This window comes from Desmodus rotundus, chromosome 1 (genome assembly GCF_022682495.2).
Source record: "Desmodus rotundus isolate HL8 chromosome 1, HLdesRot8A.1, whole genome shotgun sequence".
Classification (NCBI taxonomy): domain Eukaryota; kingdom Metazoa; phylum Chordata; class Mammalia; order Chiroptera; family Phyllostomidae; genus Desmodus; species Desmodus rotundus.
The window spans coordinates 29,379,348-29,521,099 of NC_071387.1; the positions used below are offsets into that span (position 1 = coordinate 29,379,348).

General features: G+C 50.4%; 3 protein-coding genes across 4 annotated transcripts; 1 reads left to right on the forward strand and 2 right to left on the reverse strand.

Annotated features, from left to right (window-relative positions):
- Positions 1–4,222: 4,222 nt before the first annotated feature.
- LOC112304380 (stimulated by retinoic acid gene 6 protein-like) lies at positions 4,223–36,377 on the reverse strand. The gene is made up of 18 exons (XM_045195287.3): positions 35,991–36,377; positions 28,669–28,744; positions 26,839–26,939; positions 24,023–24,153; positions 23,160–23,280; positions 21,535–21,580; positions 20,554–20,682; positions 18,190–18,260; positions 16,683–16,794; positions 13,596–13,749; positions 13,138–13,213; positions 10,626–10,707; positions 10,266–10,314; positions 9,673–9,790; positions 8,483–8,602; positions 7,173–7,336; positions 6,310–6,456; positions 4,223–5,625 (listed from the first exon to the last, which is right to left on the reverse strand). Exons 1-18 carry the CDS (start codon positions 36,008–36,010, stop codon positions 5,477–5,479), a joined length of 1,866 nt encoding a protein of 621 aa, XP_045051222.2. The 5' UTR covers positions 36,011–36,377; the 3' UTR covers positions 4,223–5,476.
- Positions 36,378–44,098: 7,721 nt separating this feature from the next.
- Positions 44,099–60,267, forward strand: IGFBPL1 (insulin like growth factor binding protein like 1). Of its 2 annotated transcripts, none has more exons than XM_053915674.1 (5): positions 44,099–44,563; positions 52,784–52,893; positions 53,758–53,874; positions 55,782–55,935; positions 58,121–60,267. In XM_053915674.1, the coding sequence occupies exons 1-4, from the start codon at positions 44,116–44,118 to the stop codon at positions 55,929–55,931; spliced, it is 825 nt and encodes a 274-aa protein (XP_053771649.1). In that variant the 5' UTR covers positions 44,099–44,115; the 3' UTR covers positions 55,932–55,935; positions 58,121–60,267. The 2 variants fall into 2 exon arrangements, with proteins under 2 accessions (XP_053771649.1, XP_053771651.1); XM_053915676.1 differs by having other exon boundaries at positions 53,758–53,829.
- Positions 60,268–64,541: 4,274 nt separating this feature from the next.
- Positions 64,542–69,751, reverse strand: ALDH1B1 (aldehyde dehydrogenase 1 family member B1). The gene is made up of 2 exons (XM_024560166.3): positions 69,604–69,751; positions 64,542–67,502 (listed from the first exon to the last, which is right to left on the reverse strand). The coding sequence occupies exon 2, from the start codon at positions 67,490–67,492 to the stop codon at positions 65,939–65,941; it is 1,554 nt and encodes a 517-aa protein (XP_024415934.2). The 5' UTR covers positions 67,493–67,502; positions 69,604–69,751; the 3' UTR covers positions 64,542–65,938.
- Between the last annotated feature and the right edge of the window lie 72,001 nt (positions 69,752–141,752).

The following is a 141,752-nucleotide window of genomic DNA, read 5'->3' on the forward strand; positions in this document are numbered from 1 at the left end:
GGGTGGGGTGAAGACAGCTGAGACTGGGCCTCTGGCAGGAGGGTGGGGCAGCCTCTTCTCAGCGGGCCTCTGAGAAAGTCACTGCCCCTCTTTGGGCCTCTGGCTCCTCATCTGAAAATGCGGGGTGAGGATCCTGTGGCGCAGGCCTCCCAGGGTGGGGGTGAGGTTCCAGGAAGCAAAGGAATGTGCTGGAGCTTTGTGCCCCACTCTGCCTGGAGGTGTGAGGGGAGAGCAGTGATGACAGTTGCACGACATTAAGTCCTCAGGAGACCTTGTGAGGTAGGCGGCGTTCTCACACTTCCCGGCTCAGGGAGTCCAGGCCACTCGCTGGGTGAGTGTTCGAGCTGGGATTGTTTCTGAATCAGAGCGCACTGGCGGATGGCGTGGCACTGGTACCGAGTGGCTTAGGGCAGATGTCCAGGACCTGAGATGAGCGGTTCTGGGTGGAGTATGGCCTCAATGACTGTGTCCCAGATCCTGGCAAGAGCAGCCTTCCAAGTTTGCTGTCCTGGACTGATCCCCCAGAGAGCCCAGAAGACGCAGCGGCCACAGATGAATGTGCCTGTCGGGGAGGGGCTCCAGGGTCAGAGGAGGGAGGCTTCTTTCTCCCAGTTTGAGGCCTCAAACCAAGAGAGAGGGGCCTTCCTCCTGCCGCCCAGTCTCCTGTTGCCACGGTGCCCGAACCCTCCCTTAGAAGTGACCAGTAGGGGGACCTAGAGAGCTGGATGCAGGCTTGGTTTTGGGGTAGGGAGGAACCCAGGACCATAAATCCTGCGATTGCCAAAAGCAGGCCCTGGGTGGTGATTAGGAGCAGCCTGGTGTTATTGGAGGGGGAGGGGAGGAAGAATTAAGGGGAGGCTGCTAAGGGTCCTAGGCCGCTTCACAGGGGAATGCTGGTGTGGGCCAGGAGGCTGAGCGTGAGGAGTTTTCAGGGGAGGTTGGGGGTGGCACCCGAGAGTTGGGGCTCATCACCATTCCCACCCCAATGGCACAGGGTGGCCCCTTCCTTGGCACGTTGCTCACTGACCTGGTGATGCTGGACACTGTGATGGAGGATTATCTGGAGGTGAGTCTGAGGGCAAAAGATCAGGCACTAGGACCCTGGGACTTGGCAGGAGAAAACCACCTCCCCATCCCCTCCCACCCTCACCCCCTGCCCTGTACTGAGCCCTGGGTTCTCAGCACTTGGTAAACCTCTCAGGAGAGCCTCTCAGTCGCTCCTGTGAGCTGGGGTGTCATGCCCATCTTGAGGACCAGTGAATGGAGGTTCCCCATAAGATACCCATCCCAGTTCCCCAGGCTGGTGAAGCAGCAGAGCTGCCTGGGTGCAAAGGTTCAGGAGGTTTTGTGGGTGTCCGTGGAAGGGAGAGATGCCAGGTTCCTCTGAGTCAGGCAGCACGTAAGTGGCTGAGTAGTCCCTTCCTATCTGAGGCCGCAGTCTCCCCACCTGTCATCAGAGAGGGTGGGCTAGAAGGTCCCTGTGCTTCAGCTCCAAGTCCCCCCCCCCCCCCCCAGTCTGGAGCCCCAATCTGGCTTAGGTCCCAGACCTGTTTTCTGTGTGCGCCCTGCCCCCTCGAGGGCTCTGGTGGTAGTGCAACATGAGAAAAGGTGAAGAGGCACTAGTTATGGGCTAGCTAAGGGGCTCTTTCTGAGGGACTTAGGCTGTCTGCCTCCCAGGGGAACCAGATCTACCACCAGAAAAGGAATAAGGTGAACAGCTAGCTGTGGCACTCAGTGAGGGTGAGGGTAGGGGAGTGGGCATCAGAGATGCCCCCGGGCAGGACACTCCTTGCTGCATCCCCTGTGTCTCATTTATTGGGGGAGTTTGATGACACAGAGGTAGGGGCTGGCATCAAGGACAACTTGCTGAGGGAGGGGCTATTCACACCCATCTCTGAGAACAGTTAGGACCTGGAAGAAATTGGAAAAAAGGGGGGTTCCCCTGTGTGCAGAGGCCCCGGATGGCCCCCTGCCTCACTCCTCACCCCTCATAAGCCCCTGCAGCATCCCCCACCCAGGCCCTATCTGCTGCTGCACAGAGGGCTGCAGATCATTACTACCTGAGGAGCAGTTTGGGGCTTCTTTCCAGGAAATGGAGCAGCTCAGCCAGAATGTGAGGTAAGGATGGGCAAGAGTTGTGTGAGGGCAGGTACAGAGTCTCCCTGGCGGCTGACTCCAGAGAGCCTGCAGCCGTGGCTCCCTTATCAGACCTCGCTGCGTGGCCACCCCCGAGGCACCCCGACTCCCGCTACTGCGCAGGCACCTGGAGCAATATGTGAGGTGTGGCTCCTGGTAGGTTCACAGGTACTATAGCTAGAACCTACCCTGCCGGCTGGAGCCCCAGTCCTGATTGGCCAACAGAACACTCAAGGCCAAGAAGAACTGGCCATCATCAAGCTCAAGGGCGAGTGTCCAGGCTGGCAGTGGCTGAATCCTAAAGGCTCCGTTAAGCTTTGGGCCAAATGTGATCTTGGGGAATCAGAGCCCAGCTCCACCATTGACCAATCCTGTGCCAGAGGTGGTTCCGCTCTGCTTTCCGGGACTCAGTTTCTCCTCTGTGAAATGGGCGATGGGGGGATGAATGGTGTATTGACTGACCAAGCACTCAGCACAGTGCCTGGATCCGAGTGTGGTGGGGGTGGGGTGGTGAGGTGGGCCATGGACCTGTGGGAGGCCTCCCAAGGTAACCCCTCTCTTCTGTCCAGCCACGAGGCCCCCAACAAAGAGTCCAGATCACACTTTTAAGGTTAGGGCTATTTTGCATCCCTAAGGCCAGCTCAAGGGCGCCCCCTTCTTCAGCAGTGGGGGCAAAGCTGAGCACTTGGGGTACAGTGGACAAGCTCCTCCTGCTCTGGGGTGAAGGAGGACATTGTGAGCCTTTTCCTGGTGGTTCCATGAAGGCCAGAAGAGGGGTGACCCCGCCCCATCTCCCTGACTGCTTTACCCCAAGGCCTCTTATTGGGGAGGGGCAATATTTATTTGTTGAAAATAGTAAATGCTAGATTTGAATATTATTAAAATCCATTTTCTTTTACAGCTTGAGTTGACGTTTGGTTCTTTCACTTCTGGGCTAATTTAAATGAGATGCAGACTCACATTCCTCCTCGAACTAAAAAATCTTGCAGGCTCATCAGCTTATTGTATGTGGGAGAAGGGAGATGGGCCAGCCCCTTCCCTGGCTGTGAAGGAGACCCACAAGTCCCCCTTCCTCAGAGGACATGTTCATTTCATTATCCTGACCCTAGGCAAGGAGCAGACACAGCCTCTGAGAAGGCCTGAGATTCAGAGGTTGGAGGGACTTCACAGGCATCAGCAACAACCGCTGAAATTTGGGCGGCTTTAAAATTACCCATTTCCTGCCCAGAAGAGTGGCTTCCTTCCTATAGCTTTTAAGGAAGAGGGAACATGTTCTGCTTCCCTTGTTGAGGTTTATTTTGGCCAAATATTAGGAACTTGTAGTTTTCTAGTTCACCCTCTGGAATTGCACCAATACTAAGTAGGGGGGTGGGGAATGCAGAGAGAGTGAACATTGCATGTGGGAAGGACAAGGCCAAAGGAAGATAATTTGCAAATGGACTAAGGGCAGGCAGGACTCTCCATCCCGAGTCCCCTCCAGGGACCCTATGATCAGCCTTTACCTAGACTTGAATCCTTCTGGGATCCTTGTCCATGATCTCTGAATTCCTTTTCCTGCTTATTTCACGTCTGCGGACAGATTTGTGACACACCTTTGAAGGCTCCGGCAGGACCTCGTTCCATAAACGTTCACACCGTCTGGGAGCCAGGACGCCCGGCACCCCTGTGCTTCCTTATACAATTCTCTCCAAGACAGAAATTCCCTAGAGGCCCCCAGTCTCTCTGTCAGGGACATCGTGGCCACTCCTCCCTGGCTGGGACCTGATGGAGCAGAAATGAATTCTGCTTTGCCAGGACACAGGTCTGTACACTTGGCCATGGAAAGAGCCCTCCAGTCTCCCTTGCTGACCAAAGTGACTTCTGGAGCCAAGCCTACAAACAGGTCTAGAAGCCAATAGGGCTGGGGAGCGTAGATCCTGAGGAGAAGCGGCAGTCATTCGCTAGACAACCACCTCAGGGGAGACCACTCAGGCCCCTTTCTTCAGGGAGCTGAGCGTAGTGAGGACGACACGCATTGATCAGATCACCACAAAGTGTAACGTTATAGGGCAACAATAACTTCACCACAGAGTGTAAGGTTATAGGTGCCAATAACTGACATTTATTGACAGTTTAGGATGTATCAGGTACTAGCTTAGGAGTCTTTGTATGTATTAGTGCACTTTATCCCCAAAATAATTTTGGATATTGTAGGTGTTACCCCTTTTTATATGAGAGGAAAAGGAAGCACAGAGAGGCAAAGTCAACTAGCCAACGTCACACGGCTAGGAAGAGGTGGTGTGGGGACCCCAACACCCTGAGTGCCAGTTTTCTCAGTTTCCAAAAGCAGAATGACAAGCTCGGTCGCGGAGACTGAGAGACAACTCTGGCAAACACGGGGCTGGGTTCGCCGCAGGTGCTCCTTGACGGCGACTGAAATGCATCAGCCCCGAGGTGGACGGGGACTTCCCTACCCTGTCGGAGGGCCGTCCTGGCACTTGCACGGGCTTCATGAGTGATTTTGAGTGGCCAGACTTTGTACAGATCCCAAGCCACCAGAGATCATATGCCTGGGTGTTAAGAGTTTGGGTAAGTACTGGGCCCTCTGCACAAAGAGAAACGTCCAGGCTCCCCAGCCTGGCATCTGCGCCGCCCTGGGTGGTCTAACCAGCCCCCCATGCCCTGCACTGCAGACACCAGAGGGCCACCCCCCCAAACATGCCTGGGCCTTTCTCGCTCCCCTGCCTTCGCACACCCGTCTCTGCCTCCTCAGACAGGCAGCTTTCCTAGGGACCCCCCTTGCCACAGAGAACGTGCACATCTTTCTTTGTGACCACGACCCAGGTCGGTTCTGATCCATTTCTCATCCCAGTGGCCAGGGCAGGCAGCTCAGGGTGAGCCTGCTCCCCCTACCCAGCTGGTGGATGGAGCGCGGATTTCCTTCTCTCTCACCACCATAGTGCCTGGGAAGGTGGAAGCAATGAAGACCCTGTTGAAATAGGGACGTACTTCCTTCCAGAGAAAACACTGTGTCAGACGGTTAAACTCTCCTGATACAGAAATGTTACCACCTTCTTCAGTGACACAAAGCTCTGCCCTGTGCTTGTCAACATGGCTGCCTTCTAACCGTGGAGAGTGGAAATCACGATCAGGCAGTTTGTGCGACAGAAATTCTCTTTAGTTCTTGATCTTTTTACCAGGGGAGTGACTTAGACCTGGGACGTCATTGTTCAGCCCAGGCGCCGTCTACTCGGACAGCGGCTGTGCATCCCATCACACTCGGGCAGCTGCGGCGTAGCCTGGGGCTCCTCTCGGGGGCAGCCATCCTGGAGCAGCCTTGGGGCAGTGTTGGAGGTCAGTGTCAGCTCTCCGAGCTCGTCAGCAGAATCTGGGTGAACTCCCAGGAGCCATGCCCTGGTTTTGATTTTCTAAGCCTGGCCAGCCTGGGGTTGTTGATCAGGGTCTGCAGCAGGAGCCACCTTGTCCTGGACCTAGCTGAGATGCGGGGACCTAGGGGAGAATCAGAGCAGGTAGAAAGGGGAGGGGCCAGCTGTCTCTGTCCTTCTCAGAGGCCGTAAGGAACACTGCCCCGGAGCTGTGAGGTGCGGGGTAAAAGCGGGGCAAGGAGCTGGATACAAGGGCGGTGGAGGGATGTGTTTGCCCCCCAGGGTGGGTATCTGCAGGGTTGGGAACAGTGATGAGCACAGTCCAGATCGGTGCTGACAAGACATGACTGACTGGGGGCTTCCCAGCAGAAGGCAGAGCCGCGGAATACGGGTGGGAGGGTTGGGAGCAGACAGGATAGAGACTTGAGGGGACGGGAGTTGGCAGCCAGGAGGGCTGTGGTACGTACAACTGAGTGCCCTCTTGCAAGGCATCTGGCTGAAGGCTGGGATAGGCATGGGGTCTCAAACAAATGGGGGACGGAGGACTCAGACAGAAGAACTAGAGCTCATTTGGGGGAACAAGAGAGGAGCCGGTTAGAAGGACAAGGACACAAGGCCTCAGGGGTCCCCGAGCCAGGCTGATGTGGGGCTAACCTTCCTAATCTCCTGGGTTGATTTCCCAGGCACGGACTGTGGAGGCAGGGAGGCAGGGAAGGGGGAACCGGGGACACCGCAGGGATCCCAGGAGCCCTCAGTGTACTTGTTTCCTGGTGCCCAACCACAGGGAAGGTTCAGACAGGAGACGAACCTGCTGACTGGTTCAGGCCCCCGTATTTGAGGGCCTGCTGCAGCTTCCTCTCCCTGTGGCCTGTGACCAGGATGTGGCAAAAGCTGACGAGCACGGGGTTGGTGTGATAGTGGTCCACGTAGAGCATGCCGACCCACGCACCGAACCCTGAAATCCAGAAGGCAAGAGAGGCCATGCAGCACGTCCCAGGGCGGCCAGTGCGTGCTTTTCACGACGCAGCTGCAGCGTCACCTCATCAATAAATGGTGCCTGTGTCTTTGCTGAGAATCTGGAAAGTTAGGTATAGAGACCTGGCAGGGTCCTTGCAGGTCACATTCTAATCCATCCATTTTCTGTGGAGCCTGAAGCTCAAAGGAGCTCGGAGCTCCTTTAACGGACGGGTGAGTGAGGGGACGGACACGGGCCAGAGATAGAACACACACTCTTTTTGCTCTATAGAAATGGCTTTGATTTTGGAGCACTTCAACTGAACAGACCATTTTCTTACCTAAGCAAGTTTCCAACAGCACTGGTACTTCTGAGATGTGTTCCCTCTCAAAACTGTCAGGGCCGTGTGCTCATAAATCACCTCCTAACCATTTGGGTGGAGTTGTGCTGCCGCTTACTGCCTGCCATTCTACCTCAAGGGTCTGTCAAATACGCAGGTGCTCAATAGCCTGAATTCCCCTCTGACCGTCAGGCTGAGTGAGTGTGTGTGTGTGTGTGCGTGTGTGTGTTTCCTACTCAGCTTTATAGCCTCCCTGGGAAGATAAGCTCTAAGCAGAAGCGAAGAGTGAGCTCTGTCTAGGCCTCTGGTCCACAGCTTCTACAAAGCGCAAGCCCAGCCCTCCACGGATGCGCGGCCATCGGGGCCGGCCACTTACCCATGTCTGCTCCCTCATACCCGTGCTGCATGATGGTCCTGTCAATGCGGGCAATCAGCCACGTGCCCAGGATGCAGCTGATGAGCAGCCTGGAAAGGCAGGCGCCCAGGCCCAGCAGCACGTTGTAGAAGAACAGAAAGTAGTTGAAGTTGTGGAATGCCTTCCTGCAATGCAAGTGGGTGGAGGGGCCTTTCAGTATGAGAACGTGGCCAGGCAGACGGGCTCAGGGGTCCCCCAGAACACTGGCCACAGTGCAGGATGAACGTTAGTAGTGACTGTCGTGTTCGATGGGATCTGTGGGTTTTGAGATTTCCTGAGTGATAAGAAGTCTCCTGGGGCCACAGCTGGTCCTGAGGTTACAGCAGAGGTTGTGGCTGTCCCACTACCTGTTGTAACAGGGCCCCGCGCCCAGCTGGAACTGCTCCGAGTCCTCCACATGAGATTTCCCAAATGACTGCTTGATCGTGTGGTTTCCCACTGCCGATGGGATACAGCCCAAACTCCGCACAGTGAATTTTCGGGCCCTCTTCAAAAGGGGCCTTTCTGGCATTGGCACTTTGTGCCCCTCCCTGCCTTCGCCATCTAAGGCCACTGCCTGGCCACCATATTTGATTCTTACTGTTCTCCTTCCATGTCCTGCCCTTTCGTGGCTCCCTGCCCTTTTTCACCTGTGCAGTGGGGGGTGCCAGCCATGCCCTCGCCTCAGCTCCACCTGTAGGAATCCCACCATCTTCTTGACTTCAGCTCAAACGTCCCACCTACAAGGAGTGAACCACTCCCGCCTCTGCCTCTATTCTGCCACCCTGCCTCTCCCCTCCATGACTTGTGTTTCTCTTGTGACCCTTTCACACGCTCTGGCATCTCCTGTCCCCCTATGCCCTTGTCTATCGGCTCCCGCGGACCACAAGCGTCTCACAGGAAGGTCCTTCAGGGACATCCCTTTATCCTCAGGGCCCCGTTGTTTTCTCCATCAGCCCCTGGCTGAGCGGGTGCATTGGAAAGGATTGCCGCAGGCCAGGTGCTGTTGTTCCACGTTGATATTTGAACACCTTTCATCGTGGGGACACCGCCTTGAGGCAGACTGTTTGTAAAATGAGGAAACTGACATTCATAGATGTTCATAAAGTCACACAAGATAAGGGAGTTCATAAGGGGCGGGGCCAGAGTTTGTCTCCAGAGCCCACTCCTCAACCACTGCCCCTCACCCTCTGAGTGCAGAGTCCGCCCAGGCACCTGCTGGCGGTGAAGAGGAAAGAATGAGATTGCTGAGGCCGAAGTCCTACATTCGCCATTCCCTTCTCTGCCCTCACCTGTTGTTGAGCGCCAAGGGCTTCTGCTTGTCATCTGTGCCCATCTTGGGTTGTAGGAAGAAGCTGGAGGCGATCCATACCTGCACGATCACGAGACTCAGGACAATGGATATGGTGAGGCTGAAACACATGGGGAGACCATGCTGAGGGGCCTTGTCCACTCCTCTCAAGCCCCTCTGAAGTGCACAGTGACAAAGAGGAGCGAGATGCTGATGGCCTGCCCGGCCAACAGTAGCAATGAGCTCCATGCGACAGGCCTACCGCGCGTTCACACGCCTGTTGTGCAGAAGAGAAAACCACGGCTCCCAAAGCGGAGGTAACTTTCTCAAAGCCGCAAGGTTGGGTCTTCTAGCTCTAGACCAGAACACCAGGACACAGGGGCAGCAATTGGGGTGAGTGGTTTAACAGCATGGGAATCAAAGAGAGGAGTAGGGTTTCAGAAGAGCTCAGGAAGGCCACACGAGAGTGGGTCGACCAGGCAGGCCTGCACCAGACTCACGGGTGTCTCTAGGTGAACATGGAAGAGAAGAGCTCAGGGCAGGGAGGTCTCCAGAGAGCACCACAGCCCGTGTTTGCACCCCCTGAGTGGCAGTGTGGAGCAGTGGTTAAGTGAGGTCTCTGGTTGCAGATTGCCTGGCTCCTGGTCCTGCCTCTCCCCCATCCTTGGACAAGTTGCTTTGCATCTCTGTGCCTCTGTTTCCTCATCTGAAAAAGAGGGAGCTAATATAAGTCCTGACCTCAAAGGGTTCTTACGAGAAAAGGCACACAATGAATTCTGAATGTCAGCATTCACTTTTATCTTCCATCTGGGTAAACTGAGGCACAGAGAGGCAATTTGGTCATACAGCTGATCTAAAACCTAAGCTCAGATCCCCTCTCTTCTTCCACTAGAGTGTCTTCTCACTTCACCTCCCCAAACCTCAATCTTCCCAGCTACAAAACGGACTTACGTGCATCTTCCAGAGACACAAATGTGAGGAACTCGCTGAACAATGAGAGTGGAGATATTTTGTAAATTGTAAGGTTCCTATTGTAATGAGTTGCTCTCTTGGCCCAAGTTTAGATTGGAGCTAAAAGCATGGGTCCAGGGACTGGTGAGAGCCTAGCAGAGGGGGCATTCTGAAGAGCAGCTGCGAGGGCCCACCGCTCCCAGGCCCTGGGCAATGGCAGGAAGCCCACCGAGCCCTTACATCCCGATGCCCAGTCCACGGAGCATCTCCAGGCCCTGGTTGTGGATGATGGGCAACACCAGGCTGTACATGATCACCAGGCCCAATAGGCTCTGCACCACGTGGATTATGAGGTAGCCTGTGGGCCAAGAGAGCCGCCGGTCACTCAAGGCCCTTCGTGATCCAGTCACCCATGTCCCTCTCTGGAGCCCCGACCGATCCTCCTCCCACCGAAGGTGCTGCTGCGCTTTTGTTTATGCTGTTTCTTCTGCTGGGTGTGCCCTCACTCTTCTTCCTGCTGACCTGCTCACCCTGCCAGGTGTGGTTCAAATGTCAACTCCCCTAGAAAGTATTCAAGCCCTGCCCTGGGTGTGGATGGTCACTTCCTCCTCTGGGTCACCAGCGCCCTTGGCACGCCCACTCTGTGGGCTCATGACAGGTGGTGACGAAGATCTGTATGCGCATGTGATTCTCCCTCCTTCCTGAAGGTCCCTCAGACCCACAGGAGCCGGGGCTGCTCCCACCTCACCTGCCTCTCTGCCCACCCACACCAGCACTCTGCAGGGGCCCCAGTGGCATGCGCTGAACTGAATGGGCCTCGTGATGGCACTTACCCCACAGAATGTAGGCTATCTGCCAGCCAGAGTACCTCGCAATGGCCACCTGCGATTTAAAAGGAAAAAGGGCCCCGGAGGGGAGAAAACCTTGATTACCTCTGACCCACGTGTCCTGCATCCCTGTCTCGTTGGAGATTCACCCACCAACCCACTGTGGCAGGTGACTGTCCTCATTTTACAGATGAGGAGACTGACCAAGGGCTACATGAGGAGAGTGACTGTCCCGAGTCACCCAGCAGCCGAGCATCCCGGAGCTGAGGACTCTGGACTGCCAGTCAGGGTTCTTCCCATCACGCTGCCCCGCCTGACGTTGGCAAGCCACTGAGTCAGAGCAGAGAGAGGTCTCCACAGACTTACCACGCTCCCTGATGAGGAAGGGTTATGGAACTTCAGAGGGAGGAAGTGTTTCTTTCCTGCCCACAACCTCTTCATGTGCTTTCTAGAGAAAAGAGGGGAGGTGAGCAATGTCCATAACCACAGCTCCGCGTGCACAGGGAGCTCAACAGGTACACACAGGAAGGGCTGGGGAGGGGGTGGTGGGCAGCTTAGCCCCTCGTATTGGTCACAGCTCATGGGGTGGTTCCGATCAGCCTTAAAAATCTTAAATTTAACATATTTTATAACAATAACATATAGTTACCTAGTCTTAATACCAACTGTGATATTTGAGACTGTGTATGTGGCTTTTATTTTCTTCATTTTGCTCTATTTTTTTCTACAGTGAATATAAATTATTTATGTAATAATACTTTAAAGCTGATAAGAACAGAAAACCGTTTTTAGCAATATTCCCCACCTTAGAACAACATAAAAGGAAATGAAAAAGGGGGCATGAACCCTCACAATCCCAGCACCCCAAGAAATCACTGCGTGTTTTCCCCATGCTAGTCTCGGCCTCAATCTTTGTGTAAAAAGGTTAGGTTGGCACAGTCAAGTTCACCGTCTAAATTCACACCTGGGCCCAGCTTTTTCCTCAACATTCTATCTCCAGCATTTGCCAGGTTGTTTTGTAATCTCACGACCACTGAATTGGGAAGACTTGGTATGAAATGAAGAGTAGAAATATCTCACTAATGGTTTGTATATTTATCACATATGGAAGTGATGGTATTTGGGTTATATTAGGGTAACTATATTATTAAATTATTTTCACCTCCCTTTTTACTCTTTTTACAGTGTCTACTGGAAAACTAAAGATTGCGTCTGCGGCTTTCCCTGTGCTTTTAGGTTGCAGCACTGGGGTAGCGCGTGCGACTGGGGATGCAAATACACACAGGTGTATTAGCACGGAAAATTTCTGGAAGGACCCTCAGAAAAACGAGTAGCCACATTTAGCTCAGGGGCAACAAACTGGGCTCTGAATGGCAGACTTGCTTAATTTGCTTTAAATATTTTTTGTACCATTTTTTTAAAAAAGAGCTTGTATGTAAGTTGGAATACTTCTAAGGAAAATAAAAATACTGGCACAGTGCTAGTGCTTCCCGGTTTGTAGGGTGCTTTCTCACCCATTGTTTCCTCTGCCCCATTGTCTCTAAAGGAGGCAGCAGGGATCACCACACCTGGGTGACAGGTGTGGGCGGGAGGAGCCAGCCTGCACAGGAATGAAGCCTCCCCAGCACAGCGCACTCGTCTTCCCAGTGCCCTCAGCTGCCCTCTGCCCATATGCATGCAGCCTGCTCTGCACAGTGGTTGTCCCTAGTTGTGGTCAAATGCCTCAGTGAAAATCTCCCAGCCGCTTGCAGACTAATCAAGAAAGGAACAGACATCTCCCTTCATCACACAGGGCAGGGGACAGCCTCAGTGTCCAGCCCACCCACAGTGTCCAGGGAGACGAACGTGAAGAGAGGGACCAAGGCAGGGTGGGGATGGAGAGTTAGGGCCTCTTCATGCCTGGAGAGTCTTTCTCTTGGATGCCATTGGCAAGAGACTCACCCTGTGGGCAGCCAGATGATGAGGATGCAAAATCAGGGTGTTCTGGGGGTGGTGGGAGATTGGCCCTGAGCTTCCCTTGAGTCAGTGAGCCTGGGTTAGAGACTAAGACAGAGAGACCATAAGAGGTAAAGGCAAAGGCAGAGAGACAGAGAGAAAGGGGAGCACGAGATACCTAAAATTCAACTGCTATCTGCATGCAAATGCTCCCTATGGACCTGACTGGTATGGCTCAGTTGCTTGGGCATCATCCTGCACAGCAAAAGGTTGCCGGTTCAATTCCCGGTCAGGGCACATGCCTGGGTTGTGGGTTCAGGCCCTGGTCGGAATGTGTATGAGAGGCAACTGATTGATGTTTCTTTTTCACATCAATGTTTCACTCCCTCTCTTTCTCCCTCCCTTCCCCTCTATAAATAAATAAATAAATAAATTTAAATTAGAAAAAAAATTTATGCTCGCCATGTATTGAACAGCACTGACTGCTGCTCTTGAGATTCAGGCACCAGGTCCCCCTGATGTGCCCTTGAGCCGCATTCATCTGCTGGTGGCCCAGTGCGATGATGCCTGGAGAGCAGGTCAGACAGCCAGCAGAGGGGCCAGAGGATAGAAGAAATGCCAAGGTCTGGGGTCGAAGGCGTAGTCAGTGGCTAATTGCGTGGACAAGCTATTTTGCTGAGTCTCAGCTTTCTGGGCTAGAAACGTGGAGTTGAGAGTACTCCTCAGGGTTGTGTTGAAAATTGAAAGACCCTACACAATGTCTAGATTAGGTAGAAGCTCAAGTCCATGTTTGTTTGCGTGTCGTTCACTGACAACAGACGTGGCTGTCCCTGAACCTTGCGTGCACGCCTGGCTCCGGTGTGGGCCCTGTTTGGGAATTCTCGGAAAACTGTCAGGTGCTTTCCTGGTGAAGACGCACAAACGACTCCCTGAGCCCTCTTACCTGTAGCAAGCCAAGATGTGGAAGAGATAGCTCACGCACGTGAGGGAGGCCGGCAGAATGGTAGCCACCCAGACTCCTGAAACAGAAAAGGGGATAGGAAAGGCCTCTGAAGATGAGCCAGAAACAGTATTTTCCAAACGCAGAAACCCACATCAGAAAGGTCTGGGCAAAATATATTATACTTCCTTTAACACATTTCTTGTGTAAATACAGTTTTGCTTATATATTTCTGTTTCACTTTAGCCACACACACCCTTGAAATACTTTATTTCCTATACAATCCTCTCCTTTGATATTAATATTTTCAATCCCGTGAGTAATGGGAAGGGAAAATTATGGCATATATACATTGTAGTAGCTTCCACCCTTGTAAAACTCCACTGAACTTCTGATTGCCAGTTTTGGGGGTGGTGACCCGCCTGCAGTTAAACAGCAACTATGTGCGAGGGTAGGTTTACCTTTGGAGACGTTCATCAGCTCCTTCACCTGCAGGACGACTGGGGCCAGGGTCCCGGTCTGGTTCACGGAGGCAGTGTAGCTTTCTAACTCGCCTTCAAACACATCCAGCTTCTCTCTCACGTACACAAACACGCAGAACTCAATGACAATGAACTGGGGACACGAAGCAAACACTTCAAAAGTCTCACCCGAGTTCAGCTTTTGCTCAGTATGTGAATCACGTATGGGTCTCTCTTTGGTTTTGAGGTTAAAACTCTTTGAAGTTCAACACTCATCTGAACTAGACTGGCTATACTGAGATGAATGGGATTGTGGCTGCTTTGTGCCTGGGAGACACCCCAAACTCTGTTCCTCCCCCTACAGCATACAAGACGAGGCCCCTAAGGGTTCAAGGAACTCTTTGAACATTAATTAAAACACAGTGAGATGAATGTCCAATGTTAAGTAAGGGGTCACCTTGGGGACAATGCCAGTCACCTCTCTCATTGTTCCACTTCTGGCATCTTGGTGGTACCCGAAGTGAAGAAAGTAGCACATCCTGTACACATGTCAGGCTGGCTCGTCCCCATCGCCCTGTCATCATGCTCCCCACTATGTGCCATTGCTTCTAGAGTTCCTGCCGCCATTTAGTTCACCGACTGAACCTTGTTTATCTCCGAATTCGGAGCTCAAACGCCACCATCTTCAGGCAGCTTCTGAATCTAGAATCATTCATTCAACTTCCGGAGCACATTCCCCTTTCTCTGGTCTCACTTTGGATGGCAGGTACTTTCTACCACACCTTACCCCCTTCTCTTAAACCACGGCCTTCTCCCAGGCCAAGACCCTGCTGAATCAGCTCCCCTCTCTTCCACGCGTTAGCATAGTGCCTGGCAGCATAGATGACCGATAAAGACTTAAGAAACATAACTCCAAGTGAATTACCCACTGTTGCAGAGAACTCTAGTAGGCCATTAAAATCTACTCTCCCCTTCTTTGGGCAGAAAGCTAGACTACATTTCCCAGCCTCCCTTGAGTTAGTGTGGCCACATGACGATGTTTTTGCCAATGGAAAAGGGCCTTTGAAAACCTCCCACACGCATTTCTCCTTGCACTTCCCCCTGCTGCTGGCTGGATGTAGATGGCGAGGGTTTTCGGGGAGGATGAGGCACAGGATGGAAGAATCTGGGTAACGGAGTAACACCGGGAGGACTGCTGCCTCCCAAAGCTGCACACCCACCCACTCAACACAGTTATGTGGGCAAAACGAGACATAGTGTTAAGTCACTAAAATGTAGGGATTCATGTGGTACTTCAGCACAACCTAACTGATACAGTCACTTAAAATGTAACCGTAGGATTAATTTATGTGGGTATCATCCTTGCACATTTGAAATGAGCAGAAGCCAATTTGGTCTCCCCATTTTTATTCCTCCATGCTGACCCTGCTTTCAGCCCAGACGGTTTACCTTGCCTACGCTTAATAAAAAATACATTGAACATGGAAGCCCGAGTTATGACAACATTTAAAATGTCTTGTTGAGGAAGCAAACTTAAATAGGAGCAAAAGGAAGTAAGACATTTTAATTTTTGGTCCTTTTTTGAAATATAGTACAGTAAGTTTATCCACTTTTATTTTGAATTCACTGAAATTATCAAGATCAATTATTCTGTATTTAAATGACATGATTTTTTTGGCTAAATAACAAGTGTAACATAATATTGTCCTCAGCTCTGATGAAATAAATGTTTTGTAGAACTCACCAGGAAACCCATCTGGGCCTGGCACTTTGTATTTTAGAAATCGATACTCATTGATTTAACTTCTTCAATAGCTTTGAGCCTGTGCACATTGTCTATTTCTTCCTGCGTGAGTTGTGGCAGGTTGTGTCTTTCATCTAGGTTGTCAAGTCTGGGAGCACAGAGGTGTTCATTCCACTTCTTTGTTATCCTTTCAGTGCCCATGGAGTCTGTAACGATGTTCCCCCTTTCGTTTCTGACATGAGTAATTTGTGTCTTCTCTCCTTTTTTCTTAGTCTGGCTAGAGGCTCATTGACTTTATTATTTCAAAGACCCAGCTTTTGATTTCATTGACTTCCTTTATTCATTTCCGGTTTTCGATGTTATAGGTTTCTGCTCTAAGTTTATTTTATCTATTTTGCTGCTTGCTTTGTGTTTCATTTGCTCTTCTTTTTTAGTTCCTGAGGTGGGAGCTTGGAGATTGATGTGGATCTTTATTTCCAATGTATACATTCAATGCTACAAATTCCCCTCTAAGCACTGCTTTTGCTGCCTCCCACAAGTTCTGGTAAGTGTGTTTTCGTTTTCACTTAGTTCATTTCTTTTTTGTTTATTTTTAATTTCTCTTGACATTCTTTTTTTCTATAGCCCATAGTTACTTAGAGGTGTGTTGTTTAATTTTCACTGTTTTGGAATTTTCCAGTTATCTTTTTGTTATTTATTTCTAGTTTAGTTCTACTTTATGGTCTAAAAGCAGACACTGCATAATTTCTATTCTTTTAAATTTGTTACAGTGTGTTCTATGGTCCAGGATTTGATCTATCTTGGTGAAATTTCCATGTCATCTTGAGAAAAATGTGTATTCTACTCTTGTTAAATAGTCTATGAATGTCCAAAATTCCAGCTGATTGACTGAGTCCATTACCGTTCAGATGTCCCTCCCTGGGCGCTGAGTCCCATGGGGTTTCTGCCCCATTCTGTTGTGATTCTCTAGATCCGCCTGTCTGTCTCTTCAATTTAGGGGCAACGCTTTGCCCTGTAGCCTCACTTCTCTTCAGGATCCAGGAGTTGTTGATCTCTTTCAGTTTGTTTTGATTTTCATTTGTTGTTAGGATGGAATGGCTTCTTTTGCAAGCTCTTTACATGTGGAATTGGCAACCGGAAGTCCCCATGAATAACCTGATTATATTTATTAGTAATATTCACCACATAGGTAAACGTGTGCTTGGAGTCAAAGTTGTTTGGTCGAAGAACTGTACTCCTTTGACTTACAGAGGTTAAATTCTGAGCCAGCTTTTTAAGAACCACCGCTCCCCTAGCCCCACCCCATTTATAAAACAGAAAAGGATTTGCTCAGATCTACTTACAAGGTAGAGGCAGATGAAAGCCAGCACCACGGTGCCAATCATTCTGCTGGGGAACTGAAAGCAGGGGTCCCACTCGTATATCCTGGTTTGGAACCAAGACTTGTCTTCCTCTCTGTTATTGAGTAAACACCAAGAAAAGCCAGGTTGTGGTGGGTAGACAAGTGCCTGATTCTTCTGAAAATAACTTCATCTCCTCCTCTTCATCTTAGATTTTAGTGAAGAGAAAGAACACTGGTTGATTCCACAGTTTTCATTCTCCCCTTATTCTTAAGAACAGAGATTCAGTTTTATTTAGTGTAGCAATTCACCAAACTGAAAGGCTATAGTTTCAGACCTCTTGCAGCTAAGAGTGACCAAGGCTAAACCCAGGGCAATTAGATGTGACCAGAGGGGCAGTGTGGGACTTTGGGGAGGGTGCTTAGATAGAATCGACACAGCTGAAAGGGACCTCCATTGCCCTTCCTTTTTTCCTCCTGCCTGCATCTGAAATGCTGACATAGTGGCTGGTCCAGGCTGGAGCCCCGGACTCTACCCAGGACTATGGGTGGCCTTCATGATAGAAACCACTAAAATACTAAAGCTGAAAGACAGGTGGATCGGCAAACTGCCGCGGTGAGCTGTCCAGGGTCAGTATGGACCGCAGCCTTCAGAATTCTTTTACATGAGAGATACATCTCTCTCATCCGTGCCACTATTCGTTTGCGTTTTTTGCTACATGTAGCCAAGCGCAGTTCTAACGAAAGCACTAGCTTTGCCACTGTGACTTTGGATTGGACATGTGCCTTCTCTGGGGTATATTCTCTGGTACACAGCGGCAGTGGCAAAGGTAGGGTGATGACTACCATCCCTGAAGATCATGTACTTTCACCTGACCAAGAGCTACGTCCTCTTTTATTGCTAAGGGCATATGAGAATCGACTCCTTTCCCACCCGCAGTCCTAGTGGTCAAGTGAGGCTGAACTACTTCTTGGTTCCAGGGGTAACTGTGGGACCCAGTCTTAACAATCACTTTACTCCAGTCCCCTAGCCACAGTAACTGTTCTGGAGTGGCATCTGGCCCAGTCTGATGCAAGAGGACTTTGGTTTGAATCATTAGATAGGAAAATTTACCTTTCCTGTGAGCTTACACCAGGAGGGTATAAGGTTAGAGATCTGGGGTCCATCAGGGGGAGGGGGTCCACCAGTGGGAGGCAGCCCATCTAACCCGAAGGCTAACCCACATAAAAGCAGAGCCAAGAGTGGACGAGGGAAAGAGACCTAGTTCTGATGACAGCCATGAAGCCCTGAACCCATCTATGTGTGAAAGTGACGGCCACGGGGCTTTTAAATTATGTAAGGCCATCAGTTTCCTTTTCCTCTCCAATCCAGTTGAAGCTGAGTTTCTGTTGTTAAAGAACAAGAGTGCTGGCGGGTACAGAGCACTCGCAGGCATCCTCGGGCCCCACACCGCCAGGCCTCCTCAGCTCTGGCGCAGACACCAACGGAGAGCGACTCAAAGCGGGCTTACTGCAGGGGCGGCTTCCTCAGGAGCTGCTTGACACGCTCTGCCTGGTGGGTTTCCAGGAAAGGCTTTTCCTCCTGTGAGAAAAGAGAGAGGCATGTGTTTTGGCTCACAAACTCTTACTAGGGTTTTGGTCTCTCTGAGGGGCTACGGCCACAGAGGCCGGGAATTTGGGCAGAACTTGCTGTTTTGGAGTCTGGCATTCCCAGACACCTGTTATTTAATGAAGAGGAGGGCAGGGTCCAGGCCGTTTACCAAGCGCTTGCTTTCCTGAAATGCTGGAGGTCTGGCCTTCCTTGACTCTTCTGCTTGCTGACGGCACTAGCCATTGTTCTCTGAGGTCCCTTGTCTCTTTGAGATTTGGTGATTTCCCATCATACTTCAAAACACTGTTTCAGGAATGAAGCACCCCAAATCCCAGTGTTTTCATTTCTTATGAACAGGAGGAGTTTCTTTTGCTCATTTTTTTTATTTTGCAGTATTTAATAAAACAAACTTTGATGGTATGTTTTAAAATGTTTTCTCCAGGTGTAATGGGTTTTCCATAAAATGGGTTTCCATAGTTACCATTTTGCTGCATGTGTTGAATATGTAAATTTTATAACATGAGATGAAATCTTGTATGTTGCAGATGTTGGGTAGAGAACAAAGCATCTGGGTAGAACCCTGACCAGTAAGTGATGCCACCAGGATGCAGGAAAGGGGCTTCCAGCCCCTAGGCCCGCTCCGATACTCCAATTTCGACCGCCACGCACAGATGAGAGTACCTTTGTGGGCACTCAGCAATGCACCTGGGAGGCTCCAGAACCCCAGGCAAGCAAAAACTCTGAGAATAGAAGCACTGAAGAGGGTAGGAAGAGCGGTTTCACTTTGCCAATGTCACCTGTCCTCCAAGGTGGCACAGGTCAGTGCACAGACAGCCCCTCCCTGGCCTGCAAATCCTCCCAAGGGAAAGTGAGAGTAAAGGTGTAGGGTTTTCTACGCAATTAAAGTAAGTTGTTATCAACTTAAAATGGGCTGTTATAACTGTAAAATGTTTTATATCAGCCACATAGTAATGACAAAGGAAAACCTGTTTTATATTAAATAAAAGGTAAAGAAACGGAATCAAAGCATAATACCACCACAAAAAAAAGAAATCATCACCTCACAAAGAAAGCAAGAATTATAAAACCGCCAGAAAGTTAACAAAATGGTGATCTTAAGTCCTTACCTATCAGTTTCTTTAAATGTAAATGGATTAAATTCTCCAATCAAAAGACATAGAGTAGCTGAATGGATTTTTTAAAAACTACAAATATAGGCCATCAGGAGGGGACTCTCTTTAGCTTTAAGGACACACATGGGGAGTAAAGTGGGTTGGAAAAAGGTATTTCATACAAATGGTAACCAAAATGGAGCACGGGTGGCTCTATTTACATGAGACAAAATAGACTTTAAGTCAAAAAGTATCACAAGAGACAAGAAAAATCATTATGTAATGATAAAGTTATCAATTGCTCAAGAAAATGTAACAATTGTAAATATATATGTACTCAACTCCATAGCACCTAAATATATAAAGTAATTATTAATGAAACTGAAGGGATAAATTTGCAGCAACACATTAACAGTAGAATTTCAACACCACACCTTCAACAACGGATAGATAATCCAGTAAGAAAATCAATATGGAAACAGCAGACTTGAACAGCACTATAGATCAAATGGGACAAATAAACGTATACAGAACACTCCATCCAACAGTAGCAAAATATCTATTCTTCTCAAGAGCCAAGGGACCACTCTCCGGGCTAGGTCACATGTTAGGCCCCAAAACAGGTCTTAGCAAATTTAAGTATCAAATTTAAGTTTCTTTTCTGACCACAATGGCATAAAGCTGGAAATCAATAACAGGAAGAAAACTGGAAAATTCACAAATGTGTGGAAGTTAATCAACACACTCCTGAGCAACCAATGAGTCAGAGAAAAACACCAAAAGGGAAATCAAAAATTATCTGAAAACAAATGAAAATGGAAATACAACATCCCAAAACTTATGGGATGCAGCAAAAGCAGTTCTAAGAGGGGAGTTTATAGTGGTAAACGTCTACATTAACCAAGAGAAAGACCTCAAACAAACAACCTAACTTTATACCTCAAGGAATCAGAAAAAGAACAGTGGTCAAGAAAGAGCCTCAACAAGCAAACCGTCTGCGCTACTGTTCTGGCTCTGCTCCGGACGAGGTACGTGACCTCGGGCAGCACAACGCGCCTCTTCGGCCAGGTTTCCTGCTACAGAACGGGAGGAGTGATCCTAGTGCCTGCCACACAGGACCGCTGGGAGGACCACACCTGCCAGGACGCGTGCAGTGCTTGCTCAGTACTCACCGTCTGCAGCTCCCAGCCCAGGTGGGCCCTCAGAGACCTGACGAACATGTGCAGGAATCGGCCCAGCAGGAAGGACAGGCACAGCAGTGAGGGCCAGTAGAACACGACAGTCTCGAACCTCCCCAAAAACTGCAACAGAAGCAGACAGCTGGGCACTGGGTCTAGAGGGGGCAGGGCCAGGCCCCTGGTGAAGCTGTGGACAGGAATCTGCCTGCCCCGGGCTGCTCCCACCAAGGCCCACTCTCTCAGAGCCTGGGTCCCTGATCCCCCAGCCTCACATCATGGGAAAAAGCAGTAGACTCGGAGTCCAGCAGCCCTGGATGTGAGTCCTAGCACCCCCATTTTCTTATACAAAGGGCTTTCATGGCTTTTTTCTGACTCAGTATTAAATGCTCCTTTTGGGAAATACACAGAGAGAGAGAGAGGGATGGTAGGGGGAGAGGAGAAAGAGAGAAAGGGGGATAGGGAGAAAGAGACATGTTGCTTTCTTTCCTGGGGTATAGGGCTAAACAGATGACCAGTTGGGTCAGCTCTGAGAAGGACAATGCAGAGAAAAGCTGGAAGGGGTTCATGTAGCCCAAGCCTCCCATTAGCAGACAGAGAAACTGAGGCTACATGAAGGAGTGGAAGCGAGCTCTGGAATCAGCCAGACCTGTCTCAGTGCCCAGCTCTGCTGCTTCTTCAGAGTTACTTCACCTCTTTAGGCCTCAGTTTCCTCACCGATAAAATAGGTTTGCCGAGAGCTTCCCCAACTTAAGGGGCTGCTGTGAGCGTTAACTGCGAGAACGTCTGTCTGTGAATCAGTACCCTGACGAACGTAAGACCCTACACAATGGAAGAATCATCAATGGCTCCAACTCCCTTTTGTTCACAGGTGGAAGCTGAGGCCCACAGAGTAGCAGAGGCTTGTCCAAGGTCACATGGCAAGTTGGCCATGGTGATAGGATGGAATACCCTAAACATAGCTCAGTGGGGACTCACCTGTCCATGGGGACACTGTGCGATGTGAAGGACGGTGACAGCAAACCTGCAGGAGAGAAGCAGGGGTTAGGGTATTGCCAGCACAGCCCCTGGGACAACAGCCCAGATCCCACCAGCCTGGAGTAACTTCCTTGATGGGGCCGGTCCCCGGGCCTCTGTGTATTTCCCACGTAGACCAGGTACCCTGCTTGCGCCTGAGTACATGCGACAAAATGCATTTACTGCCCTCGATTCAGACAGAATCCCAGATCCACAATGGCAGAGCAGGAAGTCCCTGACAGATCTCACCCTCCCTCCCCCATCACTCAGGTGGGGAGATTGAAGCCCAGAGATGGAAAGGGACTTGTCCAGAGTCGCACTCAGAGCCAGGACCAAGACCCAGGGCTCTGGACTCTGGGGCTGAGGTCTTTCTGCCCGGACATGCCCTGTCTGTACACACTGCCCTGAGGAATGAGCCTCGAGGCTCTACTCCTGCTGAACACACAGTCCTGGTCACGTTCAAGCTGGGGTCATACAGTGCCCAACGGTGCCCAAGCTGCTGCATGATTCCTGCCACCCTGTCCTCTCCTGGTCAGAAAGTCTGTCACAGGCTAAGATATTACTCCATACCCAACACTGAAAGCCCTCTCTTTTAATTTTTTTAAAGCCAGCCACTTACACACTCTGGAATTGCAGCCGTTCGTGTGCCAGTTACTGTCAGCCCCCTGCATGGCTCACGCCCTGGGCCTGGGACCCCTGCCCAGAACGGAGATGTGGGCAAGGAAAAGGGCCTGTCAGGACTGGAGAGCGGAGCTGCCGTGGGATTGTCCCGTCAGCACACACTCCCCGGGGCCAGGCCTGTGCTGGGGTCTGGTGCCAGTGCTGAGGGCACGGAACTCAGCAAAAGGCCAGGGAGCTCCCGCCTGTGAGGGTGACAATCCACAAAGGAGGAGCAAATACGTGTCACTGGGCCAGGCAGGGGAAGATAATCCCGTGGGGAAGAGCGACATGCAGACAAAGCGGCCAGAACATGTGACCACGAGGGCTTGTCTTGTTTTCCAGTACATTCCCTGGCTGGTGTGGGGGTGTCACAGTTGTTTGCTGAGTGAGTAAGTGGATGGAGGAAGGAACGTGGGAGTTTTATATGACTTGTACATGTGCCAGAGACAGGTCAAGGGGTGGGGAGGGACAGGAGAGAGGTGAGGGTGGCCCTGAAGGCCCAGCTGAGGCACGTGTGCTTTCTCCTGGGCTCCCGGGAAGCCACGACAGCACAGAGAGGGAGCATCCACATGGGGCTCCTGCTTCCGCCAGTGGGATGCTCTCAGCAGTTTACAGAAAGGAATTTTTCTACATCTCTGACTACTGGGACTATTCGAATCATGAATGGCCTCTTGTGAAGCAGACAGAATGCTGGCCTGACCTTCTTGGTGCAGTCTGGGTGCAGTCCTTCTCAGAGCTTGGTGCAGTTCCCAAGGAGGGGTCGGTGAGGACCGTGGACCAGTCACTCCACCTGCCCTGGGCCTAAGTTCTGAGCAAAGGTGCCCTCCCAAGGACAGCTCTCACGTCACCTCCAGCCCTTTGTCCAGAGTTCAGCAATGGCCAAAAGAATTGCAGGAGGGCAGGCAGGCAGGCAGAGTCCGTCTTACCAGATCAGAGAGTAGGTGAAGCCCAGGATGGAGCTGACCAGCCGGAACTCCGATGAGAGGCAGGCAAAGAAAGGGAAGTGGGACAGGCCGACTTCAATGCCTCCAATCAGAAGCACAAAGGCTGGAAGAGACAGGGCCAGAGATGCTGTGAGTGCCTCTTCTCACGGGATCAGATGAGTCCAAGGGAAGCTATGGGGCTTTAAGCTGACTTGCAGTCATGGACCTCAGGACCCAAGGAGATGAGTGGACATGCCCCAGCTTAGTAAAGGAGAAATGCAGGAATGTCTTTCATTCATTCATGCAACAGACCCTTCCTGGTACCTCTTCCATGCCAGGCACTGGGCTGACTATGGAGATGAAGAAGACCTGCTCCCTACCCTTGATTGTCTCACCGTATAATGGGAGGAAACAGACAACATAGAAGAACAAACAAGAATCACTGAGAGAAAACTGGTTGGACAGAGAGGTTTGGAAGTTGTCATTTTAACGATGGTTGAACCTGTAGATTAAAGTTGCTACTTCAGGGAAAGCATGAGGCATGGAGAATGAAGAGGCCCCAAACCAACGGCCAAAGAAGGCCTGTTCTTTGAGGGAGTATCAGCCATGGCTACGATTCGAGAGGTTTTTAGGGTGGGTAGTGGTGAACCTACTTTGAGCCTTTGCCCTGCTGTGTCTAAAGGACCTCTGAATCAAACTGGGAGAAAGCCCCCACAAACAAGCTTTGATGTTGGACAAGTAATAAGCTGGGAAGAACACTGAGTTCACCAAGCTTACCCCCGATCCCAGATCACCCCTGCCACGCTATCTCTGAAAGCAAGAATTTCCACCATTAAATTCCCAACATAATGAGTCAGCCCTGGTACCTTGGGCCCACTGCGGGACCTGCAGGGGCTGGTAGCCTTCTGAGAACAAGAACATGACCTTATTGGCTGTGGCCCCAAAGGCGAGTCCATAGGACCATCGGTTACTAAAAGTGCCCACGAAGTCCAGAGGTCTGTGAACAAGAGAAACAGCTCATGAGGCCAGACGGCGGCTCTGAGACACCCCCAGAGTACCAATCCCACCCTGAGGATGCATGACTGGGGAGTGAACTGTTCATTTCAACTGACACTTCCTTAGGCCCTCTGCTGGAGCTAGGCGTTCCGGATACTGCAGTGAGGAAGACAAAATTCTTTCCATTGAGATGCTCCAAGTCTAAGAGAATGTAAACAAGGACACCATAGCCATGCCAACAAGCAAAACAGGATGAGTTTCATCTATGAGAGACACAGGTAGTATGACTCGAGATACCAAAGAGTATGTCCCAGACAGGCGTCGGAGAACTTGCCCTGCACCCAGCCAAAGTCTGTGAGAGTTCTTTCCAAAATTCCTGGGAAGGCTTGGGTATCATTGGCTGTGCTGGTTCATGCAATCACACCTTCCTAGCCACAGCTGACTGAACTATGGGTGACCACCTGACTTTAGATGAGCCAATCAGATGTCTGGTCTTATATTTTGGACTTGTGGCCCTCAAGACATGAGCCAATCAGCTGTTAATATTCTGTTCTAGAAGGTCATGCTAAGTTGGGATCAGAATCAGTGCTAGAGGCAAGCTGAGGCTTTGGGAAGTGGAGATCCTAAGTCAGGTGGCAGAGAAGAAAATGTAAAACAGCGTGGAGGGCGCCCCCGTGACACAGACAGGCAGAAATAGAGAGGTCAGTCTCCCAGATTTGCCCATCTCAAAAGCTCCAATTCCCGTAAGTCCAGCCCTGAAGTTTCTGTAAGATCCCTGTAACTTTATTAAAAAAATCTATCTTTTCCTTTTCTGTAAACAAGCTTTACTGGATATCTGTTTCTTCTAATCAAAAGAGATTTGTCTACATGGGAGCAAGCAATTGCACCCGGGAAAGAGAGGAACGGCTTTCCCCGCAAACTGCCATCCAAAGCAGGCCTCAGTGAGAACTCGGGGCGGTGTTAAGAGCGATCTCACCTTCCTGAGCCATTTGTCTCTCTTCTCGTCACCTTCAAGGATCAGCTCAAGGAGCATCTCTTCTCTCAAGCCTCCCTGACCACCCACTCCCAGTCAGGCATGCCTTGCGATGGCCTCGTCCGTGTCCCCTCAGTACAAAGTTCATGTCCATGTTTCCCACACCTTCCTTAGTGTTAGCACTTGTTCCCTAAACCATAAACTCCTCTGGGGCAGGGACCTGGCACAGGAGCTTGAAAAGATTAGTCGCTCACTGCACATTCATAGACACGCACTTCGTTAAGTTGAGCTGGATTCTAATCCAACTCACCGGTAGTACTTAAGCGCTCTCTAAGACTCAGCTTCCCTGTATTTAAAGCAGAAGGGAAATCTCTGCTCTGCCGAATCACAGAGCCATTCTGGACTGCAAGTGAAGAAAGGCTTTCTAGGCTGTGGAATGCCACACACGTGAGAGTTGACTAATAAGTGAAGACGGTCAGCCAGGACTACTCAGAAAATCAGAGGTTTTGATGGCCATGGAGTAAGTGAATATTACCATTGACCATTTCATTCAAAGCTGTTTAACGTGGCCCATATAGAATTCCCACTTCTTAAAAAGTCAGGCACCAGGCCCTACGTGCCAAATGCTCAGGGCAGAGTCTGAAGATCTTCCTTATCCACCAGCCTCAGTTTCTCTCTGTGTCCCAGCCAACGTGGCTTAGACCAGGCATCCTGAGGGGGGTGGGGGGGGGCTGACTGCTCCAGTGGGTAGTATCAGAACGAGTGTGCTACTCGGTGCTGGCATCACAGTCCTTCCACACTGCAGTTGGATTGCCCTTGTCCGGAAGCCCAGGTCACCTCTAGCCTTGGTCCTGACTTCCTGTCCTCCTCACCCTTCTCCAGAGGCCAAAGCTGAGGTCTCAGAATATCCACGTTAGGTTAAGGTTAAAACACTGGGGGAATCAAGCAAGTATCAACCAAACCTGTGTTAAAGCTCCTGTCACTTATTGAGCTGTGTGGCCTTGGGCAAGTCACTTAACCTCTCTGAGCCTAAGTTTGCTCATCCATTACATGAGGATAATAACCTCCACCATGCTGGGCTGGCAAGAGGGTTCATTGAAATAAAGTAGGCAAAGCAAATGGTTCAGTGCCTGGGTCATAATTCCTGTACAATAAATGTTAACTGCTTTATTACAATTATGAGAAATATTAATAAACATTAACAATAATGATGAAGAGTAAGGTCTAATGAATGATTTAAGATCTATGAACAATTAGATCTTAAGGGAAAATGTGGTAAGGGGTGCAGAGCTCACAATGGCAGAGCTGGAAAGGCCCCGAAAGCTCCCTGGCCCAGCACGCTTTCCTGGAGCATGACTCACGGTGCCAGCCCAAATAGAAGGCTCGCTGCTGTCAGGGACAGGGAGTTCTCTCTCCTGCTTCCCGAGGCAGCCATAGCCCTGGTGTGGGAAGGCTTTTCCCATAGGATCAGGGCCTCCTTGAGATGTTTTAAGCCCATATGAGCAGCCTTAGGTGCTTGGGGCACAATGGCTTGGAGACCAATTCTGAACTCTCAGAGCTTGGTTTGGGTTGGGGGAGGGAGGGGAAGGGCTGTCCACAGTGAGGCAGAGGCGGGTGGGGGAGGCAACTCAGAGTTGCCCCGGCCTGACAGTTGGGGTTGGCCCCAGTCACTGGGTGCCGCAAGCTGTAGTGACCAACCCTGGCTCAACTCACATGATGATTCCAAAGTGGTCGCCCAGGAGGTAAGAAGTGTCATCTCTCTGTCTGCAGTGCTCCCGTCTTTGGAGAAAGGACAAGACCAAAATGATGCACAGCTGCGGGAAGAAAAGATGAGAGGGTCACTGGGAATACTCGTCCTCGGCACAGACTTGGTCCCTGCTCTGAAAGAGAACGTGTGGGTGAGCAGAGCGCTCAGAATGAGTGTACCCCTCCAACACCAGAGGCATGGAGCTGGCTGCACGCACCCCGGAGCTTCCAGAATGTTTTGTAATGAGCTTTCCTTTGGGTTGCTCACGACAGTTACTAGTCTCCCACAGACTGGCTGGGAGGGGAGTTCTTTGACTCTCAGTTTCCTCATCTGTAAAAAGGGGATAATAACTGTCAGGTTGCACATCCCTTTTGCTTTTTTCCTGTGGATTCAGTCATTTGCTCACATACTTGAGGTCCTTTTCTCTCTACCTTTACTAGAGACATCTTGAGACCTGTCTATACTTGCTGACTCCATTTCTTTACTTCTCACTTGCTCTTCAAGTCTCTAACCTGGCTTCCACCCCATCACTCCACGGGCACAACTCTGGCCAAAGTCACTAATTGCCTTCTTGTTGCTCCATCCAATGTAAACTTGAAGTTCAAACCTGGCTTGACCCTTCAGCAGCACTTCTCAGTGCTGGCCTCCTCCTTCTCTTAGAAACACGCTTCCCTAGGCTTCCACACTTTTTTCCATTACTTCCCAGTCTCTCTTTCGTTAAACCATTCTTTATCCAACCATGAGATTTGGAGTTCCTCCTCCAAAGGACCACTTGTCTTACTACCCGATCCTCTCCTCTGCAGTCTGCTCCATGTCCATGCTTTCAATGGCCACCAATACACAGAAAACTCACAAACTTGATCTTAAACTCAGACCTTGTCCTTGAGCTCTGACACTGTTCATCCAAATACATAGTTGGCATTTCTTTTTGATGTATTGAAAGCTTCTGGAATTCAGTATGTCTTAAATGAAACTCATGATTTTCCTCCCTGCCTTATTCCTTCACCCACCCCAAACCTGGATCTCTTCTAACTTTCCTGAACTAGGGAACGGCAGATACCACCGTCCTCCCAGCTGTGCAAGTCAGAAACCAGGGTCATCCTCAACATCCCCCTCTCCTTAACCTCTCTATCCAACTCCCCACCAAGTCCTATTGTTTTTACTCCCAAACGTTTCGAGTTGACCATCACCTAGGATGAGCTAAAACTGCCTCTCACTCACCTGGACCTCTACAACCATCTCCCCACTGGTCTTCCTACCTCGTCTCTTGCTCCCCTCCAACCTAATCCCAACAGTGCAACCAGAGTGATCACTTCAAAACACAAATCTGATCACACTACGCTCATGTTAGAAACACTCCATTACTTCCCATTGTGCTTAGAATAAAACCTCCTTTGCACAGAGCCTCACAGTGCTCCTCCTGGCCTGGCTCTGCCCACCTGCCTGGATAGCTCCACCCCAACTCACTCCCGCCAAACGGGCCCTCTCAGTTACACTCTCCAATCCCCGGACCACCATACACTTACACACAGCCTTGCATGCGCTCTGCCCTCTGCCTGAAATGCTCTTTACTGCATCTTCCCACAAACTCAGCTCGTCGTTGCTTCCCCTAAAAGCCAGTGTCCCTGACTCTACGGCCCTTAAAAGACTTCTTCTGCCTGTGTTTTTAGTGCATAATGTAGGAGAGCAAATACAGGACATTTAGCAGATTTCTCTCTGCTACCCTATTCAGGCCCCTTCAGGAGCCTGTGCCTAGGAGCAGCCCGGTGCCCCTCCCCGCCCCTGCCCTCACTTACTGATGGGATGAGGGAGTAGTGGAGGAAGAGCTCCATGTCCACAGAGCCAGCACAGGTGTCATTTAGCCGTCTTGCCCTGGAAAATGGCCAGAAAACAGACACATGATCATCCACTGGGGCAGTCGTCGAGCCTTCAGTCTTGACCATCGTTGTCAGGGGCTTGGCCTGGAGCCCACGAGTTACGTCTAACCATGAGTCGGAAACATCCCAGAAATGGAGGGGTGGGGAGAGCTTAAGCTGTCAGAAATGTGACGAAACTGTAAAAGTCAGACTTCGGCTTTTAGGAAGGTCAGGGGAGTACATACATCAGTCTCCCCATCCCATACAAGAGCACCAGATGTTGTTTTTTTAAAAAGAAAGAAAATATGGCCATATTTGAAAGTAAGATGGAAATCTATCAGGGACACAGAAACTACTAGAAGACCCTGAGCAATGGAGAGACACTGGGACTAGATCAAAGAGAAAAAGCATCAGCCAACATGGCTACAGACTGCGGGGCCACTCAGGAAGCGCTCTGCACCCAGACTGCAAGGGCTGAAGCAGGTGGGCTGCCGGCAGCCCACAGAATGACCGACTGGGGTTTCTCAGGTACCCAGGTGTCCTCCCAGCCCAGCTGACCAGCCGGGGCAGTGGTATGGGTATCTCCAGGAGCAGTTTGATGGGTCACTCAGAGAGAGGCAGTGCCCAGATCACCGGTGGCACCTGGGAGGGACCAGGAGTTCCGGTGTCCAGAGGCCAGCTCCTGAGGTGCCCCACCTAGGGGCACATCCCACCCCCACGCCACTGCCCAGAAAGAGGCCTGAGTACTGGCAGCAGCCAGTACCTGTCCCAAAGCCCCTGGGGAAAGTTCCATCACAAAGATGAGCACGCAGCCAGGAACCGTCAAGCAGCTGGGGAGAAGGCACACCACAGAAGGGAGCCCGAAATTCAACAGCTAGGGGAACGTACTCCTGAGGAAATAAGGTTAATATGACACAGAGGAAATTCTCTATAAGAAGGGTAAATCTAGGAGGAAATAGTGGGGTACAAAAAGCAACAGCAGGCAAAGAAGTTAACAAAACTTACTGTTAATACTGAGCACAAAATTTTAATTATATATTTATATGTAATAAATAAATGTATCATATAAATTTATATCTATATAAATGATATAATATAGAAATAGTTATATATACATATTCATATAATATATTTATATTTATTTATATTATTTATAATATAAAACATAAGTTTATTCATAAAATAATATAAAACATATTCATATTCTTTGAATAAATTTATGTTTTTATACATACATGTAAACCATTTTCAGAAACACAAGTACTCAAAAGACCTTCTCTGAAACAAATGTTGGAGAAAATTTTCAAGGAATAAGAAAAATAAGCCTAGACAGAGAAGAATTTAAAAGCAACAATGAACAGAGAAATTACTAACACACATTGTGAAATATCTAGAGAAGGAATTATGGTGAAACAAAATGTCTGAAGTGCCAATTTAGAGGCAAAACCCCCGATGACACCCCACGTGGGAGGAGGGCGGGGCGGGGAGGACAGGCGTGGGGGCAGAAGGACACAAGAAAGGGCCAAGTTCTCCTTGCATTTAGGAGCGGATGCAGAGAGCTGGTTTCTCTTTTTGGACTTTGTAAGAAAAATATAATTCTAAGTAACCATATTAAAAATCCACAGTTAACTACTGTAAGAATAGAAACAGGATGTAAACAAGTGTATTTAAAACTATAAAGTGTATGTGAAAGAAGGATCAATCGCTTCAACAAAGTACAGGAAGAGGAATAAATGGCATAAAGATTGAAAGAGAAGCCCCACAGGAACAAAAATGTCCAAAGAATAAGCCACGAAGAAAGAATATCCAATAAATTCTTACTGAATATATAAATATAGACATCCAATAAATTCTTAAATTTTAAAGTAGTAATAAAAGTAGGAATTAAAATGAAATGCTGTCTTATCTATTAAATTAGGAATTATTGAAAATACTACCCAGCATTCCCGAAGGTTAAGACAAGTTGGCATTCATTTACCGATCACCAGAGTATGAATTGGTATCGTTATTCTGAGAACTGCTTTTGTAACACATACACCAAGAACTTGTAAAATCTAGCCATTTCACTTGCAGGAATTCTACTTCTAGAAAATGTAAGTTGAGGAAATCACGGTGGAATGTGAAGATAAGTATTGATACTCGAATGCCAAGATTCCCTCCCATGCAATCTCTTCCTCACGTGAGTGTATAACATTTTAAATATAATATATGCTCATTGTAAAACATTCAAAATATTTACAAATGTAGAAAGCAGTATATAAAAGCTCTTTCTCCTCCCATAATTATAATCTATATAGTTTTAAGCAAGTGTGCTTATAACTTATAGAGTTTTAAGCAAACATGGGATCAGACTAAACTCAATTTCTTCGTTTAATCGATAAAGAAAAGGAAATTCACTTTAAAAAGGAAAGGCAATGTCTCACATCAGCATTGGACTTTTTGGACGGGTGACCCTGCCTTCATAGATTCGCTGCTTAGGCTCAGGGGACCCATGGGTCTCAGCTCAGCCGCTTGTGAATTGAGAAGGTCGGACTGCTTGGGACTTAGCACACCGTCCCAGCAGCCAGCCCACGGTTTAGCAATGTCTTTTTATGGGTCTGTGTCCCCACCGGATGGGCAGCTCCTTGGGGGCCTTCATCTCCCCGTGCCCACCTCCTGGCCAGACATGTGGCCACAGCAGGTGCTCACTAATATTCCCTAAGTGTCTGGGTGGGAAACTGGCATTTCCCAAGGGCCTGCTGTGCAGCCAGCTATCCGCTAAGGGCTGCCCTCTCGTTAGCTAAGTTCAGCCTCGCAGCAGCGCTGGGAGAAGCACTATTATCATCCCGTTTCACCAGTGAGGAAACCGAGGCACCAGACGATCCGGAAACTTGTCCAAGCTTACCCAGCTAGTGAGTGGGGAGCCGAGACTTAGACTCTGGCCAAGTGGAAGATCACATAAGTAATTCCCGGTTGCCACATTCTCTGGCTCGTCACCGTGATTTCCTCTTCCAGTGGCCAGGGCAGTCTGAGCTCTCCTGGAACAAGACTCGAGGGGCGCAGGGACTTGGGAAGGTTTAGGAGTGAATCTGTGTGCTGGGTCATTTGTGCACAGCATGGGAATTCCACCAGGGAAAGTGAATTTCTTTTTACAAGTGAAATGCATGAGGAAATGACAGGCAGCCTGGAGGAGGGGAGCGGAGGGGGGAGTATCACCAGGACAAGGCTGCCGTGTGTGGACAGTTGCTGGAGCCAGGTGACGGGAATGTGGGTTCCTTCGACTAGTCTCTCTTTTATATAAGCTTGTACACTTCCATAATAGAAAGTTGACACTTTAAAAATACAATGAAATTAAGTCCACGATTATTATAAAGCCCACACAGGCTGCCTGCCACCTTGCTTCTTCTTCTGTTTCTTCCCAGCTCCTCTATCGCCCTCGGCCCGCCTCTGACAGCCTTCCCAGACGTCATCTGTGCCCTTCTGCCTGCCTCTCCCTCTAATTGCCTGCTGCTTTGTCTCTGCCTGTCACTCTCTGTGACTCTGAGAATCAGGCGAAAGGTCTACAATGAAAGACACACACAGACACCCTGGTTTTATTCCCTTTTCTTCCAAGAGACTGTCTTTTCTCCAGGTCCAAATCTCTGTTTTCTCCTTTGCCGCAACCCCTCCTGCCCATTTTGACCTTGCTGTACAGCCAGGAAAGGTCAGCTGTGGTCAGACCCTCCTTCAGAGGGCGTGTGTAGGATGTTTTCATGCTTATGTGGGCCAGATGTGGGGGCGGGGGGTGGGGTGAACGATATACTATTACCAAAAGGACCCCCCCTTTCTCTCTGGGCACCCCCTCACCTACTAGGTTCGCCTTGCCCGCCGCCAGAGGAAAAACATCTCTCAATGCCAGATACAGGTGAAAAGGAAAGGAATTATTTATTTAAAAGTTATACAGACTTAGAGTAATGATTTAATGTCTTCATTAAAATACTAAAGTCCTTTAGAATACCCACAGACGCACACAGTCCTTCCTTCTCCCTCTGCCCTGTCTGGGGTAGAAGTAGAAGTCTGTGATTCAGGCTCCGGGCACCATCAGCTGTGTCGCCACCACGGGATCCCCATGCTGCCAAAGCCGCGTGGTCCTCTCTCCCTTCTCCACCAAAGCCACGTGTTCTCTCCTGGCATGGCTGCCACTCCTGGGCTTAAATCCAGTGCCAGTCTTCCTCTGCAGCCCCATTTCCAACTCCTCCCACAATCAGTTACACCTGCCAGCATTCCTGTATTCTTCCAGCTTTACTGGGCTGCCATAGTAAGTCCGGGCAGGTGTGGCCCCATGGCATGGAGCCAATCATCTCCAAGCTCTCACGCAGGGGCTGTAACCGGGGAAGTTGCTTCCCAGTTACATCTTGGGTGGAAGTCACTCCCATCTCCCTGGCTCAAAGCATGGCCACAGCTACTTAACATATCCATGAAACCAGTTGAAGGTTATAGATATGTTAAATGACCGTGCCAGAGGTTAGCTGCACAGCTGTTGCTGTACAAAACAGCTCTGAATGGCCCTGCTCCATGTGTCCCTTCCCCCAGCTCAGGCTTGAGGGGATGAGGACATCCTATATATATTTTTCTAATATTTCCTGGACACCTTGAGTTCTGGACCCCATTACAAATCCCTATTTGGGGCCCTCTTCTTGGCTGCACTTGTTAGACTCGGATCTGCCCAGAGGCAAAAGCCTGGCATTTGGAGTCAGAGGCCTTGAGGTCTTGGGGGAGTCACTTCCCCTCCTGAAGCCCTGGTTGCTTCGCCTATAGAATGGGTGTGATGCCTTCACTTCCCTAGATCATTCCAGAATAGATAGGAATGGTGCTTTGTGAACTGAAAAGTACCGCGTGTGCTGATTCTCGGCCCGCTTCCACCTCCCTATATCTACCTCCCACACACACTGCTGCACCAGGTGGGAGTGAGGGCTCCAAGCAGCAGCCTGGCCCCCGGAAGACCCTGGGAGCCTCTGTGTACCAAGGAGCTGGACACCCTGGCTGGCTGCCCTGGCTTCACCAGTGAGCGGCTGGTGAACCATCTGAGAGAGACAGAATCAGCTTGGCCAGGTCGGGGCTGGGCCGTGGGACCTTCCCCTGTGCAGAGCTCCGGCCCTGCGGGGAAAGAACAGCGCTTTACAGTTTCCACAGCGTTCTCATCCCCCGGGGCTCGCTGGGTCCTCAGCAAAGGTTCACAGAGAGGCTGCCACCAGCCCACAGTGCAACGCAAACACAGGCACTAATTTATGCTTTGAGGATCACAGATGAGGCACTGATTGGCCTTTCGGGTCTGGCCTGTCTTTCTTCCGTTTCCTCCTCTGGGCCCACAAGTCTGTTGACCATCCTTTGCCTTGACCTCGCCCACTCACTCTGAGCTTACTGTACAGAGGCACAGTCAGTTCCAGGTGGGTGCCCTCCGCTAGAGGGCGTGCGTGGGGTGTTTCACGCACGTCTGAAAAGTTCGGAGAGAGCTGGATGAAGATAAAATAGTGATTGAAGAAGGCAAAAGCCCACTTTCTACTCACTCCCACGCTCAACTGTCCAATACAGCAACATTTGGTTTCATTTCTTTTCACTTAATAAAATAATAACAACAACCACCATTTATTGAAGTTTTGCCACGTGTTAAACTAAGGTCTTCATGGTTATCACGTACTTAACTCTTCACAGCTCAGGCAGCAGGGACTATCATTCCCACTTCATGGATGAGAAAACCGAGGCTAGGAGAGGACACTTCCAAAGTCACTCAGCTAGAGTGGCAGAACTAGAATTTGAACCTTGTTATATTTCCCAAACGGGAAACATACTCACGCACAAAAATTACATTCAGACATTGAAAAAGGTTCTCCGTCTGCGGTCCCTGGAGAAGACGGCGACCCCTACCCCTCTCTGGTCGGTCAAACCTGAACGAGAGGCTCAGGCCCGAGCCCTGCCCTGTGAGAAGGGCCCTGACCAGCTGCCAGCCCATGTCCAGGGAGACGACCAGGATGGAGAGGGTGTCCTGGGAGGGAGCGATGGAGGCCTGGGGCAGGGGGTGGGGGTGCGGTGCTGACTTCAAGTGAATGTCAGGGGCGCGGGGGCCACACGGGCATCACAGGGAGCTGTGTCCTTGGGTCCAGCCCAGGCATTTCTTCGAGTCCAGCCCATGAAGCCAATCGCTTCCCTCCTGGTTATCGCCTTTTGGATGTCCCCCGGGCCCTCCAGCCCAACATGCCCCAACTGAACACCCCTCCAATCTGCTCCCCCTCTGGGGTCCTCCCCTGAGGAATGGTCCCAACATCCACCCTTTAGTCTGAGCCAGAGATCCAGAGTCACCCTCAACTCCCTCCTCTCTGAGCCATACCCACACCAAGCCCCGTCGGTCCGACCTCTCCAGGCACAACCAAATTCACATGTATCTCGGCCCCGACAGCCACCCCCTTAGTCCAGGCTTTGCAACAACAGCCTCCTGCCAGGTCTCCCACGTCCAGCACTGCTCCCTCCAATCCATTCTCCACCCTGTGGCTGACCCTCCTGAAAGTCCACGTCCTACCACATCACTGCCCTTGTCCCTCTGGGCCCAGGGAGCCCAGCTGAAGACAGGGGAGGAAGAGACCAGTTCCCTCGGGCTTTCCAGTTCATGCCCCCCGCCCACCCGGCTGACTCCCCCCACACTGTCCACCTGTCCTTCAAGCCGACCTCTGGCCTGCCTGCTGCCACATGTCCTTCTCCACGCATGCTCTCAGGCTCCCCCTCCTGCCCTGTGACCAGGACTCCAGGGACCCCCTTTTCCAAGTGGCTCTCAGGGTGCCTGTCCGAGTCCTCGCTCTCGTCTTCCACAGGGACCCTTGACAATCTAAACGCATCCACCGTAACCCCAAAAGCGCAGGTTCTATTGTGTGTCTGTTTGGAGTAGTCTTTACGGTTCTTAGATCTGAGACATTTACATGTTTGAGTGAGAATTCTTCGTTCCTGGCATCTGGGCAAGACCCTTCCACGTTCTCGCTCTCATAGGATCCCCACAAGGGGTGGGCTAGGTAGGCAGGGGCTATTACTTCCGATTTACTGGTGAGGAAACTGAGGCTTTGACGTCTGCCAGAAACTGCCCAGCCAGGGTCTAAACCCAGGCCCTCTAACCGCACACCCGGGCTCTTCCCACTCCGCTCTGTGGCTCCAAACTGAAGACGAACGGAAACTTGTGAGTCACCAAGGTCACAGGAGACAGCTGCTGGGACGTGTGCTTGGGCGGCAGGACCCGTCCTAAGCCTGGTCTGAGGACTCACCTCTCACTCGCGGAAGTCATCCCGGTGGAGAAGCACCGCCTGCAGCCCGGTGAGCCCTGTACTCCTCTGGGGTGTTCTTTGAGCTCCTCCAGCCTCTTGGTTATGCCTGCTCCCGACAGTCCAGTCCAGTGTGCTTCCCTGTTCTCTTCACAGCACCCACAAAACTCACAGACAAGGCAAACACACGGTCAAACATTTACCAGAAGAATGAAAGCAAGTGGGCGGCCTTCTTCCTTGTTTCCGAACACTGCTGGCCCTGCCTCAGCTCTTCCCCCTTCCCACGCTGCAAAGCAGGGCTTCCTCTTCCCTGCGCTCCTGTTGGCTCTTCTGGCGCCTGCTGTGAGCACTGGCCCCCTGAGCTAGCAGAGCTTTGCCCAGCAGCTGAGGCCTCTTCAGCTGGCTGTAAAAAATATTACCAGCAATTAAGCAGGACTGTGCCCCCAGGTAATAAACCAGGAAGCTGGAACCAATGGCTTTAAGGCTCTCCAGGGAAACAAGGCTGCTGCTCATGTGCTGGGAGAAGGGGCTGGAGACGAGGTCAAAACTGAACCCGCCAATGCAGAGGAGAATGTGACAAGGTCTCCCAATGATCAGAAGTGCCCATGAATTTTAAATGGTTACCCTGTAGCCAGGTGATCTTCTGGGACCAGATGGGAAGTAGGCCCCAGGTGTCCTTGTCTGTCAGTTCACTGCGTCCATCAGCAGCTCCCCTCTCTCACTGAATTCCTTATGCCTCCCAGCAGCTCTCATCCACCCATCTGTGCTGGAGACGGGGTGGGTGTGTCTTGTTCTCGTCCCCATTTCCCTTCTGCAGCGTGGAGGTGGTGTTCAGACTGGTGGAGCCATGACCTGGAAGGAGCCTGGATCCCTGAAGCAACACTGGAGGAGACCAGGAATAGCTGTTTGAGACTTTACATGAATAAGCAATAAACTTCTACTATATTAGAGCCATTATCTGCTTCGCAGTTTGCTACAGCAGCTAGTCCTCTCCCTAATCAATACACTGGATTCTCCATTCACACTGCTTCTGCCCCAGATCCCGCCCTCTTTCTTCACTTCCTGCCTGGACCATCATGAGAGCTCTCTAGTGGTCCTGCAGCCTCCAGGCTCCGGGCTCAGTCCACACACACCTGTCCCCAAAGCCCAGCTCAGACCTGTCACCCCCCTGCCAAGCACCCTCCCCTACTCTTTACCCACAGCCCTAGCGCTCCAATCCAAGCCGTCCAAGAAGTTGCTTCAGCCCTCTTTTCCAGCCTAACCTCCACTGGTTTCCTGCATACACTGACAGGTATTCTAAAGTTGCTTGTTCATCCTTAAACAAAGCCTTCCGTGCTACCATGGATCTTTAGGGAGCAAGGAACAGAAATCCACTGATGTCGCCCTGAGTTCAAGGGGCTCCCTACCACTCCCCAGCAAGGGCTGGGGCCCATCCGGGAAGGTGCTGGGAACTGGAGCCAGTCTTGGGAACGGTTCCTCCCCTCTCGTGGCCAATAGGCCTCGCGCGAGCGTATTTCTCCCTCTTGGCATTTTTGCTTCAATCTACTCCCTCCGTGGCTCAGTCTCTTTGTTTCCTTACGATTTCCACTCTCCCACAGCTTCCACTCACCACTGCCTGACTCTAGTTCATGGCATACTTTATACTTCTGCCCCCCAAATTCATGGGCTCCTTTCCAGGGTTGCCCCCAGTTCCCACTGCCAAGAGAAAAGGTCTGCCCCAGTTCATCACTCCCCCCAGGTGGGACACAGGCCAGTCTGTCTTTGGCTCAGTCACACACCCCTTACATCAGTCCTCGTAGGGCTGCCGTAACAAAACGCCACATACCCGGAGGCTGAACCTACAGACATTCGTTATTTCACAGTTCTGGAAGCTGGAAGAACAAAGCCAAGGTGTCGGCAGGTTTGATTGCCACTAAGGCCTCTCTCCTTGGCTTGCAGAAGGCTGCCTTGTCCCTGCGTCCTCACCTAGCCCTTCCTCTGTCACATGCATCCCTGGTGTCTGTGTCTGTCCTGACCTCCTCTTCTCATAAGGCCGCCAGTCAGACTGGATTAGGGCCCACCCCAACAGCCTCATTTTAACTTAGTCACCTCTTTAAAGACCGTCTCCACATACTGTCACATTCTAAGGTACAGACGGGGTTAGGGCTTCAACATAGGAATTTGTGGGGACACCATTCGGTCCATAACGCCCGTGGTCTAGGCCGCCCTGGCGGAGCGGAGGGGGTCACAGGGGCAGTGAGCAGGCACCGTCGCTGACAAACTCAGGCCGTTGGTGTTCGCCCGCCTTGACCCCTTTCTCCCACCCAGGCCCCGCTCTCCCACTTCTGCCCATTGGCTCTACCTTAGGCGTAATTTCTGACACGACGTGTCCCCGATCACCCTGGTATAATCCTCTCTCTCTCGGCCCGGTCTACATCTACCTTATGGTGTGTGTCTAGGCCTCCTTTTTCTATTTGACACACTCACGGAGAGGTAGTCTGGCGCAGTGGTTCAGACTGCAGACCTTGGGGCCACCTCCACCATGTACTAGCTGTGTGACTCTGGGCCCGGTACGTGGGTAACCTCTCTGACCCTTGGTTTTGTCTAAGTTGCACCGACTTCATGGACATGTGCGTCTGCAGTGACCTAATACCCAGGAATGCTCAGGAGGGTGCCTGGCCCTCGTGAGCACTCAGTGAGCCTCAGCTATTCGGGGCACCTGCTCTCTGCCAGGCGCCGGCTGGCATGAGACTACATAGTCACGTCCCAGTTAACTGTGTCCAGGCCTCAGCTCCCCCAATAGGTCTCAGTGGCTTAGATGTCACAACTAGATCTGATTCAGCATGACGTCTGGGATTCAGGGGGGAAGGCCCAGAAATGCTTCTTCTGAAAATTCAAAATAATGAAAGAAAAATGAAAATGACAGAAATATAAAGGTCAGGTACAACATAACTCTCTTCTCGGAAGCCTAGAAACAAAGAAACACTGTCAATGTGTTTTCTCTGGAATCAGGCCTTACCCTTGCCTGGAAGCAGGTCTTGGTGCATCCATGCTGCATGGCTTGGGGAAAGACTTGCAAAGCGCTTCTTCTTCTGGGCACACGGAGATGCTCTCTCTTCCACGAGTGCCCATCTGCCAGATGCTTCCTGGCTCCACTGCCCAGACTTCAAATTGATATTCTAAATTCTTGAATTATCATGCTGGTGTTCCTCACAACCCTGCCATTCCCCTCTTCACACCATTAAAGAAGACTCACTTTGAATTGCCACTGACCACCCTGGGGAGGTTGGGAAGGCAGCCACCTTACAGCAGGAGAAACACGAAGACACTTGTTATGAAATGTTCAAGTTTAGCAACATTTCACCCACATTAATCAAGACCCATGTCTCAGGGGCTACCATGCTCCATAATGACCCCTTCTGAACCTGAAGTCAAACCTGCGTGATAGATTTCATTTTCCTGCTCTCATACTTTCTCAGTTGAGTATTGAACCCAAAGGCAGAACTTAACATGATCTGGAGAATATGTCAACATTCGCTTTACTCCACCATTCTAACCCACACATGTTTGAACATCACTTCTCCTGTCCAATGCACAGCAATTCCTTTCTGAAGCTTTGGTGCATTGGAACACTTGTCCTGCACTCATCCAGGTTACTGCACCGGAGACCTCTTCCCAGCAGCCACGAGAAGACACTGCAGTCGGTTGGCAAAGAACCAGGAAACAGATGACTGTCTGTACCAGGGCCCAGCTTCGGAAGGGTTCCTGTGTTTGAGCCCTGAATCCAGCAGGGTTCAGAGTTCAGGTGGCATGGCAGAAGGAAATTCAGCAGTTAATCCTAAAGGCTGTGTTTGCCTCCCGAGTAGTTGGGAGCTTATCACAGGACAGCCTCTCTTTATTCTATAGACATACGGCTTAATTATTAAACTTAGAAACAAAGGAACCCAGATATATGGAAGACCTAGTGCGATTTCTCCATTAAGTAATATCGGCGGCTTTCTGGGGTGGGTATGACCCTTGACTACAAACCGTTTTTCTCCCTTTGAAAAAGAACGAAACTAACCTGTGTTCCGATCCTGTCACTCACAGGACTGGCTCCTCCTACGGGCAGAATAAAGACAAGCTCCTGAGCTGGGCATTCAGTGCCCTTTGTGATGTGGCCCCAGGTCATCTTCCCGGACCAGACTCAGCTCTGGATCATGCACAGGAAGGCTGGGCTGACCTCTCAGGCGCCAAGCACCTCCCCCGTCCTCGCTCGTTTACTTATGTCACAGGTATCTACCACGTACCCAGGGGCCAAGAAGTATGCTAGTCCCTAAGGACAGACACTCCAGGGACACAGGTTGGCCAAGATCTGGGCTAAGGCACAGAGTCCGCCCTGGAGGGGGTTTTGGTGCTTCTCAATTGATCTCTGATGGAATACAGAGAATGAAGGGAGAGGTCAGTGCACCAGGAGGCAGGCTGGACAAACGGCTGAGGTGGCACAGCAGGGCAGAGACAGAGCAGCAGACCAGACCCTGCAGAGGCCATTTCTAGGGCACCAGGAGGGGGGCCCACTGAAACCAAAGGCCAGCCACAGTGAGGCCCAGGTTGTTTCTGGGCCGGGGCACCCAGAAACCTACCCTAGTGCTGCCCTGAAGAGCTGCATGACTTTGACCAAGGCCCATCCTATCCTCGGCTGCAGTGACCCCCTGTGTAAAGTGAGGACGTCAGAGGTGATTTCGAAAGACCCTTTTTCCCTCTCCAACACAGCTCGGATGTCACCTCTGTGCAGCCTTCCCAGACTTCCCTCACTCACTCCATTGCTTCAGGCAGACTCACACCTCTGAGCATTCGGCGATTATCTGTACGCATGTCTCCTCTCCTCCAGACCTAAAGCGCCTTATCCAGCACTTTGCCTCATTAGAATTATTAGAAAATATGTATTCAACAAATGAATGAGGAACTTCTAGATCTGTAATCCCTATGCTGTCCACAAGGTGGCGATTTGTATGTGTGGCCACAACACAAACCTTGCATTTTGGTTGAACCCCTGGGGGAAAAAATGCTGAAGGGAAGAATGGAGAACCAGGAAAGACTTTCTGCAGGTTTATTCCCTTGCTCCCCGTGGGAATATGCTCTCCCCTTCCCCCTACATTTAAAGTATCTGTCTGTCAGACAGTAATACAGTCCTGAGCTACCAGCGCCAAGCCTGGGTCCCACTGTATCCAGCAGGCCAGGCAAGGCCCATGATCTGGCCCTCCCAGACCTCTCCAGCCTCACCTCCAGCCTCACCTCCAGCCTCCCGAGCTTCCACACCCCCACATAGCTCTACAGCCTGGCTGAGCTTTTTCCTTGTTCCTGACTATACCGCGTTCTCTCTGGTCTTCGAGCCTGCGGACACACGGTTCCCTCTCTCTGCCCGCCTTCCGGACACCACCTTCCGTCTCCCCAGGATTCGGTTTAGGAAGCATCTTTTCCAGAAAGCCTCCTTACCCTTGCCAGACAATAGACGGGGCCTCAACTCTCTTCCCTGCTGAGAGAATTCACCCCCACTTTTCCCCAGAATTCTATGGGCCTACGGTGTTAACTGGTGCTCTGGGAACCAGGGTTCACTTTGCTATGGGCTGTAAGGCGGCTTTAAAAAGGAAATAGATGCTAATCACCTGCAAGCTTTGGAATGTTTTCTCTGCTCAGATGCCACAGGCTCAGGTTGGAAAGTGAGTCTTCCAACCATCTTCTCAAAGAGTCGCTGATATAATGCTCTCCCTACTACTGAAAAGGCACATGGATCAGGTGTAAATTGTGCCTCTTCGATTGTGTATCCCAACCTGCGTGAAGCACTCCTTAATTTCCTAATACTGACGCCATTTATTAAACCAATGTTTGCATGAAAGCAGGCAAATCATTCCCGCACACATTTATTTGCCCATCACGACCACATTTCACACAGCCCAGGTCTCAGGGTCAGACACTGTGCGGCGAGAATGGTGGCTCAGAGTGAAGGATGTAAAGATCCTCTCACTCAACCCCTGATTCTTTTATCCCCTCCATACTCCTTGCCAAGTCGCATCCTTGAACTCTCCCACTGACAGGGAGCTCACTACCTGTGGAGTAGTCCATTCTCTTTTTGGACAGCTATGACCATTTGAAAGTTTGAACTTACCAGGAAGGATGTCCCTGAAATGCAGCATGGAGTTTATCTCTCTTGTTTTCCAGTCCTGCTTTATTCATTTAACATTATAGGTGTTTCCTTCACATCATTAAACAACCTCGAATTCCTTCCTATACATATGACTACATGTGTACAAACATGCCATCACACGTGACATGAAACTTACAATTGCTATTTCGCTGAACAGTATATTACAGACATTTTTTTGTTTCAGTCAACCTACTCTCCTTCCTCCTCTTCATTGCCCACCTAGTCCTCTGTCGTTGAAGGTGCCATCACTTACTGAACCATTGCCTACCAGTGGGCATTTAGATTGTTTCCAAGTTGCTGCTGTAGTGACCAACTCCAGAATGAAATCTTCACACGTAGTGATATGTCCTTAGGAGAGATTCACAGAAGGGCACAGAGAGTCAAGGAGTGTAAGTACTTTAAAAGGCCATGCCAGGTTCAAGGCAGCAGCCTCTGGATGAAACCGAGCATTAATAAGCACATGGTGAGTGCTGTACTGACATTGTCATACTAAGTCCTCATCACCCCCTACCTCCACCCCACGAAGCCTGACCATACCCGTCCCATGCATTTGCTTGTAAGGGAAGAGCTGGAGCGGGCCAGGCAGCTGGCCCTGCTCTGACCACCACATAAAGTGGCCTCTGCTGGGGCTCCTTTTGGGGGTAACGCATCCCCTGCAAACTGGGAAGGGCCTGGGCTTGAAAAGCAAGATGGACACCACCCAAGAGCACTGTGGCTGGTCATCCTAGACTCCAAGAGGCTTTCTCCGTCTCTAGGAGTGCAGAGAAAGCAAGCAAGCAACATGGGACAAATGAGGGCGAGGGGGTGAAGGGAAGAAAAGCCATCCATGAAGCCTGGTCAGCACTTCCCTCCCTGCGTCTATTGTCTTCATGTGGCCACACGTAAATTCCAGCAATCGAGACTCCCTTGTGTTTTTGTCTGAGTCCTCTGCCAGACTCGGCACACAGAACCTGGCTCTGGGCAGGCCTGGAGACCGCATGAATAAGTAAGTGGCTGCAAGAGCCTGTTCCACGGTGCCTTTCCAACGTGCACTCCCCATTAAGTCACAGATATGCTGACACGTGTGCGCCAGGACATCCCACACAGCGTTACTTGTAGTAACAATAGGACCAAAAACAACTGGTTGAATAAATGCAGTTTTCGCGCAATTAAATGCTGTGCAAAGTTTAAAATTCCAAAGCCAGTCCTAAATAGATGGCCGTATCTCACCCAAATCACTCCTAAGCAGAGATGTACCACGACTTTATGCAGCATTAAGGGGAGGGGAGGGGAACTAATTAATGCTCCACTGATTGTAAAAGGGGTTGATTTCAGGCATAAGAGGTGGGGAAACTGTGGGAAATACTATAGGTGGGAAAACCAAGCACCGAGTAATGTATAGGGCATGCTACTGTGTGTCTGTGTATGTTTAAAGAGAGGGGCTATATAATTACGTGTTTTTTATAGGCAAGCAAAATTCCTTAAAGGTACACCAAGAACCTGATAAGAAGTGCCTCTTGAGGCTGGGCGGGGGAATTGGGACGCAGGAGAAGGGAAACCCTCTTTATACCGTTACATTCATTTGTAAACTCTGAAATTTTAAACCATATATTCCTTTTTTAAAATATAACTTTGAAAACTACAAAATGCAAAATACAATGGCGCATACTTCTAAGAGGATTAAAGGACATAATATTTGGAGCCAGCCTTGTGTACAATATTGGCTCTACCATAGCGACTTAAGGCAAGTTCCCGCTCCTACTACCCTTGGGTGTCCGACAGCGGGTCTACAAACATCCCTCTGGCTCCGAACCCGGGCAGCTGGGAGCCCACCCCGCCGCTCCGGTCCCGGGCCGGGCTGCCGTCTGCGGGCACCCCGCGGTGCAGGCCCGGCCAATCAGCGGCTGCGGGGCGGGTGGGGTGGCGGCGCTGTGCGCGCGGAACGGAGAGCGAAGCACAGGCGCTACTGCTGTCCCGGAGCGGACCATGCCACGCTCACCCGTGCTCTTCCCGCTGCTGCTTCTGCTGCTGCCGCCGCTGGCCCCCGGCCTCCGGCTCCTCCGCGCTGGCGGCCGGCACCCAGAGTGCGGTCCGTGCAGGCCGGAGCGCTGTCCAGCGCCAGCGCGCTGCCCGGCGCCCGGGATTCCAGCGCGCGACGAGTGCGGCTGCTGCGCGCGCTGCCTGGGTGCGGAGGGCGCGAGCTGCGGGGGCCCGGCTGGCGGGCGCTGTGGCCCCGAGCTGGTGTGCACGAGCCGCGCCGCGGGGGCGGCGCCCGAGGGCACCGGGCTCTGCGTGTGCGCGCAGCGCGGCGCCGTCTGCGGTTCCGACGGACGCTCCTATCCCAGCATCTGCGCACTGCGCCTGCGCGCCCGGCACGCGCCCCGCGCGCGCCCAGGCCACCTGCACAAGGCACGCGACGGCCCCTGTGAATTTGGTGAGTCGGGCTTCCGCTGGGCAGTGCTGTGGTGGGAGGAAGGGGGACCCTAGACCTCTGGGGTATTGGGGAAAGAACGTCCCTCCTCACCTCCCAGCGCCAACGCTGCCTAGGCAGTTTTTCTTATCTGGCAGTGGGCGCAAGGAGGCTGGGGCAGGAATTCACATGCTACACCCTCCCTTACCAAGTTCATGGAGACACCAGACAGTGAGCTGGTGGGAATTTGGGGAGCCTGCTGTCCCTTTTGGTACTTAAGTACTTGCTGATGCAGTTATTCACAGGCCTGGTATGTTTGCCTCTACAAGACTGGGAGTTTGAGAGTGGGAGGTCCTCATTGAGTTCAAGTTCCTGGGTGTGGGTTGTTTGAATGGAGAGGGAGGGGACGTGAAGAAGCCAGAGGAGAAGGAGCTCCCGACCAGAACTTGGGATTTACTGGAGCTGAGCACCAGGGCTGGGACCCTGCTGGGGATTCCTGAGGGAGCTCCCACTTAGGGCAGGTAAGTCATTTGCAGACCTAGGCTCTGAAAAGATTATAGTGCCTTCAGGGGCAGATCCAGGTTTTGTGGGGCTAAGGCTTATATAATTTGGAAGGTCCACTTTAAGTAAAGGAATCGAAAATTTATCATTGCCTGGGACCTAGAAGCTTAAACTTCATTAACATCACAGTAAAGTTGCCTGTGGGTGTAATTGCTGCCCACCTTCTACATGTACTTTTTAAAAAACCAAACAAAGATAAACCAAAACCTTAGTAAAGGGATGCCCAGAGAAGCACCCTGCTGGCCCATTGTATTTTGAAGAACTGCCCCTTTCTACGCTGCCTGGAGGGGGCAGTGGAGAGTCTAGGGTGAGTCCCAAGGAGTCCAGCTTGGGGTTCTGGCCCATGCCTGGAGATCAAGTCCTAACTAAATGCCTAAGTCAGTGTAGTGACTTCAGCTCCAACAAGGAGGACTTGGGGGTGGGGGGGAGGCCTTAACAGGCATTGGGAAGTTTCAATGATTATTTTCTCCCAGGCATTCCGGGCAGATGTATGTCCAGGAGACGCAAGTTGCTGTGTTGTCGGAGACGGGGCAGGGAGCCTCCTGCCCCAGAAACATGAAAACTGTGTGCAGCCCATCCGCGCTGCAGCCTCCCTGGAGCACGGGAAAATCGCCACTGGCTATTCCGAGTGGGGGCTCCCATGGAGGAGAGAGCTGGCTGGCACTTCCTGTGCTGCTGTTTCCCTGAGTGACCTTGGGCTGGCCCATGCCCTCCCTGGGCTGTGTCAGCCCCTGTGGAGCCACTGTTGAGGCCCCTTTGTTTCTGCCCCGTGGCACGTAAACAGTCCTGTTTCCTTCCTTTTCCCAGTTCCTGTCACTCGATTTTACAATCTGCTTTCCTCAGCAGTTCATTCACAGGCGGGTCTCTTTGTCTGCAGACAGGTAATACTTTCACTCCACGCACAGGAGACATAAGTGCTGACCAGGTCCCCAGAATCTGCCGGCGTAGATGGTGTCAGATGATACTTCCCTGGAGTGGTGTTCTGTTCCCAAGAGAGATGCCTTGAAGATGTTTAAGACATTTACCCAATCTGCTATTACGGGGAGCAGATTGAGACTCCGGTGGCGGGGGAGGGGGGAGCAGTGCAGGGGACTGACCACGGTGACCAGTACAGCCTGACCAGCTCCCAAGTCCCCTATACCCTGTTTTGTGCTCTTTGAGGACAGGACTTGATAGAGTTAAGTCAGGCAGGTGGTGGTTGCCATGGTTACCAGAGTGAGGCCAGATGGCAGATGGAAACCCCATACTCCTAATTCACTGAAAATTACCAAATGACAAGTAAATGTGACAGCCCCTCCACTCTGATCTATGGGCCCTGAGGCGCACCCCAGGCACGAGCCCCGGGCGTAAAGATGTTCAGGGAGCCAAATGGAGGCCATACAGAAGCTGCTTTTAATGATCCCATTAGTGACAGGCATCAGGCCTCCCCAGAATCTCCCATCAACCTGGCACTGTTTTCCCGTTGCTTTTTGTCCTGAGGTGTCTGTCTGGCCCCTGCCTCTTGTGTCCTGGTCAATCAAGAGGTTGTGGACAGGGCATCTTTCCTAGCGAACAACTAAGGCAAAAGTGGCACCCCACTCTGTGCTGCCCTAAAGCCATCCTCTATTCAGAGGACACAGCAGAAGCACTTTTTAACGACGCCCCTGGGGACCCCGGTTGAAAGGAAGCAGACTGAGTCCCAGCAGCGGCCGCACTGCCTCAGTACTGGCGATAAAACCACCCCTCCGTGGTGCCTCGCCTGCTCCTTCAACAAGGGAACTCCTGGCTTTAGTGGAGCGGTGCGTCTGTAAATATGTATTAAGTTCCACCCAGTGTGGGAGGTGTTCTCACACGTGCCTCTCCGGAGCATTTGGAAACAGTTTTCAGGCTTAAATGCCTCCTTTCCTCCTGTGCTCTGAAATGACCCAAAATGCCTAATGCAAGTAATCCTCTGATCAACACACATTTATTGAAGACCCACTGTGTTCCCACATATGAATAATTCATTCTTTACTGTTGGAAATTGCGTTTGCATCCCATCTTCTTGCTCGATTTTCACAACTACCCTGGCCAGGTCTCACTCCCATTACATAGAAGGGAAAGCAGGGGGTACTCCCTGGAGCCACCTGGCTATTTCCCAGCTGAGCTGGGCCTCCAGGCTGGGTTTTCCTGGCTCTTCTCAAGTGGGGCCATGCACCTCTAGCCCTCTGGCAACCAATTCGGAAGGTGCTGCAAATTGGCTGCTCTTGAGCCTGGAGGGTTTCTCAGGCCAGATCTACCTTCTAGTTCCCCCGCCCCCCACCCAAGGTTTGCTGCCGGTTCCTGTTTAGCACTGGGTGATGGCTCCTGAGAGGAACAGGGTAGCATCACAGAAGGGGAGGCATATGAATGGAGCCTTGAAGGACGAGTAGAACGTTCCTGGGCTGAGGGGGAGAGGCACAGCATGAACCAAGACACAGAGCTAGGAGGTCCTGTGGTGAGTGTGAGCAGTGACCCTGCGGGGCAGCCACCCGGAGCTGAGGCCCAGAGTAGTTTAGTTCCAGGCTCAGGGGCGAAGCTCCATTCCATACTAAACTATTGGTTTTCTTTCTCAACTGTCAGGTCGCCTGGCATTAAGTTGTCATCGCTGTCATCACTTTAAAAGGCTGCATCTATGCACTGTGACCACTTGCTGACGTTGGGAGGGGGTCAGACCCTGCAGACAGCAGGTTGATGTCCTGTTTTGAGTGCAAAATTACATAGAAACAGGGTCCCATGTCAGTGCCCACCCGGCCACTGAGCCCCTGAGGCTTCTGTGAGCTCTTGAGATCCTGAATCTTAGCAAATTTACCTCGGTTGAAATTCCAGCTCCACTTAGAAATCTGTCTTTGTGAAGCATGTGTTACCAGGTAACCAGGAGGGGCGGCGAATGCCACTTCGTGAGAGGGACAAAGGAGGGGGGGTCTCCTGCTCAAAAGCCTTTCATGCTGAGGGAGGGGTTTGAGGCGCAGGCTGCAGGGAGCAGGATTAAGCTGTTTCTCCTTCTGCGTTGTAACGTGACTATTAGCATAAATTATCGGAGCTGCTCAGTGCGTTGGTCAGTAAACCCTTTGGTGGTGCGCCCTTTCCTACAGGTAGGTGGGGCCCCAGGGGATGACTTTGATATTCTTTCTTTCCCTAGCACCATTAACTCGAAAGAAATCTCAGAGGCATTTGGGAAGGTCGTTCGTTCCAGCTATCAAGGACGTAGCTGACGGGGCAGGGGGACAGATCCCCACACACTGTAATAATGATACGGATCCCTTTGATTTGTACAGATCCGCACATTTAGTAATGCAGTCACACCCATCTCTCCCTGCGCTCTGGGGGACAAGGGCTGAAGTCGTCACCTTCATTTGCAGATCGGGAGGAAGTGGTGAGCAAGCTGCCCACGCTCCTGTGGCTGGTGACTGGACCCCTGGGCATCTGAGATTCCCTTGGCACATTTTGCCCATCCACAGAGCTGCCGTTGTCGGGACACGCCTGGGTGACTGTTGTCTGTCCCCCGATGGGCAGAGTTGTGCTGTCCCAGCGTTTCCAGGGCTGTTGCTGGCGTGAACAGAGGAAACAGGCATTCTAGCAAGGAAGGGCTAGAGAGACAAAGCTGGCACATTCACAGACCGGGCCGACCAGGCACCGTCCTCCCTGTTGAGAGCTACATGACTCCAGTCAGAGGCAGGTGGGAAGGGAGGCCCTGGCTCTTCCAGGGGGGTGGTGCCCTGGCTACTGTAAGGCCCTACCCTCAGGGTGCCATAACCTGCCGAGTGCCCAGGTCCCTCCGTGGAAGTCTTTACAGTTGGCAAGGGGTGTGGTAACCTCCTCACAGCAGCATGTGGGGAGGGGAGGAGGGCGGGGGGAGAGTGGACTCCCAGGCTCATTTTAAAGAAGAAACTGAGGCCACATCATAGTGCTGGGGTGTGGCAGAGATAGGATTTGACCGTGGGTTCCTCCTGCCTGCGGTGGTCATGGCGTTGAGCATCCCAGTGCCGCCCTCGAATGAGCCCTTGGGGACAGTAGGGCTGGGAGTGCCCTGCTGGTGTTGAGGACGTCACCCATTCAATGGTGTCTTCACAGGAGCTGTTCGCTTGGGGTGAAGCCTGAGGGGTTTCATCCCCGGGCAGAAAGGGGTCAGCGTAGCTGTATACCCACCCTCACACAGGCCTGCCGGCAAGAGCGGCCTGCGGCTGGTGTCTGGGGACCAGGGTTTCAGGACTGGTGGTGGTGGCTCACTGCCTGCACTGAACAAAGGACAGCTGGGCACCTGCTCTCTGTCTGGGGGCCTGGAACTGCCGTCCGTAGCAGGCAGAGGGAGCCTAGGTGACCGGCCCCAGTGACAGCCATCAGGCCCCGAGTATCTAGCGAGCTTCCCTGGTAGGTGGCATTTTGCACATGTTGTCAGAATCCATGTGCCTTTTCCCTCTGCTGGTCTGCGTTGTCTCTTTCCGCTGTGATGAATCATAGCTGTAAGGAAAACTGTGCTGGGTCTCGTGGTCCCCCCAGCAAATCTTGGAACCTAGGGGTTGTCCTGGGGGCCCCCAACACAATCACCAAGGAATGCTTTCTTCCACTAGAAGGGCATCCACACAAGAATGACAGATGTTTCACTCAAAATCAGTGTGGAGTTAATGGACTCAGGGGCCTGGATTGAAGTCCCTGTCCCTCCACACACATCACCTCTCAGAGCCTTGGTTTTCTCATTTGTAAAATGGGGACAAATGCGGGGCTGGTGTGAGGATGAAGAGAGTAGGGTACGTGGAAGTGTCACACAAGGAGAAGGCAAGCTGGTGTGGACAGAACCTGGGGCCAGAGCCTGGGGCTGGGCCTGTAGCATCGCCCCACATTTCAGGCTGGGTGGCCCTGGCTCACTTCCCCAGCTGGTGGGACTGCTGGAGAGGCCGGAGGGTTCACAACCCCCGAAACAGAGGCGTGCCCAGCACGCAGCAGGCCTGCAGTGTCAGCCAGGGGCCTTGTTACCAATATTACGATGGTGATGATGGCTGGTTGTAAAGAGCTATTAGGGATAAAAAAATATTTTCAATTTAAAATCAGACGTGTCAAAATTAAAGACAGATGACTGTGACAAAGAGACACGGGAGGAAATTGTTCGAGATAACTGTTCTGTGTCTCGGTTACAGTAGTGTTTGCACGACTGTGGGCATCTGTCAAAACTAGAACTGTGCACCAGAAAGAGCGAATGTACCGTATGGAAATTTAAAATAAAAATTTGAATGCCACTCTGTCATCCAACGTAGGGGGCTCTTTTGTAAAACAAATGGCACTTTCTGCCGTGAAATCAGTGGCAAAGTCAGAATTTCCAAGACAGGCTGTCTCAAGTGTAGTTATTGAAAGAGAGGGAGAGGAAAATGCAAGGAGAGAAAGGTGAAATGTGATTTACTGGTTTATTCATTTAGGCCTGAAAGGGATTGATGAAATCTCATTTAAAATTTATGACTTTACATGCATGGAAGTAAAACATGTTGATTAAGCGTCCCTTTGGAACCCGCGGAGGGCCCTGGAATAAGACGTGGTTCTGGCCGTCCCCACAGTGAGCCCTCCGAGGATCGGACTGGGCTCCGGGGAGACGCGCTGGCAGGAGGACGTGAATAAATCAGACCCTCTTTGTCAGTCTGTGCAGGTGGGGCCCCTGCCAGAGAGCAGGGCTCCTGTGGTGCTCTGTGGCGGCCAGGCAGGTGGCTGGGGCACGTCGGGCAGTGTTAGAAGCCCAGGACCCTGCTTCACTGCAGGGGACATTGGCTCTGCTCAGGGTTGTGGTAGGGGTTTGGTGCTTAGAGGGCGGCGAGATGGGCACAGCTGAAGGAGTGCACTGCCCAGGCTGCGGGGGAGGAAGCCTGTGGGGGAGAAGGGCAGCGCCTCTATCCATTCACCGGCGGCCCTTGGGACACCCAGGGGGCTGTAGGGCTTCAGAGGGCAGCACTGGTATAAACTGGTGGGAGGCACAGGGAGGTGGGTTTTAGCTTCAGTGAGGGCAAGCTTTCTTACCTGCAGAGCCCTCCAAGGATGGAAGGGCCTGGCTCCGTAGGTAGTGAGCTCTCTGTCACTAGACGCATGCAAGTGGAGGCTCGATGAGCACCTCATAGACACGGCACAGGGTCTTGGGGAGTTAGGCTTCTCTGTTTGAGACTCTGCAGCTCTAAGACAGTTTCCCAAAGTTGGGTTTTGTTTTTCGTTTTTGGCATCCGCTTGACAGTTTGCTTCCCAGTTTGTCCGAAGGAGCCAGACCAGCCTCTTTTCTGCGTCCCGTCCCCTCCCCTTTCCCTCCAGCCTTCAGTCTCCCTCTCTTTGTTCTCCTTTTCCTCTCTCAGGCTGGCTTGCTGCACTGTCCTTGAGTCACCAGGGAAGCCCCAGGAGTCCACACTCTCTGTGGTCAGGTGGCTCGAGAATGAATGTGTTTGCTCTTTTATTTGTCCTGCGTTTCCTCGCCCAGCCATCTGTGTACCAGACCTGCTTCTGACCCCCACTTTCATATCACGCTAACTGAAACCGTCACTTCCACACTCGTCATGTGGTAAGGCCAGCGAGTGCCCTGTGAAGGGTATTGTTCGCATCTCACAGAAGAAGCAGAACCAAACAGAGCATTTTCCTCTCCCAGGACCGCATTTCACCTTGCCTAAGACACCATGGGGTCAGGTGCAAGGGTGGGCCAAGCTTGCCTTCTTGTGCAGGTGAGACCAGGTGGAAGCACCTGGGCTGCAAGGCAGGCTCGGATTCAGCAGGCGAACGCAGTGCAGAGCCACTGGTCCTGGACTAGAACACACCCTCCCAAGCGCTGCACGATGGGAAGCCATCCACCTGTGGGCTAGGGGGTGTATTCCACACAGAGGCAGGTACATTGAAGGACCGATGGACTTGATTCTTTTAGTCCCAGTGTGGGCAGAGCAGATGCCAGGCACAGAGAGGAGGGAGGAGAGTGGAGTGTCAGCTGAGAATTCCTAATTCAGGTGCCCGCATGCTCTCCAGTCCCATCCAGTGAGCCCACGAGCTCCCTCCCTCTCCTTTCTGCAATGCTCTGGCAGCCTCCATCCACATCACCTGATTCCCAGTCTCTATACAGCTTCCAGGCCAGCAGTTTTGCTACTGGGGGTGGGAGGGTGTGTTGTGGGGGAGGCCAAGTGTGGCGTCTGTGAGTCTGTGATATGCAAATGAGCGTCTTGAAAGGGCCGCAGGGGGTCTCCGCTCTGGGGTGGATGCAGCTGTTCTACATGACTATTCTTTGAAACACCCTCCACGGGAAAGGAGAAAGGCCCATCTGTTAGAAGACTGCTGTTGCTGAAGCGACACCAGCCCCTCCCAGAGCCCTATCCTGTCGTTGAGCCGACAGCAGATGGCAGCCGGGCCGGGGGGAGTGTGATGAGACCGGAGCTCTGCCACAGACATGCTGCCTGATTTTAGGTGGTTGCCTTTTCTCTCTGGGTCCCTGTTTTCCTGTCGGTAGAACAAAGACGATGAGTGAGGAAACAGGTAGGCATCCTTCAGGGTCTGAGTCAATCTCGTTCCCATGATTCCTTGCCTGAGAGTTTGTTCTTTGTGCGTGGAGAGCTTTGGTCGGCCACTGCTCTCCCCACTGTAGTCTGTCCCAGCAGGCTCTTCGCAGGCAGGGAATTGTAGAAGTGGGGTCCTTGGGACCTGGCAGGGTAACGGTTGTGCTTCCTTGTCTTCGCCACCCAGCTCCTGTGGTCGTCATTCCACCCCGAAGTGTTCACAACGTCACCGGGGCACAGGTGCACCTGTCCTGTGAGGTGAGGGCCGCGCCGCCCCCAGTCATCACGTGGAGGAAGGTACTTACAGCCAAGAACTCGTGCGTACGTGTGTGTGTGGGGGCGGGGGTGTAAATGTTTTCTTCTAAGTGTGTTTCTGTGTGTATTTTTTGTGTGGATCCGCGGATTTTAAAAGGATACCTTACAGGGGTGTCCAACCTTTTGGCATCTCTGGGCCACACTGGGAGAAGAAGAGTTAAGTGTCTTGGGCCCCACATTAGATACATTGTGACACGTGATCACAAAAACATCTCATCATGTTTTAAGAAAACTTAGGATTTTGTGTTGGGCCGTCGGTTGGACACCCCTGTTATATACCATTCCTCTGCCTGCAGGTTTATGCCACAAAACTTTTCCCCGAAAGCTCTCCCCAGAGGAGGGCAGCTGCCATCCATCCTTCCTGTGGCATCTGCTCTCTTGGCCACCTAGCCGTCCAGGAAGTTCTGCTGGTTGTCTAGCCTGGATCAGCTGGAATGAAGCCAGAGGCTGCTTCACTGGGTTTGGGTTTTAGAAACATGCGTGGTGGCAGCTAACCCAGTCCCGTTCCCAAACTAGATCCTCCTGCAGATCAGTATTTGAGAGACGAGCGTGAGTCACAGCAGAAGTCATCCCCTTGTCACAAGAGCCCAGAGAAGGGCCGGGGTGTTCTTAACTGCTTCCGTGAGACAGTGGTGGGGTCCACATCTTTGCTGTCCGTCGGGGTGTGCTGTCTGCGCATAATTAGGGGTTTAAAAGCAACAGACATTTCAACAGGAGCAAGAGCTAGTAGGGTTTTGGCCTTCGGGTCAGCGGGGAGATGAAGACAGCGAGGGTGTCTGTGGGGTGGCATGTACCCGGAAGTGCCCGGTTTTACTAAACCCCTCCTGGTTTTCCTGTCCTCTTTAGGTGACACAGTCTCCTGAGGGCACCCAGGTGCTGGAGGACCTGCCTGGGGACCATGTCAATATAGCTGTCCAGGTGCGAGGGGGCCCCTCCGACCACGCGGCCACAGCCTGGATTTTGGTGAATATCCCGTTTGTTTAGGACTACTGGCTATGACGGACTGGCCCGTACAAAGCACCCTTGACATTTCTGTAACTCGTTACACATCGCTTACCCCCTTCTCACTGGACGCCGTGAGAACTGCCAGGGAAGCAGGGCAGGCAGTATAACCCTGAGAACACGGGTGACCTTCGGCGGCAGGCAGAGTTATGGCCCCAGAAAGGTGTCCACGTCCTAGGCCCGGAACCCGTGGATGTTTCTGTTATGTGGCAAGAGGGGGTTAAGGCTGCAGCTGGAATTAAGGTTGCTAATCATCTGACTTTCATAAGGAAGTTACCCCAGATTATCTGGGGTCGGGGGGCCGAGGTCATCACAAGAGTTCTTTACATGTGGAAGAGGGAGGCAGGAGAGAGAGCCAGAGAAATGGGAGTGTGAGAAAGACGTGACCCACCATCGCTGGCTTTGAAGATGGAGGAAAGGGGCCACAGGCCAAGGAATGCAGACTGCCTCTGGACTGGAAAAGGCAAGAGCCGCGATTGCCGTAGGGCCTCTGGAAAGAAGGCAGCCCTGCTGACATTGTGATTTTGGCCCACTGAGACCCTGCTGGACTTCGGCCCCAGCAAGGGTAGATGGTGTGTGTGTTGTTTCAAGCCACTAAGTGTGTGGAGATTTGTTACAGCGACCGTAGGAAACTCGCCCAAGACCACATGGCCAGTTGGAGGGAGGATGGCACCTCTGCGTCCTCTCATGCCACTTGCAGCAGTTTTGCTAAGAGGAGGGAATGCCATGAGTTTGAAGGAGCAATGGAGTGACAAGACAGGTCCATGTTGGCCGAGTCACTCTACCTCTCTGAGCTTCAGGCCCACAGTTTTAAAAAGAGGGCTTTGGATTGGACAGCATCCAAGGGCCACGTGACTCTAGTAGCCTGTGACTTACCTGCTAGTCTCCTAGAACACAAGGAGGATAACCGTGCTCCCTCTTCGCCCACCACTGGTGCAAGTTCAAAACGAGATGGTGCGTGTAAATCCTCCCCGGTCTATAGGGCGACTCGCAAATGATAGAGGCCACTCTAACAAGAGGAAGCAAGAGAGGAGAGGGCTGGTGTGGACCTTCTCTGCAGGGGCAGGAGGACAGGCTGCCTTCCGGGGGGGTCTTCCCCACTGCCCCACCACCCGTCTGAGGTTTGGTGACTCTTCTCACCCAGCTCAGAAACTCAGAATGCAGTTGGGTCCATGGCTTTTTCAAATCTGAGCCTCTGTGTCCACAATTATAAAAAGAGAGCTTTAGACTAGACAGCATCCAAGGGCCCCGGGACCCTAACCTTCCCATACTTTATTACGAGAAAGTGTGGAGGAAAAGGTTTTCTCTGGTGTTACTTCGTGAAGGCTGTCTGCATTAGGGGCCCTCGTGGGCCATTACTTGGGCAATAGATTGTTATTCTTTTAATTTGCAATGTTTTCCTCATACCTATCACCTATAAACTATACCTATCACCTTCAGTAAGAGGACCAGCCCTGGCTGGTGTAGCTCAGTGGACTGAGCGCCGGCCTGCAAACCAAAGGGTCACTGTTCGATTCCTGGTCAGAGCACATGCCTGGGTGGCGGTCCAGGTCCTAGTTGGGGATGTTCGAGAGGCAACTGATTGATGTTTCTCTCTCTCTCTTTCTCCCTCCCTTCCTTCCTCTCTAAAAGTAAATAAATAAAAAAAGAACAAAGAGGACGACGTAGCTCACAGTAAAAGGCAGGAGTGCAGAGGAGACATTAAAATGAGAGCCACGTTAGAGGGCACTGGAAGGCAAGAAGAGAGACAGTGAGCTCTCGCTTACCCTGAAAAGGAGTAAGCGTTCAGCGGTCTCATCAAGGCTAAATACGGGAGCGACTGGGCTGTGCCATATGGAACTACAGCAATTTGCCTGCTTTGTTTCTAGATCAACCCCCTGGGAAAGGGAGACGAGGGGGTGTACCAGTGCCATTCGGCCAACGCGCTGGGGGAGGCCCAGTCTCGTGGCACGGTGACAGTTAGTGACCTGCGGATGTACAAAGTGCTTCGTTTCCCAGCTCCGGATGACCGCATGTGACAGAGTAAGTACACGTCCTAAGTCATTTGGGGCATTTATTCACTTGTGGCACAAGAAATTGAGATGGTTTATAAGATGTGTAATAAAAAAGAAGAAGAACACATAAACCAACGAAACCAGAAGGGTACAAAACAAGAGTAGGAACCTGCTACATTAGCAGGTGGTATCTCTGGTATGTTCTGCGTGCGCATCACTCTGGGCTTCCCACCTGGCATGCGCGTCAAGAGCTGTGAACAGTATGGGCATCCAGAAGGTGAAAAGGACCAAAGGCTGCTGTTTCCGAGGTGGAACCCAATATTTCCCCCAGAATCTCCTAGAGAGGGCAGACACTGACACGGTGTCAGCACCCATGTGAAAACGTGCCCACCGAGAAGAGAGCGTGAGCCTTTTGTCTCTGTCTGGCTCCTCCTTGTCGGCAGCTCCGCCGTTTCCAGGTGCCTCTCAGCAGCACATCTGCAAAGAATCTGCATCTCCCTGGGCCAGGTGGGCCTGAGTCCTGAGTCACCTGGGAGAGAGTGGGGTTGCAGCTGTCCCCTGCTAACAGGTGGACCGTGAAATTAGGAAACGAACCCTTGTTAGCCAGCTTCTGCTGCCTAAGAACCCCCAAACCTCGCTGGTTCACGGCCACCAACATTTACTCTTGCTCACCTTTCACGTCAAAGCGGCGGGTTTACTGTGGCTCCGTTCCATGTGTTGTCTTCTGTGACAGGGACCCAGCGGGGGGAGCAGCCCCGGTGTGGAACGTGTCCACTCTCATGGCAGAGGGGATGAGCAAGAAGCCACGCCACGCACACAATCTCATTTAAAGTTTCTGCTCAGGCACAACGGTTGTCACAGCTGCTTACGTCCATTGGCCCAAGCAAGTCCCGTGGCCACACCCTGCCGCACAGAGGCGGGTGGGAGTCTGCTCTTCTCCCCGGAGGCCCAGGGCAGGGAGGCACGGCCTCCTGCAGGGTGGGAGGACCTGTCCTGAATGGGCACCAGCACCAAGGCCTGCTGGCAAGTACTTAACAGAGCAGGGAAGACGGGAAGCAAGCTTGATAGTTTGTGGAAAGCAGAAGGACTTTGCCGTGGTTGTCATGCGTATTATTCTGTCTGCAGCCACTACTGTTAGGCACTTTCTGTGTCCAAGGCCTTACATCGGGTCTGTAGGGGATGCACGGAAAACAGAGGAGTGAACGCCATTAAACTACAAGGAACGTGATGCTGAGGAAACACGGGGCGCGTGAGTGTGAGGCGAGTGAAGCAGCTTAGCACTGAGCAGCTGAGGAAGCCTGCACTGCGGTTTCCTAGGGGGTCGGAGGATGGGGGTGCACGTGGTTAGAGCTCCTAGAAGTGAGGAGGAAAATATAAGGCCAAGTCATCAAATAGAAGTGCAGCAAGGAGATGGCTTTTACAGTTGCCCTGGTGCTCGACTTTCTGTTTTATTCTTATAAATATATAACAAAAAGTCAAGTGTTGGGACTTTTTGTCCTGTATGCTTGTATGTGCGTACATATATGTTATACATACATGTATGTGTGTCCATATGTTCCATGTTTTATTAAGTACATATAGTTTTTAAGTATAAATATGTATATACCTTATTTAAAAAAGCAGAATTGAGCCTTGGCTGGTGTAGCTCAGTGGATTGAGTGTGGGCTGCGAACCAGAGGGTCGCCAGTTTGATTCCCGGTCGGGGCGCATGCCTGGGTTGCGGGCCAGGTCCCCAGTGTGGGACATGGGGAAGCAACCACACATTGATAGTTCTCTCCTCCTCTTTCTCCTTCTCTTCCCCTCTCTCTAAAAATAAATAAATAAAATATTTAAAAAAAAAAAGCAGAATTGATACCTGGCTAGGAATACAGTCCATCATAGATGAGTTTTCAAAAGGGAGCCATGGAATTTTAAGAGCATCGGCACCTCCCGGTTCCCAGGTTCCCTCTGCAAGGTGCACTGTGGGCGGCCCTGCTTGCATCCCTCCAGAGATGCAGCGCTCACTGCCACAGGAGAGCCGTCTCTGGGTTTTCCAACATCTGGAAGTTTTTCCTCGTAGTAAGCTGGAGTCCGCCTGAGACATCGCCTGCAGCGCTCCTCGCCCAGTGGAGATTTAAAGTTGAGGGTCATTTCCCACGCCTGCCACTCACCACGCAGTTGGCTGCGACAGAGCAGGCTTCTTTCCTCTAATTCTTTTCCCTCTTTCCTCCCAGGCTCTCAGAAAAACCGATCACAGGATGGCAGAAAACTCAAGTCCTGGATCACTTTGCTCCGTGACAAGTCGGAGAAACCGTGTTTGTAGAAGACCCCTTTTGTATGTTTTTAAAAACTAGGTGCAAACTAGATTCATGTGCAGACGTGGTTTTTAGCAGGGCAAACACTGGGGAAACAGCCTGCGCGTGGTTTTTTATACTTTTGAAATGAATTGCTCCCTGAGAATTCTTTTCCTAACTGCTCCCTCCCGGGGAAGATCACGTCACGGTACATTTGGAACTCTAAAGGGCTAGACGGGGCATGCGGCAGCTGTGACTCTTTACCTCATTCGTCTGCGGCTGATCAGTGGGGCTCGGTGACAGAGTGTGTGTTGTAGCAGGAAGGAGAGGGCCCTGCTGTCCCCTGCCTGACCTCTAACTTGCTGTGTGACCTGGACAGGTCCCTTCCCTCTCTGGGCCTTGATCTCTTCACCTGTGAATGTGGCATTTGGACTAGATGTTACCCGTGGCCCTTCCAGCCCTGCCATGCAGGAGTAGGGTGGCCCTGTGGAAAAAATACGGGCAGTGTGGTCTTGGCATCCTTTTTGAACTGGTATTTCCTCAAAAACGAAGGCTGTTGCTTCATGCTCGGGTATGGACAGCTGGCTGTAGCTTCTCTCTGTGCTGGTTTCTCATCTTAAAGAAACAGTTTACCTGACTCAGGGGCCCCGTGGCTGGGCGTCTGGGGACCAAGATGTCCACTTGCAAACAAGCCCAGCATTCTGTCACCCAGCGGGCAGTGGAGACCTGGCCGTGCTCTCGGGGGGTGGGGGGGAGGGGTGGAACGGAGTGCAGTAGAACATGTTTCACTTAGAAATGTTTTCACCTCACCCAGGAATGAGGCTTGCTTGCGTTTTTTAAATGAGGAAAGAAAAAAGGAAAATATTTGATATCTGGGACTTAAAAAATAGATATCCTAGGTGATTAAAATTTTTAAAATTGGGATCCCACATGTGGATAGCCCTTAAAGTTCACGAAGCCATCTGTGGCCGCTGCCCCACTCCCGGACAGCAGGGAGGGTGAGGACTGGTGCACCTCCCCCTTCGCAGATGAAGAAACTGGGCCCCGAGAGTAAAGCACTTGCCCGAGGTCTGCAGGCCTCTGAGAAGGACCAGAACTCGGGGTGCCCGGCCCCCCGGCACTCTCTGCACTGCGTGGCGCTGCTTCTCAGGATGACCTTGTAACCACCTAAAGGAAGATGCGGCCAGCTCCACGGGTTTCAGGGATTCTTGTCCAGGCCCACCTCTCCTTCTAAAGCAGAGCCTCATGCTGCCCATTATGGGCATGCCGTTTTGGGGTCCCTTTTGGACCTGCATTTTCTGCCTTTAAGGCTGGCTGTCCCACCTCTGGAATATTGGGGCAGCATCGCCGTGAAACACTGCCCAGCAGGAGGCTGGCCTGGGACTCTAGAACCATGAGGACCTTTTGGGACCTCGGCCCTGGCCTGCTGTGTGACCCTGCACAAGTTCCCAACACTTTCTGCACCTTGGTTTCCTCATTTGAATAAGCAAGGAGTGAAACTAGGTGGGTGGTTTTCAGACTTGAAAACGTTGGAACCCCTTCTTTGAATACAATTAGAATTGAAGCTGATCAAAGTGGAAGCTCTTTCTGTTGTTGGAGGTTGGGGCTGCTGGGGGCCTGCTCACAGCCCATCTCCACTCAGCACCCCCACCTCTCTAATGGGTGGACAGACACTCAGGAGAAACAGGGAAGCCGAGGCCCCAGAGAAGGCAGTAGAACAGCGTGCATCCGCAGATACACACACTGAGCGAGATCAGGTGCATCCCCTCACATCTGCCCAATCGAAATCGGACAGCTGCACGTAGACACAGAGAGCAGGGTGGGCGGAGCCCCGGGAGCATGCAGCCGAGCCTGCAGACTGCTTGAGGCTGGGTTTGCCATCATAATTACGTGCAAAAATCATGATAAATGTTACCCTGTCTGAACTTTTCACCAAAACCAAAAACATGGTTGTCCCACCTGAACACCTGCTCAGCGGTGAGCGTGCCCAGGCCTCTGCAGAGGCTGGAAGAATGTATGCTGTGGCCATTACATCTGGAAACACGATTCCCCAGAGAACCTGTGCTTTCTACCTACTTTCATAGACGTGACGATGTCACATGACCCCTGCACCCTGCAAATAAATGTTTTTAAGGACAGTCTTTGTGGTCTCTTTGTTGCTGGGATGCTGCTGGAGGTGGTCCAGGTCCCACTGGTGCTTCGTCACCCTGATGCCTCTTGTCCCTGTTTCGCTCGCCCACAACCTCCTCACCTCCCACCTGGGCAGTAGTCACAGCCCCACCCAGTCACCTTGCGTGCAGTTATTAACCAGTCCCAATCGTCTGCTGCTGGCCCGATTCCCCTCGCTCTCCCTGAACTTGGGTCTCCCATGGTATGAGCATTCTAGGGTTTAATTCACTCACTAGACCTGCCCTCTGTCATCTTCCACACGCACCAGACTAGCATTGTCCAGAGGACAGAGGGGTGCAGACACTGGCGATGTGAACGTGGGTGGGACCTGGGCCCAGCCCCCTGGTGAGACTTGAGAGGGGATGAGTGGGATGATGTCTCTGTCCTTCCAAGGAAGCACAAAATGTCTGCTTTGTGATCAGAGTGGGGGAAGATCAGGGAAGACTTCCTGGAAGAGAAGAGGAGGCATCTGAGCTGGGGACTGGAGTGGGTGTGGGGATTCCTGGCTAGGGAAACAGCGAGTGAAAGGAGCAGGGGTGGAGAAGTGCAGCTTCATTTGTGAACAGGGCGCAGTGACTGCTGTGGTTGCTGGGAGCTGTGGGGGCAAGTAGGCGGGTGGGGGCCTTAGGCCACACCCCTAAATGCCACTAGAAGAGGTTGGACTTGACGCCAAAAGCAGTAGGCAGCCCGAATCTGTTTTCTGTTGTCAACTGAGTTATAACTAGGCTTGAGGAAGACAATTTGAAAGCCAGTGTCCAATCCCAAATGTACCCACTTCCCACCTGAACTAAAAAAGTCTGATTTTTAGTCAAAATGGATTTTTTTCATCAGGTTTTATGGTAAATTTAATCCTATATTTTTTTTTTTTTTAAAAAAAAAACACATTTCCCTCCCTTCAGCCCTCTGCCCTCAGGGATGGATGACGCAGGGAAAATTAATAAGAACGAGCAAATCAATCGACAGTGAGAATCTCCTCTAATGAATTTCCTCACTCCCAGCCTTCGCCGGGGCCTCTTGAACATTAAATCAGAGAGAGATTATTATGTGATATTTTAATTAATTAAGGGAAACTGAAGTGCCCTGGTGTCTGCAGCTCAATAATGAATTCAGAACTTAGGAACCCATCACCCAGGGCAGAACTGGGTACTGGTCCTCGCACTCGCTGGGCTCCGTGGGGCTGAGTCTCCTTCCTGCGGTGAGAACTCCCCTCGGCCAGGACCGCCTCTGAGGTCAGCCTCCACTGCATCCAGGGGCTGAGGAATTAACTGCGTCTCTTCTTCTCCTGCCTAAACCCCCCCCTCCTGCCCCCGTCGGGAAGAGTAAAAATCGTTACTACCAGGCGGTGGGAGTGGGGTTGCGGGGAGAGAAGCCTCTCATCTCCATTTATAATTCCACCCACCACACATATCTATGGAGCACCTACTAGGCACCAGGCTTCACAGGGTGCTGAGGGGTCTGCACTCAGTAAAAAAGTGTTGAATAAATAAACTTGCCATCTCATTCCAAAACCCCGTCCTCCAGCTAGCTTCCCTTTCATGGCGCTGGCACCAATACCCACTGAATGACCCCAGCCAGCCCCATGGGGTCACCTCCTGGCACCCACAATCTCCCACCCATCCTCACCCCTGGTTCAGGTTAGCATCACGGGCATGGGCAGCAAGCGGTGTCCTGAGTGGCCCCCAGCTTCAGGTCGCCCCCCAGCCTATCCTCCCGTGGAAACAGAGCCAGCTGTAGATACCAAAATATGACCCTTTCAAAACTCTCACAGTTCCCACCAGTGGACAAAGTGTGGACATCCTCGCAAGGTGTACAGCGCCCCCCCACCACCAACCCAGCCCCTGCCTCCTCCCAGGCCTTTCCTCCCCACCCCTCCCTTCCCCCACCACTTCTTCATACCCTGCAAGATTTTTCACAAGCTCCTGCCATCCCCTCTCCCAGGAACGCCCTTCCTGCATCTCTCTGCCTGGTCGCCTCCTTCTCCCCCAGTAGGATCCCGTGTCCCTCCCTCCGGGCCTTTCCCTTGGGCTGAGCTGGGTGCAGTAGAGTCAGAGGACCTGAGTGGGCATCCTGGCTCCACTTACGACCTGGACGTCTCTGGGCTGCCGTGATTATGTATCGAGTGGAGTAATATGAAGAAGTGCCTGATGAGGGTGTGGAGGAACGGGAACCTCCTGCACGCCTGGTGGGACTGTAAACTGGTGCAGCCACTGTGCAAAGGAGTATGGAAGTTCCTCAAAAAATAAAAAACGTAACTGCCATGTGACCCAGCAGTCTCACTTGTAGGCATTTATCTGAAGAAATCCAACACACTAATTTGAAAAGACCTGTGCACCCCTCTGTGCCAAGATAGGGAGCCCACCCGAGTGCCCACGGATAGATGAATGGATAAGGAAGAGGTGCTACATATATACGATGTACTATGAGGCACAAAAAAGAGTGAAGTCTTGCCGCTGGTGACAGCACGGATGGACCTAGAGGGTATCACACTAAGTGCAATAAAGTCAGGGGGCAGGGACTGCCTCATTCAATTCTGTCCCCGCACCCTGCCTAGAGCCAGAACCTTAAAGCCCCCCTCTTTTTTTAAACCAACGAATGATCTGACCAAATTAATTAACCAGGTGGCCACCAGAGGTCAGCCTCCCACTCAGAACAGAGCCAAACCAAACCCAAGTTGTTAAAGGGCCTGGCATCTGGGACCCAATCTGGAGAAGCAGTGTCGCTTTGACGAAGCAGCAGTCCCAGTGGAGGCAGCTGGGCTGAGTCCTTGGGCTCTTCCGGAGGCGAGGTCGGGGTAGCCGTGCTCTCAGTCTGACCCCTTTCTGACAGTGCATGCACATGGGAAACTGAGTCCATGTGAACTTCAGGCGAAACCTCTCAGCCTCCGTTTCCTCATCTAAAAAAGAAGGGTAACCCCACTGCCTATCCTATAGGTTTGTGTGAGGCTTCAGTGGCGTGCAAAGGCGCCTGGCACAGATAGCACCTGGTGGAGCAGAGCTTGGGGTAAGTTTGCTGGAATGCGTGGGTGCCTCAAAGTTGCAACACCTGTGTGCAACGAAATCCTGCAGCAGTGTCTGCAGTAAAGGCGGCCCAGTGCGACCTCCCTGCTAGCACAGCCCTGTATCCAGAGCAATGGTGGTGAGTGCAGAGGAGCCCCAGGGGGCTGGGCTGACCGGGGAATCTGACTTATTTGTCGTCTCAGTCACAGAATGTCAGGGATCAAAATAAGAGACCCAGAAGAGTGTCCTATCCCTGTCCCAACCCATACTGGGACATCCTGTACCAAGTGTCACTCAGTTTAGAAGTATTGAGAAGCTAATGAGCGATGGATCTATTAAAACACTGGGATGTTGCTTGATGATCATTAGAGACGCCCATTCACCCACCTACTCGCTCCTGTTTCCCTGTTTCATGAGAAACTCTCACGACTATGCAAAGTGCCAACAGCCTCTGCTCTAAGAGAAGCAGACAAAAGGTGCACTTCAGGGGACAGTCAGGGTCGCCCCAGCCTTAGACAAATGGCATAAAAAGGAGGTCCTGGGAAGGAGAGCTGAGGGGACCAGACAGACTCAGAATCCCCAGAAAGCAGTTTCAGGTCAACTGCAAGGTCAGAGACTGAACAAAACCATCTGGAAGCCTAGGGCAGACAACAAGCTGCCAAAGAGATGCCAGGGAGTGTGCATTTACTAGACCGAGTGGACCTAAAAGTAGGGTGACTCGTTACTAACGTGATCGAAAGGGGAAAGACAGGGAGAAAGGGCCTCGGCACTGTATTTAGGTGCCGTGGCCTGCTGGCTTGGAGTTACTCCCACCTATTGGGAAATTAAGACTAACAGTAACCATACTGAACTCTCGGGTTTGAACCCCTGGAAACCCCAGCACTTGGGGATGGCCCTGATGCTGGGCGTGGCTTCAGGGGGGGTGTTTTGCAGAGATTGGGGGACAAAGCCAGCAGAAGTCTTGAAACGAGATCTGCTGTGGACTTGTTCCAGGCAGGAACCAGAGCTTTTCTCTGTGGGTCTTAAAGTGGCCCCTTGTCACCCAGCCCACCAAGAGAAAACAAAGCAAAACTAGAAATACTGGGGGGGGCGGGACTTTTGCACCTGGCTGGGGGTTGACCAGATGACTACCTAGGTCCCCTCCATCTCCAGGACTCTGTAAAAACATTCAGCAGCAAGAAAATATCGACACAAAGTGGATTTGCAAACAGAATGTGTGAGTTTATTTATTTTAATTTTTAATTGAAATCAACTTGCATATCATAAAATTCACCCTCTCCTATTTTGCTGTGTACAATGCACAATTTTTTGCCCAAATTTTTGAGGGAAAAATAAGGGTGCGCATTATACATGGGTACAATGACTACACGCCATGGGTATAAAATGGAGTATAATAATCCCGTGTTTAATATGCACGAAAACGTGGGTGCTCATTATACATGGCAAAATACAGTAGATAATTCAGTGCTTTTTAGTACATTCACAAAGCTGTGCAACCATCACCACTATCCAATTCTAGAGTATTTAAATTTTTTTTTTAAATTTTACTGTTGTTCAAGTACAGTTGTCTGCATTTTCCCACCACTCCCCCCCACCCTAGCCATCCCCACCTCCCTCCCGATTCCACCCCCCTTGGTTTTGTCGGTTTTGTCCACATGTCCTTTATAGTTGTTCCCAATTCCAGACTATTTTAACGCATCCCCTCCAGAAACAATCCCATGCCCATTAGCAGTTACTCCCCACTCCCTCCTCCCCTGCACCCTGGCAACCACGACACTCCTCTCTGTCCCTGCGGATTTGCCTGTTCCGGATGTGTCACACCAATGGAGTCACACAGCTTGTGGCCTTGTGTGTCTGTCTCCTTTCACTCGGCACAGTGTCTGCCAGGACCACCTGTGCTGCGGCACGTGGCAGCACTTCACCCTCTTTACGGCTGAAAAGTGTATGGAACATTCCAAGGAAACATTTTGCTTATCCACTTGGTAGTCGGTGGAGATTTGGGTTGTTCGAGCTTATCTTAAAGGAGCGGATACGTAAATTCATTCTTGGCTGATTCCTTCCCTCAAATTAAAGTAAATCAGTAGCAAAATGAAGGGCAGGCAAGCAAAATAGCCAACAACCGGTACTTAGAAAAGGAAAAGCACCCTTGATCTTCAGGTTAAGTCGATGAAGAAGGAGACGAGATCTGGCGTCCATCCAAACTCCCAATGCCCTCTACTCCCAGGTCTGAGGTGAGCCCGTCCACTACGCCTGCGCCTGCGGGTTAATCCATGAGAAAGCCCTTGGATCAGCAGGAAGAACTAAAAGGCCAGATCCGTATTCTTCATCCATCTTCCAGTGATTCTTCAGGTTTCCTGGAAGTTACTCAGGGCCTCCAAGGGGACTGGGGCTGGAGCACAGGGGGCCAGGACTCTGAGCCCACCCCTCATCCCTGCTTTCCCTAGGGCAACTCTGATTTTGTTTCATTAGTTGAGTTTCTAAGGGTTCATTTGGAACAGATAAAGGGGGTCCATGGCTAAAAAAACGTCTGGTGACCACCGGTAGGTGGCTGTGGAACCCTTGGACTGACGTTGGGTCCCCACAGTGGACGTTCCTACGAGTTCTTCTGCGGAACCTTGATGGTCACTGTCTTCACCTCCGTGTAGGCCTTGAGCCCGTCCTCCCCCAGCTCTCTCCCGAAGCCGGATTCCTTAAAGCCTCCGAAGGGCGTGTGGCAGGTGACGATGTTATACGTGTTTACCCACACTGTCCCGGCTTGGAGTGCCTGTGTGAAGTACAGGGCCTTGTCCAGGTCCCGAGTGAACACGGCTGCAGCCAAGCCGTACCTGGTGTTGTTGGCCCTCTCAATCACCTCCTCGATTTTCTTAAACTTGAACAGGGGTTGCACAGGCCCAAAGATCTCCTCCTGGGCAATTCTCATGTCATCTTGCACGTCACCAAAGACTGTGGGCTTGATGAAGAAACCACGCTCCCCAAAACGCTGCCCACCACAGAGAAGTTTTGCCCCCTCCTTCTGGCCAAGCTGGATGTAGCCCAGGATTCGATCAAACTGCTCCTTGTCCACTTGGGGCCCCTGCTGGGTGTCCAGCTCAAAGGGGTTCCCCACTTTCCTCTGCTTAGCTTTCTCCACTGTTCTCTCAAGAAACTCATCATAGATAGATTCTTCAACGAAGGTCCGGGACCCCGCACAGCAGCACTGGCCCATGTTGAAGAACAGGGCTTCGTGGCTCTGCTCCACAGCATGCTCCATGTCGGCGTCGGCCAGCACGATGCTGGGGCTCTTCCCACCCAGCTCTAAGGTGACCCTCTTGAGGTTGGAGTCTCCGGCTGCCTTCTGGATCAGGTGGCCCACCTCGGTGGAGCCGGTGAAAGCAACTTTGTCAACACCCATGTGCTGGGCAATAGCTGCTCCGGCTGTGGGGCCATAGCCTGTGATGACATTCACCACCCCCGGGGGGAAGCCCGCCTCCTTGATGAGGGAGGCCAAGTACAGGGCAGAAAGGGGGGTCTGCTCTGCCACCTTCATGACCACAGTGTTGCCAGTGGCGAGTGCCGGTGCGAGCTTCCAGCCCTGCATGACCAAGGGGAAGTTCCACGGGATGATCTGGCCACAGACACCAACGGGCTCGTGCCGAGTGAAGCAGAAATGCTCACCGTCCATGGGGATGGTCTTGCCGTGCCATTTGTCAGCCCAGCCCGCAAAGTACCGGTACACCTTGATAACCTCGTCCAGGTCCAAGACATAAGATTCCTGGAAAGGCTTCCCGTTGTCCAAGGTCTCCAGTGAGGCCAAGTAGACGCGATCCCGCTCCACTAGGTCGGCCAGGCGGTTCAACAGGCGGCCCCGCTCGGAGGCATCCATCCGGCGCCATGGAGACCCCAGGCGGAAGGCCTCGCGGGCTGCTCTCACGGCCAGGTCCACGTCAGCCCGGTCCCCTTCAGCCACGTGGCCGATGACCTCTCCCGTGGTGGGGTTGACTGTTGGAAAGGTCTTCTTGCTGACTGCATCTCGCCACTCATTGTTGATGAACAGCTGGTTGTAGCGGATGTCTGGGTTCTGGATGGGGCTCGGCAGGGCTGCTGCTGAGGAGTACAGGGCAGTCCTGCCTCGGAGGCGAAGCAGCCGGGGCACCAGGAAGCGCAGCATACTGACTGCTCTGGAGAGGGACAGGAGGAACCGGGGTGAACAGGTGAGGGGGGCTCAGGCGGGCCCCCAAAGGCCCACCAGCTCAGATGTTCCAAGATTCGAGCGTAACAGGTGGCACCTCAAAAAACGTGGACTGTAAGGTGCGCAAAGGCCCTGAAGAACCCCCTGGCCCAGCTCCATCGCGTCCCATCTATCCTCCAGCTCACCCCTCACCTCTTCTGGGTCCTTGCTCCACTGTCACCTCCTCAGCAAGGCCTTCACTGACCCTTGATAAAACTGCAATTTTCTTCACCTGCAGCCTCTCTGTCTGCCACACCATGCTTTATTTTTCCCCAGCTGACATACCAAACAGCATCTTTACAAGCTTATATGTTTATTGTTTATTGCCTCTCCCCAATAAAACGTCAGCTCCAAGAGGAGAGAAATTTTTTTCCCTGTTTTGTTCATTGCCATGGCCTTGCAGCCTAGAGTTATGCTTGCTACATAAATATCCACCGAGGCCGTTCAACTTACCTAAGAATGAAGTAGAAACCAAAAAGACTCAGAGACAATTGTCCTCTTAGAGAGGGGCTTGCTTCACGTCACCTCTGTGCCTCTGGAGCCTCACATGCAAAATGCCCCCTGGGCTATGTGGGATGGGGTTGTGCGCACAAAAGCCTGCCACCCTCCACCCAGGACGTCTGAGCTGGTGGCACCCTCAGAAACCGGCCTGGCCCTGCCCCCGGTCTCACCTTCCCAGGGGTGCAATAAATCCAGCAGCAGCTGGAAAGAAGGGCCTATTCATTTCTTCCCTACAACTCTGAAAACAATGTAGACCTGATTAAAACAGCAGCTGTAAAATTTAAACAGTAGATAAAATGTATTCAGTGAAATTTAAACGGGGTATAAAGTCCCTAGATTCACTGACACAGTCACTGCCCAGCCAGGACAGCAAGCCCTTCACCTTTACTCTCTCCTTGGTGTTGTGCCCCACCCAACAGCAAAAGGGAACTGAACTTGCCTGACCCTCCGCCCCCCCCCCCCGCCCCCCAATCTCCCTACCCTCTGCCACTGGGCATGGAGAGGAGCAAAGAACTCATCCAAAAGAGGACCCCAACCAGGTCCTCAGCTCTACACAAATCAGTGCTGCCCAGGAAAGCCCTCCCTCGGGGTGGGGGGGGGGGGGAGTTGAGCCAGCAAACTTATCAGGGGTGCACTAGGGTCCCACTCTGCTGGGGGCTCTACCTCAGGCTGGGCAGAAGCAGCCTTGGGGCCAACAGGCCAGGGTCTGAGGAGGGAGGAGTCCGCAGGCATGGGTGTAGGGAGGAGTCACCAGTCCACTGGGTGGGGGTGGAAAGGCTAAACAGGTGGGAGAAGTGCTCAGAGACCACGGTTGGGCAATCTCTTATGCCAAGGCTGTTCCCACGCTAGTGTCCTCTGTGGGGTCTGTCCAGGCACTGCCAAAGGCCTGGAGAAAGACCACGGCTCACCAGGGCACCAGGCTTTACAGTTTGCAGGTGTTTTCTGGGCAGTTAACTCAGAGAAACTCCTAGCAGCCCTGGGGCGATTGGAGCAGGTGATGAGCCCCACTCTGGAAGAAAGTTGGGGATCAAAGGGGTTCAGGGACTCGCCCAGAACACACAGCAGGTAAGAAGAGGGGCCTCGGCCCAGGTTCCCACAGTCCTAGCTTTGTGTTTCCTCCTGACTATGGGCAATTTATTTGGTTCCCTCTATTACTGACCCCTGTGCCAACGCCTGGACCTTCTGGGCCATGGAGCCAGAACCAGGAGCTGTCCACCCTCGCCCTTCCTGCACAGAGGGGAGCACATCCTGGCCTCTGGACCACCGGCTAACGTCAAAGGCCCCGCCGCTGAAGTGGGCCTGGTGGGCGGGAGCATTGAGGTCCAGCTAATCCTAAAGGTGTGCGGGGGAGGGGAGGACTGCGTCCCCCAGACCCTCAGGTGCCACCTCGGGACTCGGGTGCGGGGAGAGGGGTGAGGTCCTACAGTTTCCGCCGGGCAAAAAGACCGGCCCCCACTTGGGTAAGCCGAGGCTTGGAGAGGAAGCCTCCAACACGGGGACAGGAGCTGCGGGTTGTCGAGGCGGTTTGAGAGGAGAAGGGCGGTCATTACCTGCGGGAGGCTCAGGCTCGGGCTCACGCTCAGGTGCAGGCTCGGGCGCAGGTGCAGGCTCACGCTCAAGTGCAGGTTCAGACCCTCGCCAGTGAGCCCAGCTTTCCGCCTAGCGTTCGCCGCAGGTCCCGCCTCCGCGCGTTCCAGAGGCTCAGCAGCCAATGAGGCTCTGATTGTGTAGGGTGCGCCGCGGAATTTCGGCCTCGAGGTCAAAGCCACTCCTCTCTCCAGGCGCCGGAGGGTCTGGGTTTCCAGGGAACTGGCTTAGCCCCAACACACTCTCCCAGGGGAATCGCACCACACGCGCGCTCTCCTTCGCAACGCGGCTCAGACCTGGGGTCCCAAGGCGCTTGCTTGTTCGGATGTGGAAACAAAGACCCAGACAAGGCCAGGCCTCTCCCAGGGCACAGAGCCTTGTGAGACTGGACCCCAATTACACAACAGTTTGCATTTTCCCCTCTTGCACGATGCCCCTAGTTAGGTTGCCATCCACGAACCTCTCCTTGCGCTCTTTTGTCTCCCCCCGCCCCCGCCGTGTTTTCTACCTTGGGTCACCCATTTGTTCCACCTTCACTGCCTTTTCCCAGTTCCATGAAGATTTTATATGTGCATTTTTAAAATGCGTCTTTTGTCCTCAGGATAAAAAGAATATATATACGCTGTATAAAGCTTGGAAAACAGAAGAGGATGAAAAAAATAATACCTTCCATCCTTTCATTCAAAAAGTTGCCATTTATCTTGCTGGTAATTTTTTGTCTGCATTCTTCAAAAATTCTTTTAGTTGAAATAAAATGATATGGTGACTTCTATTTTGCTGCCTGCTTTTTTTTGTTTGTTTTTCCTCAGGGATTTCTTAAGAACTTTTTCTCTTTTCACTAAAATTACGTCATTTTGTCCAAGGTGGCACAGAATTCCACGGTCAGGAGGGCTGGGGATGGAACCTTCAGCTTGTCTCCATCTTGTTGTCGTCAAAAGGGTGCTGAGATGGACCTCCTCACTGTCTCTCACTCCCTCTGTTTCTACTGCACCCTCCTCCCGGCTGGTGAGGCTGGGAAGCTAAGAGCTGAGTTCCCAGGCCTTGGATGTGAGCTAGGTGCTGCCAATCAGCACCACCCCTGCCAGAAGTGCAAGGCGGAGGGTATAGTCCTGCCCCTTTGGGACGTGACTGGCATGGTGGCAGAAATGTGAGGATTTTCTGCATTCGTGTTCCTTGTCCTTTCCCCAGCTTCCTGGGTGTGGGGTGGCTTCCTTGGCTGCAGCCCGACTCCGGCTACCTGCTGTTTGAATCATGGCTACAGGGACGTGTCTTGACCTAAATGGCTCCAGAGGTGGCCTCAGACGGCAGTGGTGCTGGTGGGCCGTGTCCACCTTGTCCTGGGAGTTAGTCCTGAAGGGCTCCCTGAGGCCTGCTCTCCCTCCGGCCTGCACCAGTTCTGTCAGCCCCCGGTTCTCTGCATTACCCGTATTTTCCATGTATGAGGCGCACCCACGGATTCGGCCCAAACTTTCAGGGGAAAAAATCTTTTGTCTTAATTTTTTAATTCAGTTTTTAGTTTATTTATATTTAGCAACAAAACCAACTATCATGTTCCAGGGTATTATTTTGCATACGGATATCATTATTGCTTTCTAGAGTGGCACTTTTAATGCATAAGCATAAATAAGGGAATTAAAAACATTTATATAGATCTGGAATTAGTACTACCCATGTATAATGCGCATCCTTGTTTTTTCCTAAAAATTTTTGGGTAAAAAGTGCATTATACGCACCAAAATAGGGTAAATCCCTACTTCTCCCCGTGTCATTCACATTCTCCTGCTTGAGCCTGACTGCTTCGCGTAGGTTTCTCCATAGGCAACGTCTCTCTGGGATCTTTTGTTACCTGTCATCCTCAGGTTGCTCACAGTCCCTGCTGCAAAGGGCCGTTCTTCACTAAAAGCACTACATCCTGCCTCCTGCCACATCTGGGCTCCTGTTTTCCCAGCAATCGTGTTGCCCCTTGCAAGGCCCCTTCTGCCCCCACCCCCGCCCCCACCGCAGCACACGGCCAGCCTAGCATTCCTCGGGCACTTGGCAAGGTATTCCAACCTCCAATGGTAGATGGACTGAATGATTATTCGCTCAATCACTAACAGTGAGTCCATGACAAAGTGAGTTTCAGTCTTCATTTGCTCAGACCCACCTGGAAAGCTGTGGTGGGTGGGAGAGGTTGGAGGCTGTGTCCGATGAGAAGGAGCTGAAGAAACTGGGGGTGTCCACTCCTTAGAACTCGAGGGATAAGGTTGCACCCTCCAAATCTCTGAAGGGTGAAAGCAGATGTGGTCTGTGGGATCCTCTAAGAAAAGCCAGCTCAGCAAGGGGAGGAAGGAACAGGGGCAGAGGAAGAGCTTCCTGCCATAGCACAACTACCTAAGGATGGGTGGCAGGGACCACCTTGAAAGGCAGTGAGCCCCTCATCGCTGGGGTAAAACAAGGAGGCACAGACAACCTTTGGCAAAATCCTGTAGATAAGGAGTGAACTAGACTTACCTGAGCATCACAACTGCCTAGGAAGCTTCAAAAAATAAAAAAAATTACAATCTCCCTGGGTCTTACCTTCAGAGGTTCTAAATTACTGTATGTTGACTGGGGCCCCAGAGGCTCCTGATGTGCAACCATATTTGGGAAGCACCAGTCTAAGCGGCCTCTGGGGATCCCCTAGCTCCACCGCACATGGTTTTCAGAAACAGACCTACCCAGTGAATGCCTTGTCTGCCTCTAGATTCCGCTCAGCATGCTCACCCTTGACCCCTCCTGAGCTGCAGCTGGCATCCGAACTGACCACCGTAGTCCTGGTACAAGGCATTTGTTAAAAGCATCCAAAAACAAACAAAAAAACCCCCAAACAACAACTAAAACTTTCCACAATGCCTGACATTTGTGGTCTGTATAGAAGGATGAATGCGCAGTGGGTGAGGGGAACACGCACAAATCATTTTTGCAGAGGTGGTGACTGTTTTTCAGGATTGTTTTGGATTCAGCTTTTTCAATTGGCAAAGAAAAGACCCAGGCCCCCTGCAGCGGATGTTGGGCCGGAGCCACTGTGAGTGTTTGGACTAAGAGGACTGAAGGGGGAACTGTGAGATAACACAAGCCACAGTCAGGTCACTGTCAGCAGGGAATGTCACCCAGGGGTGTATTTACTCTGGCCTGGTGGGGGAAGAGAAGCTGTTTCTGGCCTTTGGCATTTTGGAACCTTGTACGTCTAGGAATTTACTGGAGAAGATTCCAGGATCTGAGATAATTAACTGAACAGACAGATTCTAAACAAAAAGACACACGACCTGCCCTGAGCACAGCAGGTGCCTCTGTTCTCTGCATTTGAACTGAACGGGGAGCACTGCTCAGGATACTAAGGGCATTACAGGGAGCGGGAATTTTAAAATAAAGATACTTACAAAAAGCAAACTGCCATGGCTGGTGTGGCTCAGTGGATTGAACCTGGGCTGCAAACCAAAGGGTCACCAGTTCAATTCCCGGTCAGGGCACATACCTGTGTTGTGGACCAGGTGCCCAGTGGGGGCCATGGGAGAGGCAACCACATACTGATGTTTCTCTCCCTCTCTTTCTCCCTCCCTCCCTCTTTCTGAAAAAAATAAATAAATAAAACCTTAAAAAAAAGGAAAACATTTTTTAAAAAGCAAAATAAAGTATCCCCTTTTCTCCCTCTTTTTCCCCTAAGTGAACCTCTAAGTACAGTTCACACTCTACGAACGCGACCAAAATCTGAAGGCTGTCACCCCGGACCTGAGTATTTCCCACAAGCTCAGTTTCCCTTCTGCCCGCCTGGTGCCCCTGCTCTTTCCCTCCCTCTACGTTCGGCGTGTAACTGAGGAGATTGAGGCCAGACGGGGACTTGCCCGAGGTCACCCAGGGGATGAGTGTCCGAGATCAGACTACAGCCCAGGCTCGCGCACCCGCACCCCAATGACACTGGGGTGGAAGCGGAGCCTGTGGCAGCGCGGGGGCATCTGAGGTGGGGCGTCAGGAGGTGGGCAGACTATCCAGGATTGTGTGGATGGGCCCGATGTTACATCTTGGGTCCCTTATCAAAGGAAGATGCAAGAGTCAGCATCAGAGGAGGGGACATAGCAACAGAAGCAGAGGCTGGGGGGTGCAGCAGCCGGCCAAAGAATGCAAGCAGCCGGAAAAGGCACAGGCACAAAACTCCCCCCAGCATTCCGGAAGGGATGCGTCTCTGCCAACCCCGTGATTTCAGCCCAGTGTGGCACATGTCAGACTTCTGAGCCATTATTTTACAGCCTTACAGGGAACTTACGAACAGAGCGGGAGCAGGGGCACGAAGGCGTGACTGGCTCTGGAAGAGGCTGGGGTGAGGGCAGGGACCAGACTGTGCAGGGCTTGGAGGCCCAGGTGAGAACTCTGACTCCTGAGCCAGCACGCGGGATGAATCTCACACGGCGGTGTTCAACCTTTCTCATCTCATGGCACTCATAAACTAATTCCTAAAATTCTGTGACACACCAAAAAATGTATTTTTTACCAGTCCGACAAAAAAATAGGTATAATTTTCATTTTTTCCCACCAGACAGCTATTGTTGTGTTTGCAGTTTCTTTTTTTTTTTTTTTTTTCAATTTGACAATCTAAGGGAAAAGAGGTCAGTGTCCCTGAGTAAATGGGTGTTGCATGTTGGGAAAATTCTTGTGGCACACAGGTTGAAAATCGCTGGCCCAACGTGGTTCCTCCCTGGAGGAGCTCAGAAGATAGTAAGGAGACTGACCCAAGCAAAACGCATGCAATAAACTGCCATGTACCACGAATAGAAACCAGTATGAAGCTCTGTGGAAGCTCGGGAGGGAGCCCTGAGTGCCTCCCACCTGGGACTTTCGGGAGAAGACCTTTGGGCTGAGCCGTGTGTCCCTTAGAATGAGTTCAGACTCATAGACTTACACAGCGGTTCTCTGCTGCGGCCATGCGTTAGTGCCGCCCAGACAGCTTTCAGAGACACTGGTGCCTGAGCAGCACTCCAGACCAACTGAATTGGAATCCCCTGTGGTTCTGGCTTGTTCTCCCGTTTCATTGGTGTTTTGTTTTGAAGCTCCTCTATGGATTCCAATAGGTAGCCAGGCCTTTGAACTTCTGATGTAAGAGAAAAAAATCCAAATAAAAGTGGCTTAAACGAGACAGAAGTGTATTTTTCCCTCACTTAAAAAAGTAGTCCGGAAGGGAAAAAGGTAACCCAGAGACAAGGGGCTGGGTAGGGACTCTGCTCTGTCTTAACTTCCCACTGCAGAGGGTACTGTTAGAGTTTCCAAGAAGGAGGAGACGAGGTTGACACGGTCCAGTGTGCAATTTGAAAATGTCATTCTGGTTGCAGCGTGTGTCTCCTCTCGTTTCCTAGGGGAAAGGCGGTTCTAAGTGAGGTTTCCAAGAGCAGCAGGTGTTGATAAGTACTTACACTGGCTGCTCACGGGCACAGGCAAGTTGTTGGATCCTTTCTATTCTTCCATTACACTTGAGCTTGCTCATAATAAAAAGTTAAAACACAAAAAAAGATTATGTTACCAAGTCAAGAGGATATGTCTTCCTGGTTCAAAGGCTCTGTTACAGATCTGCTCTTTGTGACCCTCGGGACTGGGCTCAGCGTCTTTATCTAAATCACAGTTAATTATTGGACAGCAGTCACAGCACTAGGCAGGGCTGGTAAAAAGGGCACAGGGTTGGGTGTCAGAGCCTGGGGCCTGGGCCCTGCTCCAGCCTCACGGTGTGTGGCCTCGGGCGACTTCCTCCCTCTGGGCCTCAGTCTTCCCCACTGTAGAAGGAGGGGTAAAGACGGACACAAGGGCCAGCAGAGGATCCGGGCCAGAGAAAGTTGTAGTAAAGCTGTTTAGTAATGTTTGTGAGCAGAGTCCTTGGCCGTAAACTTTGGACCCCGAATGCATGCTCTGTGAGAACCCCAGTCAGCTGCTTTTCCCATCCTGTTATCATTGCTGGTTATAGGCCATGAGGAGGCAATGGTTGAAGTACAAAGCACTGGCAGCAGCCAAGGGCATCATCACGCATTTGCGGATTGAGCAAGCCTGAAATGCTGCCCACTGCTAATGACACACCGTGCAGAGTTGCCAAGGAACACCCGAGGGCCTCTTGGATCAGCAGTATCTGACTCCCCAGTGACCAGAGTAGGGGAACAGGGGCTCAGATGCCCCTGTCTTTCACCTCTGTCTCCAGTAAATTCTTGATTTGGTTCAAAGACCATTCCCTAGGCACAGCCCTTTGCCAAGGCCCAGCAGTTTCCCCATTAGCAAGCATCATCTGCCGTCCACCATTCTTCCCCCCACTCAGTGCTGTTACTGATGACCCTGCACCAGGGGCCTGGCAGTGCAGAGAGAAATTGGGCCCCACCCCTGTCCTCAGGCTGCTCACAGACTGGAGAAGCAGAGATGCTTTGCCCATCTAAGATTATACAGGTCCTAGGAATCAGGACCTGAACGACTTTAGGGACCGTTATTCAGCTCGCCACACACAGGAAAGAAGGAGATACCCTCACTCATGCTCCCGTTTACACTCCAGAGCCATCTGTCATCTGGGTGAAGGCAATAGGGCTAAAAACATGTTGATTGATATTAATTTAGTCCAAATGTCAATTTGGTTAAAAAAAATGTTATAACCAGGCTCCAAGATGGCCCCCAACACCCTGACTCCTAGCAGTCACAGCCTTATTCTGTGGTCTCTTCCCACACTGTACCACCAGCCTGGTCTGTGCCACTGACAGCAGATGGTAGAAGTGGCGGGGGTACGTCACAGCGACATTAGATTGTAAAAGACTGAGGCTTGGTCTTGGGTCTTTCTCTCTAGTCTCTTGTTCTGGGAAACAAGCGCCATGTGCAGTTTGGCAGAGTCCATGTGCTAGGAGTCCAGACTTCTCTCCAAGCTGCCGACATGCCCGGGAGTGCCCTTGGGCATGGGTCCCCCGGCCCCAGGAAAGCCGTCAGGGGACTGCAGCTTGACGACCCCGTGAGAGACTCTGAGCCAGAACCACCTAGCTAAACCCTTCATGGAGTCCCCACCCTTGGAAACTTGTTTAAAAGTGCTAAATTTGGGGGCAATCTGTTATGCAGCAACAGATAACGCAGACAATGAATATTCTCAGTCTCTGTTTTCTCTAGTAGAGCGGTTGTCTCGGTATCCATGGGGGATCGGTTCCAGGACCCTGAGGATGCTCCAAAGACACTCACGTCCATTATACACGGAGGCATAGTATTTGGATATAGGCGACAGCAGAGTATACACACACATCACCTCATCCGTGTGGAATCAGCACAGTGCTCAGCATGTGGCAAACTCAAGTTTTGCTTTTTGGAACTTCCTGGAATTTTTTTTCCTGAATATTTTTGATCCATGGTTGGTTGAATCTGTGGATATGAAACCCATGGATATGAAAGTCTGACTGTATTGGTAATTTTAGTTCCTCCCATGGGGCATTTTGCAAACTTCTGGGCAACTTGAAGCACTTTTGTCCATTTTCCAGGAGTGTGCATGGATTCACTTTTCTGTTATAAATTTTCAGCTTGTTTTCACCCATTAGACTCTGCATTCTCATGCTTTAATATGAAAAAAGGCAAAAGAGGATGACTTAGAATGACCTGATGTCTAAAAATGGGGGTTGGCTGGGACAGGGCAGGGGCTTAACACTGGGGCTTCACTGACATGGGAGCAGAAGGTGGGGTTCAGAAGGGACTGTGTGATCTTCTGGGCCAGGAATTTTCAAAGGGCTGTGTGAGACCTCCTCTCTCAAAATCCTGGAGGCCTGGATAAAAGGCAGTCCTCCGTCTCAACCTCAGATACGCCCGTGTGGAATCCGTTGGGGTTGGGGCATATCTGGGAGTCTGCCTTCCCCACAAGTGCCCCTGGGGATTCTCATGATTGTCCCAACCCTGACCCAGACCCTGGCCCCAGGCTCACTCTCCTCCTTTGTTAAAGAGGGGTCTCCAACTGCTCAGGCTGTCATAAAAAGCCCCACAGGCGAGACGACTGAAGTAAAGAAATTTATTTCCTCACATGTCTGGAGGCCAGAAGGCCAACGTCAAGGTCTAGAAGAGTCGGTTTCTGGTGAAGACTCCCTTCCTGGCTTGCAAGCCTTCTCACCGTGTCCACACATGGAGAAGGGGAGAGAGTGAACTCTCTGGTGTCTCTTCTTAGAAGGACACTAATCCTCTTTGATCAGGGCCCCATTCTTATGACCTCATTTAACCTTAATTGCCTCCTTTCAGATCCCTCTCCAAATATGGCTGAAGTTAGGGCTTCAACATACAAATATTAGGGGGACACAGTTCAGTGCATAGGAAGGGAGCGAAGGACACAGCAACTGAGGTTTGGGGGACAGAGCTGCTCATCCCCAGGGAGCTCTCCTTTTAGGTTCCAGGTAGCACTGGAGCTGGAGTGCTTTGGGGGATAAGAAGAATTTTGCCTCTAATTTTTTTTTCTGATTATAGAAATAATTCATGCTCATTATAGAAAAAAATAAAATAAAATGAAGGCAAAAATAAAAATCACCCAGTGATACCCACGGCTCCAGTTTTGTTTTCTGGGCATATATATGAGATCCTAAAGTTTGGAATACTTTCCACATGAAAAGTAGAATGAAGTGTATTCAGAAGAACACTAAGTTTGAAACCTAAAGACCTGCGGTCCTAGTCTTATTTCTCCACGTAATAATTTGGGATTGTAAAATTTAAAAATCTACTTTTTTCTGAGCCTCAGTTTTTGTGTCTGCAAATGAGGAGTACTCGTAGTCAGTGTGTGGGGACGTTGTAAGGACTAAGAGAACCATGGCTGCAGGGGTGACCGGCACATCCAAGGGCACAACCAAGCCACAGCTGTGTTGGTTGCTGATCTGTCTGAGCGGCCAAGGAGAGAAGAGGAAACAGTTCAAGGACCAGCTGGAGTAAAGGCCTGGACGTGGAGGGAGGGCAGAAGAGGGTGGCAAGCCCTGACTGATGTGACTCGGTGGGTTATACACTGTCTCAAACCCAAATGTTGCTGGTTCGATTCCCGGTCAGGACCCGTGTCTGGGTTGCAGGCCAGATGCCCAGTTGGGGGCATGCGAGAGGCAACCGATCATGTTGCTCTTGCACATGGATGTTTCTCTCATGCTCTTTCTCCTTCCCTTCCCCTATCTCTACAAACAAATAAATAAAATCTTTTAGAAAAGAAGAAGAGGGTGTCGAGAGCTCAGATGTGTGCGGAAGTATGAAGCTGGGGTCAGTGGGCAGCCCTGGGCGGCATCTGCAGGTGTTTTGACACAGCGAGGGGATTGCCCTCTGTTTGCAGGCCCATGCAGCTCCCATCCCGCCTGTGCCCCAGACCCACCGCCCTGTGCCCACTGCACTCACTGGGCCGCCTCCCCCTAGTGCCCTCCAGGAGGCACTGACTGCCCTGGGTCCCCTTCATGGCTCTCCTCTTCTCTTCATCTAAGTTTATCCCTCCTCTGTCCTTGTTCCCTGTTTTCTCCACTCTCTGCGAAGGTAGGGCTGGATGGGAACGATGGGAGATCAATCAGGCGTCTGGTCAGACAGTGGCCTTCTCATCAGGTGTCCTTGGCCATGCTACTTGTCCTCTCTGGACAGCAGCTGTTCGTCTGCAGAGCCAAGGGGTTAGAGTAGGCTAGTGGTTTCCAATCACGCTCTTTTGCAGTTAAAGCATCCCAGAGGACACTGTCGCCTGGAAAAGGGTCCTCTCTCAGATGAGAACTGAATAACTGCTGCCTGGGAGGCAGGCACAATAGATCCCAGCAGGGAGCCAGAGGGGAGAAATAATGATGGGGCGGAGTCTCTGGGTATGAAAAGACTGAGGACTTCTGGATGGGAAACCTCCAAGATCACACTCAGCTGTAGCAGCCTGTAAGTCTCCCAGGTTTAGGGCAGCTTGAGAAAGTGCCTTCTAACCAGCAGAACCCTCCCACGGTAGAAGGCACTGCCTGGGAGGGAATGAGTTCCCCGTCATCAGGGTGTGCAAGCAGAGGCCAGACAAGCCCTTGGCAGGAATATCATAGAGTGCTGCAAAATGCAATTAATGCACCAGGGCCAGGCGGACGATCTGACGCGAGTGACGTGGGTTTGGATGGTAAACGTGCAGAGGGCCATTCTCTCTCCGACAAGAAAGAATCATCTCCCGTTGTTTCCGGGAGCGCATAGCCCTCTTGACCTTTTTTTTTTCTTCCTAGTTTTAATAGACACAGCTGATGTCAGAGGAAAGCAAAGGATTGGAGTAATTCACACCAGGGAGTGAATGGCCTAACCACCTCCCATTACTAATATTAGCCTTAAAAACAAACAGATGAGTGAATCAAATCATGCTGGTGGCGTTTTATGTGGACTGGAGAAGAAAAACTACTCTGGCAGTGAGAAAAATAAGAGAGTCTGGGACCAGAAGCCCATTCTCCACAGCCCAGGCAAGTCCTCAGGCTCTGGGATTAGACTGGGGTTTGTGGCCTCGGCAAATTAGCAAGCGGTCTGAGCCTCAGTTTCCACCCTGTAAAAGGGGGCAACAACCCCGTGTCTGACTGGCAATACAAGCCAGCACAGGCCAGGCGCCCAGCACCCAGCAGAGCTCCCAGTATGTGCTCAGGTGCGGGCACTTTCTTCTTTCCTTCTTTCCGCTCCTGAACGTAGACCCCCTTCCCCCTCTGCCCCCACGATTGGGGTGTGTTGGCCATATGTGGGGTGGACTGCAGGAGGAAAGCCATGGCCCCTGGCCATCCAAAATGGGAGGGGGTGGGTGACCTCCCTCCCAAAGTCCCTGGTGCCCCATTTCCGGATGGGGTGCAGATTTTGGAAACTGAGGGTTGGCTGCAGGGCTGCGGGGCTCCAGGCTGCCAGGCTGGGCAGAGTGGGAAGCAGCTTGCCTCAAGACGAGCTGGCTCAGCCCACTGCTTTGTTTAGCTGGAACACTCAACTTCTCAGTTCTATTTGAAAGCCTGCATCTGATGCGATGGGCTGGCAGCTGGTGAGAAATGTGGGAAACCGCATCTGGGCCACGGGAAGGCTTGGCTGCATGTGGGACAGCCCAGTCCTCTCTGCCTGGGATCCCACTCACTCGCCATCACATATCTACTAGGTGTTGGCCACCTGCCAGGCTCCGGGCTAAATGCTGGGGTCCAACTGGTGAGCAGACTCACACGGTGCCTGCCCTCTGAGTGTGGGTTCTTGCAGGGGAGCAGCCGTCAGCTTGTCATTAGACCCGAGGAAGCACACAAGCTGGTGTAAAGGTCCGGGCCAATAAGTGTTCTCAAGGACAGGACTGTGCCACCACCAGCTGGGAGAGGTAGCAGATTTAAGTGTTTTTGCTAATCCATTCATCCCACAATTATTTACACCCGTTCTGTGTTAAGCCCTCCATGGAATTGTCACCCTGACCCCCAGGAGCTCCCTGGGGCTCCACCGAGCTGTAACCGTTCTCCTCTGGGCCCTCCGCACTAGACCCGAGCTTGGTTATTCAGCAAGGACTCGGGTGCTGGGACTGGAATGGAAAGCCAAGCAGAAAAGCAGACAGTCCTTCTTGGCTGAAGAGGGATTTGGGGAAGGAGGGCCCCAGGGTAGCACTGGCATCACTGTGAGCTCTGGGGAAGCCAGAGTCTCAGGTTCCAGCCCTGGTTCTACCACTCACGGGCTGTGTGACCTCAGGCAAGCCATTCTGTCTCTGGTCTTCAGTTCTCCCCACTGTACAAGAAAGGGGTTGGATCAGCTCAACGCCAGGGTCCAAGCTACAGAGCCTAGGACAAGGTCTGGGACACAGCAGGGGCCTGGGGATGTCTGCGTCATTTGTCATAAGGGCCAGATGCAACCAGGGTTGGGGACGCGACTAGGGCTTATGACAAACAGCGCTAATTATGCCACTAACACTCTTATGCTACCTGTTCATAATCGGGGTCATTTTGTAATCTGAGGAACAAAGCACAGCATGTGTATAGTAATTCCGGAGCTCTGGGTCTAACAGGCAAATTTCCTTTTAAAGCTTGATATTAAATGTATTTTAAAGTGATCATAGTTTACTAAACTTTTTTTTAAAAAGGACAATTATAATATGGTGATAGGTTCTGAGACACGTGAGATGGGATTCCACATCCCACCTTCGCTCCCAAGGAATACAGTGTAGGAAGGGAAAACAACGTTCCAGGGAAGCCAGCTGGCAAATGCCACCTCAACCAAGTGAGCAAGGAGAACCTCAGCAGGGGTGTCACATGGCACGACGTGACAAGAAGGGCACTTCACCTGTGCAGAGTTCTTTCCACGAACCCGCAGTCCCAGGCTGAGCGTCTGAAAGATGGTAGACACACCCAGATTGGAGGACTGTCTATAGGGAGCCCATAAAGTGGGAAAAGGGCATTAATGGGAACACGCCTGAAATCCAAACACGGTCTGGAGCTTGCTTAATCGAGGTGTACCAAGGCCAGGTTTCTGTTTTGGCCCATGCGCCATGGCAACGTGAGACGTTAACAGTGGGGGAGGCAGGCTGGGGGTGCTTGTGAACTCTCCTGTCCGTGCAGCGTTCCTGCACACCTAGACTTATTCCAAAATTAGCATTTATTTTTCAAAAAGGAAGCGGAAACATCTTAGTACTACAATAAAAGCATTTGGCAAAAAGGGAGGGAAGGATGATTAATAGACAAAATACTTCTTAGAAAATGACATAGAAAGATTTGATTTGTCCCAGTTGATGGTTAGGATTTTCTTGATAGTTAACAAAATCCCTAAGGAAAAAACTGGAAACTTAGCCGAACTCTGAGGACTTGCGTAAGGTGCTGCCTTATCATCTCATGCTTCAGCCTGGTGCCAGAGTAGAGGGCTGTGCAAGATGCAGTAAAAGCAGAGGACAAATCGCGAACACTGGAAGAGTTGCAGAAGGCTTCCTAGAGGAGGGGGCATTTTGAAGAGGATTCTGAAGGATGTGTAGGAGCTAATGAGAAAAAGCATAGATAATACTTATTCTATAATTACATTTAATAAATATTTATTGGTTACCTACTCAGTGCCAGTCGCTAGGCTGGGCTCTGGAGATACAGCTGTGAACAAAATCTAGAAATGTTCTCTGGCCTTGTTAGCTGTTCCGACCCACAGTACATGTGATTCTGCTGTTGTAGTACGGGGAGCGTGTGTGTGTGCACATGTTCACTACTGGGTCTCCCTGTCACTCACTCCGACTTCTAAGGGACACCACTCCAAGTCCGGCCTCTGCTCCCCGGGCCACCCTGTTTTTACCAGGCTAGTTTTCCAGGTATGCAAACAGGTATGTTCTACGGTCACTGTTTTGAAATGCTTAATAATTTTACCTTTGAACTTGTGTTTTGTAAGCTAGTCAAATAAGACAATGGCGAGTGTGTGTGAGCAGAGGGGCCTCGCTGGTGGCAGGGCCTGCGTGCCCAGCCTCAGCCCTGCGGGGATGACGGGCAGTGTGCCTGGCCACTTGGTGTGCACACGCACAACATTTAGGGTGGTCCAGGGGCCATAGGACCCCAAGCAGGCAGCCAGAGATGGGTCCTGGGCCCAGATTGCTGGCAGCTGCCGAGGCCCCAGGACAGAGGGCCTTCAGATCTCGGGTGCTGGTCCTTGACTGCATTTATTGAGGGCTGCTGTGTGTCAGGGCCCGGGGAGGGTAGGAGCTCCAGTTATGTCCCGCTGGAGGCGGGAGGAAGTGGTGTTTCTCTTAACAGTGGTCCATCCCATGAAAAAATTTATGTAGCAAATTTGGAGGATATAGAAAAGAAGGAGAAAGGACTCCATGGACTCAAAACCTCAGCAAATAACTAGTATTAACATTTTGGGTTACTTCTTCATAGACTTTGCTACGCATATTTTCACTGTGTAAAAGTAAAATATAATATGTATTCTATTTAGGGATATACCATATTAACTTTCTTTGGCATTTATGTGGTTTCCAATTTTTTTGATAATACTTTGCATCTTTGTGCATAATTATACTTTTTAATAAACTGACTCATTTAAAAAAAACATAGCTTTTCATGAATTTCAGTTTATTTCCTAACCCTGCATTTTTGTTCTTTGTTCTCAGTGGTCTCCTTTGGCGAGTCAGTCACTCATGTGTTTGGGTGTTTCAGCACTGGCTTTTCCTCAGCTTTATAATAATAAACGTAATAACTTCGATGAAATGGAAAAGTCCCTTGGAAGATACAGACTAGCAAAGCTTCACTCAGGAGGAAATAGATAACAAGAATAGCCCTCTATCTCTTAAACAAATTGAATTCATAATTGAAAATCTTTCAACAAAGGAAACTCCAGACTCCGACGGCTTCACTGGTGAATTCTAACACCAAGTTATTTCCGGAAGAAATAATACCAACCCTACACAGACTCTTAGAGAAAATAGAAGAGAAGAACACACTTCCCAGTCACTCTTACAGGGTCAACATTTCCCTGCTACCAAAAGCAGACAAACATTCCCCCAAAAGACTATAGTCCACCATTCTTCACGAATACTGATTTCGCTTCAACAAAACATTAGCCACTCGAATCCAGCAGAACACACAGAGGATAGTTCCTAATTGCCTCATTGGGAAATAACCTAAATGGTGTTCGTGGATACACTGTTATACATTCATACAATGGAATACTGCTCAGCAATGAAAAGAAACGAACCATGGATACACAGGCCATGGGTAAATCAATCCCCAATGTACGTTAGTGGAAGGAGATACACTCAAAGGCAACATCTCTATAACCCCATTTAAATGACATTCCCGAAAAGACAAAATTATAGGAACAGGAAACAGGCATCGATTGCCAGAATGGGGAGAAGGGGTGACCACAGACAGAAGCACAGCCCAGGGGGTTGTGGGGGCAGGTGGACGGGTGACAGAAGGGTTCCGTGTCTGCACTGTGGTGGTCACACTACCGTGCATGTTTGTTGAGACTCACAAACTCTGTATCAAAAAGCACACACTTGATTATACGTGAATACCTCAGTCACAAAGAAGAAGAAAAAGGCCACCGATTTTCTATTTATGACATTCCGGAAAGGCAGCAACTAAAGGGCAGGCACAAAGCAGGTCGTGGGGGTGGGAGCTGTGAGGGAGGAGGGTTTGACTCCAAAGGGGCAGGAGGCAGCATTGGCAGGTTGTGGAAAGAGGCTGCTTCTGTTGTCTCGGAGGTCATAAGACTACATACACCTGTCAAAACCCCTCGGCCTTCCCACTTAAAGTGGGTGAATTTGACTGTGTATTCATTATGCCTCAGTGCCCCTGCCTTTAAATGCATCTTCCTGCCCTGGGTCGCCCGGACTGCTTGGCTCACCGGAGGCGCGGTCCTTGTAGGGACACGTGTATACGTTTTTCTTAAGGCAGTGATTTAGTCGAATTATCACCAGGTGCTCTACCTCTAGTTTCAGTTTTCTCGTCTATAAAGTGGAAGTTTGACCCTTGTAATGTCTGTTCACGGTTTCGAAGTTCAACAATTCTGAGTTCAAAATGTCCGCATTTTCTAGCTGTGTAACTTTGGGCGAGTTATTCAGCCTTGCCAGGCCTCAGCTGCAGTGGTAACAGCAGGGCTTACCTTGGAGAAAGGTGTTGGAAGGACCACATGAGATGGCCCATAAAGCATGGGGTGCTATGTCAGACACAGGGCCAAGGGCCCACAAGCGCCAACGTGCGCCCGAGTCCCGCCTGTCCCAGCCCGCCCAGACCTGTATGGGCAGGTAAAAGGTCCTGCCTGTCCCAGCCCGCCCAGACCTGTATGGGCAGGTAAAAGGTCCTGGAATAGGCGCCTGTGGTGGGTCAAAGAGCGGGCCCCAAAGACATCCATGTCCTAATACCCAGAACCTGTGAGTGTTACCTGATGTGGCCAAAGGGACGTTGCAGGTAAGATTAAGTTAGGCATTTTGAGATGAAGAGATTACCCTGGACTGTGCTGGTGGGGGGGCCCAGTGTAGTCACCAGGGCCCGGGAAAGTGGGCGACGAGGGAGGCAGAGGCAGAGGCAGAGGCAGGGGTGTGATCACAGAAGCAGATGCAGCCAGGTGGGGCCAAGAGCCAGGGCGTGCAGAGCCTCCAGAAACGGAGAAAGGCCAGGAAGAGATTCCCCCTGGAGCCTGTGGAAGGGTAGGGTCCCGGGCAGCGCATGTTAGTCTTCTGACCTCCAGAACTCTGCGATAATAAATGTGCGGTTTTAAGTCACCGAGTTTGTAGTCATTTGTTACAACAGCAAGGAGACCATACAGCATCTCAGGTTAAAGGATCCCATTTCCAGACCACTGGGACTTGCTGTGGTACGGGAAGGGCATGGAGCTGACCAGTCCTACGTGGGCCTGACCTGGCCAATAGACAGGCAGGGCCCCAGCGACTGCAGGAGCTCTGGGTAAGGCTCCTCCCCACTGTGGTCTGACTGTGTGCCCCCGGCCACCCTCACCCCCCACAACCAAGCTCAGTGATTCTGCCTCCATACCAGAGGACAAGCCCTTTCACCCCAGGCTGGGAAGCTGGACCCCCACCCCGAGGGCTGCCTCCTGCACAGAGGCCCCTGCGAAGTGGGTGCCTGACCCTCTCCGCCCTCTCAAGGTCCATCCTGGAAACTTTACCCTTTCTGTGGCCACGCGTCAGTCTGGAATTGGAGGCGATTCCATTCGGGGTTTTTTTTTCCTTTTTCTTTTTTTGTTTTTGTTTGGGGTGCTTTTGTCTCCTGTCCACTAGAGGGTGCTGTGTACATGTACATAGGAGGCCCTGAACACAAATCTGAGCTTCGCCTTTTGCAAACACTCTAGTAAAAACACAGACAAAGACATCCCCACGCGTGTGCCTGCAGTCAGGCACACGGACACACACAGACCCACAACTCCTCACACACACAGCACCCACCCACACACAGATAGGCACGTACATACACACCGACGCGCATGAAAACACACACTCATGAACACAGTCACATGGCCATAAAATACACAGAGACAGACAATGCACACGCCTCCGGGACCACATAGATTCATCTGTACACACACACACTCGTGCACACACGCACACACCATCAACCTAGACACACACATAGCCAGTTACACATCAGCAGGCAGGCAGAGTCCGTGCACAGCCTCACAGGCACAGGCGTGAAAACACAGACCTGTGAGCACCAGCACACCTAAACACCAACACACGCGCACACCTAGGCTGGCCCTTTGTTGTCTCACTTGTATAGGAAAGGAAGCCTGTGGAGGGATGATTAATGCTGGCGTGTTTTTAAAGAAAAACAACAGAAATGTCAACTTTGTACTCCCGATGGAACGGTTTTAGTCATTCAATGTTAACGAAAGGCAGGTCAGATAACGCACTGAGTATTTAAAGAGAAAAACAGTGGCTCTTCCTTGGCAAAGTCGAAAGCCCGAGCTACAGTTTTGTAAACGATTTATTAACATATGGAGGGCTCTGAGGTACCCTAAAACAGATACTACTAGGGTTTTTTTTAAAAATACTAAAGGAATTTCAATAGAAAAAAATCAAGATAAACCAAAATATTATGTAAAGATAAATAATAAGTCCAAACAAGTCCTTCCGTCTTAGAAAGAGTGATAAAGGAGTGTGGGTCCTTTGCAAATGGTTGTGAGATGGCCAGGCCTGGAAACTGGCCTTCCATAAGACAAAGGCATTCAAATAAAGGAAAAGATCGAAGAAGAAGAAAGGGAAAGGGGGGGCCTTTAAAAAAGCTAATTTGATAACAGCATTGTATAGCTGAGACAAGCCACGGCCAGAAACGCATCCCCCTCCGGCAGCCAAGCCCTAGCATGCAAGAAGTGAGTGTTCGCTGGGCAACGCGTCCACTGCCGTGTGTCTTTCCACGGAGGCTGGGTAGGCAGGGGAGAGAGGCTCAGCCTCTGGGCCAAGCCCCGCCTCTGCCACTTCCACACTGTGGGATCCCAGCACACCTTGCTCCTCCCTGGGCCTTGGTCTCCCAGGTGAACAGCGAGGAAATTGCCTTCTATAGTCGCTGAAGTTCCTTTCTTCTCTGACACATTATTATTACAAGGCACCAACGAGTCTTTCTGAGACCCCATTGCCTCGGTGGTCAGAATCGTTGCGAGCAGCTCTGTTTGTGCGTTTAACAAAGTGCCCGTTCCAGCCCCTCAGCTCGATCTGGGGAACAATAGCTCAGGAACAGATAAAAGGCATTCATCAGGCAGCCAGGCCCAATTATCATGTCACACCGAATGAATGTATTTTAAAATCTTTTCTGACAAGAAAATGTTCCAAGTAGGTACCTTCAAATTAGCTGGAAAATCCAGAAAATTTGCCATTAGGCCTTCTTTGAAGAATCTTTATTCCCCCCTACTGTTCCCTAAGAATCCCTTGGATATTATTACTTCTTCCTAAGAGCCCGACCTTGTGCCCCCCGCTGGGACTAAGCCTCGCTGTCTGTCTGCCCAACTCCGAGGGAGCCACTGCAGACTCTATACACAGCACAGCCCTGACGGGCATCGCCTGTCCATCAATTTCAAGTGGCAGGGGGCTCTAGTGCAAATTCAGTTCAATTCAAATCCACCAGCATTTACCGAGCATCTTTTCTGTGTCTGTGAGCCCTGTGACAAAAGCTGAATCTACCCAGCACTTGTCCTTGAAGGGACACTCCACTAATGGGGACATGTGTCTAAGCAGACCAGCGGCGGCAGGAAGGAGGTCGTATAGCACAGGGCAAAGCCAGAGAGACTACATTTGAAAGCCTGATTCAGCTACTGGCTGTGTGACCTTGGGCGGGTGACTTCACCTCTCTGAGCTGTGCTTTTCTCACCTCTAAAATGAGGGAAATGGCCCCAAAGTCTTGAGGCGGTTGTAAGGAGGATCAGTTTCATTGATACACAGCCTGTCCCTCCCTCGGCCAGTCTTGTGGTCAAGGCCTGGCATTCCAACGTTGTCTCTGCCTCCCAGGGCTGAGGGGTTGGCCTCTTCTTCACACCATACCAAAGCCTTTCTGCTACTTTATTTTCAGCCCCACGTTGCGGGTGGCCCCGTCTGGCGGTGGTCTGAGAGGAAAGATTTCTGTAGCCCGATGAGAAATTTTATCAAAGGCTGAGACACCTGGAAGTAGGAGTGCTGGTGTGCAGATCTGGCCCGGCAAGCAAGCATCTGGGGAAGAAGCGACTGATCCAGGGGACTCGTTTCCAAATGAATGTAGAACAGTCTGCTGTGGCTTCTTCTCGTTGCGGATTTGTGCAGGAGCAGAACGCTGATTGGGAGCGAATATTTGTTGGCCTACGGAATTTCGGGGCCGGATGGGGACTCAGAGACCACCTAGTTCTTGTTTAACAAGTGAAAGCTGAGGCCCAGAGAGGGGCAGACACTTGCCCAATAGCACACAGTGAACCTGCATCCCTCTGTCCCTCCTTTTGTCCCACTGTGTCACAGATGACCACCGGCAGGCTGGAATGGGCCCATCTGCCCAGCTTCCCTCCCCTGCTGCTGGAGCCTGGACCCCCTCAACAGTCTGGGGTCCCCAAGGCTCCTGAGTGCAGTCGCATGGAGACCTTGCCCCCACCAGCCTGTGTCCCTCTGGGCCTTGGGAGGAGTTCAGCCGGCATCTCTGCTGTGGGACTGCCCCCAGCTACTCCGAGTACAATTTTGTGGTCTGCCCAGAGGGTCAGAACTCAGATTCCACTGGTACTCGGGGCCCTTCTCTGGGTTTACTTCTGGGTTTACAAAACACACCTCAGGCATAAATGGATGGACTTATCTGTCCTGTTTTATAGATGGGGAAACCGAGGCTCCGAGTGTACAATGTCTCACCTGAGGCCACCCAGTGACAGAGCTGGAGAGTTAAGATTTGGCTCCACGTCAGCCCTCCGTGGAACGAGGAGCGTTGCATCTACAATGGAGAGGTTGTTGTATGTTTATAGTCACCTGGTCATAGCGGGGACCCAGCAAAACCCCACCCGCATCCGCCTTTCCTCACTGATAGTGTGCGGCCTGATGCTGCCCCCGAACATCTCCTTGTTCACTTTGCTCTGACCAGGGACGTGCAGGGGGAGCACTCAGCCCATCCTGCCTCTGGGGCTGCCTGGACTCCCCGGGGAAGTGGGGAATGGGCCCAAGGACCTGGCTGCAGAGACCGCGTGCTCCCACAGCACTGCCGCCAGAGGAGGCAGGCAAGAGGCTGATCTCCAACTCACCTGTTGTTTCCAGACCTCACAAGAGTGCATCTACCTGGTCCATCCAGAAGCCTAGGTGTGTGGGAGCGTGCAGACGAGAGAGGGTAGGACGTTTCTCTCTCCAACCTCTCTGTCTGGAAGGAGGGTGGCGTGGTGCTGTGCCAGCTGCTCCAGCGTATCCACTTCAGCAACCTGGAGGCCATGGAGCCAGCCAGGGCCGGGCTGGGCTGCAAACCCACGGGCCTGGGCCCTGAGCCCTGCTCCTGATTGCTATGCTTACATGACTGGGGGGATGACAGTGAGAGATGAATGACTTAAGGAGGGCTTTTTGATAGGTGGAGAACAGGGTGTCTTAGCCTGGGTTTTCCAGAGAACAGAGAGCAAAAGGAGTGCAGCCCCAGAGAACAAGTGAGGGACGAGGGGGGAGGGGGAGGCAGGCAGGCTCTCTGGCTGGTGAGGGCTGTGCCGCGTGCCCTGTGCCCCATGCCCTGTGCCCCCAGCTGGGACCACACCTCCATCCCCGCTGCCGCTGAGCCCTGTGCAGGTGGTCTCCGCACTGCTCAGCGCTGGTTTTACCTGAAAGCACTTGGAACGGTTGTGGAAAAGGGAAACACTCAAGACAGTGAGTTCTTTTTCTTCTCCCTCCCCATCACCCCACCAGAGAGAAAGAAGGGCTGGTCGAAAGCATCCAGGTTCGCTGTCAGGAAAACAGCCTCAGCATCTGCCAGGCTCACTTTGGAGCCATGCAATACACGGACATGGAAGGAACAGGGTGCCCATGTTCAAAGTCCCCCGCATAGATTCAGAGGTTCACCCGCCGTACCCCAGTCCTCCCTCCCAGTAGGGAACCATGCCAAGTTCTGGGAGTGTCCAGAGGACCAGATGCTGTCCTCTGCCCTCAGGGTCCTGAAAGCCCAAATGACCGTACCAAGTCATTAGTGTAGTCCACCATGGTAGTGCTGGCCTCCAAGGACGCTCAAAGAGGGGCACCCATTTTATCTTCCTAGGCAGGGAGGAGGAGGGTCTGAAAGGACAGGCAGCAGACGGTGGGGAAGGGCATGCCAGCCAGAGGAAACAGCATGGCAAACGCTCGGAGGAAAGAAGGCACGTATGTGTGAGAACAAGAACTTCGATATGGGTTTGGCTAAGAATGGTGAGGTGGGCCCTAGTGAAGGGGCTTGACTCTGAGCTTAAGGAGCTTTACCTGTTTAGGAGACGGCAAACAGCAGCATCACGAAATGACCTGACCTCTCTGCGAGCTGAGTATTGGATGGAACAGAACGGAGATGACGTGAAATCCACCCATTCAACAGCCACTCGGGAGGCAGCAAGTCCACACCTGATCCTGCACCTGCGTCAGCTCTCCCGGCCCCCACCCCCACCCCAAGACTGGAGACCAGAAGGAAGACGCCCTCACCCAGGGCTCAGGGCCGGTCTCGGGGCTGTCCCCTCTGGATGTCTTCACCTCAGACGGTGTCTTTTGAGGCAACACCTTCACGAGGCAGCCTCGGAGGCCCACAGCTGCCAGATTCCACCTTATCTCCCTTGTAAACACAGATATTTCACTCTCTTGTCAGAGGAATGCTCTTCCAGCTCGCCTTGGGGAAAACAGAAATTTCAACCTCCAGCCTCCTGAAAAAATGCCTTTGTGAGGTCTCTGGCTCAAATGCAAAACTGTGCAAATCTCTTCTTTGAAAGCAGAGGAGCACCTCCCCCCTCTCTGGGCCTTAGCTCCTTCTTGCGGCACAGGCAGGAGCTGGCTAAGAAAGTCTCCTACTTGTATGTTTACTAGTTTATCTCCCTGCTAGACCGAAGCTCCCGAGGGTGAGGGCCGGGGGAACCTCTGGCACCATTCCCAAGAAATGTTTGTGGGGTGAATGAGCGAATGAATGAATGAGCAAATAAGGGAGGGTGCCTTCTTGCTGTGCTGTCTGAGGATTTCAAGCAGTCCGTGAAGCATTAACCGGCTTTCAGCAAGCCCTGGACTTCACTAGAGCTAAAATTAGGCGGCTGCTCCAGGGTTTAAGGCTCTTCTCTTTGCCACCAGGTTTAGGGTTGGACATGGATTTTCCATTAGTCACCTCAGATGAGGGGGCAGAGAGGGCTGGGAGTCGCTCCCAGGGGACACACATTTCTCAAGGACAATTGAGTCACTCAATTCACACGCCAGCTGTCGTCTGGTTAAGTGGCCCCTTCCCATCACATTCTGAATAATGACCCAGACTCTGTTCCTAGGGGCTGGCAAAGAATGACTGCCACGGTCAGAGGGAGCTTCCCTGGCCCCTTCCAGCAGCCTCAGAAAGGCCGCTGGAATGTGGGAGACGGAGCTGGAAGAACATGGGCTTCTCCAGCCCCACCCCTCCGTAGCTTTGTGACGCAGGGGTTCTGTTGCAATGCCCCGTGCCTCCGTTTCCCCTTCTGTAAGTGGGGGAAACAATTATGTGGGGTCCTGGGAGCCGCCGGCCCAGGCTGCAAGATGTTCGCGGGTAAGTTGGTTCCTGTCTTTGGGTTTTATCTCTGCCTGCAGCCTCTGAGCCACCTCTGCTGAGCCGCCAACTGCTCACCTGTAGAACAGGTGTAATAGCCACCTCCCAGAGCTACAGGGAGGGCTAAATGAGAAAACTTCCATGAAAAGGTCCATCAACTGGGAAGTGTCATGCCAGGCAATGAGGATAGCATTCTATTTTGTTTTGAATTCTTCCAACCAGATGACTATGTGTTCTCCCAAATGTAAAGGGCATTGGCCTTAGGTATTGTGGTTCGAGTCCTGCCCTGTGAGTCAGGTCACTTTCTCTTAGCAAGTCGACGCCTGGAGTGTAAGGTGTGTGACCATGCTGGGCAGAGCCGTGAGGACGGGAGCTGATGCTGGGGAAGCGGGGAATCTAGGGATTTCAGCTTTTATCCAGTAGGCAAAGAGGAACATCGACTGTAAATTAGGAGAAAGACTGTAAATTAGAAAGAATGTTCTGGTCAACTGTGTAGGGGGTGACTTGGGGAGGTGACCTTATTGGGGCAGGGAAACTGAGGCACAGTGGTCCAGAGACCCCAGTGAGGGGTGGCAAAGCCAGAAGAACAACGTCTGTGTGGCTCCAAGGCCTAGGCCACGGCGACAGCATGTTGGGGCCTCACGAATTCATTGGAAACATGATGAGAGACTTTGCCAAGAGCAAGGCCCAAGATCAGAGCATCAACCTTTCACAGAAGGGGTTCAGTGTCAGAAGCAGGAGGGGAGAACTGGTTGAACACAGCTTCATTTCCCCTGCCCCTGCCCCTCCCCAAGCCTCCCAAATGGCCCGTCTTTAGCTTGGTAACGATTTCTTTGATTTCTATGAAGCCATTAAACAGGGAACAAAGGGGAGGGAGCATGAACAGATTTGTACTTCGCTGTACGTGTTTGAGTGAGACTTGAAGGGAACCAAAGTTTTGCCACCCCGCAAACAGTGCCTTTGGGAGTATTGATTTTAAGTTATTAAGAAACAAAAGACTCCAAAAAACCTTTGCCCCTCTCCTCTTTCCTGCCTAAGAAATCCTGAGGGGAAAAACCTGCTTTGGGAAGGGAAACTGAACCCACTCCCTTAGCATTAGTCTGGACGAGGACTCCGAGTGGGAACCTGTTTACTAGATGACCTCCCCTCCCCCACCCCTCCCCATGTCTCCTTTTGGGGGGGCCTAGCAACAATTTGCCTGCCCTGTGTGTTCCACTCCTCCTCAGCTAGTTGTAAATCACCCATTCGCACTTTCGAAATCTAAGATGTTGTTCCCAGCTTTCTCCTTTGCCCCAAATGACACATACTCCCCATTTTGCCTCACTCCTCTGGCATTTTCTTATGTGAATTCCTCATGTGCATACATTGCATTTTAATTTTCTCCTGTTCTTCTGTATTGTTCATTTTGTTATTCAACCAGCTGAAAGAGTCTAGAAGGTGGAAGGGAAAGTAGTATTTTTTTTAGCCCTGACATTATAAGCCTTTGCTTTCAAGGTCACTCTCTTCTACTTAAGGGGTCGACCACCAGGTCATCGGTGGAGGGGTGCTGTCTGTCACGAACGTCTTGCAGCCCTTTGTGGGGCGGAGTTTCTTGGAGGGACGGTCCGGGTGAGGGAACCACACGATGATGTCCATGGAGGCCAAGAATGACCCCAGCCTCACTTCTGCCGGGATATTCCCCCGGTGTCCTCGGCTCTGGCACTAGACAACTGGAGTCAATATCTGTCGTAATGTGTTTTGGTCTCATTAACATGGACTGGATTAAGCAGCGGGGCCTGGGCTTTTCAATTAGGAAAACAAGTTTCTGACAGTGTTTACAAAGGGATTAGAGCCCTACTTAGCGCGTGTTTTAGGCCTTGTCTCCCCTTCCTTCCTTCCTTCCTCCCTTCCTCCCACCCACTCTCCCTCCCTCCTTCCCTTCTCCTTTCCCACCTCCCTCCCTTTTTTCTCTTTCCGTCTGTGTGTTCCATGAAATAAAGGGTATATACCCTTTTTCTCTCTGGGGGACAGTTGGCCAGATGCCCTGGGATGAGTAGGCATGTGATTAGTATCATTTAACCACCCTAGGTAACATCTAACTCAGCCACCTATCTGGGCTTGACTCTATTCCAGCCTTTTCCTGCACACCTCCAGCCCCTGGGAGCTCACGACGTCAAGAGCCAGCCCATGTCACTGTTAGAAGGCCCTGATGGCAAGGAGATTCCTCCTGGAGGAGGAATACCCCACAGAGTATCGCCTTGCACTCCAGGCCCGTCCAAGCCCTGCTGCTGCTGCTGCTGCTGCTGCTGCTGCTCTGAGATGCCCTTTCGTGACCGAGAGGCAGAAACCTCAAGCCCAAGGGCAGCCTCCCTTTGAGCCAACCCCCTTCTTCTCTCAAAGCCTCCTCCTTCGCATGGGGGCCGGCCACACCCGGCACGGCACATATGCATATAGTTTCAATGAAGCTGTACACAGCCTTTTGTTCCCTTTTCTTAAATTAAAAATATACCATAAACATTATTCCACACGGTGTGCCCACTCTCCAAAACAGAGCTCTCCTTTTAAGCACTTCAGAGCATTTCACGTGGAAGCTGCGCCGTCTACCCTGCTTTTTAATAGTTTTTCACAGCATCCTTGTCCGTTTGCCTTTTCCTCCTGCTGCATAATTTCCTCAGGAGAAATACACATTAATGAGATTCCTGGATCGTTCGTCTTGCTTTGACTTTCGCCACTCGTTGTAGGTGGCCTTCCAGGACATGCACTCCAGCGCTGCCGTCGCAACGGCTGGGGACTTCGCTTGCACAAGAAACGTCACTCTTTTTCCTGTTTTATGGGACCAAAGCCATCGTGGGGTTGTTTTAATTTGAGATCTTTCCCAAATGATTAAAGAAGAAACAGGAGGAAGAGACACCGTTCCTCAGGTTTGATATTTGTCTTTCTCTGGTGGCCACGTCCTATCTGTACCCTCGGCTCATTACCATATTGAGCTATTGATGTTTTTTCCTACAAATTCCAGGGAGCTCTTAGATCGTAAAGACATTCACCCAGAATCTACCCTCGGCCACACGCCTCCCACAGCATTTCACTTTAACTTTACTCACGCAGTTCTTGCTTTCTGCCTGAGGGAACTCACTACTGGGGACCAGGGCACAACCCTGGGCACTGATTGCCCACCCCCACACTGGCACCTTGGAGGTCCAAAAATACTAAAAGCTCTGTCCTGGGCACTTCGAGTGTATCTTCTCCAGTCCTCAAAACCCCTGTGAGAGAAATCATGCCTATCATACCGACGAGGAAGGCTCAGAGAGGGGACGTGGCCCGTTCTAGGTCACACAGCAGGCACGCAGGAGGTGGTGAAGGCAAGCCTCGCCTCTGGGTCGCCTTGCCCTTTTCCACAATACCAGCAGCCTGCGGAGAAGTGAAAAGAAAAAAACATCTGCTGCCAACATCTCCAGGTTTGTGGCTTCAAACTCCCCCGGCAGAGGAGAGCATTACCATGTTTGGGGGCAATTACACCAAATTACCCTGCAGCAGCCGACAGCTGCCGCCTGGAGCGGGAGGCTGGCTGAGCGGTCCCATTTGTACACGCGATGATGAACACCCGGGCTCGGGCCTCCGCGCTCTCCCATAAATACGGGCATTACGGTCTTGTTGGCACAGCTTGTTGAATTCCATCTTGCAGATTGTTTACCAGCTTCCTGGGGGAGCTGACTGCGGCTCTTCTCATTCTCCTCTCCTCTGAGGGCGACCGTGCTCGGCTTGCGCACTCCCCCGACTGTCTTCCATCACAAGGCTAAGGACTCTCGGGATGGCTTCTGTGCAGCCCTAGGAACACTCGTCAGGGCCCCCTGTGTGCGGACAGTGCTCTCGGGGCAGGCCCCCTCCTTCATCGTACAGACAGATGGACGTTGCTGCCCAGAGAGGGTCAGAGATGGGAGTGAGGCTTAAAGTCTAAGATTTAAAAAAAAAAAGGGACCCTTTGTATCTCCTGCACTGCACCCTGCAGGCGTGGTACATGGATCTCCCTGTGGCACCCGGGTAGGGACAGGCAGGCCATGGGCCTCTGAGTCCCGGTGCTGTCCATTCCCCGTAGCTCAGGCTTCCTAATTGGAAATAAGAGAAATCCTCTTAGGCTAGCTGGAGGATAGGGGGTGGGGAGCGGCGGGATTATCTTTTTTACTTTTTAAAATATATTTATATATTATTGATTATGCTATTACAGTTGTCCCATTTTTTTCTCTCCTTTATTCCCCTCCACCCTGTACACCCCCTCTCACCAGTATTCCCCCACCTTAGTTCACATCCATGGGTCATGCATATAAGTTCTTTGGCTTCTCCATTTCCCATACTATTTGTAACCTCCCCCTGTCTATTTTGTACCTACCATTTAAGCTTCTTATTCCCTGGACATTTTCCTCCATTCTTCCCTCTCCCCCTCACCGCTGATAACCCTCCATGTGATCTCCATTTCTGTGAATCTGTTCCTGTTCTACTTGTTTGCTTAGTTTATTTTTGTATTTGTTCTTTTAGGTTCAGTTGTTGATAGCTCTGAGTTTGTTGTCGTTTTACTGCTCATGTTTTTGATCATCTTTTTCTTAGATAAGTCCCTTTAACATTTCATATAATAATCGCTTGGTGATGATGAACTCCTTTAACTTGACCTTGTCTGGGAAGCACTCGATATGTCCTTCCATTCTAAATGAAAGCTTTGCTGGATAGAGTCATCTTGGATGTAGGTCCTTGCCTTTCATAACTTTGAATACTTCTTTCCAGCCAGTGAAGGGATTTCATATAAGAACACAGGGCATCTCATGAAAAGGCTGGATCAGGCCTCACACCCAAAGGACTAGAAACGGGAAGTGGAAAGCTCACTGGAGCCCAGGGTGCCCTTCCCCAGCTCCCGTCTACTTTCCCCAAAGGCTCTGATTGCCTCCACCTACAAATGCGCTTCCCGGTCCTGGGTCTCCATGGTGGAACTCGACGCCCAAAGTGCACTGTGTATACGTGACAAGTCCAGCTGCCCAAAAGGGTTCTCTCTGGGGTCCCAATTCTAAATTATCCCCCAAAACTCAGGAATGGCTCTAAGAGCTCAGCTTGGGCCAGATGGCCACTCCTAGCCCCGTCACCTGTAGCCAAGCAGATACGCTCACCTCCTAACACATGGCTGCTGAGAGCCCGCCCCATGAGCAGGACAGAAAGATGCCAGGGAGGCAGCACTGAGAAGACAACCAAATCGGCTTCTGCCATACCCTCCGTCCAGTGCTTTTTTATTATATAAAATTTTTATTAAAACAATTGCAGATTCACATACTTGAAAGAAATAATACAGAGAGAGCTCTTGCACTTTGCCCAGTTTGCAAAACTATAACAAACGTTCAACAATATCCCATCCAGGATATTGACATGGATACAACCTACTGATCTTATTCACATGTCACCAGTTTGTACTTGTTCCCAACTCTGAGCGTGTTAAGTTCCGTATGTTTTTTCCCTGTGTCGGTCCCTGTGTCCAACACTGCGAGGGTCCCTTTGCGGTAGGTAAGTCACGCCGCTGTCCCTCTCCCTCAGAGATGCCCCCAGTCTAACCCCTGGGCCCTGTGAATATTGTTTCTATGGCAAAAGGCACTTTGCAAATACGATGAAGGATCTTGAGATGGGGACATTATCCTGGACTATCCAGGTGGGCCCTGAATGTGGGCACTGGAGTTCTTGTCAGAGAAAGGCAAGACAGCCAAAGGAAGAAGTAGAAGAGGTGATGACGGACACGAGAGGCTGATGTGATGCAAGGCCGGGGTCATGCATCAAACAGAACACGCAGCAGCCTCCGGACGCTGGAAAAGGCCAGGGAGCGGATTCTCCCCGAGAGCCTCCGAAAGGAACGCAGCCCCGCCGACATCCTGACTTTGGCTCAGTGAAGCTGATTTTGGACTTCGATCTCCAGAACTGTGAAAGACTAAATTCGTGCTGTTTTACATTTGGTAACTTAACTACAGCAGCAGTGGGAAACAAATATGCCCTTTCGTAACCACACCCCCTCTGTTTCAGCGCCCCCACCCCACCAGCAACCACTAATCTGTGCTCCATTTCCAAAATTCTGTCATTTAAAAACTTTGTATATATGGAATCATATAGTATGTTACCTTTTGGAATTGGTCCCCCCTCCCAACTCCTCTGCTCAGCCTAATTCCTCGGAGGTGCATCTGAGTTGTATGTATCAGTAAAAAACAGTTCATTTCCTGGTCCCTAGCTCAGTATCTCAGTACCTGGTGAGAGCATCTTCCCGACACACCAAGGTTGTGTGTTTGATTCCCAGTCAGGGCACATACAAAACGCAACCAACGAAGGTATATCTAAGTGGAACAACAAATAGATGCTTCTCTCTGTCTTCCCCTCTTCCCTTCTCTCTCTGAAATCAATATATTTTTTAAAAAGTTCATTCCCTTTTATTGCTGAGTAGTATGCCATGGTAAGGGTGTAGGCCTCGCACTTTATAATGTCTGTATATTTTATCTTTTTTAAAAAATATTTGACTTATTTATTTTTAGAGCGAGGGGAATGGAGGGGTAAAGAGAGCAAGAAAAACATCAATGTGTGAGAGATACATCAATCAGTTGCTTCTGCACACCCCAACTGGGGGCCTGGCCTGCAACCCAGACATGTGCCCTGACTGGGAATCGAACTGGTGACATTTTGGTTCTCAGGCTGGCACTCAATCCACTGAGCCACATCAGCCATAGCTATATAGTATTATTATCCTTATTTCAATGTCTAATTAGGGATATTTTGATCCTCATCTCTAGGGGCAAGAGGTAAGAAGGAAACTTAAAGACCATCCCATCCTGCCGATCAGCATATCAGATGCCTGTCTGTCAAGAGCCCACCAGTCTCCACTTGCATTCCTTCCCTGAGCAGCTGCTCACCCCCTGCCAAGGCGGCCTATTATTGAATCCATAGTTGTGCAGCTCTACGGAATTTCTGGTCTCAAGTTCGGCAAGGTGTCTTTCTGACTTTAATGTCATAGGAAGGGGGTGGTGTCAGACCTGGAGGACCCCCCAGAATGAAAGCATTTTCAGCTGGAAAGGGACCTAAGAGACAGTCATCTGGGCACTAACCTGAGCCCTCTTGGCATGTCCTGTCCAATGCCAGCCCTTTTCCCCCAGGAGCCTTGACCCTTGTGACCCACGGGCAGTCCTCTGCCAGGAGTCCCCTGTTCCACGAACCCCACCTCCGCCCCATTCGGTTCCATCCTTCTCTCCTCCACTCCTCCGTGAGCATCATCCTGCCTTTCTCCCAAGCCAGCCCAGAGCGACAGTGACTATTAGGTTAAGAAGAGGGGACCCTCTGTAACCTTAATAACAACACTAGCTAACAACAGATTTTAGGGCAACCCATGCTCTGTGCTGCCATCCCGGGTGAATGATAATTTCATCCTCTTACAATCTGAGGCTATTATCATGCCATTTTGTAGATGGGGAAACTGAGGCCCCAAGTCAGGCAGCTTGAAAGTGACAGAGCTGTCACTGAACCTGGGCTGTCCGAAGGGAAGGGTCACATCAGGATTTGTGCACTGAGTGGATGGAGGGGTTATTCCCCAGGTGAGGAGGAGCAGGTGTGGTGCGGATGACAAGGCGCTGCTTGGGAATGTGGAGTTTGAGGAGCCTGGAGGAGGGCCAAGAGGCTCAGGAGAAAGATTGCGCTGGACATGCAGGCTTGGGAGCTGATGGTGTCCCCATGGCTGCAGAAACCAAGGGGTGACTGCACTTGCCCAGAAAGAGCCGGATGCAGGCTGAGAGTGGGTAGAGAAGGAAGATTCGGGAGAAGGGACTGAGGATGGATTAGAAAGGCAGGTCATCACAAAGAAAGACCTGTGGGGCAGACACCATGGTCTGTGACACTAAATAAGGAGGACAGGGCACTCCAGACAATGGCTACCATACGAGAGGCACATCCCAAGTGGCTGGCCTGCTCTGAGGACTTCTCACCCAGCACCTGGGCCTCTCTGACACAGCTACTGTCCCTCCACTGCAGGTGACAAGTGGAAGCTCTGCGTGGGGAAGGGTACTCCTTCTCTGAGCCATCTCCACCCCCTTGCCTGCTGGGGAGCTCCCCGGGGAATCTGAACAAAGGCATCAGGAACCTGGAACAAGAGCGGATGGATCCTAAACCATCTCCCGCAGCTGCCAAGCTCTCCTCCCCGTCCACACACCCCTGGGCTCGTGCAAACACTCCCTGGCTGCAGCCCAGCACTGGGCCTTCTGGTGAGAGCTCCTCCTGGGAGCGCAGCCTTCTGGGCTTTCTGCTTTCTTCTCAGGGACTGAGCCGTCTGGCGCCTCTAAGAGATTTCAGGACCCTCCCCTCCCCCTTTGTCTTTGTCTCCACTGAAGAGGCAGCAGCAGGGGGCAGGGGTTGGAAGAGAGGGAAATGAGGCTGGTCCTTGCCCCAAGGAGCTCTGTTGGGGGTGAGGGGTGACAGACAGGGAGGGATGCCTTTCCTACCTTTAATGGGAAAACCTTTGTGAGCATGGAGGACAGAGTTCACTGCCTGGGCTGTCCTGGGAGGATGGCAGGGTTCAAAGAGCAGAAATGGGGAGGAAGAACATCCAAGTGGAGGTGGGAAAGTGCCAGGGGTACTGGGAACAGGAGGTGGTCCAATGTGAGTGGCCCCCGAGAATGTGGGGGGAGATGAAGGAGAAATGGGAAAGGAGGCCAGAGAAGCCCCCAGGGCCGGCCAGATTGTGGAATGAGTTTCTCAGGCAATGGGGAGCCAATGAAAGGTTTTGAGTGAGGGAGTGACTGGGTAAGTCACTTGAGTGGAGAAGAAATGAGTAGGGTGAGTTGGGGGCAGGGAGAGCAAGCAGGGAGGGACCCTTGGTGACCTGGACAGGCAATGGCCATGGGGATGGAGGAAGCGGGGCACATGCAAAGAGTGTTTTCAACAGAAGGTAGAACTGAGGGAACACGGGGCTGATTGGAGGAAGGCTGAGGAAGAAGAAGGGGTTGGGGATGACTTCAGGGAAACTGAGTCAGGTCGAGAGCAGGGTAGAGTGGGGTGGCATCTTCTGAGCACAAATGTCTGTGTCCTGTCTGGACATGTGGCCCCACACATGTGGCCTGGGAAGCGGCTTTGCTCGGGGCAGGACGCTGTGGCCTTCTGCTCCACCCACCGACTCCCAGATGCGAGTGGGAGGCTCAGAGCAGATGCTTGGGTAGGACATGTGGCTTGGGGCAGGGCCAGGGTGCTGTACCCAGGCAGGGCTGACGCAGGAGAGGCATCTCTGGGAAGAGAAGGAGCAGGGGGGCGGGGGCCGGCCATGGGCCACATGTGGAATGGCTAGAGGGAGAACACTAATTTTCTTTCCACTCAAAGGTGATTCTGACCCCGACTTTTCGTTATTGCCCTGTTGGCCGAGCATCTCCTGTGTTCCAGGTGGAGGTAGAACCATGGTGGGCCCCAGCCCCAGCCGTTGCCTTTAAGGAAGTCCCCGTCTAATGGGGGGAGGGTGGCATGGACATAGTGGACTCCAACATGAAGGCTCACCGTGCTTGGTGCCAGGAGAGAGGGACTGAGAGTGACACATCAGGCAAGGAGCCCTCAAGGAGGTCTCATTCCTGGGACATGGGGGAGCCAGCAGTTCCTGGGGAGGGAAATAGCCTGAGCAAAGGCAGGGAGATAGGAGCCTGTCACATAGACTGGAGCCAGGAGGGTTTGCGAAGGGAGGCAGGCAATGGAGGACAGGGAAGCAGCTCTGGAGAGGCAGGGTCAGGCGTATGCCTGTGGCCCAGACTCCAGCTGTGGGTGAGAGACTGCGGTTGGGCCGCCAGAAGGGCCAGTGGGGGAAGGTGAAGGAGTGGATGATGGAAGGGTTTCATAAAGGCAGAGGCTGTGATGGTGGCTGGGCCTGAGAGGTCACTGGGCCCTGGCTGCCTGCCTCCCCAGGACCTCTCAGCTTACATTACTGTCTGGGTCCTGGCTCCTTTATATTACATTTCCGGATCACCCACTCATAAATTCCCCTCCTGCCTGGAGCCGGGAGCTCTTGAACGGAGAGCCGCTTTGATTTAAAGGCAGGAATGGCAGTAAAGGGGGAGCAAAACTATCTGGAGAAGAGTACAGGCTTCCCTGGGGGCGACAATGTAATTAAAGTGGGGCCAGCTCTTTTCCTGGGATGGAGAAGGGTGGCCCAGGCTCTGCGTGGCCCTGAGAGCTTTCCTAGGACAGAACACAGACAAGGGAAGATCGCCCCCTGCCCCTTCCGTCCACAGGCTGGCACATTCTTAGGTCCAGGAGGAAGGCCAGACTCAGAGCTGCACACCCCCAGGCTCCAGCCCAGACCCCTGCTGCGTGAGGCAGACATTTAAAGCTCGCCTCCAAATCCCCACCTGCTAGTAATTGTGCCTTTGTGTAGTTACCTCCCCAGGGGTAGGAGTCAGGAGTGGACCTAGCGACTTAGGATGGAATGCAGCAAATGGGTGGGGTGGCACTTCCATGATTAGGTTATGAGACTTCCTTTTTGCTCGCAGACTCTATTGTCTTCTTGGTTCGAATGCTTTGATAAGACAAGCTGCCGCATTGGAGAGGCCCCCATGACGAGGAACTGGGGTCGTCTCAGATCCACAGCCAGCGAGGAAGGTGGGCCCTCAGTCCAACAAAACACAAGAATTGACTCCTGCCAGCAATCACACGAATCAGCGTGGACGCAGAGCCTTCCCCAGTTGAGCTGTCAGATGAGACCACAGCCCCAGGGCTGACACCTGGATCTCAGCCTCATGAGAGAGCATGGGGCAGAAGGTACAGCTGAGTCATGCCAGGATCCCTGACCCGCAGAAACTGTGGGATAGTACATGTGCATTGTTTTAAGTCGCAAAGTTTTGGGGTTATTTGTTACACAGCGATAAATAGCTCATATACCCATTGATCTGAGCCAGTCAATTACATGCTCTAAATCTCAATGCTCTAAATCTCTTTATTTGACTAAGTGGGATAGTAACACTCAGCATAGGGGTGGTTGTGAGGAGCAGAGACAATGGTGGATGACAAAGGGCTCTGTAGCCTGTAAAAGGCTATGTATGTGGGATGCATTTTTGTGACTCTGCTGATCTCAGGGAGGGGTTAGGGAGAACATGCTCTCATTTCAGCCTCTCAACTTGTAGGCCAGGTGACCTTGTGTAAGTCAGTTAACCTTTCTGTCCTCTGTGTCCTCGTCTGTGAAATGGGGTTGTTGGGAGGACCGGAGGAAAATGCATATGAAACACCCAGCCTACGCCTGGCACACAGTAAGCAGTCAAAAAAAAAAAAATCACGGTTCTGATTCCTGTTGTTATTATCATTAGTGTGAATCTGGTGTTATGAGTAAGACGGGCACTGTGAATGCGGGCTCAGCCTTCTTCAGAGACGCCAGTGCCCGTCGTCCCTAAGAGCCCTGGACCGCCAGCCCGATCTCATCTGACTGCAGAGCGTGACTCTCTGGGGGAACCGAGGGCAGAGTGATCTGCCCTGGGAATCACCCTCTGCATGTTAAGGCTGCATGACAAAGGAATCAGCTGGCGAAGCAGCTGAGATGCAGGATGCTGAAGTGGAGCCTGGGCCTATGGCCCATGCCATAGTGGGCTGGCCCCTGTTTAGTCTGGTTCCCTGAGACCAACCCCAGGGCATTCTGAGGTTGTCCTCAGTGAGAAAGTCAGACTTCTGGGCTTTCCCGTGGGCCAGAGTTAACTGGGCAGAGCAGAGCCATTGGCCCAGAGAGACACAGTGACTTACTTGTCACGGCCACACAGCAACTTGGTGGAGGAACAGGAAACAGGAAGTGGATCTGCCTGACCTCAAGGCACATGGGGGTGGGGGGTGGGAATCACTCTGCAGGAGCTGAGATGCTCAGGCTACATTCATTCCTGTTCCTTGAAGAGATAGGACAAAATTGCAGAGTTTAGCATGTTTTAATCCTGAAGATTTTGGTCCAAAGGATACCTTTCCTGCAGTGCCGGAGCCTGAGTGTATGCCGTCCTGCACGACGGCAGGGATGACGACGTAGGTGCTGTTCAGGGAATGCATTAGTTTCCGAGAGAGAGGCAATGGTATGGGAGGTCTAACGAGGATGAGTGAGAGGGGTCAGAGAAGGCTTCTCTGCAAAGAGGTATGATCCAAAGCAGGAATCAGCCAGGGACAGAGTGAAAAAAGGGAGTCACGGGAAGAAGAAATGGCTCGTGCAAAGGCCTTGAGTCAAGAAGGCACAGAGCATGTTTGGGTGAGGGAAAGGAGGCCCATCAGCCTGGAGTTCAGGGAACAAGGGGATAGCAGCTTGAGGCCAGAGGGTGTAAAACCTTGGAAGCCTTGATAAGAAGTTTGGCTTTTATTCTAACTGTTCATTCTCATTATAAACTGGTAAGGCCTCTGGGTATGTGGGGGCAGAGGGAGAGGTAGCAAGGATTTGGCTGGAGATGGAGCCACGTCTTGAGCCTGGATGAGCCGTGGGTCTGGGAGGTGAATGAAGAGGTGAATAAGATGAGGGACACCGGTTGGCAAGTGCCAAGTGCCTTTGAAGAGCGCAGCCTCAGTTTCCCTGGGCAGCTTGGTTATGGGGAACTTGCTCTAGATTTTAAAGAGTTGGGACTGTCAGAATCCAAGGCACCCATCCGTGAGCTCTCCAAGGTCCTGCAGGTAATTCATTAAAATCACCTTCCCTGAACTGCGGTGCAGTGGAAAGAGCGCTGGAAACCTGGGCTCTGTCAACTAGGTGTGGAACAGTGCTCAGGGCCCTCCCCTTCTCTGGTCTGGAACAGAGCGAATTCCCACACCCTTACACCGCCCTGCAGGGGGGCAGCGCTCTGCGAAGGGTAAGGTGGGTGCACTTATATAAAGGGTGTTCAGTATAGTACAACGATGAGAGGCAGGGAGAGGGGTTCACAGTCCTAGAAGGCCAGACATTCAAATGAGGAGAGAAAAGACACGGGCACGAGTAAAGGTAACATAAAATAGAAAAGCAACAGAGTGATATGCCTGGAAGGCACCAAAGCTGAGATTGGGGGCTGCAGCACTAACAGCTCAGGGAACGGTGAGTTGCTGGTCTGGACCCATGCCAGGGATCCGCATGCGGGAGGGATGAACGTGAGGCTGGAGAGGCAGGCTGGAGCCTCGCCTCGCAGGGCACCGCATACCAGGCAGAACAGCCCAGACTTTATCCTGAAGACAGACTCTGGAGGGCCCGAGTGGGGACCCAGTGACTTATTGGAAGGTCACACAGGAGCTGAGGCTCAGGATCACCCAGGAGACTGATGCAAGAATCTTGGCTCTTGGTGGCGAGGGGGCGGGGAGGGGCTCCTTGGACACGCGTGCATGTCCTGTTTGCTGTTTCCCACTCACAACTCTGCCCTCACCAGCTGGTTGACCTTGACAAAGCACTTGCTGCTAAAATCTTAGTCTTTCCTCTGGTAAAATGGAAATGAGCCTGGTAACACTAACCCCATTAAAGTGTTGTAAGGGTCACACAAGAAAACAATAAAATAGTACTCCCTAAATGCTACCCAAAGCACCAGGCTCCCTTCTCTCTCTCCAGGGACTTCCACCCCACTCAAGGAGACACACTATACCCCTGACACCCCCGCAAATGCAACTGTTCAGATGTCTGTATATCCTTTCCCAGCAAGGGGTTCAGATATGTGGGCAGAGCATCCCCACATTCTTCAAAAGACGTGTTTGGAAACAAGAAATTGCTAGAGAGATGATTCGTCTTTGGCCGCAGACTGTGCCTGGACATAAGCAAGCCCATCTGCAGAGCCCGCCCTGCCAAATTCTGTCACTCTCGCTCCATATGGCCTGCGCTCCCCTGTCTCCCCTCCCAGAAGCTGCAGTCTGTGCCCGTCTCTCACTCCACACTGGCTGCTCCACAGAAAATTCAGTGAGGGGTGTCTCGGCTCCAGTGGCTGGGGCATCCATGCTCCTCTGTGGCAGCTATGAAGCTGGAGCTGGAAAGTAGGGTGGAGGCACCTTTGGGTCCTCTCACTGCATGCCCACACAGTGGCACAGTGTGGAGTCCTAGAACTGAGAGGGGCCAGAGGCTCTCAGCTTCTGCTTTGGAGGCAGAGCTTGGGTCCGCAGGAAAGGAACTTCCTGAAAGGCGAGCCCTGTCACTCAGCAGTCCAACCCCCTGCGCTAAAGTAGAATGACGTTGGAAGGCCTCTTTAAACCACGTCCTTGCCTGCAGGCAGCTTGACTTGGCATGGGAAGTCCCCACTTGATGCTAAGCTGTGTGACCCTGGATCATCACAAGGCTTCTCTCAGTCCCCCCTTTCCTCATTTGTGACCTGCAAGTAGTGATTCCTGTCCTGTTCACGTCACAGCTTGGTCGTTGGGGTCTAGTAAGATGACGGGTGTCAGACAGCTTTGCAAACTGGAGAGCAGCAGATCTCAAAGCCCCGACTTCCTCACTGGTTTGGCTCGGGATGGCACCTAAAGTGCACTGGGTATGTGCCGCATCGGGCTGAATAGGTATTTCACTGCAAATGGTCTAAGGTTTAAAGAGCTTCATGATTTTTCATCCAGGCAAATCCATTTCAACATAAACACATGATGTGCACAGTCACATTGAAAAAGCAGCTCCCTAGGGAGATTTAAACCTAGGATGGCAAACGCAAAGCCTTCGGGAGCTTGGCAGGTGGTGCGGATGGGAAGGGTCTGGGCGGGGCAGCAGGAGGTGGAGCTGGGTTGTGCTGCAGAGTTCAGACCCTACCTAAGGCATTTAAAAAAATAAACCCCTGTGCCGGCCAAATGAAACACATATGTTAGGCTGGTCTGGTTCAAGACCTACCAGCTTGTAAATGGTATCAATGTTGGGTGGGGGGACGATTTGGTCTTAACCAAGCAATTGGCCACAGCTTAATTGCCCTAAAAAAAAAGTGTTTGGCGCACAGCTATATTCCAGTTCAGCCTGGGCTAAAAATGGCATGGTTTCATTAATTCACTCACTTATTCATTCCACAGATACGCTTTCCTAGGTCCTGTGTGAGGTTTTATGGACCCGAAGCTGAATCAGAGGAGATCTCTGTCCTCCATGGGGAGCTGGGCATGGCTGTGGGAGCCTCTGTGGCACAGTTTCCCAGCATCCTGTGGAACTCTACTCAAGGAAATGATGGGCATTCCACGAGAAAAGCGGTCCAGGGTCCCGCAAGCATGAAAAGCATGGAGTTAAACAAGCTGAACGCATTACGTCCCTGCAGGACCACTCAGAGCCTTCACCAGGCCAATGCGCTCTGCACATCAAGGGGCCGGTGACTGTCTGGGGTCCGGCACGGGCCTGGACGTCCCAGCCTGCACGTCCCAGGGGCAGGTGAGTGAGCAGACGTGCCCCCGCCCAAGGCATGGCTAGGTGAGGACTTGGCTGCACTTAGGCTTGCGGGGGGCCTCCTGATGAGGGGGTGCTGAGAATGCACCCATTCCCTTCCGGGTTCTGCAGTGAAGCGCTGAGGGGACAGTTCTCAAGGGGTGGGTTTCACTTTCTGTGGCAGCCTGAGAGTCTTGGAGGGTTGAGACCAAATCCAGGGGTCCCGGGTCCCATTTGCACTTCAGGAACGAGGTTGTGTCAGGAGGGCAGCCAGTGTCCTGTGCCCAGGAAGGCGGAAGCCAACCCATGTGGGTTTCTGGGTTTCATTACCAGCAGCGTAGCCGCTGCTCTGCCCACCAGTGCAAGGAGGCCTCGGACGGAGCCTACGGCTAGGTTACCTGCAGTTAATGAGGGCCTCCTTTCAGTTTCAGCCAAGGCTAGCTCTGACTGCTGGGGAGAAAATGGAGAGGTTCTGGACAGATCTGAAAACCAAGCTCATTATCCGTGGCATTCTCACTTCTCTCTCTCTTCCCCCCTCTCCCTCCCTCCCGCCCTCCCTCCTATCCTCACTCCCTCTCTCCCTCTGCAGTTCAGTTTGGGACTTGATACTTCCTTGCTCTAGAAATCTCCATAGTGAAGGTAGACTGAATTGCATTAGGTCCAGGATAACCCCTCACACAATTAAAATGGAAGCATGTCCATGGAAAAAGGCAAATAAAACAAACAAAAAAGCCTCAATCTCTTCTGAAAACATACTTCATGAAGGTATCCCCAAGAATTAACTTCTTGACCCAATTAAAATCGATTCTAAAATTGCCTCCGAAGAATCTGTTGTGACTCCCTTCAGGTTCGTTCAGTTTCAGGTACCAAGTCTTATGCCCAGGGCAGAAAGGGTGAGAAAATCCCACTATCTTGCTAAGTCAAGTCCTATGTAAGAAAAAGACTTGGAAGTAGGGAAGTTTACTTGGGAAGAATCAGAAAAAGCTGGAAGCAAGGAAGGGGAGGCACCCAAAATAAACAAACACATATACACACATACATGTGTCACTGGACATGCAGTCACCGCTCGGTGGGGACTGTGCCTCCACGTGGCTCTGTCACTCATCACATAACCCATGTTGTCTGTGGTCCAGGGAGCCGAAGGGCCTCTCCCAGGGTCACGTGGGCCATAAAAGGCGGCCCTAGGGTGCAAATTTACTGATTTTAAGGCCTATTTGTTCTGTGTGGGGGATGGACCGCAGAAGATCGGGATATTCGGAGGGGAGGGAGCAGGGAAAAAGTTTACTTTGAGGGAACAGCAGGAGGAGCCTGCTGCTGCCGGTCTTCGAGACAGAAGGAAGAGGGGTTCTCCCCACAGAGGGGCCTCTGCCGGATCTCTTTTCTTTCCTTTGTCCGCAGTCGCTCTCTTTGGCAGCCCCTGGCCTGTCAATCTGGAGGGGCACGTCAGCCAGGGATCCAGAGTGCTGCTCCCAGACCAGCAAAAACAAAACCGGAGCCTGCCTCTCTGCGACTTCAGCAGTCCTGCGGGAACCTGCGGTGCACCAGTCACCAGCCTGCTGGGCCTCGTGAACCCAGAGCAGGGCTCACATTTCTAGGGGAGTTGGAAGACGTTATAATCCGCGGGGACTCTGGCTTCGACCTGCAAGGCTACAGAGAGCATCTCTTCCTGAGATTCCACGGATGTCTCCTGCTTTCACTCTCATCCTGTCCTAGGTCTGTGGGTGGAAGGCAGGGCTGGACCCGTGGGAGCCTCCAACAGGAAGTCTTTCTCATCTTTGGGGTTTAAAGGATTGTTGATCCCAATAACAGTAGACTCAGAGTTGTCCTCAACCTTCCCATGAAAGGGACAAAGGAAAAGGATTATCTCTGTAGACATTGGAATACGGGTCTAAAATGAGGAAGGTTAGGGTCCCACCTTGGTCATGCTAGGGCAGCCAGCACCAAGCATGTACTCCTGTGTTCACCCATGAAGTTTCCAAGGTCATGGCTACTGCTTTTGCGATTGTTTATCTAACCTGACATTCCTGCAAACATCTTCCCCTATGGGATGTGCATAGGTGTTATGTGGAGCAAAAGGGGGTTTCTTGGGGTAAAATAAAGTTGGGCAAAAGCTGAATTAAAGGAAATCAATTATGTTTCCTTAAGGGAAAGACTGAAGAAGAAGGACATCACAGAGTGAGGTGAAGGGGGCATGGAGGGTAGATGCTGAGGTTTCAGTGGCCAGGGCGTGAAGGGAGACACTGGGCTATTCTAACAGCTATTGCTGGCGTTTCCTGGAATGTTGCCTCCCCAGACCCTTCTTCTGTAGATGGATGTGCTCCCCACAACCTGAGTTGTGTATCATTTAGGATTAGATTTGACTTCAAATAACAAAGACTCCCAATAGCATATACAGGGTGGGGCAAAAGCAGGTTTACAATTGTTGGTATGGAAAATAATATAATAATAATAATACAAGAATAAATTCTGTGTTTCTTGTCCTCACAACTGTAAACCTACCTTTGCCCCACCCTCTACTTTCCTCTCACATTAAAATACAAGGAGGGGGCAGTTCAAGGCTGGCAGGGCAGAGACATGGTATCCGGGACCCAGTTCTCATCTAGTGTAGCGGGTATCAGTGTCACAATGGAACCTTCTTTCCCTCTAATCCGAGAGACAGGTGGCACAGCGTTACCTCTGTCACCCTCAGAAGGTTGACTTCTCTTCAAGGCAGGACAATTCTTCGTGCAAAAGCCCCCCTCCCAACACCACTGAAACACTGTAATCTCCCACCTGGGTGGGCAGGCTGCAGGCCTTTGTGTCTGAAGCAGGAGGGTCATCAGGACTGGAGCATTCGCCTTGAGCCCTCCCGATGCTGGCTGCAGCCCCTGCAGTTGGTGCCGACACACCCAGACAGTGGAAAGGCACAGGTGGTCCACCCTGTGCAGTGGTCGGAATGGAGGACTCAGCCCATTCACATGCTCGCCAAGGCAGCTGCTAGCCTAGGCTTAGGCTCCCAGAATGCCACTTCCGCTGCATTCAGTCGGTCAAAGCAAATCACAAGGCCAGTCTGCATTCAAGGGGTAGGGACACAGAGCGGCAGGACTGATTGGGGCCTGTGTTTAACATCTAGCACACTCTCCTTTGAGAATTTCTATTATCTGTGCAAGTATAATAGGCCCGAGGTCTTTCCTCCACAGCTCTTATCTTTTTACTATATTTTAATGTGTCTTTACTTATATTCTCTCAGTTCTAGGAGACTGTATCAAGAACATATTATACACAATTTGTTCATTTGGTTTTCTAGAGTGTGCAATCTGACTTTCACTGACTCTCTTACCTTTTTTATTCAGCAATTATGCTTTTCATTTAAAAACAAGCTTGCGCTATTTCACACCAATTCTTCCTATAAGCGCAATGTCTTTCTGAATGTACCTGAAAATGCAAATTAGAACTTTATCAAAGTTTCCTTCCATTTCTTGCAAATCTAATTTGAGGGAGATGTTTTCCTTTAATTCCTCAGATATAATCCCTCTCTTTTTTTAACTATTGAATCTCTTTTCATATCTGATTATTTTTCTCTGTTTGTTCATCCTAACAGATGGGGAAGTAAGTTTTGTTCAGAATTGGGGGTGGAGATGGGTTTCATCACAGATTGTGTGAATACTTCGTTAAATCTTTAAGTTCTAGATAAGCTAAAAAGGAAACAAAAAATTGGATTTGCTGTCTTTTTACCTGTCCAGGATAGAGATTCCATGGGATTTGAGAGGAACAGTCAAAAGGAGCCATGTGGCACCCTGGCCGGGTAGCTCAGTTGGTTAGAGAGTCATCCTGATGCATCAAGGTTGTGAGTTCGAACCCTGGTCAGAGCAACCAATAAGTGAATAAATATGTGGAACAAGAAATTGATGTTTCTTTCTCTCTCCCTCTCCTTTTTACTCTCTCCTGAAAGTCAATCAATTAATAATTTTTTTAAGCAGCCTAATAGACACAAATATTTTACAATTTGTTGTGGAGCCTGAAACACAGGCTTCCTAACTTGCGCACTTGCCCTCCTCAGAGGGGAGGTACAGGACACACCCCCTCTGTGTGTTCAGCCAGCTGGGCTGAGCAAGGGCATCAGTGCCATGGCCGGGCACTCGAAGTCCCGGCACCAGGCAACCGCCAGAGGTGCTCACAGGATTGAGATTTGAACTCATCTCCTTTGATATAGCCTTTCCTCTCCTCGAGAACTTATAACCTCACATCTGAGGAGGTCAAACCTACAGGGCCCTGCTCTTCAGACGCCCGCTCCAGTTAGCCTCCTCTCGTTACACTCTACCCCACAGAAACGTCGTATACTTCCAGCAACTGTCAGCCTCTGTGGACGGTCACCCTCATACTGACTCTTCTTCATTTTATATTCCTGTGGCAGATGTAATGGGGATTTGCGGGATGAGGAAAGAAGGGGAAAGTTCAACTGTGGGCTCAGGTGGCCCTATTGTTGCACTTGGAGTTAGGAAATCAGGGCTAGAACCCAGACGAGGTGGAGAATTAGAGCCGTAGGTCCTCCGGTCCCACCTGAAAGGGTCAGAGCCTTGATGAAAGAGGACAGGAAAAAAGTCCTCTTGTCTGTCTTGTCTCTACTGGCCTGTGCTCTTATTCCCACAGAGAAACTCCACAGGTAAGCTTATAGTACAAACTGTAAAAAAAAAAATAAAGATAAAAATTAAAAGATTAATAATCCTCAACAAATGAGAGGCAGGCCAGACAAACAAAAAGCAGAATTGGACCAGCAAGGACTTCAGAACATTGAAAATCTGATCAAGGTCATAAAATATTTTATAATAATAAAAAATGTTTAAAAGACTGAAGACAAAACAAAACAATAAAGATGAGGCAGATTTTTAAAAGAATCAGGTGGGACTTTTAGACACTAACATATAATCACTGCAAATTTAAATCTCAGCAGAGGGACTATCAGACACGACGAGGAGAGTTAGGGACGTGGGGGATAAGTCTGAGTCTGTGCCCTGAACGCAGCCCTGTCAATTACAGAGACGGAGACTGAAACAGAAGTTGAGAAGATCAGTGAGGAGCTCCAGCATGTCTGAGGAGAGTGGCTGAGAATGTTTGATAAGTGATCAAAGACATGAAATCTAAGAGTAATGACTGAGAATATTCCAGAACTGATGAAAAGTAAGAATTGTCAGGTTCAGCAAACACAACCAGTCCCAAAAAGATTCTTTAAGATCCTAAATACATCAGAGTGAAACTGTAGAAGACCAAAGACAAAGAGAAGACCTTTAAAAAGACCTCTCGGAAATGACGAATAAAAGACAGCAGACTCCTCAGCAGCACTAATAAAATCCACACGACAATGAAAAATGATTATCACCCTAGAATTCTGTAACTCACTCCTCACTCAAAAAAAAAATTAATTAAAACTAATTAAACTTTAAGAGTGGTTGAAATACAGTCATTTTCAGACCAATGCTGAGAGCGTTACCGCCAACAGACACTTTCTGAAAGAAATATAGCAGGATATACTTTAGGAGAAAGAGATTCAAGCTCAGAAAGGAAAAGTAGAATGTAAGAAGCTATGTGGAGGAAAGAAATAATAAACATGATTCATTCTAAACATGCATTGAATGTATAAAATACTACTAATAATCTGAAAGATATAAAAATAAGGTGTGGACTAAAATACTGGGCAATAATAAGATAGGAGAGGTATGATAAAATTCAAGGTGTGCTAAGGTCCTTGCATTTTGAGGGAAGACAGTGTAGATAGTAGTTAACTTGATACCATCCAATATGTATATTAAAAAAATCCAAAGTAAGCAGTAAACATAGAAACAGTATGTATCATCTCTTAATGAGTGGAGGGGAAACATGTAATAAAAGATTTTACTACAGTGACAGGAAGCAAGAAAACATGGTCAATATAAAACATTCAAGAGATAAATAAATCCAGGAAAATTGATAGTAACAACTAAGTAAATAGTTGATGAAAGATAGTCTTTGATGAAAGAATAAAAATTCTCAGATTAAAACTGTTATCAAAAGTTCTATGTTATATATTCCAAGAAAATATTGAACAAAACAAAAGTGGTATAGATATTAAATAGACGTTAGTGCCAAAAGGATTATTAGGGATAAAGATGGTCATTACATGATAAAAGGAACAACTGACAAGAAATATATAAAGTCTCAAATTATATAAAATCTATAAAGCAGGGGTAAGTTTGGAAGGAATATCTCAGGAGCAAGTGGTCCCAGCCCCACACCAGGCCCCCCAGCCCAGGGTTCCAGTACCAGGAATATAAGTCCCCACAACTTCTGGCTGTAAAAACCAGCAGGGTTTGAGTCAGGGAAAGAAACTACTGGATTCCCAAGCAATGCCTCTTAAAGGGCCTGCACATGGACTTACTCAGACTCACTCCCTCTCAGCTCCAGCACCATGCTAGCAGTTTGAAAGGCACCAGTGGCATAAGGGGAGGAACTGGTGTCAGGGCAAGAGTTTGGGGACAGCTTTCTCCCAGACAGAAAGGTGGGGAGAGGCCATTGCTCCTTTTCTGAGCACCGTCCCCCCAGTCCCCCCATTCACACAGAGCTACGGAGCTGGCAGGCAGGGGCCATATCTGAGACTCCATCAACCTGGCTCACATGGTTTGCTGCACCCTGGTCAATCCCTGAGGCTTTACCCCACACACCACACAACTTAAGGGCGCACTGAACTTGTTAACAGTAGCTTTTCCATATGAATGGCTGGTCTCAGCTAAGGTTTCATGTCTTCCTAAATCCTCTCAAACAAGCAACAGCCAGCTTCAGAAGTCCCTAGGCCCTGTACCTCTGGTTAAGTGGCCCCCGGCCTGACAATAGCAGCAGCCAATTTTGGATAACAGTTTGGCTTCACCTAGGAAACTCCAAGCCCAGCACAAGTAGCAGCCATCTCAGATTGCATTGTAGCTCATGCAGGGTGACCCCAGGGGGAACACAGGTGGTAGCTGACCTGGCCTTCACAACCTGGGGAGCCCAGAGCCTAAGCACCCACTGGACAGCTACAGACCATGTTGGAGCACCACCACCCTGCCTCTGCACCGCTGATCCTCCATGGAAAGTGGAGGTTGGTGGTTAGTGGTCATAGCCAGTCATTGGCAGCTGACTGGCTTGGGTAAATCCCTCCTGTTGGCCTGCCAATAGCAACCAAGGCTCAACTACAAGAGGAGGGTGTACTCAGACCACATGGAGGTATCCAGCTTGGGTGATAGGGGAGGCTGTGCCACTGGACCCTACAGGACACCTACTACATTAAGGCACACTACCAAGACAGGGAGTCATAACAGCCCTACCTAATACATAGAAACAAACACTGGGAGGCTGCCAAAGTAAAGAAAAAAAGAAACATGGCCCCAATGAAGGAACAGATCAAACTCCAGAAAAAGAGCTAAATGAAATGGAGATGAGCAACCAGTCAGATGCAGAATTCAAAACACTGTTTATAAGGATGCTCAAAGAACTTAGTGACAACCTCAACAGCATAAAAAGATACAAAAAGAAATGAAGGATACACTAATAGAAATAAGGAACAATTTACAGGGAATCAAAGGTAAAGTGGATAAAGCCAAGAATCAAATCAATGATATGGAACATAAGGAAACCAAATATAGCCAATCAGAACAAGAATAAAAAAGAATCCAAAAAAACAAGGATAGTGTAAGGAGCCTTTGGGACAACTTCAAGCACACCAATATTCACATCATAGGGGTTCCAGAAGGACAAGAGAAAGAGCAAGAAATTGGATATCTATTTGAAAAAATAATGAAAGAAAGCTTACCTAATTTAGTGAAAGAAATAAATATGCAAGTCCAGGAAGCACAGAGTCCCAAACAAGATGGATGCAAAGAGGCCCACGCTAAGACACAACATAATTAAAATGCCAAAGATGAAAGATAAAGAGAGAATCTTAAAAGCAGCAAGAGAAAAGCAGTTAGTTACCTACAGGGGCATTTGCATAAGACTGTCAGCTGATTTCTCAAAAGAAACTTTGCAGGCTTGAAGGGACTGGCAAGAAATATTCAGTCATGAAAAGCAGGAATCTACAGCCAAGATTCCTTTACCTAGCAAAGCTATCATTTAGAATGGAAGGACAGAAAAAGAGCTTCCCAGACAAGAAAAAACTAAAGGAGTTCATCATCACCAAACCACTATTATATGAAATGTTAAAGGGACTTATTTAAGAAAAAGAAGATCAAAACTAGGAACAATAAAGTGGAAATAAACACATACTTATCAACAATTGAATCTAAAAAAACAAGAAGAACAGAGACAGAATCATAGATACAGAGAATGTTCTGATGGTTGCCAGATAGGAGGGGCTTTGGGGGAATGGGTGAAGAGGTGAGAGGGTTAAGAAGTACAAATAGGTAGGTACAGAACAGCCATGGGGATGTAGAGTGCTGTACAGGAAATGGAGTGCCCACAGAACTTATACCCATGGACGTGAACAATGGTGGGGAGATGGCCTGAGAGAGTGGGGGTGCTGGGTGGGGAGGGGGGCAAAGGGGAAAAATTGGGACAACTGTAATAGCATAATCAATAAAATATAATTACAAAAAAAGAAAAAAGGGGGGAAAAAAACTATGTGAAAGAACATGTAAAGAAAGCCAGTCATGGAAAACTACATCTTGTATTATATAAAATTCCATTTGCCGTATTTTGCCATGAATAATGCTCACTTTTTTGTCCAAATTTTTGAGGGAAAAATAAGGAAGTGCATTATACATGGGTACCACTAATTCTGTATCTATGTAACACTTTTTAACTCTTATTTATGATTATGCATTAAAAGTTTAATTCTAGAAAGCAATAATGATATCTGTATGCAAAATAATACCCTGGAATATAATCATCAGTTTTGTTTCTAAATATAGACACATAATAAATTGAGTTAAAAAATTGACAGATTTTTTTTTCCTGAAAGTTTGGGCCAAACACGTGGCCGTGCATCATGCACGGGAGCACATTATACCCGGCAGAGCATGGTATGTACAATTTCTAGAAAAGGCAAAAGCTTAGACACAGAGAGCAGTTTGGTGGTTGCCTCAGGCTGAGGTTTGGAGAGGGGACTGACTGGGCAAGGGGCACGTGGGAGCTTTTTGGGGTGATGGGAGTGTTCTTGACTGAACTGCAGGGATGGTTGCATCTAAGAGTCACCTAACTGCACAGTCAGAATGGGAGAATTTGCTGGTAGGTAAATTCCACCTCAACAAAGCTGTGAGAAACGGTGCTGGGCTCGTGCTGCAAGAGGGCTGCTGTGCTGACCGTGTCCATGCTGCTTGGGGCATCGCATTGCTGCGGCGTCTCTGTGCACACATTTTAGGTTGGCAACTATTGACAACGTGGGCATCTGGGGAGCCACCACTCCAGTCAAGATGGAGAACATTCCATCACCCCAAAGGTCCCCTGTGTGCTGCCCGTCAGCCCCTTACCTCCCACCCCTGGCCCCAGGCACAGCAGACCCACTTTCTGTCGCTGTAGATTACATTTCTCTTTATCCGAGCCTCGTAAAAATGGAATCAGACAGTATGTGTTCTTGGGTCTGGCTTCTTTTATAAGCATATGATTTCTGAGATTCATCTGTGTTGTTGTATGTATCAGTAACTGGTTCTTTTTATGGCTGAGTGGGATTACCTTGTATAGATATATCACAATTTGTTCTCGGATATTATGAATAAAGCTGCTATAAACACTTGTGTAAAAAAGTAAATCCACAAGCTATAGGTACATGTATATTCCTATTTTAGATTTTTACACAATTCTGAATATATTATGTATATTGTCCAGTTTCTTGCTTTTATCACTTAATATATTTTGATGTATATCACTTCATATATAAAGACTTTCATAGTAATTCTTTTTTAAAGTGTACAACACAGAGTCTGGCAGAAGTAATGCCTGCTTGGCGGTAATAATATGGGTGTAATAATTTATAGTTTTAATTTGAACATTTCACTTATAATGTCTTATGCTGTGCTCGAGTATGATATTGTTATGTTACAGAATTACATGCTTATGATTTTGTAATTAAAAAAAAAAAAAAACAACCAGGGGTGTTATTTGTGCCGGCCTCTGTATTTCATTTTATGACTGTACCTTAATTCATTTGACAAATCTAACGGACATAGAAAGTGTTTTAAATGTCCCACTTGAGGAAGCAGCTGCAGTGAAGCACTTTTCATGTTCATCTTTGCGCATTTGAGTGAGAAGATCTGCAGAACAAATTTCTAGAAGTGGAATGTCTGGGTCAAGGATTATTCCCATTTTAATCTTTGATGGATGCTACCAGATTGCCTTTAAAAATGTTTCCTGAATCTACCTCTTCCCCAACTGGGTATGTATTTTCCTACCAACTTGATTGGGGGGCTCAAATGTTGGAAAAATTTTAGTTTCAGGTCATAGCTAAGAAGCTTAGTAATCAATGCATGTAAAAAGCTCCTTTCAGGAACTGGAGGTATGACCCACGGTGACTCCAACGAGCTGTAAGCAGCCCCTCCCAGCTTTGTGCCTCAGGAGGTCTCATGCAATCAAGATGGCATCTGAGCCATTGTGCTCCAGGGGAGAGCCCAGGTCACAGATGAAAGAATGCTGCAGCTTTTTGTCTGATTAACTTTTCCCTAGATTTCAATCCCCTTACCTACACTTTTCTTCTCCTTATAAAAAGGGTCGGTTGTAGCCATCTGAATGAAGCGCCCAGAAAGATTCCATCCCTGTCTCTGCTTATCGCGTCTGGTAGGTGACAGGCGGCGGGACTCCGCGGGCTTTTCCGGTTTCAGTTTCAGCAGTTTTAAGCGTTATCAGTCTTCAAATATGTTTTGCCAATCTGATAGAGGAAAATACATCCTTGTTGTCTTAATCTATATTTTGTTAGTTTGAGCGCTGTGTCTCTCTATCTCTTTTTAAATAAATTTCTAGTTCAAGCCTTCGGCATATTCACTATTGGGTTTTTGGGGTTGTTTTTTATTTTTTTTTTTTGAGTGGTAGGAAGTTCTTTATTCATTAACCCTATTGATCTTTAGTATGTAATAAGTACTGAAAGTGGTTTTTCCTCCATTTGTCATTTGTACTTTAGTTTTATTTATGACGTCTTTGGCCTCACAGAAATTTTAAATATTTATGCAGGTAAACATCTTCCCTCAGGACTTCTGGCCTTATTTTTATTTCACCACATTGATTTTAATGATCCGTTAATGATTTTACTCTGGTTAATCATGACTTCCTTGAGGGCAGGGCCGCCTCTTCTGCGCTTCTACAGATGCTGATGCCAGAAACCATTCGCTTCCCCAGCCTTGGCCCTGATAAGTACTCAGTAAATAAACACACTTTAAAATTGTACTAAATTGTCAGAGTTCAGAGTGCTATAAAATAAGCAAACCCAGAAAATTTGATTCTGAGGCTGCGGATGAGGGAAAAGCTCTATGGTAAGTTGGTCTAAAACACCAAAGTGCATGGTGAGTTAGAAAGCGTAATTTCAATCAGTAGGTGGAATGAGGTCAGGGTCCCATTCAGCTGGTAATAGAAAATCATTTTAAAAAGATCACAAGAAATGTGTTGTATATGTGTTTCATTTTAAAAGCTGTCTCGTCCCTGAATTAGCTGCTTTCAGATTCAGCGTTCAATGTGGAAGAGTCATAGTTTAATAGAAAAATAGTCACGGCTTAATACAAAAAGTCAGAATTTAATATAAAACTAACAAAGTGGAGAGGTCAGATGATAACCTGGATTTCACGTACACTGAGTGTCCCATGAACTGCTTCAACCGCGGTACCTGCCCTGCGTCTGCCCCCGCAGGTGGCGTGTGCTCACACAGCCAGGCTCTAAAATGCTCTAGCTGTTTACGTCCTTACCGCTGCGTCATGAAACTTGGGAAAGCTGTATGACTTTGAGGAACCCCCCTGGCCTCAGTTTAGCTACTTTAAAGACAAAGGGGTCCCTGGGTGATCTTGGCAGCTGCTTCTAAACCGACACAGGTCAGGGGAGTCAGAGTCTCCCTGCGAAATGACTTCCAGGCCCCTGCCTCCCCCGGGTCCCCTTGCGGTTCCATCGAAGGTGTGAAGGCAAACCCATCTCAGCTGTTACCAGCTGGTCTGTGAGGCTGCTCTGGGAGCCCCCAAGAGTGACAACACCCATGTCTCCATGAGTTAAATTAAATTCCAGGGTCTGGCGTGAAGCTGGAATGGGCCTTGATGTTTTCATCTCTCCGCAGCTGGGTTCCTGTGGGGCTTATCGCTCAGCTGAGCTTGCAGGAGGGAAGGGGGATGGAGTGGATGGGACAGTCTTCTCTCTTTAATTTATGTAGGGTTTAGAACCATTTTATCAAATAAATCATACCCTGGTCACTTCCTACAAAGATTCAAGATAATTTATTAATTCACTTGAATGACAGGTACTCCATGCCTGCTCTGTGCCATGCCCCACGGTGGAGATAAAAACACTCGAGATAAAATGAATCCTGTGTCTTCAGTGCCATTCTCAAGGCCCTGGGTGCAGAGGCAGAGGGCGGGGTGCGCAGCTCTGATAGTCCAGAAGTGAGCCTGGGGGGAAGAGAGAGGGCAAAGGGAACACAATCTTGAGTGCCTTCTAAGAGGGAACGTGTCAGAATGAGTAAGAGTGATAGGGGACTTAAGAGTTGGAAAATTTTAGTTTAAGGTAAAAAGTTATAAGCCTGGCAAGTAATGTATATGTTAAAGCTTTTGTTTCAGAAACTACAGATAAGGCCCGTCCTGGCTCCTGGGAAAACAGCCGACCTCCTGGGGCACTGCTAAACGTTACCGCCTGGGGACAAGTGGAGGCATCCCCGCCGTTGTGTTTTATGGGAGGGGCAAAGGACCACCTGCCCCTGGGAACAGCTAACTGCTGGGGGCCGGAATGTTGCAGTTTCTTCTACCCCACCCTCCCTGAATTTCAAAACCCCTCACTGCACCTTGTTTATTCCCTGTTATAAAAACCTTGGCCTGGAAAGAAAAGGGAAGATGGTCTGTTAGGGTATGAACCCGCCATCCTCTCAGATCCCCGGCCATCTGAATAAAGCGCCCATAAAGATTCGATCGCTGTCATTGCTTATTGCGTTTGGTAGTGACAGGCAGCCCCAATGCCGGTGTGTTTTCCGGTTTCAAGAGCACAAGCTTTGAAGACAGATAAGACAGGGTCCAACCTCTGCCAACTTCAGTTTCCTCATAGGCAAAGTGGGGTAACAGAACATTATCGGGTTGTTGCGGAGACTCAATGAAGAACACAGAGAAAGCGCCCAGCAGCACGCCCAGCCCGTGGCAAGCACGCAACGCATGGCCACTATTCCAGTGATTGTGCAGCGAATCACAGGCTCGGGCTTTATTGTCAAAGATCCTGCTGTTCTTTCTAGAGATGAGGAAACAAAGGCTCCGAGAGCTCTTGTCGTTTTCCCAAGGCCACACAGCTTGGAAGGGGCAGAAGCAATATTCTAACTAAATTCAAAGCCCATTTTCTTTCCACTGCTGTGATGCCCCTGAAGGAAGTTTCCCAGAAAACCTGCTATTTGAGTTGAGTGATAAAGAATGAAAAAAAGTCCCTCGGTGGAGGTTAGGCGGGTGACAACGCCAGGCAACGGAAGAGCCTGTGCGACAGCACAGGGACAGATGGAATGAGCTGCCTGGGGTGTTGAGGTGGAGGGGGAGGCTTGTGATGCTCTGGGTCTCTGAGGTTTCCTTTAAGAGAGGAGGGTGAGGCAGGGCCATGAAGGGAGACCAGATGGAGGACTCAGGGATTCTGTCTTGCTCTCTGCGCACCCTGGAGCTGAACCTTCACAACAACTAGGAACCAGAGCCCACGCTGTCCCATGTGCTGGAGACTGGTCTGATGGCCCTGTGAGTCCCTGGTTCCTGTTAGACCAATATTATGCTCAGCGCAGAAGCCTTTGACTTTCCTTTCTCCACTGTACCCTGCCTGCTCCCAGGCCCAAGAGATTTTGTGTATGTTAGTGTGCATTTTGTTTTTAAACCAAGAGAAGAGAGAATCCAGATAAAGAGGAAAATACCTCACACCCTGACCTCAAACCAGAGCTTGCGTGCGTTAGGGCCTCCAGATTAGGGAAGATCTGAATAGATCCGGGTTCTGGATTGGGAGGAGTTCCTAGCCTGACTGGGAGACAGATAGCCAAATTCAGCATTATTGTCAAGCTGACCTTAAAGTGGGTCAGGCCTTGGGTCGGTGGCAGTACCAAGGGGTAGAGGGGGATTTTAGCACCCTCGTCATCTCCACCAGCCTGTTCCCATTCTCTGGTGGTCTTTCAGCTTTTTATAAATTGAGTCCAAGTGCTTTTGGTTAGGTAAAGTCATTTGTGGTAGCCAGAATTCTAGGATGACCCTCAATGGCCCCACCCTTGCACAATCCCCTCTTCTTTCAGTGTGGGTAGAACCTATAAATATGGTACCACTCTTGGGATTATGTTATATGGCAAAAGGGAGATTTTGCTGGTTGGTCCTGATTCATCAGGTTATCCCTTTAAAAGCAGAGCATTTTTTCTGGGTGGTCACAGAGGAAGAAAGCAGTGAGACCTGCTCCCGCTGGCCTGGAAGAAAGCCAACTGCTGTGCTGTGAACTGCCAGCACACGGAGATGGCCTTCCGTTGCTGACAGGGGTCCCCAGCCGACAGCTAGACATAAAACAGGGATCGCAGTCTTACAACCTCAAAGAGTCGAATTTGGCCAACAACCTGAATGAGCTTGATAATGAATTCTTCCCCCAGAGCCCTTAGAAAGAAATGCAGCCTGGCTGACCCCGAGCAGGGAATCCAGCTTTGCTGTGTTTGTACGCTCGGATGTCTGACCTACAGAACCGTGTGCTGATAAAACGGTCCTCCTGCTTTGAGCTGATAAATCTATGGCCATGTATTCCACAGCAATGGAAAACTAAGACAGTGATTCTCATACAAATATAAAAAGAACATGTCAATTACTGTATTTGACTCATTAATTAATGGGGATCCGTAAGCTGCGTAACAACCATTAGAAGGAGGAGCCACGGAGCTGCACATGTGGGCATTTAGGAATGTTGAAATAGACACGAAAACAGTCAATATCCACAGAGCAATAAGCATCGCTATTCCCAAGGTCAAAATTCATTTGAATATCTGTGGATGGGAATCAGTGCATTATCAGTTTTCTACAATTTTTAAAGCTACAAGAGAGCTCTAGAACAATGAAAGGAGCAGATAACCTGTAAGAAAGGTTATCTAAAAGACCAGATAAGAATTATCTGGAAGTTACTAGAAGGACTTCCAGTAATTTTTATTGCCCAGTTTAAAAGATGCTCACAATTTTTCCTTGTAAGTGGAAATGAAGCTTCAAGACAGGTCACCACTGCCACATCCCTCACCCAGTATTGCCACCACCAAATCCTGTCACATAGAGATTGTGGAGTGGCCCCCAGCAGGGATTCAGTGAGGCCAAGGGCTGGAAGGGCTCATGATGGGTAAGGTAGAACAGGTAACAGCCCCATCATCTTGCTTCAGAAACTGAGGCCCAGAGAGGAGGAGCATCAAACCCGGCATCACTCAGGGAATCAGTGACAGGTGTGATTCTGAATCCCTTCCCTTCTCATTCAGGGTTTGTCTTTTCCACCCCCCACCCCATCCTCAGGAGGGTGAACTTTCAGTCCCCCTTCTCTCCTATGTGGTGGGCCTGTCTCCCCTCCACAGTGTGGGGCTTGGCCCCTGACTTGAGGATTGACCATGGCCTCAGATGCCCGTGCATGTCCAGTCTGCAGACCACGGTCCCAGGCCTCTTCAGAGCCTGCCTGACCCAGCACCCCGACCTGCCTATGAGCACTGAACACATTCCTGCCCATCTTTCCTTCTCTCGCTCCAGCAGCCTGATAGCCCCCAGGATGGCACTAGACGTGACTTGCCCAAACCTGCTGTTCCAGGGCCACCTGCTCTGCCTCCTGGGCTGCCCACCCTGGCCACCCGCCCCTGTTGGTTTCCCATTGGCACATGGACTTGGAAGTCATCTAGGAGGCCAGGCATGCCAGTCTGCCACAGCCTCTTCACAAGCTCTCCTCCTGCCCAGTGCCAGCTACTAGAGGGGGACGAGCCACTGATGCCAGGTCGGGCAGCTGGCTGGCAAACTGGCCACCTGCTCGGCTCACAGAGTGGCAAGTTTTTGTTTTGCTTTGCCTTTTGAATCCTGGGGCTGAGACTCAGAGCTGAGAGGTTTTGGGGAGAGGCTAGTCCAGCCCTGCCCTGTCCAGACAGTCACTGAAGCCCACAGAGGAGCTGGGCCCTCGAGGGCTGTGCTCGTCGCCTGGGGGCCCGGGGCTGGTGTTGGGTCTGCCAGGCCCAGCAGGGGTTTAGTGCCGAACACCCTGACAGTCTGCTCCTTGGGGGCTCCTGTGGGTGCAGGTCACAGGGGAGTAGGGTGCAGGTTGATCAAGGCTTTTGGATACGCTAAAGAGGCAGAATGGCTGGAGAATCTGGGTTCTGGAACCAAGTGACAGCTCAGCTGTGTGACATCAGTGTCTGGGTTTCCTCCCCCTCATCCCCTTTCCTGTCCCTGCGCCTCGTGTTCCAGGCCCGTGCAGGAGCCACCTGCTGTTTCCCAGGCATACGACGTTCTTCCACCCCACCGAGCCTTCCATCCTGCTCCTGCCGCAGGAGCTGCCCTTGCCCGAGTCCTGCCTGTTCCGAGGTCCGGACCGAGCTCTGTAGGCACCTCTGCTCCCTTCCGCCCTGCCTCACTGACCCCTGTCGCTGCCAGTGGAACTCACCTGCCTCCTTTTGGACCCTCTCACCCCCTTCTGAGGACCCAGATACCCAGTTCCTCTCTTTAGTCACATGCCCACCTACCCGTTAGCATGTGAGCCTTCTGGAGGTGGCGGCCACACATTATTGACCGCCGCATCTGAACACCTGTGCAAGGTCAGGCACTCAATGTTCTGTTAGATGTTTGCTGAGTGTGGGCTACACTCAGAAAAGGGGCAGACATCTTCAGTGAGATTTACTAAGGCTTTTGAAAGCCTCAAATGTATGTAATTATGGAGAAACATATGGAAATAATACAACTAAACTCAAACATTTACCTTGGTTAAACATATCATAATATAGAAATGATCTTAAAGACTATTTAATCAGTCACTGATCTTAAAATGGAATCTCATTTTTAAACGTTTTAAGCACATCCTATTTATTGAGATTGTAATAACTTTTTAAAAAGGTCCAGATGCCTCGGGCAATTCTAGAACATGAATATTTTTGAAATTTGTTGAACATTTTTTTTCAAAGAGAGAGAGTGAAAGAAAGAAGAGAGAAGGGAAGGGAGGGAGGAAGAAAGCGGGGAGGGAGGAAGGAAGGAAAAGTTTGTCAGGAACGGCCCTTGGATTTCCTTCTCGGGGCTCGCCATACTCATTGTACCATCGGGGCAAATGATACCACCTCTCTGTGTCTCAGCCCCTTCGCCGAAAGCTAGCGCTGGATGCGGTAATGAGAGAAATCCTGGGCGTTGGCGAAGGGTCACCGAGTTACCTTTCAATTACCCTGGACCAGCAGTGGAGAGAAAACTTTCTCTTTCGGAAGGAACACAAGGTTGTCAGTACGGAGAGAAAGCTGGAACAAGAAGGATGTCCTAGAAGGGCTTTGGATGCCAGCCCAGTCTGAAGCCTCTGGGTGCTGACCTTTGAAGCCAAGTCTCTTCCCTCTCTGAGCCTCGGTCTCCACAGTGAGGGTGTTGGACCCAGTCAGCCTAAGCTTACTTGCCGCTTCCACAGTCTGCGAACCCGCCTCTGGCAGGCTGCTTGTGGAAAAGCAAATAGATCACATCAGGGCTGGAGAACATTCCAGTGCCCAGGCTTTCCAGGGGACACTTTCTCTTTCCTATAGCTTCCCTGAAGCTACAGGGCCAGATAATTGGGCCAGCTGCCAGGATCCCCGTTACCCCTCCCATGTTTTGGGTCCTTTGTTTCCTTCGTGCCCAGAAATTGTCCTGCTCATCTCTGACCCGTCAGCATGTCCCTCACATCTGGAAACAGCTGTTGGAAAGTGAAATGGCCGGACCTAAGCGACTGGGAGGAGTTATGGATCTGAACGCTGGAGCCCCAAGAAAGGCACACAACTCCTTTTGTGGGTTGTATTACAATGTCTCTGCAGGTCTTTACTATTCCTAGTTACAAAGTAGCTTAATAGTGTCTCTGAAGCAAAGGGTGGGTAGAGGTGGACAGAAGTCCCGGATTCACACTGTAGCACAGCTGGAAAAGGCAGGGATGCTTCTGCGTGAGTATGGGAATGGTCAAACCACTGGACCGACAAGCCAGGACTTACAGACCTGAGCTCAGAGAATGGCTGTGGGTGATGCCCACACTCACTGCACCCACAGCCCGTGGCTGAGCCACAGCCCCTCAGTATCTTATGTGGATTTCTGTTCACTTACACACCCCCTGTCCTGGGCATTAGGTTTTTGTGAGACAGTTTGGACGAAACATGCTAAGTGGCACTGTGACAAATAGAGGAACCATGAAGCTAAGGTTGTGGTCAGGGGAGCTATCACAAGACCAGTGTCTGGATATGCTTGGTGTGTAAATATAAGCAGGACTCAGCTGACTTTTCTCTTCATTTGTTCTCAGAAGGGGAGTGCACCAAATATGTCAGAGGCTGGCATTTGAGACCTGTAACCTGTTGGGTGGCAGATGGGACATTGAGGCTTGAACTGTCACTTGCCTGATATCCTGCAGCTGGTGAGAGGCAAAGTGCGGGTGGCGGCCTGGGGTCTGGCCTGGCCCTCTCTTCTCCCTGCCCCCCAACATGACCTCCTGGGGCTTCCTCTTCAAGCCTCACAGCAGACCAGGCCTGACAAGAATACAGAGCCCATGAAGCGGAGGCAATGTGGAGGCCTGGACTCTTGGGCCTTTTGGGAGGAGCTAAGGAATAAGGAGACACCTTGGGCCCAGAAACACATCAAGAGACCCTTGTCCATGGGGACAAGGTCTTGGGTCAAGTGCACATTCCATGTGATCTCTGCGGTCCACCATTTGGGAAACACTCACACTGGCAAGGCCCACAGGGCCGGGCGGGGGAATGAGCTCTGGCCTGGGAGGTGGGGGCCTGGGTGCCCGATGTGGTTCTCTCTCTGCTCAGCCCAGCCAGTGCGGAGTACCTGCTAGGTGCCGAATAGCTCTCTTATGTTGCGTCTCATTACATATCCACAAAAAATCCACAAAGCAACCCTGTCGGGTGGGGGTTGACTACCCACTTTGAGATCTGGCAACTGAAGCTCAGAGAATGGTCCTGACCAGCGTGGTTCAGTTGGTTGGGCGTCATCCCACAAAGCAAAGCATTGCTGGTTTGGTTCCCGGTCAAGGCACCTGCTTGTGTCGCAGGTTTGGTCCCTCATTGGGGTGCAAGGGGCAACTAACCAATCTTTCTCTCTCACATCAATGTTTCTCTCCATCCCTTCTCCTTTCTCTAAAAATAAATAAGTAAAATCTTTTAAAAAATAATAAAGTCCAGAGACTGTAACCACACACATTCCATGTTCTGCAGCCAGGACTGGGGCCAGGTCTGTCAGACACAGCACCCACGTCCTTTAACCCCAGCAGCCTGCCTCTCAAGGAGAAAGCACCAGGAGGTCAGAGGTCAGACCTCTTCTTCCTGTTCATTCCGTCACTGAAGGCACTCAACAGTGTTTGTGGCTTTGATGACAGAAGTTGAGCAGGATCAGAGACCAGCTCGGAGCTGTCCAAGGAAAAAGGACTGATGGGGGGAGAGCAATGCAGAGGAAGGAGACACTTGGAGAAACCCCCAGGGCGCTGGGGGCAGAAGCAGGGCCCTCCTCACCCTCAGGGAGTCCTGTTGAGTGTGCTGAGTGAAGGGCAGCAGGTGTAGGCAAGGTCTGGCTCCCTGCTGGGCACTTCCCCACCAGAGTCAACTAGTCAACCCCCGAGCTTAAGTCAATGTGTGGCCGTGATAGCTGTTGAGACTAGAATGCCAAGATGCAAGAGGAAATAAGAGTGAATGCAGGACCACAAGGCATCAAGAGAGGTGGAAGAGCAGCCCTCTGCCCGGCTCACCTCCAAGTGTTCTCCCTCTGATGGCGCAACCCACTGTCACTGGGGCCCCGTGTGGGTCCTCTCCTGGAGCCGCATCCCACACCAAACTGACTCTCTCACTCCCACCAGAGATGGGGTATGGCCAGACGCCTGCCCAACACTGCAAAGGACAAAGCCACCTCAGCAAATGGGAGGTAGAGAGGGGCTTCCAGGGGTTAGTCCTGAGGGTGCTGCCTCAGAGTGGGGGCTACTGGAGTCCCCCCAGAGAGATCAGGCTGCTCATGGGAGCCAGGGACTCTCACATGACGCGGATGGGAGGAGAACAGGGAGGTGTTAGAAGACTCCAGACCTGGCTGTGGGAGCCCAGGGGCCTCATGGAGGAGGCTTCAGCAGGGCACAACTCCTCACTTTGAAGCTGTTCTCTGGCATCCAAGGTTCTGGAGGATCCACAGGGTCCCAGGTAAGGGCCCCCTGAAAAGCCCCAGGCTCCTGGTGGGCGCTTGCTCGCATCCACTATTCTGTTGCAGGAGTGGGGGCAATAGAAGCAGCCCAGAGGGTGGCTGTGACACACCCAGAATGTACGGATGGTGGGGCATATCGAAGAAACCCCGTGCAACCAAGACTAGTGCCTCTGGACCTGGTGGGCTACCGGTGTGGACACTCTCAGCCAGGGAGGGGAGTGCCCAAGCTGGGTGACAGGGCTCATGGGGACACTGGCGGAGCAGGAGGGGAGGGGAGGGGAGGTGGGGACAGAAGGGGTTTTGATTGTGGGGAAGACGGTCATTTCTTAGCACACCTTGGTGATGTGGAAGTTATGGTAAACAGGAAGCAGAGGTAGAAATGAGACGTCCTTGAGTAGAATAACTCAGCTGGCCTGGCACTCCCCACTCCCCAAGGGCAGGGCTGCGGAGGGAGAAGGGAGAGAGACCAGGAAGGCTCTAGAAAAAGGCCTTAGCAGTGCCTATGCCCAGTACCCACCTAGGATTCTCCAGAGGAGCTTTGGGAGGATTCCTTTGTGCATATCAATGCCCTGGACCCCATAGAGATAACTGGGGAGGAGGAGGGGTGGGTCAACAGCAGCCGCAGGGGCTGCCCTCTCTTGCTTGGGTAGACTCAAGGAAGACTTAGACCAGAGATGCTGCAGGGAAGCCATGCGGAACAGCAAGCAGAAGACAGGACAACGAATCTTCCAAAACATATACAAGTACATCAAACGGACAGCACCCACTTTACATCCACAGCTCTTGGCACAAGAGGGCCTGGGAGTGGACGGAGTTGAGCGAGCCACTGACAGGGTGCTCCGGGGAACTGTTTGGGAGATGTGGGAAGCTCTAGGCGTTCACACACAGAGGAGTGAGGCCACAAGGACTAGAGGCCTATCCAAGAGCACACAGCAATCAGCGATGGACGGGGCGAGGAAGCCACGGCTCAGCCAGGCCTGCCCTCCTAGGTGCAGGGAGTGAAAAAGCCCAGCTGCTTGGAGCAAGAAAATGTTCTTTGCTCTTCGTGTGGAAGGTGGAGAGCATTAGAGGCAAATGGGGAATTTCACTCCAAATGCAGTTGAGATCATATTTTGGCTTTGTTCCCCACGAATGCACAGTTATTTGTATTTCAGCATAAAATTCTAACTCCGGGGACCTGGTTAACAAAGGCAGTGCTGGACGCATTCCCCCAGAGGCCAGCCAGATGGAAAGCCCAACGGAATTTCACTTTGAAGTGCTCTGTGTCATCTGACTCATTTGCAAAAGAAATGAGCTTTATGGGATGTTCAAATGTTTCCAGACATAACCGGTTGCCCCCAAGCGAGAATAAAGTTATAATCTCTCCTTCACCTTGTGCATACACAGGCGGGCATGGATGTACACAGGCTGTTAGAATCAAAATCTGTCTCCTCCCCAGGCTCTGCAGGGGGCAGGTGGGAGAGGGAATCAAAATAAAAACACCTCGGATCCAGAAATGATGGATTTGCTTTTTCCCCGCTTTGACAGTGGAACCAGAACAACCGTATGGCTGGTCTGATGCATCGCACATTCATTTGTCATTAGGGTAATACAAATCGGTGACGAGATGTGCTCAGTCACACGGCCTCTAAAGGCTCTGGGGTGTCAGGGGAGGAGCACAGGGAGATGTGGGTTCTGAGCTTAGCCCTGCTGACTTCCAGCTGTCTGACCCGACAGAGAGCAGCTTGTGCCCTCTGAGCCCCAGTGTCCTGTCCTACAGAGTAAGCACTAAAACTGTTGATCTCACAGTGGGGTGATAGGAAGGTGCAAAAGGACTTCAGAGACCGTAAGTGCACATGTTAGGGTCCCCCCTCCACAAACCTGGTGATCCTATCACCCCAGCCACCTTGCCTGCCCTCGAATACAAAGAGTAGTTTTCCTCTGTTGTGCCTTTGCTCACACGACCCCTCCTCTTGGAAGGCCTTCTCCTGCCTGTTCCCCCACATCCTCACCGACATCGGGGGCTGAGTGGACGTTGCTGATGTGGTGGGGGAAAGCAATGTGGAGACGTGTTTCTGTTCACTAGTCTCAGCAGCTCAGCCTCTCAGGCACCTGGATCATCAGCCCTGAAAGGCCCTCAGGGGTCACTCAGTCCTGAGATGCCAAGGTGCCAGGCGCCTCAGCAGGGTGGGCCGAGGAGCCCTGTGGCACCCAGGCCGCTTGGCAGTGCCCACACCAGCAAAGTTCTTGGGCCTCTTCTGTTTCCTCATTGTGTTAGCCAGTGTTCTCCAACAAAACAGAACAACAGGATGGATGTTATGGAGACTGGCAAATCCAAACTCTGCACAGCCAGTGCCCGAGTTCGAATCCCAAGACCAGCACGTTGCTGCACAACCAGGGAGAGCTGATGCTCCAGTTTGAAAGCCCTCAGGCAGGAGAATTCTTTCGTACTCAGAAGAAGGTCAGCCTTTTATTCTTTCTTTCTTTTTTTTTTAAAGATTTTATTTATTTTTAGAGAGAGGGGAAGGGAGGGAGAGAGAGAGAACAATGTGAGAAATATTGATCAGCCACCTCTCACACACACCCCGACCAGGGACAAACCCACGACCCAGGTACATGCTCTGACCTGGAATCGAACCACTGACCCCTCATTTTGTGGGATGATGCCCAACCAACGGAGCCACACTGGTCAGGGCAGTCAGCCTTTTATTCTATTCAGGCCTTCAATGCAATGGATAAAGCCCACCCCATTACAAGGGCCCCCTGCTTTACTCAGTCTAGTGATGGAAATATTAATCCGTTGAAGAGCACCTTCTCAGAAACATCCAGAATAATGTTTGACCAAATATCTGGGCATCCCCATGGCCCAGTCAAGATGCATAAAATTAACCATCATACATATTCATGAAAGCTGAAAATCTTTTAGGAGACACACAAGCAGGGGTGTGCCTATGAGATGGATATTTAAAACACAAAGGAATTTGGAGAGAGCTGGCTTGGACTTCTTAAAAATTTAAATATTTCGAAGTGAGATTTCCAGTTTAGAATGTCGCTAGGTCAGCGAGCCCCTCCCGAGCCCACCCCGCATACCGTCACAAATACAATGATGAAGACAGCATCGCACTGCACCGAAGACTAAGGCGGACCGAGTGCCGCCCTGTGACTGGGAGGGCTCTCAGCAATGATAAGACAGTGAAGCAGACAGAGGAAATCCTTCCACATTCTTCCCAGGAAACAGAGTTGCTGAAAACACATGGGAAGCTCCTTCACTCCTCTTTCCACCGTCCGACCCCATCGTCACACAAGAACAGCAAAAGCCACAACTTTTTGGGGTGGCCACAACTTCAGTGCCCACCCTGAAAACACCGTCTCCCTACTTAATTTTTGCCCAGAATCTCAAAGGAAGCCTATAATCCACAGGGGAGATGAAAGCAACAGGGAGATGCCGTTCACGCCCACCTGACTGGGGGGAAACCCTGACAATACCGAGCACAGGAAAGGGTATGACCTCACCAACCGCCTCCACACCCCAAAGGCCAGTGTAAATTCCCCGTAGTCCTCCGTGACCTGTCAGTCATACTCGACACAGGCGAACGCCCCTCCTCTTGGAGAGACTTTCTTCGTTTGGCTTCCAGAAACCACACTCTCCACCTTCCCCCTGCCGGGTCCTGCTGCTCCATCTTCTTTTCTGGTTCCTCTTCCTCCACCACTTGTCACCACTGACGAGTCCCTGAGCCCAGTCATTGGACCTTTTCTCTTCACTCTCCTCACCGAGATGATGTCTTCGATCTCACAGATTTAATACCCTCTAGTTGCTAACTGTTCCAAAATGTACATCCACACCCAAACTTTCCCCTGGACCCCAGGCTTGGATTTCTAACTGCCAACTCAACACCTCCAGAATTGTCCCTAACTTCTAATGTCCCAAACTGAGGTCCCAACCACCCCCCACCAAACTCTGCTACACACACTCCTCCTTCTCAGTAAATGGTAACTGCATCTTCTTCCGGTGGCTCAGGCCAGAGGCCTTGGACTCGACTTGAACTCCTTGAAGCAAATTCTGTTGGCTCTCTTTTCCATATATATCCCCAATCTGACCTTCTCACCACATTCATTGCTACCATTCAAGTCCAAGCTACCATCTTCTCTGCCTCGGGACATGTCCACAGCCTATGACCTAGTCTTGCTCCTTCTACCCTAGTCTTTTACGGCCTGTTATCCACCCACACCCACGTGATCCTCTTAAAGCGTAAATCAGATCATGACACTCAGTTGCTCAAAACCATCTGTGCCTATCATTCCATTCAGCGTAAAGTCAGGCTCTTCATAACCACCCACAGGGTCACTGCGACTTGGCTCCATTACTCACTAACCTACTTATCCCCCTCACTCCACACTAACCACACTGGGTCTCTGCTGCCCTCTGAACTCTCAGGCACTCCCATGTCAGGACCGTTACCCTGCGGCCCCCAGACATCCACGCGGCACCCTTCCTCCCTTCCTTCAAGTCCTTGCTCAATATCACCTTCTCTGTGGGGCCCTGACCACCCCACTTCAGCTTCACTCTCTCCTTAATTTGCCTTATTTTCCTTTAAAGCCTTGCTCACTTTTAAATGTACTATGGAATCTATTTATTTATCATGTTTATTGTCCGTCTCCCTCCATTGACATTGCCAAGAAGAATTTCAATCAGGAATGAAAACAGGAAAGGGAAAAAAAAACAAAAAAACACCAGCCAGGATTTCAGCCATAAGACCAGCCTGGTTTAAGAATAGTATAGGAAATGTAGAAGCCAAAGAATTTATATTTATGACCCATGGATGTGAACTAAGGAGGGGGAATGCTGGTGGGGAGGGGGGTGCAGGGCAGAGGGGAATAAAGGAGGAAAAATGGGACAACTGTAATAGCATAATCAATAAATTATATATATTTTTAAAAAGACCAGCCTGGTAAAGACCCCACAGCCACCACCACTGAACCCCAGGTGTGCCACTTGTGCAGTTGGCATCAGGCCGGATGACCCTGGAAACTCGGTGTTGCCACTATTCGGGGCCAGAAGGGGGTTGTTCAAGGCTCCTGTGTCTTTGTGTCAGTAGACTCTGCCCGAAGCAGCTGCATCGGCTTGACTAAGCCCAGGCCCTGGCGGCGAGGGAGGCTGGAAAAGCAGGTGTTAGGCGCACTCAGTGCCAAGCACAGAAAGAGGGTTCAGACATTGAACAGCCAAAGAAAAATGTCTATCTCACTGGGGTGCATATGGTCACGAAGGAAGCCCAAAATTTCCAGAAAGTTGCAATTCTACAGGCCACCTCCTGTTATCATAATCTAATAAACCAGAGCTGTCCTGTTGAGCAGACCAAATTCAACAGGATGCAAGCAAAAGTTTGTTCCTGATGTCCCGTCACCTTGGTTCTGTATAAATTACTTCTTCTCCAGCCCTTGGATTAAATCCCAGGTGCGTCCCACAATGTTTCCGGTCCTCTCCAGACCACCTCCACCATTAGTCACAAAAATTGCCTTGTCTTTAGTAGTTAAAATGTACCCCGACTTCAGTTAAAGCTTCTCTCCTCCCTTGCTCGGGCCAGCAGGGCCTGGGAAGCCTGCCACGGGGGAGGTGACATGGGTGCCTCTGTCACACTTCCCCTCTTTACTCTGCTTCCCTGGCCGCCCAGCCTATGGCCCCTGACCCCTGCAGGTGGGGGCCAGAGGCAACCAGCGTCAGGGCAATTGCACAGTCTGATGTGGCAGGTACCGCTTGGGTTGGGGCTGGTGTTCTCTGGGCTTGGTGGTACTTCTGTGGGTTTCACAGAGATGTCCCCAACCAGGACCCCACAGTTATAATCTCCAAATGAATGTGGTCTCTGAATGGCAGCCTACATCTCCAAGTGAGTCCAGCTGACTCAGTCCTGAGCCCTGGGCTAGCTAGCGGTCCATTCCCCACATTGTCTTTGTTGGGTTCATCACCCCTGCAAGGGGACTTTTGGGTAAAGTCCTTATTAAGATAGCCGCAGGTCAAGTCTCCCCATCGCGACCAGCAGAAAACGCGTGCCCCTTCTGTTGGCAGCAGTACAGCTCAGCCCTGCGCAGGTGGACAGCCTCGGCCTCGTGCCTTTGAATCTCCCAGGAGACAGTCATTCCCAGGCTCTAGGGGACACATGTGGGGACCAGGGGAAGCACTCATGCAGGCGAGGGAAGGGTAAAAGCCTCCCACAGCCTTCTCAGAGAAACGTTTTCTTCCAGTCTCTTCACTCTCAACCCTTTTATGTACCTGAGGTGCATGTTGGGCTAAGGGGCCAGACTCGGTTTCCAGGTGATTCCTTCGCAAGACCTGTAAAGATGGTCTGGCTTCTCACTTCAGAACGTGAGGGTTTTACTTCCAAACTTTAGGGCTTCAGTCAAACTGAGAGGGAGACCCTATTCCAAAGGATTTAGTTCAGTAATAAGAAAATGAAAATATATATTAACACAGTTAGTGCTGTGTTAATATATAATATTGGAAAAAAATTTGTAGTTTATTTTCAAGAGAAACTATAAACATTGGTCATAAGCATTTAACTCAGGAAGTTAGAAAAAAGTCAACAAAATAAATCTATGGGGAAAAGAAGAAAATAATAAAGAGTAAAACAAAAATGAACACATTCAATAACAAAAATCTAGTAGAGTGATTAATAAAATCAAGAGCAGTTTCTTCAAAAAGTCCAACAGACTGTACATACTTCAGGAAAAAGTAATCAAAATAAAAAGGGGAAAACAGAAAATATGGCATTAAAGTTGAGAAGGGAGATAGAACCAAAGGCACCAATGAAATGTTAGAGTTATAAGAGGATACTGTGTATATCTCTACACTACATATCTTTAAAATTGGGGGAAATTGACAGTCTTGATAGAAAATATAAATTGGTGAAATTAACTGAATAAAGAAAATAACAAACAGAAAGAAAATGACACAATTATTGAAGAACCATTCCCAAATAAAGCTAAGAGATCACACTGTTTTATGAGCAAATTTCTCTAAACCTCCAAGAAACAGAATTCCTGTGCTATCTAAACAGTTCCAGACCAAAGAAAAATATGGAAATATTTTCAGGTCTTTCTATAAACTTGGCATATCCCTGATTACCAAGCCTAACAGAGATGTCAGATAGAATATGCTTGCCTATAGACTTTGTAAAATTCCAAATAAAGCAATAGCAAATACAATACAGAAGTACATTAAAATCATATGCCATGCCAAGTTGGGTTTATTTCAAGGTTAGAAGATTTTGTGCACCAGTATCTGGCTGTTAGTATTTCACAGGAACCATAGTGCTTGGTTCTTGGTGACTGCATAGGTATACGCGTGTTTGGGGTGTGCGTGTGTGTGTGTGTGTGTGTGAGTGATGTTTTTGTAAGCAAGGTGCAGTTTGAACATTACAAGCATTTTTAGAGTTACTGCACTCAATGTGAAAATCATGTTTGTTCAAACCTGTTCTGAGCCTACAGTGTCTGCTTTCTGAACATGTGTATTGTCTACCTTCTGTATGGTTACATTGTACCGAAATACGCATTAGCTTGTCTGATATAAGCATGTGTTGAGTACCTTTTGGCTGGCCTGGTTGTTTAACCTTTTTTAAAAAGGTTTAAACTTTTTAAAAAATCTTTAAACTGGCCTTTGTTCCATGGTCACAAATAAAGTTACAGTTAGAAGGGATGGGCAGGAGAAAACTAGTTTTGAGTGTCTTTGAAAAGAGACATAAGACTAAGATATGATTTTTTCCTCAAAATGTCTTAATGCTTTATGGGATCAAAAAAGAAAGAAAGGCTGGAACGGTTTGATGTAACTGTATTGGTATGATCCTTTACATTAATAGGTCAAATGAGAAATGATTATCTTGAAAATGCAACAAAAGAACGCAATTCAACCTCTATTCCAAATTTGAAATATTCTCAGTAAACTTGGGGTAGAAAGAGATTTCCTTCACTGAAGCGAGTATCTGTGTACTACGGATAACCAACACCACGCCTGGTGTGAGGCCCGCTGGCTGGGCTGGAAGAAGGCATGAATGCCTGCGATCACACCCTCGCTTCACCGAGGACAGCTGACTGATTGTTAAACAAAGAGCATGAGAAGCACAAAGAAGGAGTCAAGGCTATTATTTGCAGATGATGTAATCTTTTAGCTTGAAAATCCAAAGACATCAACTAAAAAACTATGCTAGGATGAATGAGAATTATCAGGAAGGTGGTCAGTTACCAAATTAAAGCAAAAATCAATCACTCTCAATACAGTAGCAACAACATGGGGGTGTTCACAATAGCAGCAGAAGTATGAATGACCCAGACATTAATATAGCAAGAAATGTACAATTTTACATGACAAAAGCTATAGTGCTTTACTGAGCGGTGTAAAGGCAATTTGAATGAATGGAAAAATATAGCTAGAGCCCCTGTCTATAGCCAAGCAGGCTGAAGATATCAGAACTCCAATGCGAATGGTGCCCCCTGGAGTTGTGCAATGTGGGGGCCTTCAGAGTATCATGTTCCTGTTAGAAAATTACAGTAATGTGAAGTGATCGATTTTCCCCAAATGAATTTGTAAATTTAATAAAATATCAGTTGAAATCTAGCAGGGCATTTGAGAACTTGGAAAAATTATTTCGAAGTTATTAAATGCACACAGATAGCCAAGAACATTTTGAAAAGAAGCAGTAAATAAAAAAAAACTTACACTAGCAGGCATTAAAACATATTATATGGCCACGGTAAAGAAGATAGGGATGTACAGGTAAAGAAATTTGGTACATTCAACTCAATGAAACAGAGAGTCCATAGACAAAAATTTAGGTGCAAATTTAGTATGTGATAAAGGTAATTTTTCAAACATATATGTTGGGGAAAATGGATTACGTTACAAGTGATTCCAGGACTATTAGCTAACCATTTAGGGGAAAAAAGAGAACATTTAAAAATAGCGTAGACCAAACCATTTCATTTATAGACAAGATCTAACTGAAAAACGTGAAAATATAGATGGATGGTTATGTTTTTCTGGGGTAGTTTAGAACTTTTACTTAAGACAATGTCTTCCTTGGTTCATACATGGAAAAACCATCAGTCATTTTTGCTTATGTTAAGAAAAAAACATGCAAAACTCCTAAATATTCCTGATTCATAAGTCATATTGAAGCTCTCACAAACGAGCAAGTTACAAAGGGAAACATAACTTTGTTTTAGAGGGTCACGTAGAACTTTCCAAACACCTGTCTCATTGAGGAATAATGTATATTCAATAAAATTTAGCAATTTTATTGGTATGTTTTTAATTGAAGTTTTTATGACATTGTAGATTCACATGCAGTGGTAAGAAATATTACAGGGAAATCTCATTACCCTTCAACCAGTTTCCTGTAGCGCTTCCACGCAATATCGCAATCCAGATACTGACCTTGATGACGCCCGCCGGCCTTGTTCGGATTCCCATTTTTACTTGCACGTGGTTGTAGGTGTGTATTAATTTTGTACAAGGTTACACCATGTGTACGCTGTGTATCCACCAGCACAGGCAACATCCTGGGCGGTTCTGCCACCGCAAAGGTCCCTCATGTTGCCCTCGTATAACGACACCCGCGTCAGCACACACACACGGTCACACGTGCTCACCAAATTTCCTAAGTTTTGTCAAATGTATACGGTCATGGAATCAGCTCAAAAATTTTGATAGAAAACATTTCCATCACCCCCAAAAGTTCTCTCATGCCTCTTTGCAGTCAGCCCCCATTCCTTACCCTAAGCAGCCACTGAGCTGCTTTTACTGTTGTTCTCCTTTTTTAAGAACATCATATAAATGTAACCCACACAGTGCTTTTGAGGTTACTCATGTTACTGTACCCATGTGTACTGTACCATGGGTACTCATGTTGAGTACCCATGTTACTGCAAGTATCAGAGGCCCATTCTTTTTGCTGCTGGGCAGTATCCCACTGTAGGAATATATCCCATGTTCTCCGGCCTGCGGACATCTGGGCTGTTTCCAGTTCTTTACGATGTTGAACGAAGTTCTGAATAATTGAGTCTTCATGTGAGTCCGTCGTCGTTTCTCTCGGGCGGGTACCTAAGACGGTGATTGCGGGGTCATATGGCAGGCACATGCTCTAGCACATGCTCCGTTTTGGGTAGTTTCTAGAGCTATAGCTTCCAATTCACTGGTCTTTCCTTCTTCAAAGTCTAATCTGGTATTAATACCGTCCAATGTCTCTTTTCACTGCTGATATTATATTTCCCATTTGTAGAAACTCCATTTGGATCTAAAACTTTAAAAACTTATGGAAGTTCTTACGATGAGGAAAGATATGGTCTTTCCTCATCATGCGTACATGTTCCACTGCCTTCCCAAAGCTATGGATCATAAGAGCTGTTTTAACGTTCTTTGCTAAATCCATCAACTCTTATCATTTCTTGGTTTGTTTCTAGTGATTAGTTTTCTGTCTGGAGATAGGCCACGTTTTCCTACTTTGCCTGCTTCGAAATTTTTTATGGGATGCTGGACATGGCTAATTCTACATTGGAAAATTGCTAGATTTTGCTAGATTGCTAGATTTTGTTGCGTTCCTTTAAACACCATTGGGTTTCATTCTGGAGCACAATCAGGTGGATCCTTTCAAGGCGAGGGGTGGGCAGGTTTTAGTCGCAGTTTAATTTGGCCTCACTATTAACGCAGTACCCTCCTGAGGACCCTGCTCAACAGCTCGTGTGTGAGGGGGTCTTTCCACTCAGGTGAGTGAGAATATGAAGAGTTCCAGCCCCACGTGAGCTCCAGGGGCTATTCTGCCTAGTCCTTGGCTGGAAACAGACATTTAAAGTCCCAGGGCTTGGGACTTTAAAGCATAATATTAAAAGCACAAACTGTAAATAAGAAGAGTGAAAGATTGACAACACAAAAATGTAAAGCCTCTCTCTTTGGTTTCCTCTGAAATCCACTTCATTTCAGCTGTTGTTTCTCGTTGAGTTGAGTGCCTGTGGGTGGAGGGGGAATATCAGCGGGCCATGGGTCTGGAGCCAGCTCTGCCTCTCCCTGTGTGGCCAGAGGGGAATTTCTCTCTGGGCCTCAGTCTCCTGATCTGGACAACAGGGGGCCGTGTGAGGTGTCTCGGAGGTACTTCCAGCCCCTACGCCCTGCCCCCTGGCCAGGGAGTTCCAGTTTCTTGCTCATCTCTTTGCTTCCACAATAACTGAGGCTCTCGGGACTCCAGTTCCACTTCTAAGCATCCTTCTTATTCCTATTTCCCTTTTAAAATATAATTTAGTTTTTATTTGATTTATGGACTCGGTCCCAGTCACTGAACTTCATTCGGCTTGGACAGCTTATTGATTTTCAATAATGGTGGAGCAGAAGAATACAGAGATGACGGCAGAACTTGGCTGCAGGTCCAGGGCCGGCTGAGTGAGGCAGGAATTAATCATGTCTGGGGTGATCACTCAGACTGTCCCTGGCAGGACAGCGACCCAGGAAGCTCAGCCAGTCTGGGACAGCCCAGCAAGCCACGCAGTGATTGTCTGCCTCTGATACCATGAGCTCACCAGACGGCCCCACCTGGGTTCTAATTGCAGCATCACCTGACGTGAGTAAATTTCCCAGACAGCTTTCTCACCTCTAAAGAGAGGGCTGTGAGAGAGTTTCCAAGGCTCATTAGAGGGAAGCTGCGCCACTTGGGTCAACAGGAAGGAGGAGATGATCACGTATAAAGGTGCCAACGTTAAATAAATAAATGCAAAGATAGACAGACGATGGAAGGTGAGGGGTACAGATGGGCCAGGAAGCTTGCTGATTTCAACGGGGCCTCTCTTGGCTTTCTTTCTTCTCCGGACCTTCGCATATGCTATTCTCTGTACCATGTGCCAGCCCTCTCTCCGCTTGACCGCCTCTTGCTTTTTCTTCAGGGCTTAGCTTAGGTGCTGCCTCCTCTGGGAAGCCTTTCCTGAGTCTCCCTTCCCCACACTCACCCCTGGTTAGGTGCCTCCACCCCATGTCCCCCAGGTTTCTGTGCTGCCCTGGGGAGGACGTTCATCATACTGTATTACCACAGTTACAGCAATAACGGTGGTCTGTTTTCTTAGCTGTGTCTCCCACCTAGGTCCCAGCACTGTGAGAGCAGGGACTATTCCTGCCTTAATCAGTCAGTGTCCTGGTATATGAAATGATAAATACTGAATGAATGAAAAATAGCTAAAAAGAATGATTTTCAAAGTCACTTGGTGATTCAAAGAATATTTATTGAGAGTCACTTACACACTAATACTGTGGGTAGGTATTGACGTGCATTAATTCCTTTATTTAATCCTCTCTACAACCCTTTAACTGCGTGTGTAATAAAACACTCGGAGGTGTGAGGTGACCAAGTCAAGGTCACACAGCAAGGATCTGGCCAAGACTCTGGGTCTCTGAATCCCTAACTCACTAGGGGACCTCAACAGGCCCATTCTCTTCCAAGGGCTCCACAGATTTTTTTTCTCTGTATGACGAGCGGATTGAACTAGGCCAGTGGTTCTTAATCTCTGAGAACTGATGAGAGCTATGAACTGTAACCCCAGGGATATGCACATGTGCACTGAAAGAATTACAATTTCATGGGTTCATGGACCCCCATAAAACAGCCCCAGAGCTCCCTGATCACGAAGGCCCTGCCAGGTCCCACAGTCCCTGCGTGGTCGATGATTCACCCGCTGACATCGGTTTTATGAAGTGGCAACATTCTTCCACTCATTTTTCAAAGTCTTAACCTCACCTCTCCCCCACCCCCAGCCTAGCTGGCAGCAGTCCCTCCCCACTGTGAGACCCCATTAGCCCCCACACCCCAGGGCCCTGCCAGACCTCGACTGTCACACCCAGTGCTGGTCCTGATTTATTCTCCATGGTGTCTCGCTAGATGAGAAGTTGCATGGAGCAGCAGGACCCAGCCTGAGAGAAGAAATGGCCAAGTTCAATGCTTAGCAAATAAAACCACTGCTGTTCAGTAATTCCCATGGTTCATGAAAAATGTGACTTTCTTGCTGCAGCCCATGTGGAGGGCGGGAGATGTAAAGACTCCCACTTTGGTCTGTGGAAGAAACTGTAACAACATAAATCAGTGAGAGAGAGAAACTTCTCCTCTATTCATTATCTGGGCAGGCCAGAGCTAATGTGTTTGTTTTTTAATTCTTCTGTTATCAGCCACCCTTCCCCTCAAGGATACCTGCACTTGTCTGAAACCCTCCAGGAACACTGTGGCAAAAAGAAAGGTTTTCCAGTTTCTAGAGATAATACTAATTACCCTGGGATCTTGAATGCCAGACTAAGAATTTTACCCTCCAGGCCAGTGAATCTTACCTAGGGGCACCCGGGATGGGGCAGACTCCCTGTGAGGGTACTGGGGCCAGAGAATCATGTCAGAAAAGATCATTCTGGGTGTGAGTAAGGATTCATCAGAAGGACTGAGAGAAATGGGGGTGCAAATGGGGAGACGCCTGATTCAGTTAGGTAAGGGGTCTCTTCTTGTTCCTTATTCCTCCTCTTGTTCCCAACAATGGGGATGGCAGCCCACCTACACAGAGGGGACACTCTGCCACCCTTCACCCTCTGTCCAGGCAGATGGAAGTGGAAGCCGTCGGGTTGGGTGTAGTTTCTTGGAAGACTCTTCTTTGGGTCCTTTTGCCCCTATTCTTTCTTCCTGTCCAGAAGGCAGATGGGATGGCTGGCTCTCCAGTTGCCTTCATGCCACCAGAAGGAAAAAGGCCAAGAGAGCCACACAGACCTCTGC

Coding starts and splice junctions, on each gene's coding strand:
- LOC112304380 (XM_045195287.3), bottom strand. CDS start 36,010: ATGACTTCCGCGAGTGAGAG. Junction 28,745..35,990: donor ATGACTTCCGCGAGTGAGAG/GTGAGTCCTCAG, acceptor GCCATTTTCCAG/GGCAAGACGGCTAAATGACA. Junction 20,683..21,534: donor CACAGTGTCCCCATGGACAG/GTGAGTCCCCAC, acceptor CTTCTGTTGCAG/TTTTTGGGGAGGTTCGAGAC.
- IGFBPL1 (XM_053915674.1), top strand. CDS start 44,116: ATGCCACGCTCACCCGTGCTCTTCCCGCTGCTGCTTCTGCTGCTGCCG. Junction 44,564..52,783: donor CGACGGCCCCTGTGAATTTG/GTGAGTCGGGCT, acceptor TTCGCCACCCAG/CTCCTGTGGTCGTCATTCCA. Junction 52,894..53,757: donor CAGTCATCACGTGGAGGAAG/GTACTTACAGCC, acceptor TGTCCTCTTTAG/GTGACACAGTCTCCTGAGGG.
- ALDH1B1 (XM_024560166.3), bottom strand. CDS start 67,492: ATGCTGCGCTTCCTGGTGCCCCGGCTGCTTCGCCTCCGAGGCAGGACT.